This window comes from Maniola hyperantus, chromosome 12, assembly GCF_902806685.2.
Source record: "Maniola hyperantus chromosome 12, iAphHyp1.2, whole genome shotgun sequence".
NCBI lineage: Eukaryota > Metazoa > Arthropoda > Insecta > Lepidoptera > Nymphalidae > Maniola > Maniola hyperantus.
Genome location: NC_048547.1, coordinates 4,478,643 through 4,622,821, shown reverse-complemented (window position 1 = coordinate 4,622,821; position 144,179 = coordinate 4,478,643). Strand labels below are relative to the sequence as shown.

At 37.3% G+C, this 144,179-nt stretch overlaps 1 protein-coding gene and 1 long non-coding RNA gene across 4 annotated transcripts; one reads left to right on the top strand and one right to left on the bottom strand.

Moving 5' to 3' along the window:
- Positions 1-18,613: 18,613 nt before the first annotated feature.
- Positions 18,614-22,730, bottom strand: LOC138403075 (uncharacterized). The gene is made up of 3 exons (XR_011237362.1): positions 21,852-22,730; positions 19,944-21,249; positions 18,614-19,116 (listed from the first exon to the last, which is right to left on the bottom strand). It is a non-coding gene; the product is annotated as an uncharacterized lncRNA (long non-coding RNA).
- Positions 22,731-74,361: 51,631 nt separating this feature from the next.
- On the top strand, positions 74,362-142,416 carry mamo (maternal gene required for meiosis). 3 transcript variants are annotated; one of them, XM_034974024.2, is made up of 8 exons: positions 74,372-74,704; positions 109,547-109,707; positions 113,870-114,061; positions 115,280-115,925; positions 117,871-118,061; positions 118,765-118,851; positions 121,895-122,324; positions 122,392-130,641. In XM_034974024.2, exons 2-8 carry the CDS (start codon positions 109,567-109,569, stop codon positions 122,541-122,543), a joined length of 1,839 nt encoding a protein of 612 aa, XP_034829915.1. In that variant the 5' UTR covers positions 74,372-74,704; positions 109,547-109,566; the 3' UTR covers positions 122,544-130,641. The 3 variants fall into 3 exon arrangements, with proteins under 3 accessions (XP_034829913.1, XP_034829915.1, XP_034829914.1); XM_034974022.2 differs by lacking the exons at positions 121,895-122,324; positions 122,392-130,641 and adding an exon at positions 130,758-142,416 and having other exon boundaries at positions 74,362-74,704; XM_034974023.2 differs by lacking the exons at positions 121,895-122,324; positions 122,392-130,641 and adding an exon at positions 130,758-142,416 and having other exon boundaries at positions 74,687-74,827.
- The last annotated feature ends 1,763 nt before the right edge of the window (positions 142,417-144,179 follow it).

Below are 144,179 nucleotides of genomic sequence, written 5' to 3'. Positions count from 1 at the left end.
CTCTCACGGCTTGGTCGATGAATTAGCTGCTAGAATTTAAATAAAAAAGCCAGCCAACTGCGAGTCAGACGCGCACTCGAATGGTTCCTTATCAATCCAAGAAATAACACTTTTTTTATGTAACCACTAATTCATGATTTTCGGATTTTCACCTTTACTTGTGCTATATAAGACAATGGTAGTACTTGCCGAATTTCATGATTATATAGGTCAAAAGGAAGTACTGTATAGGTTTTTTTCCCCTTGACGGGTCTTTACAGACACAACAGACAGACAGACAAAGAAGTGATCCTATAAGGGTTCCTTTTTTCTCTGGAGGTACGGAACCCTAAAAAGACAATAGACGTCCCTATTTGCATTTGGAAGACAGTTTCGGCGAAAGTGCGTCGCTACCCTCGTCATACCACAGAATATAATATAATTTATATTCGGTTGTGTGATCTTTGGTGTGTGTTGGTGGTGGTGGTTGTGATCGTTATAATACCTATGAAGAAAAGCTTTCGGAAGGGGGAGGGAGGGGGGACACTTGACCAGCCTACTGATTAACTAAGTGTCTAATTCTAAGTGATAGCCACCAAGCTCATTTGACATTTATTTTTAATCCATTGAAGGTTTTCTTCAAAAAATATTTAGTATCACTCAATGAAGCAGCAATGTAGAAAAAACCAATGTCAAATGAGCTCGGTGGCTATCATTCAGTGTAAGACACTGAGTTAGCGAATCACCCCGCAGGTCATGACTGATGAGGATGACAATCATTCAAAAACTACCCTAAAAATCGATTTTTAAACTTTTCCCTGTTTGTCGGAACCCTGAACGGATTTTGATAGTTCTTTCAAGAGCTCTACAGCTTGCATCCCGGGGACGGACATAGGCTACTTTTTATCTCTGAAACTCAAAGAGTTCCCACGGGATTTTCACTAATAAATTCATCATAGAGTTACGTTCACAATACACTTCATATTTTTTATTTTAATGTCACAAAGTAGTCATTGCGTACAACACCTTAAGCCATACTTGCGTGAGTTAAAAAAAATCATCAGACGAACAATGGAACAAGGCAATTATTACCATTGCTAGTAAGCCTAATAATAGAGTTAACAAAAGGCTAATAATAATCAAGTGGCAGATGATTCAAATTAACATCGATTATAAGTGAGACTGTTTAGCGACGTGAAGGTTCCGTATCGTAAGACAACAATATTTTTGTATTGAATATGAAAAATATGTTATTGTAGGAGGTCATAAAAATATGATAAAATTTAATTACGTAGACCGTACGTACATGGACGTAATTTGTTATTGAAAAAGTTGGAAACTAAAACCCGACTGCGAACGTCATATTAAACGCTGACATATTATAGTAAAATTGGGTATATTTTAATCGTAAACTATATTTATATTTATGAACTCAGAAGTTTTTCCTCTTTCATTTGACATCCCACTCGATACAATAGCAAAATTTTTTTTCAAAACCTCCACTTTTTTGGTTGTAAGGTAACATCTGATTTTGCTCTTATAAAATGTAGTCTATGTCACCCGGACTATAACAACGAATCAATTGACACCTCAGTCATCAAAATCAGCCCAGTAGTTTAGCCGCTACAGTGGAACAAACATAGATATAAACTTACATACATAATTACATACATACATAGACTGCCAAAATCATAACCCTTCCTTTTGGCTTTGCCGTAGTCATCTTTTTGGAATATCGTATACTAAAACTCTCCAAACCACATATTAAGAGCGCTTAATATGTGGTTTGGAGAGTTTTAGTATATAATCTATGTCCATATTAATAATCTAAGTAAGTAATCTAAGTGTTTGTCTGTCTGTTAATCTGAGTGTACCTCTGCTAGCGTTGCACGGCCCATCTGTTTAACTGATTTTAACGAAATTTGGCATAGAGACAGCTTGCTTCCCGGGAACGCACATAATATGCTACTATTTATTCCGGAAAATCAAAGAGTTCCCCAGGGATTTTTAAAGGCCCTTCAAAAAATGAAACATAAAAATAAATTTCTTTTTGATACTACCCAAATCTTGTGAGATTTTTTAAATTACGAGTAGCTACCTACTTCTAATGAATTGATTGCAGTTCATAATCATCATGATCAACCCATCGCCGGCTCACTACAGAGCACGGGTCTCCCATCAGAGTGAGAAGGGTTTTGGCCATAGTCTACCACGCTGGCCATGTGCGGATTGGCAGACTTCACACACCTTTGAGAACATTATGGAGAACTCTCAGGCATCCAGGTTTCCTCACGATGTTTTCCTTCACCGTTAAAGCAAGTGATATTTTAATTACTTAAAAACGCACATAACTCCGAAAAGTTAGAGGTGCGTATATAGTGTGTTATCTATGGGTGCGTGCCCGGGATCGAACCCCCGACCTCCGATTGGAAGTCGGACGTCCTAACCACTAGGCTACCACAGCAGCGATTGCTGATTGCAGTTATTGAACGTCAAATTGATGCTGAAGGGATAATTTTCACAAAATCCGTGCGGGCGGAAGATCTATCGATTATTATTATGAATATGATATTTAACGATTTCTGTAAGTATCTATCTACTACGCAATAATACTTAAAATAATTGATGTTTATTTACGTTTTTATAGTTTAGTACTCTCCATTAAGAAACCCTAAAACTAAAAATAAAAGAATAAGTAGCGTGCGTGCGATGCGTGCGCGTGCGCTGCGCTTGCATTCAATTACGTAAAGGTCAAGCCACACTAGACGCAAGATAATCGCGTTTCAGCTGTCGTTGCGCGCGCACTGGATTAATAAAGGCCCTTATTACTACCGTAATGTTTTTCTCATTAGAAAAGAGGCGATTAGGCTGTGTACGAATTACTGGTGACATTTATAAAATAAACGGCTTGAAAAAAGAGACCACCCGTCTCTAAAAATAATATTTTTTTGTTTCATTAATCCATACTAATCAGTACCCATATTATAAATGCGAAAGTGTGTTTGTTTGTTGATTTATATGTTTCTCCTTCAATCAAGTCACAACGGAGCAACGGATCAACGTGACTTTTTTTCATGGGCATAGTTACAGACCTGGAGAGTGACATAGGCTACTTTTAATGCCGGAAAATCAAAGAGTTGCCATGGGATTTTTAAAACCTAAATTCGCGGGTGAAATCGCAGGCATCAGCTAGTCAGCTAGTGATTATCATACCTATAGACAGGTTGAGATGGCAATCAGGGTATGAGGCGGAGGGACGCCCCGCACGCCCGCACGTCACTCGCGCTCGCCTGCACCGGGTCCCTCCCCGATTGTCAACGTGTCCGTGAACTTAGCAGAGCATGTGCCAGCAGATCTATAATAAATAGGAGGAGGGAAATTCGCATACATCCATAGTTCTAGCGATTTAACAAAAAAAATCGCAGTTAAAATTCATCTCGACCTGTCGTGTAGGTTCTATACAGTTTGTCAATTTATTATCTAAACATCCACATACAATGTTGCAGGATGCACTAGAGAGCAATATGAAAGTGAGAGCTACACACTAGTGAATATTTGAAAGGCAAAGCTTCAGAAGAATGCACCGGTGCATGTCGACTAGTTTTTGTCGTGGATCGCGTCATTGGGTCAGTGCACTGTCACTGATTGTGTAAAAATTTTCACTGGCTTTTCTTTTGGTAAACAAATGTCATGCCGCGATAATAGATTGTGTCGCGTGGCCTCAGGCATAATGGGCTAGTCGAGAGGGGGGGGGGGGGGGGGGTGCGGGATTCGAATTCGAGTACCTCGCATCTCTAACTTTTCGGAGTTGTGTGCGTTTTAAGTAATTAAGTATGTCACTTGCTTTAACAGTGAAGGAAAACTGCATGCCTGAGATGTGCAAATCCTGCCAATCTGCGCTTGGACAGTGTGGTTGTTGTATTCATTGTATCTCTTAGAATTATTTTATATTTCGTGCATGTGAATAAATTAATGAATTAATAAATTAATAAATTAATTCGATTGAAACTAATACAAACGGTGCTAATTTGATAGTACAAGTATCCAACATACAACTATCCAGACGAACGCTATAGCAGAGACGTGATAATTTAGGTACTTCGTTTGCCAAAATTAACTGCACTGCTGGCGAATCAATAAACAGCCAGCCTGACCCAGTGCAGCGCAACTGGAACGGTTCTCTAAATAAATCTGCCCAGTTTATAACTGTCAGTTTGCATTTTTACTTGATGATAGAACCTTTTACGTTTAATTGCTTTATATCTATTGCTTGGGCTTAATTCATTTGGGCAATTTGATGTCTATAGTTGAGTCTACATCTCTACCCATATTCAGCCTTCTAGCTGGACTTTGATGAGTAAATCAGGATTCAGGACTTCTCGTTTCATATATAAGATGCCCGCGACTCTGTCCACGTGGATTTAGACTTTCAGAAATCTCGTGGGAACTCGTGATAAAAACAAGCCTAGTCACTCTCCACGTCTTTATAAACAAATGTGGTCAATCCGTTGTGCCATTGCGGCGTGATTAAAGGACAAACCAACTAATAAATACACTTTCGCATATATGATATAGGTATAAGTAGGTAGTGTTATAGAAGATTAAAGTACGGGTTAGTAGCATAATATAGATGGATGAAATATAGATTCTTCAGAAAGTCGCATGGTGGCGTCGATTCTGATATCTTTCTTTAAACTATTTAGAGTATTTGCATCTTTTTCTATTTAATATTGCTAAAAAAGGACGGAAAATGAGTTTTAAATTTACAGATTTTAATGCACTCTACGAAGTCACGAGGTTTAACAGTTCTAAATTAAATTAGGTTTGTCTGTCCTTTTCTTATTACGTTGGTTAGAAAAAGATGCGAAGCGAATACTGTAAAATTTAGTAGCGCTCAGAATCAGTATAAGTCCCGCAAATTGCTATGGCGCTGGAACCATGTCTCATTAACATCGAAATGACGTAATTTGACGTATATTTTAGTAAAAATATACCATCAGCTCGAAACTGACGTCATTAAAATGGTGGCCACGCTTATTAGCAATTTGCGGGACTTATACCATAGTCGATTTTTTCTAATAGAGTTTTTTTTTTTTTAATAGATATAGCGAGCAAGCGAGCTGGTGGGTCACCTGATGTTAAGTGATTACCGCCGCCTATGAACATTTGCAGCACCAGAGGAGCCGCCGCCGATGCGTTGCCGGCCTTTTAGGAATTGCAATTAGGAAAACGATCGAAGTGCACCAGACACCCAGATGGTGAGGGTGAAATTCCTTACGGTGGCGCGCGGTGCGGTTGTAGAAAAAAGAGGGTGGAATGAGGTCAAAAAGTTCTTCAGAGCACTCCCCATTATACAGGCGATAGAACACGCATAGAGAGCTAACGTCTCTGCGGTGCTCCAGGCTTTCCAACGAGCCGGTTAGTTTGGAGTTTTCTTTTTAATATTGATAAAAAAGGACGGAAAATGAATTTCAAATTTACAGATTTTAATGCACTCTGCGAAGTCAAGAGGTTTGACAGTTCTAAATTAAATTAGGTTTGTCTGTCCTTTTCTTATTACATTGGTAAGAAAAAGATGCGAATACTCTAAACTTTTGTTGCGCTCAGAATCAGTGCCATAGTCGATTTTCTCTAATAGAGTTTCCATTTCCAGTAACAATTCGTGGCCGCAACTCGCAGATGTGTTCAGCTAAACAACATGGTCAGCTATTAATCTGCTTTATCCACGTGAGAGTATCAAACGGTCCGGCTCATGCATTATTAAACACATCAAAGGAGAAAAATCGAAATGTGCAGCGGCCAGTGAAGCGGTTTTCCACTCGATTAGCGGCGCGGATGTATCAATTATCATCATGTAACGTATAACTTGTACTCCTGCTTTAAGTACTTTTCACCCAATCAGAGTTTAGCAGTCATTGTTAGTAAAAACTCTTTATTACACACAAATATACAAAACCATCACATCATCAATCAGTAGATAGGGACTAGTCATTAGGTAAGTACTTACATAATATGTACATTCATTAGTTCTCTCTTGACTGTTAAGCCTGTAACAAACCCTTTTTAGGGTTCCGTACCTCAAAAGGAAAAACTGAACCCTTATAGGATCACTTTGTTGTCTGTCTGCCTGTCTGTCTGTCTGTCTGTCTGTCTGTCTGTCTGTCAAGAAACCTACAGGGTACTTCCCGTTGACCTAGAATCATGAAATTTGGCAGGTAGGTAGATCTTATAGCTGACATTTGGGGAAAAATCTGAAAACCGTGAATTTAGGGTTAGATCACACAAAAAAAATTAAATTGTGGTCATGAACTAATAATTAGTATTTACATCTTTCGAAGTGAGTGACTATATCAAGTGGGGTATCATATGAAAGGTCTTCACCTGTACATTCTAAAACAGATTTTTATTTATTCTTATGCATCATAGTATTTGAATTATCGTGAAAAATGTCGAAAAAATACGACTGCAGTACGGAACCCTCATTGCGCGAGCCTGACTCGCACTTGACCGGTTTTTATAAATAACGCGCACGTACCACACCTGTACTTCTGGATTACTTGTGTTTCATACATTTGTTTCATTTCGCGATGATCCGCTAAACCTGATAAATCTTTATGGTACAACGTACAGTATGCCCTCTGCGCCGCCCGCCCACCCGTTACTGTGTTTAGCAGGCAAAGCAAGCAAGAATGCCCATGCAACGCAATATCACACATATCCTTCACTCTACTCATGTTTTACTCCGAGAAACTCCAATGGGTCTAGAGCTAGTCTGGAGTGTGAATGTTCGTTGGGCATTAAACAGTCCACGATTTTAGACGTTGAGAAAGTTTTCGCCTTATTAAATTAAATTAAAAGAAAAAGTAGATATCGTGCTGCATTCAACATGCGGTTAGCCTACAAGTGCGTTGAAAAATTATACAAAAAGCTCTACGTATGACCCTAATAGGCTTAACCTTTGCATTACTCAGAAACATAATTAAAATTACGTACGCACAACACGCTTGAATATAAACTGTTAGCAATTTATGATGGTACCTACGCTATTGTATGATAATTTTATAGCTGAAAAATGCTCGACATATTATATATTTTAATGTGTACCTACCAGTTAATTAGTACAAAGTTATTATAATAGCTTGTAGATCCATGATCTTATTGCCTATGTCCACTATTCAATGTTTATACGTAGGAACACGGGCTACTACGATAGCCTCTTAAGCCGAATATTTGATCGATATACCGTACGCGGCAGAAAGTAATGTACATCGACATATAGAAGGGAGATAACTGATTTGTAGAGCGTTGTCCCTGTCATTGAGACCGACAAAACGTCATATAGGTATGAGTGACAGAGACAACACTGTCCAAAGCCGAAATGTCATTCTAAAGGCAGATCGATGGGATTCCAACATCAATGGATGTACATTACTTTCTGCCGCGTAAGTACTGTAAATGAGCCAGTTATAGTTTTGGGCAAACCCAAATCGAATTTGAATGACGTAGGAAAGCGCTATAAAAGGATTTCGGAAAAAAACCGTGCTTACTTTTTCAGTGTACCTATCCATCCAACCCATCTATGTCCTAGGAATGCTTTGTTTCTTATGACTAGGTGAGATTGTCAAGGGCAGTCAAGGGAAACTACTCATCGAAAAAATTTGCTTTGCTGCGATCTCACCTGGTGGTAAGAGTCAATACCCTGTGGAAGTGTGCCAGACCTTCGTTATTTTATAAGAGCTGGAAAGTTTGCCTGCGTATTGTCCCCAACACTCGCAACCCCCTGCCAGACACCCTTAAAGTTTAAAAATTTAAGGATGTCTGGCAGGAGGTTGCCACGACACTCAGTGTCTGGCAATGCATGACGTGATTCGTAATAAGTTCTCTGAAGAAAGTATAAAAAAATAGATTTTATACTTTGACGTAACATTTTTTACACGTTTTTACCTGTAAGCTTCTAAAGCCACTATGATCCAAACAAACCTTCCTCCCAGTGTTGGGGACAATACGCAGAGAAACCTTCAGCTTTTATAAATTAGCAAAGGTCTGGCAGGCGCTGGCTCTTAGTCCATGAGGGATTATACGAGAAATACTTCAATAAACTACCTCTTGTACAGATGTACATAATATGAAGATTTTTTGTAGTCCAAGCTCATCAAAAATTCTATTGCATTCACACTACTCCTAGATCCCTTTATGTAAGGAGAAACAAAGCAACGATGTATGGCCGTCACGTTCACATATGTAGAAACTAACAATGATACGAGGAGATACAGGTGAACTCCTTTACTGCGTAATATTTATGGGTGAATTAATTTTCCAAGTGTTTCTTTATATTATATTCATATGGGTTATTGCGTACACGTAGGGATACGTAATTATATATCTACCTAAGCGTAGCGTCAATTTGTCAGTCAGTTCGCTTTACCTTTTATATATTTAAAAAGTAACAGAGTACAAATATTTAGGAGTGATAATTGATCAACATCTAAACTGGTATAAACAAATAGACAGTCTGATAAAGAGAACCAGAAATCTTATATGGATCTTTAAAAAACTACGCCATGTTGTACCACCTGAACTATTAAAAACTATATATATCGCACTGGGACAATCAAATTTAATGTACTGTATTCCTGCCTGGGGTAGTGCATGTAAGACCCAACTCATTCACCTAGAGAGAGCACAAAGATCCCTATTAAAAGTAATGTATTTCAGACCATTCCGGTACCCAACACATAGTCTCTATACAACAGCCAAATTATTAACCATTAGACAACTATACATCTTACAAACTATAGCTCGGGTTCACCGCACTACTGAATATAATAGATCACTCCAAGGTAGAAGACGTAACCACGCAGTCATCAACACTGTTTCAAGTAATAGGACCCACTTTGCTGGCAGACAATATAAAAATCTTTCAACCTACTTATATAACAAATTAAATAGAACCTTAAACATATACGACATGCAACTCTTTAAATGCAAACAAACTAACTAGTTTTCTAAATAATCTAAACTATATTGATACGGAAAATCTACTAAAATTTCAAATTTAAATTTAAATAAATAATTAAAGCTATATCAAATCAACAACATAGGAAACACACAGAACACACACTCACACACACTCAAACACACACACACACACACACACACACACACACACACACACACACATACACATACACGCACGACACACTGCATGCTAATTGTTTAGACTTAAATATTTATAGTTTTTGTTAACACAACTATTATGTTTGAGACTGAGGAGGAGGAGCGGGGACCCTGAGACACAGGTTTATCAAACTTACTTCAGGGTTCCCGACACTAAACTGTAAACCGACATTGTTGTGATAAATAAATTTTCATTTCATTTCATTTCATTTCATTCATTTAGACTCACTTATTCCCGCGACTTTGTCCGCTTGGTCTACACAAATTTCAAACCCCTATTTTAGTGGTTGAATTTTCAAAAATCCTTTTATTAGTTTAAGCTGTGCGTTGATAGCTCAGTCAGTCAGTCTGTTAGCTTTTCATTTTATATATTTAGACTAGCTTATTCCCGCGACTTCGTCCGCGTGGTCTACATAAATTTCAAATCCTTATTTTAGCCACTTAAGGGTTGAAATTTCAAATATTCTTTTACACGTCTACGTCATAATAGCTATTTGCATGCCATATATCAGTCCGATCCGTCCAGTGCTTTGAGTTGTACGTTGATAGATCAGTCAGTCAGGCAGTGAACTAGTCAGCCTTTCGTTTTATATATTTAGATAGGATAGGCTAACTCTTGCTGTTCAAAAAAAATCTGTTGGCATTGTTCGTTAAACGTGTTCTCATACATGAGTCATTCGCATCTCGTTCACACACGGGTGATTCGCGAAATGACATCGCTGACTGGTGCATTCCGACGCGAAGAGAATCGGGTGTCATAACACCTGCGGCTGATTCACATATACAGGCTGTAACCAGAACGCTGGCAAAACCGAAGACAGGTGATAGGGATGATATGATCCTACAAAAGAAACGCGATAAAACCCAAAAAAACCTACATTACTCGTGTGCCTACATTGTGTAAAATTTCACGATATATTGCAAATAAAACATCTAACTGACGCTAGAGGTCAACGAACGTTCCGTAAATAGGTCACTCGGAGTCACAGACGTTTATTCGGTGCTCGGAGTCAATGCCGCGTCGTAGGCGGGGCATTGACCCGAGTTTTGCACGCTACATTGCGGCTTTAAAAAGTACTAAATTACTAAAACTACAAAATGAGGTATATGGTTATTGGTATTGGAATGTGTTTAGGTATAGTATAACAATAACGCTAAGTTTTTGCTAGCGTTCTGGTTACACCCTGTATGTTGCATATTAAGATCAATGCTTTGCCGACATATAGCTTATGTTATAGAACCTACTGCGGCACGAATTAAGACAGTTTGCGTTTCATCATGATCAACCCATCGCCGGCTCACTACAAAGCACTCTCTCGTCTCCTCTCAGAGTGAGAAGGGTTTTGGCCATAGTCTACCACGCTGGCCATGTGCAGATTGGTAGACTTCACACACCTTTAAGAACATTATGGAGAACTCTCAGGCATGCAGGTTTCCTCACGATGTTTTCCTTCACCGTTAAAGCAAGTGATATTTAATTAATTAAAAGGCACATAACTCCGAAAAGTTAGAGGTGCGTGCCCGGGATCGAACCGCCGACCTCCGATTAGAAGGCGAACGTCCTAACCACTAGGCTATCACAGCTTAAAGGGCTATCACAGTTTGCGTTTTATCAGCTGATATCATTTGTTCAGAAATCCCCGCCCACCCGCGACTTTATTATAGTTTGTACTGTCAATTGCGAGTTACTTTGTAACTTAGTTTACAACTAAGCTTAATTTATTAGGGTTCCGTACCTCAAATATAAAAACGGAACCCTTATAGGACCACATTGTTGTCTGTCTGTCTGTATGTCTGTCTGTCTGTCTGCCCGTCTGTCCGTCTGTCCGTCTGTCCGTCTGTCCGTCTGTCCGTCTGTCCGTCTGTCCGTCTGTCCGTCTGTCCGTCTGTCTGTCGTGTCTGTCAAGAAAACCCATAGGGTTGGCAGGTAGGTAGGTCTTATAGCACAAGTGAAGGAGTAAATCCGAAAAGCGTAGATTTGTGGTTATATCACCCAAAAAAATTAAAATGTGTTCATGAACAAATAATTGTATTTTCAATTTTCAAAGTAAGATAACTATACCAAGTGGTGTATCATAATGAAAGGGTTTTAGGTGTTTATTCTAAAACAGATTTAAATTTATTTTTATGCATAATAGTTTTTGATTTATCGTTAAAAATGTCAAAAAAAATATCCGAGTGCGGAACCCTCGGTGCGCGAGTCTGACTTGCTCTTGACCGGTTTTTTAATTTATATTGTCAGCAAATGTGCGTCTAATAAAAAACTTATCACAATCAATATCTACACAATTTCATTCGACTACTACATAATAATGTTGTATCGACATGTGTAAAACAGTATTCTATTTACATCAGCAAAACACAATATTATTAGAATAAGAAGAAGGCTTTTTCCAGCGTTCGCATTGTATGCAGATAATCCTTTTCTATAGGTGTAAACTTTTGTAATCCCACTGAGCGTAAGTCTGAATCTATGAAATAGATACCTCCATTATGAACTAGACAATAGACATCCGCTAAGAAAGGATTTTTGAAAATTGAACCCCAAAGGGGTAAAAAAAAGGTAAGAAATTGGCGTAGTCCACGCGGACGATGTCGCTGGAACATGCTAGTCCTTCATAAGATTTAAGGCGAGTCACCGAGGCTTAGCGGAAAAAACTGGTTTGCTAGATCAAATGTTTTAGGTATTTACTATTAAATTATGGCCTTGCTAAAAATCAATACTTATAATAAATATACAATATACCTAAAGACATTGTCTAAAGAATGTGCTACTTTGATACACAATAGGAAGTACTTCACTCAATCAAATAAAATCTTGAAATAAGCCGAAATAAAAGTCTAAAACGAAATAATTAATACTAAAATTTCTGACTTGGCAAATAATTTTTATATGGAAATATTTGTCTTTAAGTACTACAGAGAACCTGCTAAATTTTGGGTTTCAACAGGACTTCTATAATTGATTAAATTCAAATTTAACGTTTGAAACACAGAATTTGAACGTTGCCAAGCGGTTTACTTCAAAGCCGCGCTGCCCGCCTCGGTGACTCGCCTTAAGGTGACGCAGGACGCTCGACCGAAATTGGCAGCGCACGTGGGTAACATGTTTGCTTTTCACTTGACATTGTATGAGAAAGTTGAGAGGCACGATGATTTTCACTGAAATCAAGCGCGTGAAAAGGGTTTAGGAAAAGTATTTTTGGGAACAAACTGCTGAGTTTATGTTTGCAAAGTAAAGTTATTTCAACTATTGAATAAATAAACTACGTCTAATGATAAATTGTTTTAGAATTTTCATATCCCTAATCTTATTTATTTACGCTCAAAGTTGTCATTAATTTAGTGTTAAAATAGGAATCTTTTGAGCCTCGTAACTTTTAATTCAATATTTTTTTCATATTTTTATCAATAAACCTAGATAATGACGAGATAAATCGATATAATTCTTAGTGTTGTGCGTATAATATCGAATATTGTTGTAATTTCCCTCCTACGTTTGTATGAAGAAAGCACTGAACTGAGTCCCCTTAAGGCTAAATAAAGAAATAAGTCATAATAATATATTATGAGTCATGCAGTTTGCGTGCCGACTGCGTGCTAAACTTATAGGTAGGTGGTCGAGGTCATTACTGCAGTGGACAATCGATTCACCGTACCAACATGAAATACCGGGAGACGTAGCAAATTAGCAGCTTTATATAACTTTTGATTTTACTTTTTCGACATACGTTGCCACTTCACAGTGACGACTCTATTAAGCTGTAAGATTTAAGCAACGATGGATATCACACAATTGAAAATTATAAGAATTAAGTTTGGCGAAGATATCGAATGGTTGACCGATATTGTAATCGATACCTCGGATAAAGCATGTGACGATTTGAACTGTTGATGTTAGATAGAACTTGATACTTCCTAAATAGCTTTAGAGTGTTCGAATGGACCTTAGATATTAATTATTGTGATTCAAAATGCTCAAACTTTTAGGCATATACTTAGGTACCTACTTGCATTTGCTTTGTGCAAGCCCAATTTGGTCTAACAAATATACCTAAATCTATTTCTATACAAAACAGCACTCATAGCTACTTATTTATCTATGATCTACATTTATTTCCCAATATATCAGGTTACCTACTCGCGAAGATAATTAGGATAGGTAAGTAAGTATAATTTATGACTCCCATTTTAAAATCGATTAATTAATGTTTAAAATTCCTTTGAATAAAAATTAAAACACTTTTTATTAACATTATCATTAATTTTACGCAACAAAATTATCACGAGCGACTCGATCGGTTGGCTGGCGACTGTAAAAACGTAATTTATTTATCGACATAATCTTTTGTTTATGTATAAACCGTTAATAGATCTAATTCACATAATTGTTCGAATTAAAAGGGAGCCATGTACATAATTGCGTTTTATGAAAAAAAAAAAAAGGAAAAAATGCGACCTTTAACGAATAGATACGTACCACAGAATACCACAGAAATATTGGCTGCTGTATTTAATACCGCATCAATGTGTTGCCATTTTGATCTACTCTCTTAACAAAACTAATTCGAAAGGGTATGTGTGCACTTACTCATATTCGATTCGTATTCGTCATACTCGTATGTATATACCAAATCAGCTGTTTGCGACAACAACGTGTTATTTCGGAAAAGATTTTTGACTAACACTGGTACTGGACGGTTAACCCCACAGAACAGACTATCCTTCTAAGCTCGATAGAAACAAATTTACCGCCATTGCAAATCCTTTTTTCTCAAAAATCAAATTTTTGAAATAACACGTTGTAGTCGTAAACAGGCGAAATGTGCAGTACCCTTCTGCACTCTCATTTTCATGGTCATTTGATTCGTATTCACACGAATCCGTCAAAATACGAGTTAAATAAGTGCATCTACATTTTGTATGACAACCACCTAATCGAATCGAATTTTTACGAAAACGAATACGGATGAATGCACGAACTCTGGCATCCAATTTCCAGGCAACGTATTTTTGAACGCTATATACAAAATAATGAGCACTAAAGTTTTGCTGCACATCTACGCGGTAGCAAAGTAACTCGTTAGCTTTACGCTTTTATCAATTCTGTATCTATTCTTAATTCTGTGGTAGGTACCTACTTCCTACGATGTACATCTTGCACATAGAAAAGATATCGGCGGTCCAATAAAAATAAGTAATGATAAAATTCTTGCTTTAACACGATATGTTCTCATTTAACCTACCTTCATATTTATTTACTTATAGCATAAAATGTGTAGAGATATAAATTAATATTACTTAGTAGTTTGCCAAGAATTAAGACCTCGCATCTTATGACTTTGGGTCACCTGTTTCGGATCTTGTTAACGGTCCAAGACATCACAACACAAAATATTAATTTCATATTCGGTATTAGCGGCTATCGCGACAGTATAAATAGCAAAAATTATAAAATAAGATGTTACGAACTGAATTTACATAATAAATTATTCTGGAAATATTAACCGAAAAATACAGCAATCTTACTCGAATACTCTTACGGTTTACAATTTTTTTCGCTCATAAATTATTTAATTACAAAAGCTTTTCAATGTAGGTACTTAAACGGAATAAAACTTACTTATGAAAATAAAATATACCTAAAGTCCAAACACGACTGTCAGTCAACAGACGGTCAGCGGATGCTAATAGAGTCTCGTTGGCACACTTCAGGTAGGGAGCCCTAAAAAATAATAATCTCGCAACTCAATACATCAAAATAATTGTACTACACCGGGTTCACACATGTCTCCGTTTTACTGTTCCGTATTATCGTGTACGTTTTTTTTCGTCGATGGCGTATTTAGTTGTATAAGCGACTTCACACATGGCACAGTATTCTGTATACAGTAAAAAATATCGTTCCGTAAAAAAATTACATTCCGTTTTGTCATCGAATACTGGACGGACGTAACGGAAATATATGGATAAGTAGAATTTTAACGGATATAATATACTGTGTGTTTTACTGCGTGTTTTACTGTGTGGTATACTGAGAGTTTTCTGTTCACACATCGCATCCAGTAATGACGGATCCGTTGAACTTTATACGGTGCCTATGTGTGAACAGAGCATAAATTTATGACGTATCCGTAAACGTACCAGTAAAACGGACTCCCATGTGTGAACGGGCCGTAAGTATTATAAAGTTGTACGAATGATGTCTGGAAATAAAAACCAGTGGCTAGACGATTATTATGCAAATAAGTATATACCTATTTGGCGGTAAAAAATTACAATTATCTGAGTCTTTGAAGTAAAACTCACAGTGGAGTGAAGCTGAGAATTTTATTTTATTTAAAACTCAAACGAAGCTCTATTTACTTTGGCTTTGGCACAAGATTGCGATACATATAGTACGCTTAGTATAAGATTTTAAGTCTCACCAACGTTGCTAGAGTTCGAGATTCGAAACACAATAACGTCAAAGTAAAATGGACCCAAAGAGCCTTGAATTGAAGTAAAAAATTCAATGCCACTGATTTTAATTTCGCAACGTTTCCGCTTGGAGCGCTGGCTGTAGATGTGGAGACAAACTTGAGCTTTAAAACAAGGCATTTAAGATCCAGTTTACTATAACGCGGAAGTGTTTCGACACTCGAACTACTACTACTACTACTATCAACGTTGGTGTGACATAAAATCTCGTACTAAGCTTACTGGTGTGCCGCGGTTTCCTTGAAATCCTTAAATCTGCATGGATTATTTTTCAAGGAACACTTTTCTCATTTCTAGAGTTTCTAAACAAGACCAAGATCATGCAAAATGAGGTTTGTATAGGTAAAGTTTAACCTTTTTGTCAGCGTATTGTTTGGATATCGAACAAGTGGAATAATTAGCCTGCGTAGACCCACGGAGGGTTGGTCGTGCTCGTGACGTCGCGACCTCTTACTTATCTGGCGCGCTCTCACGACCACGCAGCGCGCACGTCACGACGACTCTTGTTAAGGCCCTTGTATAAGATGCTGGATGAAAATATTTAACTAGGTACTAGCCGGCCATGCGCTATTCGCATTTTTAGGTATAAAGCTACAAAGCTTAAGTTTTTCACACATTTCACTTCATTCATGCATTTGTTATTAGGTAGAGCTATGTACTTACAAGGTTTAGGTAATTTTATCAAGTATACGTTGAAAGTTACTTATTTAAATTGTATCTCAGTAGGTGTTATTGTTTTGGTGGGTAGGTACTGTACACCGCACTACACCACGCCGCAGCGCACTGCACCGCACTACACTGCAGCTCACCGCACCGCATCGCACCACACCGTACCGCACCGCACCGCAGCGCACCGCTTCGCACTGCACTGCACCGCAGCGCACCACAGCGGACCGCACTGCAGCGGACCAAAAAAATTGTTTTATATTTTTTTAAAAATCTTACAGACCCAGTAATAAAATTAAACATCGAAACGAGTTACGAATAGTGGCTACCTACATTACAAAAATACAATTTTGACATTATGTACTGTGCTAGTCGTGTATTATTAAAATACATGTTGAATATGCATATTATAGTGTATATAAAATAGATTAGCATATAAAACCTTTTCCGATGGTGTAGCCGACCCCTTAAGATTCAAGGTCATTCTGGTAAAGCGCACTTTGTATACCGCGAGCTTGCGAAATTTTTCATACTAATACGTGCTTTATTGTTAAAGCTTTAAGGGCCTAAGTAATAGACGTTCCGATGACTTCCCATAGGCATTCGTAGGACGTTAACATGGTATAGAGAGAGCCAGCCCGTGTCAGACCTTCGTTATTTTACAAAAGCTGAAAGTTTCTCTGCGTACTGTCCCCAACACAGGGGCAAACGATCAGTGACTATGAAGTTTGGATCACCGTGACTTTTAAACTTTTAAACTTTAAGGGTGTCTGGCAAGGGGTTGACAATACACATAAGTGTCTGACAATGCATGACGTGATTTCAGGATAGTATTAGTACTATCCCGAAGAAAATATAAAAAAAATTAGACTTTATACTTTCACGTAAAAAATTATTACCTGTTATCTCCCAGAGCCACCATGATCCAAACTTCATAGTCGCTGATCGTTCCTCCCTGTGTTGGTGACAATAAGCAGATAAACTTTCAGCTTTTATAAAATAACGAAGGTCTGGAACGCGCTGGCTCTTAGTCCATGGTAACACTGTAAAATCGTGTCTTGCGCTGGGTTTAGATTAGGTTCCTGCTTCGTTTTATCAGGTTATGGTTTTTTAAGACATTGTTTACTAGTTAGGACTTTTTCTCTAGAGAAAAGACGCAGTGGGCGCCGGTAGTTCCCAGGTTTCATATGCGAAACTTGTAAATCTTATTTAGGCTCTTTGTAGCCCTCGCCCTTAGAATAACAACTCGACCCTCGCCGAAACCATTACATACTTCTGTAATATATTTACTATCTTACCCATGTATCTTACTAATACTATAATCACTACCCATATTATCATTACCCATATCACTACCCATATTATACATGCGAAAGTGTGTTCGTTTGCTGGTTTATTGGTTTGTCCTTCAATCACGTCCCAACGGAGCAACGGATTAACGTGATTTTTTGCATGGGTATAGTTGAAGACCTGGAGAGTGCCATGGGTACTTCTATCCTGAAAAATTGAAGAGTTCGACGACCGGCGTCATATAGGTATGAGTGACAGAGACGACGCTCTACAAGGCCGAAATGTACATTACTTTCTGCCGCGTAGTGTATTATGTTACCGGCCAAACCCGATTTCAGGACAAACTAGTTTTGCCTAGGCTAAACTAGTTCTTTCTATACGCGATAGGATGAACCAGTCTAGGCTAGGCAAAACTAGTTTGTCCTAAGCCCGATAGGATAAACCAGTTTACAAACAAAAATTACATGAAAAGTTATCAAAAAATAAACTATAATATAGGAAAAACAGGCATAGAGAACTTAGGCTACAAGAGCGAGCGAAGCGAGCTTGGGACTCGGTGCACCCCGACTCGGATGGGTAAGGTTAGAAGGGAATCATTAGAAGGCCATCCCCTTCGTGGTTATTTCTTTTTAAACCACCCAGAAAAAGGAGCCCCGCGAGGGGGGGCTCCGTCGACCTGGCCTCTGTCATGGTAGTGTTTATCACTTTTGCAAAGTAAAACATTTGTTAATAGAATGTTTGTTTAATTTACATCAGGATCAACTGGTTTGGCCTAGCCTAAACTGGTTCATCCTATCGCGTATAGGAAGAACTAGTTTAGCCTAGGCAAAACTAGTTTCTCCTGAAAATCGGGTTTGACCGGTAACATATACATCGATTTAGCAATTATCATAAGCCTGTCATTTGTTGAAATAAAAAAAATGGAGTCCGTAATAATATGTACCTACCTATGTACCTACTTAATATTATAAATTATGAAGAATAAAGTTTAAAATAATTTTTAAACTCGATAACAAATGGGGCCGATTCTCTAGGCGGTTTTCTAATTTTAAAATGTCTAATATTAGACTTAGAAAGGTGTGTTATTCTGAAAACCCACTTAAATGACAGGTCTAACCTAAAATTGAATTTGACAGCACTAAACTATTCAATTTAGATTTTAAAGAGCAAAAGTTATTCTGTTGCACGAACTAAATGCCTAAATTAAGAAACGTCAACCTAAAATTTTCTAAAATTAGAGTGGACCTCGCGAGGTGCCCACTAAATTTAAAGAGTCTGCTTAAATGGCAAAATGGACGTGTTTTGAAAGAAATATTTTTATTTGAGTTTAGAATTGTTATATTTAAGATAAAAAAAGTATCTTTTAAGTGTTTTAATTTAATTTAAACTTTATAAAATGGAAATATACGTGGTTTCTCTGGCTCGTCGTTAATTCACAAAAAATAATTAGGTTGGTTATCTACTTTGTTGTCTAAGAGTATCAGACACCTCCACAGACATCCTGGCGGCTTCAGCAAGGCAAACCTAAGATCCTTAAGTCTCCTTATTTCTTAACTAGCAAGTGGCAGCTGTTCGAAAATCCTGTGGGACTAGGATACTTTTCTGTAGGTACTTAGCTTACCTACCTACCTAATAAAAGTAGCCTATAAGTATATCCTTCACTAGTATGTGTCCTTGTGAAAAATCTCTGTGCCCAACTAGGTTAGATGCATAAAGGAACATACCCAGAGACAAAAACTTGCATAGGTAGCTACCTAAATATTAGTGTGAACATAAATCTTTGCCAATTAGGTGTGCCAAGGTAAAACTTGATGCCTTGTTATCATTATCAATGAGATTAATTCCTACTACCTACTACTTATTGCTAAACATATCAAAAATAAAGCAGAATAAGTGTGGTGGTAGAGTAGGTACTTATAATAAAGTTTAAGTTCTAAAATCTTAATGAGTTCACCTAAAGGTTTATTTATAGGCTAAATTAACAGATTTTACATTTAGTTATGTCTTATACTTACATACCCCTAGTATTGAACTAAGTACTTGAGTAGTACCCAGTTACTTCTTTATTTTCAACTCAGTAGATACCTGCTTGAAAGACTACCTATTACATGCATAAGTAGGTACTTATACTAGCTACAGTACAGTATAGATAACTACAACTAACTGACATAGCCTGGGTTCACTTTAATCATCTGATAAGTTTTAGTTGAGAAGTACCTAGTAGATACATCTTGTAATTCCTAAACATATCATGATAGGATCTTGTTGAGTTTACCTATATAGGTATACCCATACCCATATGGGTATACCTATATAGGTATACCCATATGGGTATCACATTTCAGGTTAACTAGCTGACCTGCCTGAGTTGTACCTGCTCCAGCTTTGTTCGGGTGGAATAAGTACCTATGTAAGTATCTGAAAATTATGTCGTAGTGGTCTATATAGGTACTTAAAGTAAACGTTCCTTACATGCAAATTCTCAAGTTTTTAAACTCAGCAGCTTAATAAATTACTAGACTCAGGAGTCAGCAGCTTATATGCTGATGTCAGTCAGTCAGTTTATATTTTTACATTTACATAATATGTACAGAAGAGAGAGAGAAAAGCTAGGACTTCTCCATAACATCCTCAAAAATGTGTGAAGTCTGCCAATCCGCACTTGGTCAGTGTGGTAGATTATGGCCAAAACACCTTATTCGGAGAGGTGACCCGTGCTCAGTAGTAGTGACCCGGCGATGGATTGATAATGATGATGATGATGATGATGTACTGACCTAGCTACCTGCCTTTAGGTCACAAGAAGTATATAGGGTACTTCTAGTACCTAAAGTGATCCTATAATGGTTCCTTTTGAGGTATGGAACCCATAGTTAGAAGAGAAATAACGTCAAAAAATAATTTGATTTCTTTTATCTTTTCTAGATCTATTTTATTGAAAACGGACTAAAGTTTTCTACACATTCCTATAATTTTACAAATTAATACAGAAATCTATAGACTCAACCTTTATTTAGTTTGAAATCTATAGATCTCTGACTTTGCATAGACTTAAGATACTGATAAAAGAGACAGAGTTATATCATTGGCATAAATCTGTCTCGTTTTAACTGAAACTTACGTCAGAGCAAAGTCAAAGTATGCTCTCTATACATATCTGTGCTTAAAGTATTATGTTTTAACTATGTCTAGTCTGAGCTAATTCAAAGTATAAGTACTCTATAGATTTTAGCCAAAGAATATGCAAACCTCAAAAAATGATTTTATAATTGTTATGGTGAAGACTGCATTGAAATTGATATAAATAGGGACTGAAAACTAATTTTGAACTATTTATACCTATAGATTATAAATTTCATTTTTCAGGTAGTACTAGTACAACTAAGTCATACTACAGCTGCTCAGTATGATGAAGGCAAGAATTTCCTAACAAAAGCAAGAAAACTTCAATCAGATACTTAATTAACAATTACTTTTATTAAATAAAATAATAAAATATATACATATGTTTCATTCTGTACTGTACATAATTAATATTTATTTCAATAACATTTAAATAAAAATTAAGTTTAGGAAACAACTGTTCATTTTTGGTAGATGAGTGACGGAACATCTTTTTAACTCGCAGACTCCATATACTTGGTTTCATGAAATGGGCTGAAATAAAAATTATCAACGTTGAAAGTTTGTTATGATGATGTGTTGAAAGGTGTAATGTATCCTACACTTCAATTTTTTGCTATGCATACTAGCTGTTTACTATGCAATTAAGCATCACTTTCTTTAACGGTGAACCAAACCATTGTGAGGAAACCTAAATGCCTGAGAGTTCTCCATAGTGTTCTCAAAGGTGTGTGAAATCTGTCAATGTGCACTCGGCCAGAGTGGTGGACAATGGCCAAACTCTTCCCGTTTTGAGAGGAGTCCCCTGCTCAGTAGTCAGCCGGCAATGAGTTGATCGTGTGATGATACTAACTGTTGCCTGTAATTATTATTTTTATATAGGTATGCTACACTTCCATTTTTTGCTATATTATAATATGTACTAGCTGTTTAATAAGCAATTAAGTATCACTTTCTTTAACCGTGAAGGAAAACATTGTGAGGAAACCTACATGCCTGAGAGTTCTCCATAGTGTTCTCAAAGGTGTGTGAAGTCTGTCAATCTGCACTTGGACAGAGTGGTGGACTATGGCCAAACTACATTTTGAGAGGTGAGCTGGCAATGAGTTGATCATTATGATGATACCAGCTGTTACCTGTTATACACGTAGGTATATACATTCAATCTTGATCTTGTAGGTACTTTCATGCCTTAAATCACATTACCGCCTTAGTTTGTTGAATTCATAGCAGAATTCATGGATACCTCGTTCCACGTCCTTGCACGCCAGATTTGTAAGTATACCGCCAAGTTTCAGAACTTCCTCGCTGTATATTCCTTTACCTGTATATTCAATGTACTCTGTGGCAGTCAGTTATTTAGGATGATTGCTTTTCATCTGTTTGCATTGATTTCCTAGCAAGAGTTTGACAATTAGGTACCTCGGTGATTTCAAGGTAAGGTAGGTAGGTAAGATTCCAAGCAAAATTCTTTGCTTTTATCTATTTTATGCACATAACCACTATTTTCACAAAGTTTTGTAACAAAAACTAAGATTCTTTAACCACAAAACACAAAGAAATTAGGTTAGAAATTATATTTGCAACAAAAATAATAGATCTGTTTTTTTAACTAGTTTTACGGCTCTGGGTTCTAGCACTTTTGATCAAAGACTTAAGCCTACTTCACACGATAAAATGAACAAAACTTCAATTTTCGACACTTTTATTGTGATTCGACCTAAATAAATCAAGTAAAGTTATTATTTTTGTATTTCAAGTAACATCGTTCGATATTTTTCGCAAAAAATAGTTTTAAGATTAAAGGGGAAAATCAAACACAAATTTAGTGCAGTTCTTGTTATCTTAAATAGCAACACTTACTATTCAATTCAAACGTCATTTTAGACGGCCATTTAGGATGTTTAAATTTAGTTGAAGCAAAAAAGCGAATGCAGTTTAGAAATAGAAATCCTAAAATTAAAGAATCTAAAATTTAGTTTAGGTTTAGGTTAGAGTACAACAGAATTAGCGCCAATATTGCTACTTAGAAGGCTAAATTTTAAATCTAGAAATAAAATTGATACCTACTAGACACCTAAAAAAATAGTCTATGCAGGCGGATTAAAAATTCGTTGGTAATAAAATAAACCGGTCGGTTGGTATGCAGACAGAGCTAACGGCATTGCCTAATGCGTTTTCTTATTTTAATTAGATTCTATACCTATCCATTATTTTGCTCGGAAGGTCTTGATTTTTTGTTTTTGTAGTCTTTCTTGTGACTGTGTTGTCATTTGCATAAAATACATTTTACATTGAGTTAGTCTGTTTGAGATTAGTTAAATAATAATATGACAAAATTTTAGATTTCAGTTTTTTGCACACACAATAAAAAATTTATGTGCACTTCAAACGCATCTTACGCAACTAATATGCGCTACGAACGCAATACAGTCCAGTCTGCTCTCTTACTTATCCTCTGCCGTCATGTTGGTGCCATTGCAGTTCACACAATAATAAATCCTGAGTTTTAAGGAATTAAAGCAAACAATGGTGCCAACATGACGGCAAGGGACAAGTTATTTTTGCATATACTCGCAAATTGCAATGCAGTTTACAGCTGTTGACGTATGTTCGAGTTGATTGCGCGTGAAAATGTCTCCATGAAACTTAAAATTGGGTATTTGACTACATCAAAATAAATTATTTCTCAGTGATTATTAAATAAAGAGTCTTCCAAAATACGTAAAATCCACATCTTTTGTTTGTTTTAAGTGTAATAACTATTTTAATTTATCGATTAAACTAAAAAATACGTCATTATGATATGACGTCACATTCCAGTATTTCATAGAATATCCCATACCAATTAGTGCGCGTTTTGACGTTTGATAAAAAGTTACTGATTTGACTAGTTGTCAAATACCGTATTTTTCACACGCGTACTTAAAGAATTTCGAAAAGGTTGTGAATGTTATGATGATAAATTTAAGATTAGCTAGCTAAAGTTACTTTAACATGGCTGTAAAAAAAATGCAAAAATGTAGCCACAATCGAATTCTAGTAAAATATTGATGCAAAATATGAAAAAGAGGCCAGGTATTTTCTAAATAAACCTTATGGAAGGCATACGTTGTTTCGAACTTCAAGTATAGTCACAGCGAAGTGGCCTACTTCGGGAAAGTACCTATCTAGGTATTTTTATTTATGTCATCATATCTTTTCACCATACCGATCTGATTGATTTATCGTTGGTTTCTTTTTAAAAACATTATAAAACATTTTCCAAATTAAAGTAAATATAAAGTAAATAGATACATTCATAACGTGGGACTCTAAAAACCAAATCGTTTTTGTAAGTCTACATCCGGGTCTTTTACCCGATGAATTTTTAATTCGATGTATGTTGCTTCAGTTGAAGCACCACTTCGGTTAAACGATTACGTTATTTAAGCAGCATTATCCTGTATATGGTCGCTAACTATAGGCCTCATAGATCCGTAGGAGAACTAGAGTAACCGACATAGCTCAACGGGTTGCGAAGCTGAAGTGGCAATGGGCAGAGCATATAGTTTGTAAAACCGATAGACGTTGGGGTCCCAAGGTGCTGGAATGGCGACCTCGCACCGGAAGACGCAGTGTTCTAAGACCCCCCACTAGGTGGACGGACGACATCAGACGAGTCTTAGGGAGCCGCTGGATTAACCCCTCGCCAACCCACTTCTGAGGCATGAGTCTCTTTTTAGAATGAGAAAGATAAAAGTTTTTACGTATCTCTCCTACCAGAGCACAAAATATGCGACTTGTCTCCTCTTGACTGTTTATAAAAGCTCGCTCGGTGTCTGCTTAATGCTTCCGGCTAGGCTTCCTACCTTCAAGGCAAGAATAAATAGGCATATTTTAAGCAAACGCGCTCCACCCTAGACCTCATCATTGCTTTTTATTATTACGCATGATTGTCGTCAAGCCTCGTCAAGCGTACAATTGCAATAACAAACCTTTTTGATAGATATGTCGCAGAATTTCCATATTCGCGACTTTGTAGAGTACGCGGCCGAAAGTTATGTACATCGACCTTTTTTTTTTTTAAATAAAAAAAAGAATATTAGCCATGTTAAATGACTAATATTCTCCTCTCCTCTCCAACTAAGCGTCAGGCTTGTGCTAGGAGTAGGTACGACAATAGTGCAACGGGCGGAGTTTGAACCGTCGACCTTTCGGTTTTCAGTCCACTCCTTTACCGGTTGAGCTATTGAGGCTTTAGAAGGAGATAACAGATTTGTAGAGCGTTGTCTCTGTCGTTGAGACCGACAAGACGTCATATATGGTATGAGTGACAGAGACAACGCTCTACAAAGCCGAAATGTCATTCTAAAGGCCATGCACATTACTTTCTGCCGCGTACTGTAAGTCCAATTAATAGCTAACATAGTGCTACTATAAAGTCCAAGCAAATCTAAACAGTAGTTATACGGCGGTAGGTAATATATTAAATCCCGCCATTACACAATATATCCCTTCATTTATCTTCCTTAAAACATTTTACATTTAGATATATATAAGACTCATTAGGACCATGTTTACCAGTAAAATTAGCCGTTCGATGTAAAGGTCGCGAGTTGTATTCCAACTAATGGACTAAGAGCCAATGAGGGTCAGACTTTCGTTATTTTATTAAACCCGAAAGCTTCTCTGCGTATTGTCCCCAACACAGGGAGAAACGATTAGCGACTATAAATTTTGGATCATTTATGGTGGCTTTGGCAGATAACAGGTATCTTGATCCAAACTTCATAGTCGCTGATCGTTCCTCCCTGTGTTGGGTACAATACGTACAGAAACTTTCAGCTTTTATAAAATAACGAAGGTCTGGCCCTCACAGGCTCTCTCTCTCTATAATGTTAACGACATCAGAATAATCAGATGTAGGTACACGCCTGAGCCTGTGCATGTTTGGATTTTCTCGCGAACTTTACGTTATTAACTAATTCATTCGCCCCGGCTTTGCACGCGTGGGCCTATGGGACTATATTATGTAAGTATACTTATTCTGACACTTTATGTGAATGCGTAATACATGAGATGTTCTGAATGTTAGTGAATTCCACGTAAGAAATCCACTTAGGTGTTTTATTGTTATAATAATACTAGCGACCCGCCCTAGCTTCGCATGGGTGCAATGTAGATAGGCGCACGCCTCGGAAATGCTCAAATGAGAGGATTTTTTCCGACCTGATTCACATTATTTCAATTTCCCTAGGGATCTCTAACTTTTGAGAATTAAACTATACCTATAAACCTTCCTCTTGAATCACTCTATCTATTGGTGAAAACCGCATTAAAATCCGTTGCGTAGTTTAAAAGATCTACGCGTTCATACATACATACATACATACATACAGACAGCGGGATACGACTTAATTTTATACTATGTAGAGATATTATAGGTACACGATAAAGGCGGATTCAAACTATCATACTATTTAGGGACAAGATTTATTCTTTATAATGTTTCTGAATAATATTATGAATTTTCTTTGATCTGCACGTTCTCTGCTCACGTTCCATAATCACTGCTAAGCACGTGTATGCATAAAAATAAATAAAAATCTGTTTTAGAATTTACAAGTAAAGCCGTTCCATATGATACCCCACTTGGTATACCTAGTTATATTATTTTGAAAATTGAAATTTGTTCATGAACACGTCATTTTTTTTTTTTGTAGTGTAACCACAAATTCACGGTTTTCGCATTTATTCCTTTACTTGTGCTATAAGACCTACCCAATTTCATGATTCTAGACGTTAGTAGGTACATAATAATTCAATGGATTGTAGGTCAACGGGAGGTACGTACCTACCTTATAGGTTTTCTTGACTTCTACTGATCTTTTCATTTCTGACATAATGGCGTAGATATAGTATACTGCCCGTTGTGTGACTCTGAATTTTCTTATCAGGCCCATAAAGCCATAGCTATATTTTAATAAAATCTAGATTCTATAAGAAAAAAGAGATAGTCTAAATGACTCTAATTTACTATGATTTTACGTAAAATACCTTGAACAAATGAATAATTAACGCGCTGAATGAATTTATAATTTAAATTTTATAGCCGTCTGGGCTTTAAAATACAACTAGGTATATTTTGTCTAGACAGCGGCAGCGATTTGGAACCTAATGTTTTTAGTTGCGTTTTACCTACTTACGTTTTTACTTCCAACAGCAAAACAAAGCGCCTGTGTGTAGGTAGGCAAATATTCAAGTTAATCTATCGAGTATCGGGCTACTCGTAACATTAGTGATTTCTTAACCCTCCCCCCATTAAATTAGCAATTAGGTATAGTTCAGTACAAGCCAGACCCCTTCCAGGTTAGCCCGCTTCCATCTTAGGCTGCATCATCACTTACCACCAGGTGAGATTGCAGTCAAGGGTACGGAACCCTAAGAACTGTCAAGTGCGAGTGCGGACTCGCACTTGTAATTATCTCAAATGACGTCATTTTATTCCGCACGTGAAAATATCCGTTGACCGTATCCATACTTAATATTATAAATGCGAAAATGTGTCCGTTTGTCTGTATAGAGCTAGCTTACATTCCAGGGACGGACATAGGCTACTTTTTATCCCAGAAAATAAAGAGGATCCTTCAAGGCCCATCCGTTAAACTGATTTGCATGAAATTTGGTACAAGGGTAGCTTGCATCCCGAAAACTGATGTAGGCAACTTTTTATCCCGGAAAGAGTTTCCACGGGATTTTTTAGAGCCTAAATCCACGCGGATGAAGTCGCGGGCATCCTCTAGTCTTAAATAACGTTATTTATTCGAGCAAACACAGGACCTATATCGCTAGCTTGCGTCGCAGTGCGTCGTGCGCTCTCCGTAATGACAGGCCGCACGCGTGCTGCCTAATTGATAATGAGCGCGAACGTGCGCGCGAGACATGTGCCTGGGAACCGCGCACGAGCAAGCGAACAACGAGACGACGACGTGTATACAGTAAGATACGCAATGCGAGCATTCTTTTCATATCCATACTAATATTATAAATGCGAAAGTGTGTCTATCTGTCTGTCTGCTAGCCTTTCACGGTCCAACCGTTCAACCGATTTTAGTGAAATTCTGTATAGAGATAGCTTGCATCCCAGGGAAGGACATAGGCTACTTTTTATCCCGGAAAATCAAAGAGTTCCCACGGGACTTTCAAAAACCTAAATCCGCGCGAACGAAGTCGCGGGCATCATCTAGTTACAAATAATTGATAAAAAGTCAAGGCAAAAGTCGGCTGGACGCGAACGTTCACTATGTGGGAGTTCTAGTTCGAGGTTGTAATTTCTGCGTCAACCGTGAGCTCTAACCTATAACATGCGTTGAAGTGTGGGCAATCGTTCAGGACTTATTCAACTGTTTGCTTGCAATAATAACGGACTAAACCAATAATAAAAACAAAATTAGTATGTAGATAAGTACTTTACAATTATGCTAAGACGTTCAGTACATAAAATTGATTGATATTAGATACGCGGTACGCACTCAGTGGCAGTGGTGGCAGGCCACAAGCGCGCTGCTTATCGAAATAATCGGACGCACCTTTTTGCTCACTTCTCAAGCACATGCTTAAGAAGTGCGCACGAACAAGCGGACTTTGACACGATGATGGCACAGTGTATAGTCTACTATAAGTCAGTGGCACGGCTTTGCTGGTAGGGCGGTAACTAGTCACGGCCCTAGTCTCAACCACACCAGACCGCACAACCAGACAATTTAGAAATTATAAATTCCCAAATTATCCCTACCGAGAATGGAACCTTAAAGACTACAGTCCTCAGCATTACGCTAGGGAGGTTAAGAAAGTCGTTCGTGCTCGGTAACGTAGTCTGTACGCGCAGCAAGGATGCGATGCGACGCAATTACTTGCATCATTACCTCAGCCTCTTGATGAGAACGTCTCGTTTTAATTCCGTGTTTTCGGAACTCATCTGATAGCAGGATTTGCATAACGCAAAATTGTTTCTTTCTCACGGTTATTGATAACGGGAAATCTTGTTCTTGCGCAACACATTAATTTATTGGATTGCTTTTTATATGTCAAAGATTTTTTGAAGGTTCTCTTGTTTTTTTTTTTTACTTTTATTGTTCAGGATGCTGTGCAGTGCACGAATAAATTATACAAACAAAAATGATAATTTTTTCAATGCCGACATGCGTTTTAGTATTCAAAATCGATTTAATTTTTTTTTATGTAGTTGGCAAACTGGGCGTTTTAAATTTTGAATTATTTAGTGGTGATCACACACAAATTTACACGAGCATAAGTGCCAAAAAAACCGGGCAAGTGCGAATCGGACTTCTTAAATATTTATTTTATTCTGTTTTTAGTATTTGTTGTTATAGCGGCAACAGAAATACATCATCTGTGAAAGTTTCAACTGTCTAACTATCACGGTTCGTGAAATACACAGCCTGGTGACAGACGGGCAGACAGACGGACGGACAGCGGTGTCTTAGTAATAGGGTCCCGTTTTACTCTTTGGGTTCGTAACCCTAAAAACGCCTACACACTAATGTAGTGTGCTTGGCAAGCTTGCTTATTGTTTCTGTAAACTAAGATGAGCAGGCCGTAGATGTAAAGCTAAGGCAATGGTACCTATTAATATGTAGTAGCACTAAAATTTATTAAGAGTCTTTAATTTAAAATTCATCTTCCGTGCTTTTTAGCAATACCACAAAGGAAAAGATGCAGACGCTCTAAATTTAGTTTCCACCTAATCCATCATCATCATCATCATCTTCAACCAATAGACGTCCACTGCTGGAAATAGGTATCTTGTAGGAACTTCCACACGCCACGGTCTTGCGCCGCCTGGATCCAGCGGCTCCCTGCGACTCGTCTGATGTCGTCCGTCCACCTAGGTCTTCCAACGCTGCGTCTTCCGGGGCGAGGTCGCCATTCCAGCACCTTGGGACCCCAACGTCTATCGGTTGCACGAACTATGTGCCCTGCCCATCTTATCATTGTAGGTACCTATCCATATATATATACCAAAAATAATTTTGACAAGTGCAAGCCTATCTTGAATGAGTACTTACTAAATAAACGTATTATTTAAGAAGGATTTTATTAGTTTATAAACTTCAAAGTACAAGTTATTAGGTAAAATTAAAATCAAAGATGTTGAACTTCTAGAGTTTTTTTTTTTTTTGTAATATGGGATGGATCCACGCCCTAATCCGATCGTTCGTTAGCATCTTATGACATAGATTGTGTCACCCACGCAACGTCCACTCAAATTAAAATATTTATTATCCAGCATTCTAGTATTCATACAAAAACGCATCTAACCGGACCAAGTGATGACTTGAAGCAGCACTAAAAAATATTTGAATTTAAAATTGAATATTATTAAGATTCATTTTATAATATCTTACTAATTTTTAAGTGATCTCGTCTCGTGAGTGAGAGAGTCTTATTCGTAAAGGTCATACACCTTACGACACATTTTAGTGGTAAAATATTTCATTTTTGAAAAATGAATTAGGTACTACACGACAGGTCATGATGGCAATCGGGGTGGGAACGCCCTGCACTCCCGCACAGCCTTCGCGCCAACCCGGTGCGGTCGATTGTGCTGCGTGGATGACGTGCGGGTGTGCGGGGCGTCCCCACGCCTAATACCCCGATTGCCATATCGACCTGTCGCGGACTATTTTCTTTCCGAAAGTTAGTAACGATTGTACCTATTCATGCAAGAATACAAACCTCGATATGTCAATTGTCAAAGTTCCTGAAATCTCGCAAAATATACCTACACATACTCGAACTAGGCTCAACACAAGATTTTCAGAGCGTTACTAATTCTATGAATATTAATATCATTCCGCTGAGAAAAATACATAGACGTTATAAATGCAACAGACGGGTATCGTGACAACGGTCAATTATACCCAATTATACCTAATAATTAATTGTTTATGCCATCTAAGTCTATTTGCTTCACGCATGTACGGGTCCTAACGCCGCCTTCATCTGAAATTTAAAAAAAAAGTTCATCACGCGATGCGCAGGCGACAGGATAATTAACCGGTTTTTATTAGGAGCTGATAAATTTTATCGCGTTTATTTACTTATTACCTACTTAGACTTTTATTACTATTTTCTATATAATTCTGCATTTTCATAATAACTAGCGCGTGCAAGACCTTCGTTATTTTATAAAAGCTAAAAGTTTTTTTTGCATATTGTCCCCAACACTGGGAGTAACGTTTGTTTGGATCATGGTGGCTTTGGGAGATAACAGGTAATAAAAGTGTAAAGAATCTTACGTCCACCTACTAATCTTACGTACGGTATATGTACCTATTATTATTATTAATATCACAATATATTATCTATATTTGAATTAAACGTATTTATTTTATATTATTAAAAGCTTGCGTTCATAGTGACAAAATATGAAAGTACCTACATAGTCCCTTCCTACTAAAATGTTTGTGCCCCAACGGGGTTTCAATATTTATAAAAATAATTGTTTAATAATTTATATAATCAATATTGGAATGCATGAATAATAAATGAATTGAAATGAAATAAAGTCTAGTCTACTAAACTTACTACTAACATTATAAATGTGGACTTGGGTCTGACGGGATGTCTGTCTTTGTCATAATATCACTGTCTGTTATCTACTTTTTCACAGCTTATACTTAACCTATTTTCATAAAATTTGATATTGTATATCTATATACATTGTACCTATATCTTACATACACACGTACATAGGCTATAGGTACAGGTAGCTGTACCTAGTAATGAGTTTTAAACAAACAATTACATACAATGTCCATCTCTGACCCAATTGCAAGTTGCAACTAAACTAAAGAGCTATCACGCGAGTGTCGCTGCGTGCCAGCTTGCCTCTCGTTGTCATGCGACGACACTACGATAGATTTTATACAAATGTGGAAAAAACACTTCGGAAAATGTACGTGTAATTTACTATGACGTCACCTATCTACTTCTATATTATATATACTAGCTGATGCCCGCGACTTCCTCCGCATAGAATTAGGTTTTTTAAAAATCCCGTGGGAACTCTTTGATTTTCTGGGATAAAAAGTAGCCTTATCTCTCTCCAGGTCTTTATCTATACCCATGCAAAAACCACGTCAATACGTTGCACCGTTGCGACGTGATTGAAGGACAAATCAATAAACCAAGAAACGAACACACTTTCGCATTTATAATAAGGGTACTGATATTATATGTTTGTTTGTAGGACATGAATGCAAATAAATAAAGAATAAGAATAAATAAGAACGAAAGTCCGTTATTTTAAAAGTTACATTGATGAAAAATGGTATTTAGGCTTTCCGTCAAGAATAAAAAATACTTATTTCACGATTTTGGAAAATTCTACTCCTAAGGGGGTTAAATAGGGGATGGAAGTTTGTAAGAAAGTCCGTCATTTTTCAAGCTGTTTTTAAGTCTTCGGTTACAAATGAAGAAATACGTGTTTCAAGAGTTTTGGAATTTCTACCCCCACGCTGATTTTCTAAGTTCCACCTAATAAAAATATCCTCAACTTACAGGAACTGACTTTATTCCATTTAGACAATACTTAATAAACTTCAATCTTAGTTCTAAACTATTAACTTCTTCAAGACATAATTATAAATTCTAATTTTCCCTGCTTCAAATCAATAGCTCCCGCTCTTATTGCCGCCATTTTTTACCTCTCCTCATAATTCTTTTTTTAAATTCAACTGTAGGCAAAGCAATGTCGCTAACACACCCGAACGAAGCCGGGGCGGGTTAGCTAGTATATATAAGGAAAAGGTGACTGACTGATCTAATCAGCGCACAACTCAAACCACTGGACGAATCGGGCTGAAATTTGGTATGAAAAGAGCCGACGTAGGTATGACGTAGGCATCTGCTAAGAAAGGATTTTTGAAAATTCAACCCCTAAGGGGGTAAAATAGGGGTTTGAAATTTGTGTAGTCCACGCAGATGAAGTCGTGGGCATAAGCTACTCGTTCTATATAATATATAGAAGAAGAAGAATCACCATATCTATCTACGGATAACAAAACGAAATGAATTTCCTGTCTTTGCAGTTGATTTTTCAACCCACGACACATTATCCGCATACGTGTATTCTAGATATCTAGTAATTCTAACTAGGCTAGGCTTCGCTTACATAGTAAGCTGTATTATATTTTATCGCAATATTTCTTTTGTCAGCCACTCGGCTCAGCTTAGGTATGGTAAAAAACCAAAGGTTAAACGCCAATGCATAATTCAGTAAGAGAGATTAATGAATTAGTATTTAAATAGTAAATTGAGTGATTATAAAAAGAAATACACCTTTATGGTATAATTACTACTTAGAAAAGCATTTGAATAAAAATTTAGAGACAAGCGGCGAACCTTTGTCTATATTTCAATAACCATGTAATACAATCACAATATAGTATTAATTTATCTCTGGGTAAGGTATTAGCAATTATATATTCTGTGGTATTAGGTAGATATACTAATTACTAAGACTAAAGTTGCCGCTGTATGTTCTGCTTGAAAGCGTTAAATCTCAAAAAGTATAAACGAAAAGAACATTTATTTTTACCTATAGAGATTGTCAATAGGAAACAGTCATGGTATACATCTCGACATGGTCGCTAACTATGGGTCTCATAAAAAAGCTCGGAATCTCTTAGTGGATGATAGAGAGAGCCATACTAATATAAAAGAATAACTAGAGCTCAATGAGTCAAGAAGCTGAAGTAGCGTTACAATATAAGGATATAGTTCGAAGAACCGATCGTTGGGGTCCCAAGGAGCTTAAAGAGCTTGAAGAACGCATAGAAGGCGCACTGGGAAGCGAAAATGACAGACGACATCAAACGGATCTTGTGTTCAACAGTGGGCGGTTGACGACGACATAGTTTCACTTAAGTATTTTGCGTTCAGTCAATTGCCTCAGTTAAATCTATCAAAATCAAGAATACATCATAAAATATTTAGTTGCACGTTATGCCATTCTATATAAACCCAATAAACGCGAAAATCAGTAGGAACCTACTTAGAACCCAGAACTCTAGGTTTCTCTCAATGGGATTGAAGTTTCATATTTAACTTACCTTTTTGATTCGACTAGAAATGCTAGGGCGCGGTATAAGTCTATCTATTTAAGTACAACGTTAGAATCCTCTCATCATCATCCTGTCATTATACGGGTCCACTATTGAGCACAGGTCTTTCCTTTGAGGTATGGCCTACCACGCTGGCCAAGTGCAGATGGGCAGACTGCACATACCTTTTTGAGAACATTATAAAGTACTCTCAGGCATGCAGGCTCCTCACAATGTTTTCTCCGCCGTTATTGTTTGAAACGCACATAGGTCCGAAAAGTTAGAGATGCGACCCCAGGACCGAACCTCGGACCGCCAAAATAGGAGGCCGATATTTTAATCACTAGGCTATCACCGTCCAATCTTCTACCGATAGACATCACTAATCAAGTAATTCAATTCGTTTGAAACTTGTTTGATAAAAAAGTATCTTGTTGGTTATCCGATTGTTCGTTCATTGGCATTTTTCCGTTAAAATGATTAAAGAAAATAGTTACCTAATAAAACAATTACACCGACCGAGGCCCATCTGTGGCCAGTCACGCGTTAAAATAGGGGCCCGAGCTTGTTGCATAACACTTAATTTACTGGTTGATCGCCCTTGCTCATAGTACCTGGCTATGAAGAGTTGAACTGGCACACCATTGCGGACCAAATTGTTTTTGTAAAGGCCTCAAATAAATACTATCGTTTGAAATAAGAAGACCATCGGCAACACATACTTCGTTACTCGCATACCAATCAAACTTCCGGCGTTTCCGGCTTCCGTTTTTCCCTACACTTTTAATTAAACAATATTTCCAAGACTTGTGTTCATTCACATATACCTTAACAATAACAATAAATGTAATATAGATGCATAACTTATGAAAATAACTAATAATACAAAAGATTTGCTCTGGGGGCGCGCTAATACATGTAATATTATTATGGTCTGATTTTATAAGTATTTATTATGGTCTTGTATTTAAATTAGTTCCACGGGCTTTCCGCACTATCGCGAGGTATTTTATTTTTCTGGTCAGGTTTTACCTATTCTAAGTAGTGTTTAAAAAATGTTAACGTAACAAACTGTCACGCGGCTATCATTATGCAGCGCTAAGAAGCGCATTTTTCACACGCAATTGTTTCATTATAAGCACGTAGATAGTAATAAATCAACAAGCACCTTAGTTGGCGCAACGCCGCGCGCCGCACTGGCATACGCATTTTTCCTATTTTCATAACGAGCAGCTGCTCTTAAAGGCCACAGTAAGTATGACTATTAACGGTTTTGTGCGCGAATTATTACAAATGTTTCAATTATTACTGAACAGTTGCGTTTCGCGTACCTATCGCTGTATTTGGTTAGACGGGGACGTGGTATGCTTTGTGATTGTCAAGCTACATCTTGGTTGGGTACAGCTGTCTCTTACCGTACAAGTTAATAGCGTATAAAGATACAAATACTTATTCTCGCTACTTCGTCCGCGTGGACTACACAAACTTCAAACCCCTGTTTTACCCCCTTATGGGTTGAATTTTCAAAAATCCTTACTTAGCGGATGCCTTCGTCATATTAATAACTATCTGTATGCCAAACAGTCCGATCCGTCCAGTGAATTGAGCTGTGTGTTGATAGATCAGTCACTCAGTCAGTCAGTCAGCTTTTCCTTTTACCTATATATTTGGATGATTTTTATGACACTTAATTAGGTTTTTTTACCTACACTTTAAGGAAATTTCTCAGGTAAGAAAACTCGAGGATTTTAGAGTGTTTGCACCAAGTGTGTACACTTTTTACCCGTAAAATAAATAAGTTATTATTTTGTCGTCAAACCACGAAATAAGTCCTAAAATAATTAGAAGAATGATATAATATGTACATGATTCCGGCTATACTAATACTCACGTGTTTAGTCGACATGTAAGCCCAACTAGTTTCGATTCGAACCCATCCGAGGACCGGGGTCGTTTTTCACAGGGACTCAGCTCGCAACGCGTCACGGTTGAGACTAGTATAAAGAAAATCACTCACGATAGTTTAAATACTAAAATAGGAGAATAATAATTATACCTATGTGTACACTAATAGTACGATTATTACTGTCCATTTCAAACGATGGCACTATTAATAATTGCGTTAACACTTACAGCTTTGACGTGAACACCATTTTTGGACTAAATGCGCCCAAGAATAGAATTTATGCACACAGGTGTCGTATATCATCACAATAGGCAATTCATTTATTTCACCCGTTTTATTTTATTACTTACAGATATATGCGCATGTTTAACTAGTGTTTCTTATTTATTATGCGATTTACGTTACAGGTTCTAATTCGTAAAGGCACGGTCGTTTTATCCAGGTATTGAAGTGTGGAGAAATGAGAGGTCCCGATCTAAATTCTCAGTAAGTAGAAACTGAGAATATCGTCACTTTAGATAGGTAGGTAGGTACGTACGTAACACACCTACTTCTTTTTTGCATAATAATGAATTATTATCATTGGTAGACCGTAGCTTAAGAGTTGTAGAAGTTTTGAGACAGTTGTCCAAAAACTGAGATATGAACCAATGAACTTTCAAATTTCAGTTCGCCGCTACCTTTACCGTTGAGTCACTGAGACTGCATCATAACTTACTGGCATACCTGTCAGTGATAAAATAGAAAAGAAAGAAAAAGATCGATCGTCTGGACGCAAATATGCATAAACAGTTTCGCGTCTAAATTCAAGGTAGATATTTCTTCGCCAATTATTAATTTAATATTGTGAACGATAGATGCAGTTTGGGAGTCGATAAACTGGTTTATTTACCTACCCAGTCTGGTTGCAAGGTTTTTCTGGTGATTTCTTTAACGGTATTTGGGAACGCTAGGGTGAGTATCAGTCCTGATTTATATAGAGTATAGAATAATTTATAAAAGGATAAACTGACGAGTGACATATCAACGTACAGCAAAAACAAAAGTCAGTATTTTCATTATTCAAAGTAAAATTAATATATCAAGTGGGGTACCATGTCAAAGTTTGCACATTCTAAAACAGATTTTTATCTATTTTTCTGCATAACAGTTTTTCATTTATCGTGCAAAATATCATAAATACAACTGTAGTAGGTACGGAACCCTCAGTGCGCGAGTCTGACTCGCCGGTTTTTCCGCTTCAGTTGACAGTCATCCTTATCTTAAGTTTGCTATAGACATATCTGTCCTAAATTAGCTTTAACTCATGGCCACCCTATCTAAAGCTAACTGAAAGTTAAGACATTTTACAAATGGCATTTTATTCTCACTCGTGCGTTCATGAGATGACAGACGGTGTAAATAATGCCTTTTTTAATCTTTTTACATCACCGACAATGTTGCGACAACGCGACGTGTTAATTTAGTTGGGTATTTTTGATGTTAGGCCGCAATTACACCTGTAAGTTTTACTCGCGTACAGTAGCTTACATGATTAACTTACGACAAATTTACTAATATAAACACTGTTATAAGTGTCGTTGTTAATTAATTACGATAACCCCGTCACAAAAATGGCTTAAAACTGTACATTGATGGCCCCCTCATTTCTTTGTTTAGTAAGGTAAAAAAGAATCTAAATATATAAAAGGAAAAGGTCACTGACTGACTGACTGACTGACTGACTGATCTATCAACGCACTGCTTAAACTACTGGACGGATGGGGTTGAAATTTGGCATGCAGATAGCTATTATGACGTAGGCATCCGCTAAGAAAGGATTTTTGAAAATTCAATCCCTAAGGGGGTGAAATATGGGTTTGAAATTTGTGTAGTCCACGCGGACGAAGTCGCAGGCATCAGCTAGTAAAAAGTATATTCGAAATTACTAGGCGAACAAAAAGCAAAAATAAAGTTTTGAAAACACTGACCCAGACACAAGTGGCATAGATTAACCGCAAAGACAGGCGCATTAGTCGGGCGTTAGGTAGGTATACCTACATGCATTTGGTCAGGAATTAAAAAACACATTAGAAAGTCTGGCATGTTGTAAGTCTGGCCGACAGCCGACTACCGGGCCGGATTTGCATCCAAATCTGTATAATTAAAAATGTCTATCAATTTTGAATTTTATTAGATGTACCTAAAACAATTCCACGATTTAATTGGACTTTACATGAAAATAATTGGAATCGTAAATGTAGGATAATAAATCTAAAATATAAAAGGAAAAGGTGACTGACTGACTGTCTGACTGACTGACTGACTGACTGATCTATCAACGCACAGCTCAAACTACTGGACGGATCGGGCTGAAATTTGGCATGCAGATAGCTATTATGACGTAGGCATCCGCTAAGAAAGGATTTTTGAAAATTCAACCCCTAAGGGGGTGAAATAGGGGTTTGAAATTCGTGTAGTCCACGCGGACGAAGTCGCGAGCATAAGCTAGTACTAATAATTACTATTCACGTTCAAAATTTGTAAAGTAACTTTTAGTTATGGCAATAAATAGGTCACCCATGTCTGCCCATCTCTTGACCTGACCAGTTTTAAAACAATTAGGGCAACAGTTAAAGGTCTGTAGAACCATAGTATAAAATCTATGCATCCGATTACTCAAATAAAGACTACGTATCGAAAAAAATGGGCAGTCAACCATTCCTCTAGACATACAATATCGTCAAGCTTAAAGGTATCTAGGAAACATTTGGATGAGGCTATAAGTAAGCTAGCTACACGGTACACCGTGGGTTTATAATGTCCAAATAAAGACGAACAACCTAAAATGAAAACCGTAGAGATGTATTTCTTCAAATATAATAGGTATCTTTACTAATTATGGTTAAATTTCATGGCATGGCTAAATTTTAGTACTAATGTCTCATTCATTAAAAGTGCGTGCCATTTTGTATCTTTTATATGGTACCTAAACTAGACTCTTCAATTTTCTGGGATAAAAAGTAGCCTATGTCCTTTCCCGGGATATAAGCTAACTCTGTACCAAATTTTATCCAAATCGGTTGAACGGTTGGGCCGTGACAAGCTAGCAGACAGACAGACAGACACACTTTCGCATTTATAATATTAAGTATGGATATGGATGGAAGTATAGACTCTTGCAATGGATCGTTTGTTCTAATTGCGTTGTTGTGTGGTGTTGTCCAAGTATTCATTGTTGGTACAGAATTGCTTCAGCATTTGATCTTTTATAATGTTAATAGGCTCTTAATGTAATGTAGAACTTATTCAATTTGGTTAAAACAAATTAAAAATCCACCTATTTAGATAAATCATGACTTCATTTGACCTTTAAAACGTGCATGTTCCGAAATAGAAGTGTGCAGCCATCTTAGTTTTTATTATCATACAAATCGTCTCAGCAGACTGATTAATGATTTTTTTGCAGTTTCTAGAAAAACTGCAGATCTTCATTGTTAAGCTGTCGAATGCAATGCAATTTGTAGTTTGTACTCGTAGCTTAGTATGAGATTACAGATCTCTATGTACGTAGAGTCGTTAATCGTTACTTAAGGTGACGCAGTATACTTACGCTCGACCGAAATTGGCAGCGCACGTGGCTAAAGTGTTTGCTTTTCACTTGATATTGTATGAGAAAGGTGATAGGCACGATGATTTTTACCGATATCAAGCGCGCGAAAAGGGTTTAGGAAAAGTGTTTTTGAGAAAAAACTACTGAATTTATGTTTCCAAAGTATAGTTATTTCAACTAATTAATAAGTAAACTATGTCCAATGTTAAATTCCATGTATTAAAATATGCCATGCATGGTTAAAATCCTACTGTTTACTAAGCTATTACACTGATCACAAGCTATTTACTCTTATCCGTTCAGGAGTTCCCATCTCTGAAGACATTCATCAGATCTTCACCAATTTTAAATGGAACCAAACTGAAACTCTCTTTCTTTCTTTCTTTGAAATAAAAAAAGAATTATTGAAATCGGTGCAAATTAGATGGAGATATAGAGCACATTGCCAAAAATGAAAATACGCGTCGAATTGAAAACTTCGTCCTTTTCTGAAGTTGGTTGAAAATAAATACTACATAATATTATGCTATAACTGTTACCTTATTTATTTCACTTATGCATATGCAAAATTATGCACGTTTGCATGGTAAATTTACTCATACAAATAAGTGTCCGAAAACTGGTGCACAGGTGGACGGTATCTGGGTTTAGTGTCCGAAAACCGGTAAAATCAGCATTTTCAGCATGAAGAAATATAAAATACTATACTTTTATTTAAATCTCTCATTTTATGAAAATAGACTATATTAGAAGTATATTTTAACAATTTATCGTTTTAAGTTTTTATAAGAACATATATTGTCACCCTGTTAAACTTTGCAACTCCACTAATTGTCCGAAAACCAGCTTCGTCACCCTACGCAACAAAATGATAGTAAAATTATTATTACCACCTTTTTTAAAAATAATATTTAATTCATCATAATCAAAATGAAATGAACGTCGAACACTATAACTATGACACAAGGGTGTGTGCCGCCCCCCCCCCGCAGACTCACCTCATGGTTCATTCATACCCCGATTGCCATCTCGACCTATCGCGAACAATAGTAATTCAAACTAATCACGCAAAAATGATGACCATTTCGATTCGATGAAGTTTCGGAACTTAGGAACTTAAGAAGAAAACTCGAGGAAATATTCCCACTTGAGGGGATTTAAAATAAAGTTTCAGCGGATTTTTCAGTTTTCAGGAGGTAGCCACTCCGAAAAAATCTACAATGCGTTCAAAGGAAGAATAGAAGCATCAATGATTTACCACTCAGCTGTACAACTTAATTTATTTAGTAGGTAATTTCTTTGGAACAAAATTTGGCTGTGACTTATACGCTTCAGAGAAGACCGACAGAGCCGACTAGATAGGAGTTCCTTAATGACTAGGGATTAGGGAAATCTATAAAAACTTAGCAAGTAGAATAGTAAAAATCATTTTTCAAATTCCGCTGTGGTTCCACTTCCATGGCATCCGCAGTAGCTACATTCTTATATCTGGCTATGTTATTATCGTCTTCGCGAGATACTGAGATCGTGACGCGGCGAATGCGACGTTGTTTATCGCAGCATCGGTTCGTGCCCACCGTATATAATCCAAGACTTTTCCCGCCACGCCCTTACTGCAAAAACCTTAACAAACTTATTTGTACTTAAATTGAACTAAACTGTGTGTGTAACGTGTGTAAACTTTTTTTTAACAAAGATTTTACACACATGGTTGTAAGTCGTCCGTTTATCTACGAGGAAGACGTATGGACCTAAATGTAAAACAACAAGTTGTCGCAATAATCAAAATTTAAGTATCAACGTTATACAGCCGTACTCAGAGTCACTTAATCGTTACTTAAGTACGTTCAAACTGCTTTGCATTTTTTTTGAAGAATCTAACGCGTAGGTAACTAGTTTTATGACTCTTTCTATTGCTGAAATGTTCAAGTTGCGATATAGATGCATATTTTTGGAAATAGTGTTGTAATAATTCTATTATTAAGCATTTTGTAACACTGGTAGGTTAGGTGTCCGGTAACAGGGGGTCGTCCGGCAATAGGTTTCTCGACCCTACCTACTATGAGAAGAAATTTGCCATACAAACAACACCAATTAATCCAACTGATTTTAAATAAAAATAATAACGAATACCTACCTAGTCAAGTTTTTTCATTTAATTTACTTATAGGGCGGCTTATTGGGCCGGACGCCAAATTTTAAAATATTCAACTGGATAAAACTATTATAATGTAAGATGGCTTTGCATTTGTGTATGTATAAATTACCTATTTTAAATTACCTAAGACTAATAATAAGTATGGAACTAGAACATGTTCATATATCTTAGCAAATATAATGAATAACTTACCTGTAACTCTGCAAAATACCTACAGTAAAAGAGCGATTTTTATAAGAAATTGTAAGAGGCACTTCCTGGATCTAGGTGCCTCTTTGGATGCCTAGTCTAGGCCTAGGAAGTGTTTCATGTAACGATATTTTATATGTACAAATATGCACTAATTAACAGCTTTTATTTTTATAACAGTTTTTTACCTAGATTTTATTAAATTTGTATAACGCGAACTCGCCATCCTCACATAAACTTTAACAGTTTCTAGAGGATGGCGAACTGTTTATTTTAAAATGTATTATTGAAATTTACGTGATCAATAAAAAAAAAAAAAAAAAAAAAAAATTTGGTATAAACCAGCTGATCGCTGACGTTACATGAACAATGAAAATCATTAGTGAGTAATTTTTTAATTATAATGTCATTTGTGCTTGGCAAATTACAGAAACTAAACTCGTCTCATATTTAAGTTTATTACTAAGATAATAACTAGAGCCTGTTGATCGATTAATTTTTACAAACCCGCTTCAGTCGTCCTCGCCATAACTCAGTCACTTATCTACTATGCTTCAAATTGTTGGCCGTTATATTTTTTGTTGCAATTTATACTTGGAGGTTGTTTCATAGAATTACTAGCCTTTTAAATATAGTGCATTCAAAATAAACTGGCGTGTTTCCACTTGAGACCGTCATTAGCAATAACAATAGGATTACATTCGACATGCCACGTAAACAATAGGGGTAATAAACCAAACACCATTCATCAGCCAATCATTTTTAAAGGAGCCGGTTCAGCCTCATAGTGTTGATACTTTTGAATTCACCCGTCACAACTTAATTCTATTGTTATTGTTAATGATGACGGTCTCAAGTGGAAACACGCCAGTTTATATTGAATGCACTATACTTAATAGAGACGATTTGAATTTACTCAGTCTTGCGAGGACTCACGGGTAAAAATTCTCTGGCTAATCTGTCTGTCTGACTCTAGCTGACGAAATTCGCCAAAGAGATAGTTTGTATCTTGAAGATGGACATGGATACAAAACATATATAACGTTATATTATAATGTTAAACTTAAGTTATTTAATACTTAGAGGCTAACAACAGCTAACAGGGTACGGGAACCTATTACTAAGCCTCCGCTGACCGTTTATCTGTCCGTTCGACCGTCCGTCTTTCCGTCTGTCAGTCAGTGGGCTGTATTCCATAAACCGTCCTAATAGGTAGAGAGTTGAAATTTTCTATAGGTACCTACTATAATCTATTTTATCGACATTTAGCACGATAAATCAAAAACTATTACCTATGCCTTCAAATAAATAAAAATCTGTTTAAGAATGTACAGGTAAAGCCCTTTCATATGATACTTATACTCCTTTCAAAATATCCGCAATATTAAAAAAGTACATAGTGTTATAATGGTACGGAACCCTTCATGTGCGAGTCCAACTCGCACTTGACCGGATTTTTTTATAATCCTTTATCTCAAAATCATCCCAATTGTATTTAAAAACATTATAACAGTCTAGACAGTCGTAAAAATTATTATGCAAGCACCTTTATGATTGAACGGATGCAGATTTTCGTATGCAAATTTAAACTCGTTTTCGTTAGACGAGGTTGCGATAAGCTGTTTTTATTCCTTTGGAAAAAATAGTGGATGTCTGCCGTCTGGGTGTGAGATGTGACGATTAGCTAGATGCACTGTCTCCGATATACGGATGACAAATGAGTCTGGCCATCAATAATGATCTAGGAGTGTGTTATTGTAGGGTTCCGTACACAAAGGTTGCAACGGGACTCTATTACTAAGCCTCCGCTGTCCATCCGTCCGTCCGTCCGCCCGTCTGTCTGTATATCTGTCAGTGGGATACCTATATCTCATGAAACGGAGAGACAGACAGACTGACAGACAACAAAGTGATTATATAAGGGTTCCTTTTCATTTTTAGGTAAGTAAGTACGGAACCTTAAAAATGAGAATTTTTTAAATGATCTCAGCAAGGCCATAAGTTTAACTAGCTATCTATTAGGTAGGTAGTTTATATCTAGTTCTAAGAAACATATTCCGGTCACTTTCTTATAATTGCAACTCTTAGCTTTTTCACTTGAATGATTTTATTATGCACTTAATACACCCACAGAAGTAATTTGACAATTATAAAATACCGCAGTGTATATTTTCATTACAAATTCAATAGAGTTTTTACATAGAGTTGCGAGTTAACTTAATAATGCGCACAAGACCCTTTAATAACAGGGCATTTTTTATCGGAACCCCATAACTTGGCGGTATGCGCTATGGAATTCGCAAGAGGTTACATTTTTTATTACCACAGATGATAAATGGTTTAGCTATCATTTTTTTTTATCTAAGATAGGCTTGCTCTTGACGACAATCCTACCTGATGGAAAGCAAAGATGAGTTGCGGATTGGTGCGCATGTGGGAGCTCTCGAAGAATAGGTAGGTACATTGCATTGTCAAAATTTGATTGTCACATTTTAGGACTGCTGGAAGTAATGAGTCCAGTCAGTCAGTATAGAGCAAGATCCCAGGACAGCAAGATGTACAGAGAATTCAACCTCAAGAGTTACGCATATACAAGGTATTGAATGAAAACAAAATCGTAAAATGTTGGCGGGGGACAGGAGAGAATGCTTTGCTGTGATTGATGGACTCAAAAGTAACGTTATCAAGACAATTGAGAGTACCAAACGACTTTTATATTCTGCCTATAAGTAGGTAAGCTTGGTGATCGGTAAGTAGGTAGGTATATAATTTCATTATTTTATTTAAATATATTATTATTAAATTAAATTAATTTCGATATTGATATCTGCATATGGATCTGCGTAGGTAATCCGAAAAACAAAATTCCTGCTAGGAGTAGGTAATTACCTATTCAAGACATAGGTACCGCTACCTACCCACATACAAAAACCAATATTAAAAAGATAAAAATAATAATCGAGGTCAGAAAATAGAGATCCTAACTCCATCTATTGTGTTTGTATAAGAAGATTTAGCTTGACGCCAGTAGCGACACGCGGTAGGATATTTAGTTAACTCGCCAGTCTTCGTCGTAAACTCGTCTACGTCTCGTACAACGAAAGTTATCAACACAAAATTCTCATGAACTTTTTCATAAAACGTGTTACATTAGTGGAGTGCTAGTAGATATTGCATCATACGGCTAACTGACCTATACATCAAGGACGAACGACTGACACACTGAGCTTTATCTTAGGCACCCTGCGTCCGCCTGCACTGGCCTCAAATTCGTGTAAGCATTACGCAAGAGACATCGGCGTGGATTGATCAACTCTAAATTAGTAGATGCGGGGGCAACGGGTGCGGGACGAGCAAACTAGGTTGGCCGCGGAAGCACACTAACCCCTAGAAAACTAGGGGTGCGAAACTCCTCCCACTTTTCTGGTCACAAGAGCTCGATTGGTCCGTTCGTTCCAACCGCTCGCCCCGCGCCCAGATTACAATCGGTGGGGTGCGTTCATAGAAATAGTACTATGTACTGGTCTTAAACTTATGTACTTGTAAACTTATGTATCCTATGTATATAATGTATCTATAGGGGACCCCAAGTTGTGACATTGAGAACGCACTTTGTTGGCAGTTAGTGGTTGTGGGACCAAACTTTAAAATTGTGGGTCAGAACTCCGATATTATTGTTACAAGATAGGTAGGTAGGTAGGTACCTTTCAATTGTTTGCCGCACTTAAAAGTATTTACAGTCAAACGTGGTCAAACTGCTGACTACAGAAATTTAAAACTATTTACAGTTTCTAAGGGTAGAAACTAGAAATAAAAGTTATTTTTTACTTTGTACCTACCTTACCTAGTGGTTTTGGAAGTCGGTTTTTTAATATTTTTTTATTTTAAGCTTTTTAGTGTAAGTAGTCATTGCTTGATACTTAAAATATCAATTCACCATCAGAAATTCCCGAATCCCCACGGCTTAGGAGTTGAGTACCTTGCAGCATCAGCATTGAGAAGTTGGGATCCCAAGTTCAATGGTGTAGTCTATGCTTGGCACCAAAAATAATATTGTGTCATCCGGAGTTCCTGAAGCACTATAGTTTAGGAGTGATGTACCCTACATCATCAGGGTTGAGGAGTTCGGACTTGGAGTTCAAGCATTAAGTCGTTGCTTGGTACCTAAGTACAATATTAATTCACTATGAACACTTCCTGAAGCTTAGGCGGGCAGTAGCCCTGCAGCATCAGGATTGAGGAGTTGGATCCAGAAATTTTTATCGGACTACCACCGAAACATCCTCTGTCGATTTAAAAAAATATTTGCAAATCGGTCCAGAAACCTGAAAAAAGTCGATGTACCTACATACATTTTTGAATAAAAGTCGAAAATAAAAACGGGCTGAATTGAGAACCCCCTCCTTTTTGGAAGTCGGTTAAAAATTCATGTTATATCAAATTCAATGCAGCAGACAAACAAAAACCATCCCATCAAAGCCTTTGTGACTTGATGAAAATCAATATTTGGTGGCGGGGCGAGCGTGGTCCGTGCTTAAAAAGTACTTAAATAAAAAGCTGCTACTTATTCAGATACTACCTAGTAGGTACCTACCCACTACAAGAGTCTTCTTCGTCTTCGAGTTTTTACAACTAAGACCTATAGGTAGGTACCTACTTGCAAAATTCAAAAGGTAGCTGCTACGACTATAAGCAACCTACGTAGGTAGGTAGGTACTTATTTCAATTTTTAGTCGACTCCTAAGAAAGGAGATTCTCAATTCAGTGCGTTTTTTTCTATTAATTTTTATTTAATTTAGGTCCATATAATTTTCATTTTTCAGTAATTCAGTATTGTATTGTACCTATACCTATTCATATTATTATCAAGAAAGTTTAAAACTTAGGAAGTACTTACCTAAACCTACCCTATTAAAATGACAATTGGGCGGGTGAATTCAAAAGTATCAAAACTATGAGGTTGAACCGGCTCCTTTAAAAGTGAATGGGCTCTATGAGTGTTTGGTTTATTACCCCTATTGTTTACGTGGCATGTCGAATGTTATTCTTTTGTTATTGCTAATGACGGTCTCAACTGGAAACACGCCAGTTTATTTTGATTAAGTATAATGTGATGCTGATACGGTTGTAAAGTGCGCTGCAACTCGCGGGCCAACTTCGTCTCAATGAAACTCCGCAAGACTTTCGATTTCATACGCCACATGCTCGCTTTGCATTTTGTTTCCTGCTTTTTCGCGTATGACGTCACTCGATTCATGTTCATGTTTAATGCTAAACTTTCAGTGTAACAATATTATATTACACTAACTTTTGATTTAACACTTAACTGTTCCATAAATCTTAAGTGGCTCTTAGAAAATAATCTCACTATAGTTCTTGCATTTCACGAGGGCGAGTGGCTCATGGTTGTGTTTAAGGCGTGTCGGTATAAGTAAGGTACAGTAAATGTGTGCGTTTGCGTCTTGCGAGCGCTTGCGAGCGACTGATTGGTCCGACATGCACGCACACATACCTACCTACGCAATGCGCGTGTACGACGTAACCACAAGTAAAGTTAACTAGCCTTCGTGAATTGCAAGAACTATACCTAACTGTCGTTTTAAATCTTATAAGAATAAGAAAAAGTTTCTTGTTTTCGTCCGTCCGTCCGTCCGCCCGAATGAGAAGTTTTTGGCCATAGTCTACCCTAGCTGCAGATTGGTAGACTTTACACACCTATGAGAACATTATGGAAAACTCTCAGGCTTGAAGGTTTCCAAAATAAAAGTATTTTTTAGTGTTATATACCTACCTATCATCCAAAAGGTAGGCTAAAGTGTGTTTGTTTGTTGGCTAGTTGGTTTACCTACATCAAGAGCCTCGATAACTCAACGGTTAAGGAGCGGACTGAAAGACCGAAAGGTCGCCGGTTCAAATCCGACCCGTTGCACTATTGTCGTACCCTAGCACAAGCTTTACGCTTAATTGGAGAGGAAAGGGGAATATTAGTCACCAATTAACCTGGCTAATACTCTTTAAAAAAAAAAATCTTACCATTGTCTCTTGAACTAGTAGCAGACAAGGTGTCTGTATCTCTTCTACTTGTGACGCAACTTAACCGGAGTATTTTCTTGAAGCACTTTTTAAGTGCATCTTGGCATTTAGAGTATCTAATTGATTTAGACTGGCATTGTGGCTAATTCCGTTGTACACAAACTCTAAACTAAACTAAAATGGCACGTCTAAATCTATTGCTATCCCTTACATAATGTTCCTTGTGGAAAAGGAAAGCACTAGGTTTAGACCTGTTAATTTAGTTTAGTTTAGAGATTGTGTACTAGAGAATTGGCCCCAGTGTCAATTCAGCTTCAAGGTGTGACGTGAAGGTCTTGCAACCTCCAGATTTGACTTTTTCTGACGCAACACTGAGTTTACCTAGCTGAAACAATATGCTGAAATGTGAAACTGCGATTCTCACGCTGGACAAAATCAGAAGTGGGGACGGGGAAATCCGTTGCAGAATCAGAATAACTGATATATGATTGATAGAATCAAGGAGTCGCGTAAATGAAATGGCAATGGGCAATCGGGCATGGTATATACCTCTGATGATCGATTGATTTTGGGGTCGAATGGACTGGAGTAGCGACCGCGCTCTAAAAAGCACAGTCCTATACTGGTAGACTTCATTGAATACTATACTGATACTATATTGATACTACATATAGGTCGTTGGTAGACTTCACCATGGTGGACTGACGACTTCACACAAGTCGCAGGAATTCCCTGCTGGAGGTAAGCATCACAAGACCGTAGTGTAGATATCCCTTCAATCCCTTTTTCCTGATGCTGCAGGGATGATGATCCACCTAAACTGGGACTAAGTATCTGCCTATCGTGAGTTGATTCTTAAGTACTGTGGTAGGTACTCATATATAGGTCCATACAAATAGGTAAGTAAAATATGTATCTATGTATTGTTTCCGATGCTATTGGGGTGTGCAAAAACTCTTATATAGATAGGTACTTATAATTATTAGAAGTAGTTTAAAAGTCTTTAGCTTTTTTACTAATTTAAGTACCAACTTGTTTTTATTTAAGCCAGAATTTATTTATACTTTGCTATAATCGCACTCAATTGCGATGCAAACTAGTGATTATATTAATTTTACTTATGGATGCGTAATTTAGGCGGAAAATTGTTATTCACACATAATCTGCATCATAATTAATTAAAGCGGTCAACGATAAAGACAAAATACTTAGAATTTGGAAATAATATTATGCCATATCTCGCTCTTAATCATGCGTTTGTATGAAACATGCATCATCATGATCAACCCATCACCGGTTCACTACAGAGCACAGGTCTCCTCTCAGAGTGAGAAGGGTTTTGACCATAGTCTACCACGCTAGCCAAGTGCGGATTGGCAGACTTCAAACACCTTTGAGAACATTATGGAGAACTCTCAGGCATGCAAGTTTCCTCACGATGTTTTCCTTCACCGTTAAAACAAGTGATATTTAATTACTTAAAACGCACATAACTCCGAAAAGTTAGAGGTGCGTGCCTAGGATCGAACCCCCAACCTTCGATTGGAAGGCGGACGTCCTAACCACTAGGCTACCACCACAGCTTCATGCATAGGTAAAGTGTTACTTGCGATCTTCTTGCTTGCGTATTATTTCTTCTTCAAGGTAAACTACGTACGAATATGCAAACTAAAAATATCAATGGCTCGTGCTATCAAATAGTTGTATACATAAATAAATGTATAATAATTAAGTGTCCTTCCGCATTAATATAATTATTTTAATATTTGATTGTGATGCAATAAATTAAGGCTTAGGTATTTAAATGAAGAATATTTCGCGATTGAACTGTGCCAATTTAAAAAGATTGACAAAATCAGTAATCACTAAGCCAGGGATGACAATCGGGACAACTTTTTTGCGGTTTCGCGGACAGACGGATGCCACGTTAAAATTAAACTTAGGCAGCAATATTATTGACTAGATACTTATCAAAAAAAATTGCCAACGTTGCATTTTTTTTCAAATTTTAATTTTATCATTACTACCCTTTTTATAAATGCTAAAGTGTGCTTGTTTGTTGGTTTGTTGGTTTATTGGTTTGTTGGTTTGTTGGTTTGTTGGTTTGTCCTTCAATCACGTCGCAACGGAGCAACGGATTGACGTGATTTTGCATGGCTATAGTCAAAGACCTGGAGAGTGTCATAGGCTACTTTTTATCCCGGAAAACCAGAGTTCCCATGGGATTGTTAAAAACCTAAACCCACGTGGACGAAGTCGCGGGCGTCAGCTAGTTCACAATAATTACCTAATTAATGGCATGTAGGTATTGTACGACATATTACCTATTATTATTTCACATAATACTTTAGATAAATAATTGTTATACCTAGTACATAGATATACCTAATTAAACAATAATAAACAACAGTAGAAGGACGATTTAATGGCGCTGATTCTGTTGTCTGTCTCTAAACTAAATTTAAAATAATACTTAACTATTTTACCGTTAAAATAATTGTGTTCGGTGTTATGCTTGACGGATATAGTTGAGATAAAAATGCGTAAAAAATCGTTAAAAGAGTCGCCTGTAAAAACTGATCGTAGGTATAGCTATAAAAAAGTTCTATTAGACACGCACCCATTTTGATTAAGTTATGGTTTTTCTGCTTCACCGTTTCAACAATAAAAGTCAATTTAACAAACCCACAATTACTTACATAGGAATGTAAACAACCTTTGTGATAATATCTATCTATGGAAGTTCTCAGAAAAAAGACAAAAAGCCAAGAGATAAAAAGTTTTATGGGTTCCAGATTTTGAAAAAGTTTCAATTTACTTTATACCTACGAGAGAGCTGTCAATACCTACGTCGTAGAGCAATATTTCACAAAATGGTTTCTTTTTTTTCTTTATTTATTTAGGGGCACAAAATGGTTTCAACCGATTCAATTTGACTTTTGTACAAGTAGGTAGGTACCTAGACCTACCAGTCGTACTTTTCATCATTCAGTGCCTAAATTGGGTATGGATATTCAGGGTATGAGAGCATCCCCGCACGTTACCCGCGCTCGCTCGCACAGGGTTAGCACGGGGACTGTGCGGGTGTGCGGGGTGTTCCCTCCTCGGTTGCCATCTCAACCTTTCGCGTCTACTATAGGTACTCTCTGTCAATAATTTTTTATCAGTTAACACAATCACAGTTCACGACAGTCAGGGAAGTCAGGGAAGGGAGACTAAACGTCGAGGCTTTGGAGTCACTGGCAGGCGTCAACTGTTCCTACATTTAACGCTAGGTAGCCTATGAATAGCCTATTTTTCTTTGATGTCACCTAACGTAGTTTCTACACTAATGTTATAAAGAGGTACAGTTTGTAAGTTTAGATGTAGGGGGTAATAATTGGAAATAACGGTCCGATTTATAAAATTCTTTCACTGATAAATGGCTACATAATTAATATTATAGGCAATTCAGTGACATCTACTCACGAAACTACTACTACTACTACTGAAACATCAGTGGCGTAAGTAAGTAGTAGGCATAATGAAAAAAAACCGGCCAAGTGCGAGTCAGGCTTGCGCAACGAGGGTTCCGTACTACAGTCTTATTTTTTCGACATTTCGCACGACAATTCAAAAACTATGATGCATAAAAATAAATAAAAATCTGTTTTAGACTGCACAGGTGAAGCCCTTTCATATGATACCCCACTTGATATAGTTTTCTTACTTCGAAAATTGAAAATACTAATTATTAGTTCATGACCACAATTAAACTTTTTTTGTGTCATGTAGGTAACCACAAATTTACGGTTTTCAGATTTTTCCCCGCATGTCTGCTATAAGACCTATCTACCTGCCAAATTTCATGATTCTAGGTCAACGGGAAGTACCCTGTAGATTTCTTGACAGACCGATAGACAGACATAATTACATACAAAAAAACGGAACCCCAAAAAAGCAATAAGCTATTTCAGCTAGGGTAAGCAGGGCTTTTGTACCTAGGATCTGCAATCTGCACACCACTGCATTATAATATTCCTACCTACCTACCTACGTATGTTCACTATAAAAAATAAAGCATAGGATAAAAACTGGTCAGATTTTGAATAAAAAAAGTTCTAGTTTTTTGAGACTGTCGCCAGCATTGGGGTTCAAGGCTAAGGCCAAATGGAAGTTTTGCAGAATATCTGGATCTATATCTAGTATAATATTATTAAGTATTCAGTATACTAATTTATTATAATTATTGCTTCTTATTAAATTCTTGGAAACGATTTAAATAACTTGTTTGTTATTTAAAGGAGACGTGAATCATGGATGCAGAAATCAATTACTGCAGATTGTGTAACAATTTGGTGATGATGATGTTATTCGAGCTATTTGACCAGCGTTATAAACGTGGATATAAAAGCATCTCATGAATTTTTCCTGCTAAGGTTTTTTATTCAGATACAAGTTAGCCCTTAACTGAAATTTCACCTGAACCATGGCGGTAAGTGATGATACAGTCTAAGAAGGAAGCGGGCTAATCTGAAAGGGGTATGGCTTTGGTTTCTACACGGCATTGTACCTACCGGAACGACGCTAAATCGCTTGGAGACACGGTTTTGCCGATAGGGTGGTAACTAGTCACGGCCGAAGCCTCTCACCAGACCAGACCAGAAATTTCAAAATTATAAAATTTCAAACAGATTCCAAATTCCCGGCGGGGGCCAGGAATCGAACGCGGGACCTCCCACTAGTAAGACAACAGCGCTTACCACTACGCCAGGGAGGTCGTCAAAAACAGGTAAAAGGGTAAAAGGTATTGTTTAACTACTAAAAGTTGCAAGCACGTACATAGGCGGTTTTTAATAATTAATGACTCGGTGATACTTTAATATACTTATTGTGTTAAATTATAAATACATAATTAATAGGTAGGTACATATTAGATGGTAAATAATCATAAAACTCATTGACATGATTAATTCCGAAAATGTAATTTTTTTTAAGTTCTCCAGAAACCCAGGGATTTCAATTAAAATTTAAATACTTGAAATTATTTCATACTAGATGATGTCCGCGATTTCGTCTGCTTAAAAACCTCGTGGAAACTATTTCATTAGTTCTGTACCAATTTTGCATCAAAATCGCTTTAAGCGGATAAAAATAAAACAAACAGACAGGCAGGCAAACTTTTACATTTATAACATTACAATTAACATTAGGATTAGTGGGGATTTATAAGGCGCGACTTATTTATGAAAAACAACAAAAATGCACGCACTTGTTGCACTGTAAAATATAGTTCCTTAATCTAAATAAAGCAAATTCAAATGCCAATTGTTTTTAACTCGTCCAATATAAAAGGTTCCCATTTAATTTATTTTGTTAACAATATTTAAAGACGCGATTTATTAGACGCTTTTTGTCCGCGCAGAATTTTCACCAAAAAATTTACACTCTTTCTTACATTCATTTTTCGGAACCAGGCATTGATTTGAAATCATAATGTCGCTTTTTGCCGTACAGAAGTTAAAATACGAGGCCGATGACCTTGCTCGATGTCTGGCCTCATGTCTTCAGAACCTATCTATAAACATAAAAATAATAGACATTTGGAAGGAATAAGAGTCAGTTGGAAGGGAACGCAGTCATTTGGTCTCCGCATGAGACTAAATATAGACTCATGTTGGAGCGGGTGCAAAACAAATTTGCTAGGTTCCTCTACCTGAAGCTGTATGGGGTATACCCGTTCTACCCCTTAATGTATCCTACGTTATTTGTTTTAGGTATGGTCGGGTACAATGAGCTGAGAGTTAGGCGGGAACTAGCACTTGTTACATATATTTTTAAAGTAATAAGAGGGGCGCTGCATAGCCCGGATGTTTTAGGGCAAGTCAGGTTTCTAGTCCCGGATGGATACGTGGGTCGGAGACGCAGGCCGCCGCTGCTGTGGGTACCGGTGGGGCGCACCAGCCTGCTCAGCAAGGCGCCGCTGACGCGCGCGCTTCGCACCCTTAACGTCATAGCGGGGAAAACTGACCTGTTTTGTTGTGCTCTGAGTGAATTCACAAGAGTTGCATTGGGGACTATCTGCTACGATAGTGGGGGTTTAATATAAGTTTTTTTTTAATTTTTAGTTTAATATATTAATTAGATTTAGATAATATTTAAGGCTTAATCTAGTGCATTAGGACCATTTCCTGTAATGCTAGATTTAAAGAGTTGAATAAATAAATAAATAAAATAAATAAATAAATAAATAATAAAAAATAATTATTTTAGAAAATATTTTAAATATTTTTTGCCTCACGAATTTTTTCTAACACTACGTAAATACCCCTGAAGTAACGCGGATTCGTCACGTACATTTTACGGGTTTTTTTATCGGTCTATTTGAGAAAGTTTTCCTCAATATGTCATTGACTTCTAGTTTTTGAACAATCTATTCCAGATAATCAGGCTGAATAGGCAGGTTTTTTTTTCAATTAACCCTTTCTTCTTCTTATTTGTGCGCTTGGGTTTATAAAAATGAGCTGAAGATACCGTAGTTTGATTGATTTGTAAGTGATTGTGTTTGTCAATTATTTTATTTACTTATTTAAAGATTTTGAGTGAAAGTAAGAAATTGGGATAGTTGCGTGGCGGTTGTGCATAGATAGCTCTTGAAAAGTCAGATGGTTTTAATTTGGTTTAAACTTCGGTAAATAAGTTTTATTACTTTCATAATATCTCCGTAGCACATCTACGTGCTGATTATGTTACAACAAACAAAAGCTTATTCATGATCTCTCAAGTTAATCGCAGCTTTTGACATGTTCTTTTTTTCAAGTAATTCGATGCGTTATAAAATTATACTTCTACTATATTACTTCGGTACAAAAAAAAGGTAGATATGGTTCTTGATATGATGTTTAAAATAATATTACCTATGGTCTTTCACAATCCTGTCTGCCTCTTTTGCTAAGCCAATACGAGACATTTAAATGTTTCAATAAGTGAACACCAACTTTGAAATATACCTACCTTACCTAAATAAGTTTTTAAACATGTTACATTCAAATCTATTGTAATATTCGTGAGGCCTATATTACATTGGCTGCTTTGAGTATAAGACTTAATATTTTTTTGTAACTTGCTGTAAAGTAAATAAGTAAGAGAATAGAAACTTTGGCAACCCTATCTGTTCTAACACTTTAACTTATGATAATAACCCGTTAAATCTAGTTCCTAACTTTTAGTAGACTAACTAAATACCGAATAAAATGCTAGCTTGAACAAATATTTTTTGCTTAATTTGTTTTTACATGATGCCAACGTTTTATTGAATTGCATTCTCAGAGTCGATTATTGCCTTTACAAAAACATGACTGAGATATCTATCAGTCTAGACTTTATAGAGGAAATTTAAAAAAAGTCTAAATGCTATAAATATAAAAGTATTTGTATTGGCGCGTAGCGATAGCAAGAGACCTGATGGTATGACGCTCGTACCTTGCAAGATGGGCAGGTCGCTTGTTTGGGATGCAACACTTTAGCTGCATCCCACATTCAGGCGACCTCCGGAGGAGGTGGAGGACCGTGTTTGGCTCCTGCATGATGCAGCCGGGGATTGACGAAGTAATGACAGTTAGGTACAATGTCACGATCGTAATCACCTCAAATTGGTTGACGCTCGCTCATTATTAGCTACAATGTATTGTTGCAACAAGAATAGCACAAATTTAGCCAATTCACAACAATTGAGATTGTAATAATGATTGATGCAGGTTTTACGAAATCGACCTGGCTTACAATAATTATATTTATTTGACAGAAGATAAATACCTAACTTATTAAAACCTTGTTGCGGTAGTCCACCTTCGTAGCGAATATTAAACATTTTAAAGCACCTACATTCAAACTAAACAAAAAGTCGTATAAATGCACAAGGCATAACCATTTTTAATGTCAGCCGAGGTCACGACGCGACTGGCACTTAGAAAAAACAGTGCCTAACACGCTAAGAAGTAGACAGACCACAAAAAATGATTCCGTAACATTGGCGCGGTGCAGCTTTTGAACTGTCTATGTGTTGGGTCTGTGGTCTGGCCTGTCCTATCGCACACATGCATCGTTTTTGCGCATCTTTTTTAGTGGTTCGTACTTCAAATTATAAAACGGAACACTTGGAATTACCTCGGTATAGGACTTTCCGTCCGTGTGTCACAGCTATTATTGTTGATTTTTTTTTAGTCAGATACAAGTTAGCCCTTGACTGCAATCTCACCTGGTGGTATGTGACGATGCAGTCGAAGATGGAAGCGGGCTAAACTGGAAGGGATGTGGCAGTTTTTAATAAACCCATGCCCCTTTGGTTTCTACACGGCATCGTACCGGAACGCTAAATCACTTGGCGGCACGGCTTTGCCGGTAGGGCGGTAACGAGCCACGGCCGAAGCCTCCCACCAGACCAGACCGGAAATTTAGAAATTATAAAATTCCAAATCCCTGCCAGGATTCGAACCCGGGACCTCCCACTTATAAGACCACAGCGCTTACCACTGCGCCAGGGAGGTCGTCAACTTTATAGGATAAGCTTGTATTTAATGACAGTCGGCATAACAAAGATGAAGTCTCAATTGGATAGCCTATTCATTCTTGCCTTTAACTTTGAAGGTACTCAAATTATAGGTGGCAGGAAACACGGACTTCGGAAGGGTGTTCCAAACCTTAGGGATTTGAGAATCAGAAATGTCGAGCAAAAACGTTTCGTGCGAGTAGATTGGATGTGGACCACATAAGGATACCAACGCTCACGATTTCTCGTTGTTCTGTGGTAGAACGGTATAAAGAAAGAACAAGATTGTGGAGTTCCTGAGCATACTCTTCAAAATATTTGAGACTAGCTTATGCTCGCGACTTCATCCGCGTGGACTACATAAATTTCAAACCCCTATTTCATCCCCTTAGCGGATGCTTACGTCGATAATAGCTATCTGCATGCCAAATTTTAGTCCGATCCGTCCAGTAGTTTGAGCTGTGCGTTGATAGATCAGTCAGTCAGTCGGTCACCTTTCCCTTTTATATATTTAGATAGAAGATAGATAGAAGACTGATAGGCTGATGACATTGCGACGGTGTTGTAGACTGAATAATTTCGCCCAAGTCGCAGTGATTCTATCAAATATCACCAATCCATCACCAATAATCTCCACCAAAGCTAACTAGTATAACGGAGCGGGTTAGATGTGCTATGAAGATACGCATTGCGCGCGGTAGCTGTGCAAGGTGTGCAAGGAAGCTGCACAAAAGTATGCGTCATTACAACTACAACACAATTTGACGGGAATAACTTCGACAAGGACGCTAACAGAAGTATCTTCTAAGCTACGTCAGGTCTTCGAATCATCGATACCACAATGCTAAAGACTAAAGTTTATTTAATAGAAATAGCGAGCAAACGAGCAGACGGGTCACCTGATGTTAAGTGATTACCGCCGCTCATGAACATTTTCAAATTGCAGCACCAGAGGAACTGCCGATGCGTTGCTGGTCTTTCAGGAATTTGTTGGTCTGCCCCTTGAATAACCCTATGTTGTAATCTAGTGGGAACACCGCCGATGGGAGTTGATTCCACAGTCTTCAATGAGTGTATCCTACCTGTAATGACGTATGGAGCGAGAACGTGCGGAGACTGGCAGCTGGCCTCGTCCATAAATTAAAATTCGCTCAGCGCGCTATGTTGGGTATCTCTCTCAGGAATAAAGTTCGGATCTAGGAACTTCGCAGTAGCGACTACCATAGCTCAAAGGATTTGTAGCAGTGCAGTAGCAGTGGCCAGGCCATGCATGTCGTAGAACCGACAGCCGATGGGGCAGACGTGTTCTAGAGTGAAGACCACGTACCGGTTAGTGCAGTGTAGGATAACCCCAAGCCCACTGGACCTATGACGTGAAGAGGGGGATGGAAAGCGGGTGGATGAGAAAGGTGGAGGACCGTGTTTGGTGGCGTGCTCTTAACAAGGCCTATGTCCTGCAGTGGACGCGTACAGGCTGATGGATTGGATTTGATTATTTTGGCTATCCTTAACACAGATCTAAAATCTAGCTAGGATAGCCAGTTCTTGATCTTGTAACATTCTTAATATTGTAGGTATATGCTTATGCCAAAAAGCACGCAAATTGTTCAAGATCAAATCCATGTATGTGTGTAACTAGATGATTGAATAATAAACGTTTTATTTATTTATTATTTTCCATAGCTACATCATTTGCGCATCTCTAGTGTAGTAGTAAGTATCCCTCGCTTCAACTAGGATGTAGAAAACTTATACATTAGAAGAGCTATGTTTAACAGCTAAGCTATGAAAATCAAGCTATCCTGTTGGTGGGCTTAACACACATTCGTAGATTAACTACGTAGTACCTACATCTCTGGTTGAAAGGCATCCTAATTCTCCTCCGTGTTTTGTTTTCATTATACCAAATATTACTTACATGAACCTTAAATAATGTATATTTATTTGGGTCCAGTTTCACATCTTAATACATTTATGTCTAAAGAAATAAATAATGCAATAATTAAGGCGAGAAAGCTACACTATAAAACCAATAAATTCATGATCATGTAATAAAATTCGTATAGGCATTAGGCAGGTTATAAATTCAGCAGATATGCGTAGTTCATTGATCCCTAATTTGTATGACTGATATAAAGTCTAGACTTCGCTGGACCAGTTCTTGAATTTCGCTTATCTACCTACTAGCAAATAGGTTCAAAAACTTTTATGCGCTGCTAATTTTTACATGATTTATTAGCTTTGTCTGTCTGTCTGTCATTTTGATTTAACTTGACAATATGTGAGTAGATAGCCAAGCCCGCTCTATTTTAGGCTGCATCATCACTTGCCAGCAGGTCCGATTGCAGCCAAGCGCTAGTCTATAAATCTAAATATATAAAACGAAAAGGTGACTGACTGACTGACAGACTGATCTATCAACGCACAGCTCAAACTATTGGACGGATCGGGCTGAAATTCGGCATGCAGATAAAATCTTTTCTTAGCGGATGTCTACTTCATAATAGTTTTTTTTTTAATTCATTATAGGTATACGCTTGACCACAATCACACCTGATGGGAAGTGATGATGTGGCCTAAGATGGGACGCGTTTACCTAGAAGATGCCTATTCACTCTTGTTTTAAAGATACCCGGGTTGTAATTGGTAGGAAACACATATCGCGGAAGAGTATTCCAAACCTTAGCCATACGTTTGAGGAATGATGACGCAAAACGTTTCATGCGTGTATGTACGTAGACATCCGCTAAGAAAGGATTTTTGAAAATAGGGGTTCGAAGTTTGTGTAGTCCATGCGGACGAACTCGCGGGCTTAGTTGAAAATAGAAAAGATCAAGACCACGCAACATCCCTGGTCCTGCATAGTGCTGTGAAAGTAGTCCGTAAAAGTTGCATAGTGATTAACTATTTCCACTAGACTATGAAGTCGAGTGAAAGTAAATTATGCAATTAAAAGCATTCGGATATAACGTGTCGAATTTAGGGTAAATTGCATTATGTCTTCGCTCTCAATCGCAATCGACTTGTTTGATGATTATATGTTGAAGCATCGATCTATTATTAAGTATTAATACTGTTAAAGAGTCGAATGATATTAAGTATTATTCAGGTGATTGCAATTTGTTATTGTTTAATTTTTAAAACCTGTACAATGAAGGTGCATTACTTAAAATTTCTACAAAGATTCGAATCTAATTAAATAAAATCTTGGTAAAATATCTACATGTTTCAAAGCGCACCATTTTTATAAAAATCTAAAAAATGTTTGCATATTTACAATACATTGTTTCGACACTCAAGAAATTCAAAATCATTCTATTTTGCTATCAAATTTATATATTTTAATGATGTTTTAATGCGTTCGTCGACTTTGTGCTGTAGGCGCCTCAGTGTTTCCCGCTGCGAATAAAAGACATGACCACATACCTAACATAATACAAGATTAGGTATACTTTGGCCATATTTAAACACATACTTACTCAGTGGAGTAAGTATGTAACCATTTATCTTATTGAAGGAAGCATTACTTTAGTAGATGAAGGAGTCAAAAAGTCATTTTTCCTTATTATTGTCTATCTGTCTCACGCTGAAACAACTAAACGGATTTGAACGCAACTTAGCATACGTTCTTACCTAACCCACAACTAATACCTACTCTCCGGATCAACATAGAATAGTTTTTATCCATGTACAGCCTACAGCAAAAATTTACTCTTTTGAACTAAAATATCACGTTTCAAATTCACGTTTTTCATGTTTCCAATACTGGTAGCAATAATATTGTTTGTGCCCGCGACTTTGTCCGCGTGGATTTAGGTTTATGAAAATCCCGTGGAGCTTCCGTGGAGACTCTTTGATTTTCCGGGATAAAAAGCAGCCTCTGTCAGTCTCCAGGTCTTTACTATATCTATCTAAGTATATAAAAGGAGAAGCTGACTGACTGAATGACTGATGTATCAACGCACAGCTTAAACTACTGGGCGGATCGGGCTGAAATTTAGCATGCAGAAAGCTATTATGACCTAGACATCCGCTAAGATTTTTTTTTTTGTAAATTCAACCTCTAACGGAGTAAAATAGAAAATTCTAAAAAAAATTGTGTAGTTCACGCGGACGAAGTCGCGAGCATAAGCTAGTTTATTATAAAGATGTAAAGTTTATGTAAGCTGTGATAGCCTAGTGGTCAGGACGTCCGCCTTCTAATCGGAGGTCGGGGGTTCGATGCCAGGCACGCACCTCTAACTTTTCGGAGTTATGTGCGTTTTAAGTAATTAAATATCACTTGTTTTAACGGTGAAGGAAAACATCGTGAGGAAACTTACATGCCTGAGAGTTCTCCATAATGTTCTCAAAGGTGTCAATGACCACAACCGCACATGGCCTGCGTGGTAGACTATGGCCATACCCTCCTCACTCTGAGACGAGACCCGTGCTTTGTAGTGAGCCGGCAATGTGTTGATAATGATGATAATGAAAGTTTGTGAGTTCCAATGTAATCTCCGGAACTAATGATCCGATTCTGCTTTCACTGATAGATGTGATAGCTACATTATCCCCGAGTGTTAAAAGCTATAAATTACGTCACGCGGAAGAAGTTGTGGTAAAAGCTAGTTTGTATAAAATAAATCTTTCACGTCTCAAGACTGCTAATTTTTTGGCTCTAGACTAATAAATAATTTCGGTCGTGCAAGGGAACTCGCAACCTGATTTCACGTGGAAAGATAGTCTAATAAGCGAGTGATTTACATATTAACGAGTATCGCTGAGCTGTAAGGACATTAGCATAATGCTTGTAGCAAGTGAAGTGAACACGGTTCAGAAAATGAAGTAAGTATTTAAAATTGCTTAGAACGATAGCTTCAATGGTCAAGTGCGTATCATAATTTATAACAGATATAAAGAAGGACTCGTTCGTGCCTTAATCTTTCTAATTTTTATGTATGGAGTAGAGACATGGACTATCAAAGCAAGAGAAAGGCAAAGAATAGATGCGTTCGAAATGTGGTGCTGGAGGCGGATGCTACGGATTCCGTGGACTGCCAATCGCACAAACGTGTCTATCCTTTCGCAACTCGGAATCACTGCTCGACTCTCCTCTGTATGTTACCAACGATTGCTCTCATATTTCGGCCACATCATACGGCGGGGGGATGCCAGCTTAGAAAAGCTCATAGTGACGGGCACCACTGAGGGCAAAAGACCGAGAGGCCGCTCACCAACTAGGTGGTCCGACCAGCTAAAGGAGTCCAGCAGGTGTGGACTTTGTTACATTGCGAAAATGGCCACCGACTGAAGCCGATGGAAACAGATAATCCATTCGAGGGCAGGTTGCCAGGACCACGATCTTCAGCAATGAAGGAACGACCGGAGAGAGAGAGATAGAGAAGAATAAGTGACTGACACAGCTCAACGAATTAGCCAGCTGAAGTGGCAGTGGGCAGGAAACGTCTTCGTTTCGATTAAATGTGGAATTCGGTTAAATAGATGGGTCGTGAAAAGCTCGCGTACGTCTGGATAACAATTCCAAAAATCTAGATACTTAAAAGGCACAAATGACGATATCTTTACTTTTTTGGACCAGTGTTTTAAACCTACATTAGTTCAGATAAAAATGAACATAGGCTTATAGTCGCAATTCCAACGAATTTTATAATCTCATACTAATTTGGTTTCTACGAAGTATCGTGTGCATACCTATTGCATATTGCAGACCGCGGAGGCTATCGATACATTCCATGGAAATTCCATCGCCTTCATCATCATGATCGACCCATCGCCGTCTGACTACTGAGCACGGGCCTCCTCTCAGAATAAGAAGGGGTTGGCTGTAGTCTACCACGCAGGCCAAGTGCGGATTGGCAGACTTCATACACCTTGTTACCATTAACCACATCTAGAAAATTATGGAAAATTCTCCGGCATCCAGGTTTCCTCACGATGTTATCCTTCACCGTTAAAGCAAGAGTTTATAATTATTTTTATATGATTGTTTTTTGTACTAACACACAATTATGCCTGCAATAAAAGTTTATTATCTAAATATATAAAAGGAAAAGGTGACTGACTGACTGATCTATCAACGCACAGCTCAAACTATTGGACGAATCGGGCTGAAAGGCATGCAGATAGCTATTATGATGTAGGTATCCGCTAAGAAAGGATTTTTGAAAATTGCACCCCTAAGGGGGTAAAATATGGGTTTGAATTTTGTGTAGTCCACGCGAACGAAGTCGCGGGCATAAGCTAGTTATAATATAAAGTCAGTAGCAACTGAAAAGAACTCAGTAAAAGTTAGTTGCAGTATAATAGATATGTAGGTATAAAGGTTTTTGAGAAATCAACTTTCCTAGAAAGAAACCTAGATTCTATTGATAGTTACGAGACGTGGACAACCTATTTTTTTTTTCGATGAACAATCAGAAACGTGTATTAATTATTTGCATTCAATATTCCTAGAATTTAGACGATTTTGTATAAATTGCCATACTTACGAACGTGTAGGTTTGAAACTAGTTCATTGAAACTAGTCCAAAATGCATTTCTTTCAAAAGAGTAATTGCCACGTTAATGAGGGGTGGGGTTTGAACCGCTGTCCTTTCAGAATTCAGTCCGCTCCTGTAAACGTTAACCTTGTATTCATCCAAGTTAACCTTAAACTGGATAGAATGATACTAGTAGAAGTTAGAACTGGAGTTAAGTCAAATTAAAGTTTATGGTCATCTACAATCTATACCTACCTACGGTGGGCTTGTCAATGGTAGTGTTTCTCAAACAAAATTGACACTTAATGACTGTGACGTAAAATATAATATCTGATAGGTATGTCGTCACAGTCATGGCACAGTTCTATTTTTGAATCAGTAAAAATTTTCATCATCATGATCAACCCATAGCCGGCTCACTGAGCACGGGTCTCCTCTCAGTATGAGAAGAGTTTGGCCACACCACGCTGGCCAAGTGCGGAATGCGGATTGGCAGACTTCACACACCTTTGAGAACATTATGGAGAACTCTCAGGCGTGCAGGTTTCCTCAAGATGTTTACCTTCACTGTTTACGAGAGATGTAGAAACATTTAATTTCTTAAAACGTGCATAATTATGTTACTCCGAAAAGTTAGAGGTGCATGCCCGGGATCGAACCTCCGACCTCCCGAATAGGAGGCGGACGTTGTAACCACTAGACTATCACGGTTATATTTTTATCAAATCTTAATTTCCAGTATCAGTGCCCTTATTATAAATGCGAAAGTGTGTTTCTTTTGTTGGTTTGTTGGTTTATTGGTTTGTCCTTCAATCACGTCGCAACGGTGCAACAGATTGCCGTGATTTTTTCATGGGTGTAGATAAAGACCTGGAGATTGACATAGGCTACTTTTTATCCCGGAAAATCAAATAGTTTTGTGAAGACCGTAAAGTAGTGTGTGTGTGTGTGAAACCATAAATGTGTCTTACCTTGGGTTTGTGGTAGGTATTCGTCATCCCAAGTCGTTTTCAAAATACTTGTTACACAACAACTTATTATCGGAATTTTCACAAGGATTCATACTTAGACTAAGCATCCAGTAAAAGTATAGCTTAGTTGTTCTTACAAATATTTATTTTCCTTTTCCATTTGTCTATAAGCATAAAATAACTTTTAATAGGTTTTGATTCTCTTGACGGGTCTGGACAGACAGGCACACAAACGAAGTGATCCTATAAGGGTTCTTTTTATTCTCAGGAGATACGGAACTCTAAAAAATATTATTTAATAGATGTTACCCGCGACTTCGTCCGCGTGGATATAGGTTTTTTAAATCCCAAGGGTTACCGCAGAAAGAGTTACAAAGATGTAGTCCACGACAGGTTGAGATGACAATCGGGGTATAAGGCGGGGGGACGCCCCGCACGCGCCCAGCGCTCGCCCGCACTGTGTTAGCGCGGGGGCTGTGCGGGTGTGCGGGCGTTCTCTCTCCGATTGCCATTTCAACCTGTTGCGTACTATACAGGATGTAACCGGAACGCTAGCAAAAACGAAGACAGGTGATAGTACTCATGATTACTAATATGATAATATCAATGATATATTGCAAATAAAACATCTCACTGACGCTAGAGGTCAACGACGTAAACGTAACGACGTAAGGAGGCCATTCGGAGTCAATGCCACGTCGTAGGCGGAGCGTTGACCGGAGTTTTGCACACTATAGTGAGCAATGTATAGCGATACATTGCGGGGTTGAAAAATACTAAATCACTAAAACTACAAGATACTGGCAAATGGTTATTGGTTTTGGATTGTGTTTAGGTAGTATAACAATAACGCGAAGTTTTTGCTAGCGTGCTGGTTACACCCTGTATGTACACACACATACAAACTTTCGCCTTTATAATAATATTAAGTGTGATGACGCTAAGTTATGGGTGGATGCTAAGCCTTAACTTTGCAAGCGGGTCTCACTGTGCTCACGTCTTGTTCCTTCTAAGAACTCGTGGCGCTGACTTAGCGCTAGGTCGGACCAGATATCTTGCCACCCAGGTGGATTGGTTTTAAAATCATAATATTATCGTTTTATCGTGAGTGATTTCCATTATACATATCTCACACCCGGCTTTACACACGCGTTTATTCGACGTTAACCCGTAGTTTCGAATCCATCCGGGGTCCTTTTTCAAAGGAAGCCAGTTCTACTCGGAACTAGTCGGGCTAACGTCGACTAATCACGTGAGTAAATAAATAAATCTAAATATATAAAAGGAAAAGGTGACTGACTGACTGACTGACTGACTGACTGACTGATCTATCAACGCACAGTTCTAACTACTGAACGGATCGGGATGAAATTTTACATGCAGATAGCTATTATGACATAGGCATCCGCTAAAAAGGATTTTTGAAAATTCAACACTAAGGGGGTTTGAAATTTTTGTAGTCCACGCGGACGAAGTCGCGAGCATATTAAGCTTGTCTAAATATATTATAAAAGGAAAAGGTGACTGACTAACTGACTGACTGATCTATCAACGTACAGCTCAATCTACTGGATGGATCGGGCTGGGCATGACGTAAGCATCCGCTAAGAAAGGATTTTTGAAAATTCAATTCAGGTGAAATAGGGTTTAAAATTTTTGTAGTCCACGCGGACGAAGTCGCGAGCATAAGCTAATAAATAAATAAACTTTTATTTCAAGCGTATCAACCCATACGTGTGTTAGTACAAAAACAATTAAATTACTTAACTTATGTTAGTACTTATTACTAGCTTAACTAAACAACTAATCCTATTTAATTAAAAACTAAATATAAATTCTACGCGAACGAAGTCGTGGGCATCAGCTATTATTAAATAAAATATACAGGACATATTATTAGTTAGACATACTACAAATACAAATACATTATCTCGAGAGTTCAACTGTGGTTCAACCGTTAATAATATAAGCGTTCGTCGTAGGCTGAAAGTTTAAACGTATTTTGAACTTTCAGAGGGCAAAGTACGTAGGGGCAAGGGCTGTGACCGTAATCGCCTACTGGCTGTATTTGACGAGTGCAATACTCTTCAGTTCACGCACAGGTTCAACATGTCTGCGTAAATCGATGTCATTTAGAACAAAATTAAATAAGTACCTACTTACTTCCCAGGGATCTGCCTGAAAATCAGTAGTCAAATACTGCAGGCAGTAGCCCCTTCAGCTCAAGCAAGACATCATTTTTGTTCTTAGTACTTCTAGCTCGTAGTTTTAAGTTTACCTAGTTTTAATTTTGAAATTATATATTTTTTTCTCTTGTACTGTTTTGTGAGCTGAATAAACTTTTATTTATTTTATTTTTATCATTTACTTAGTTTTTTATTCACATAAACTGCTCAGTACAAAGTCTTTTAAATGGTCAAAGGCATCTGAGGCTGCATCATCACTTACCAGCAGGTTTGAGTGCAACTTGCAGTCAAGCGCAAGTGTATAAATAAATAAAAGTTATTCTATTACTACTTTGGAGTGCACTTCCTACTGAGAAAAGTTAACAAGGAACTTGAAGCGGATGTTCTCAAATTTATTCGTAAGCGTATGATGTACTTTATCATTGTTCACTCATAACTTTTTAATGGGTGGATCCATTTGAATGATTCTTTTTTTTTAAATTTTATAGGTTAAATACTCAACGTGGTTACATATAATATTTTGATAAAAATCTGCTAAAGGTATTCGGAGATAAAGGCCAGAACACTCAATGGATAATTGTTACAAATTAAAAAACTTAATATTAAGGAACTAGTAGTTAGATAAATACCTAAAATAGGTACTTTAGAAACAGTACTAATTTTCATACACTGTATAATAGGTAATGGGAGGCTAATTACGAATCATAGTAATAATAAAATTCTTAAGTAAACTTACAATTTCTACAGTAATATTTTTTGTAGGCTGGTAGCTCTAAATGTAGATAACGAACTTTCAGAGAGCAGAGACCTCGTGAAAAAGGGCTTTGACCGCTACAGATTTGAAGGTGCAACGATGTCTGGGCCGACGCCACGTAGGTTAGATCGTCCAAGGCCACGTCACATAATATTAGATGCCCTACCTAGCAATACTTAGTATTTACGTTTCCTAAACCTACAGTATGCTTACCTAAAATAAAGTAAGTAATAACCTAAGTACAATGGACTAGATTAAAAAAACTAAAAAACCGGCTAAGTGCGAGACAGGCTCGCGCACACCAGGGTTCCGTACTACAGTCGTATTTTTATAACACTTTGCACGATAATCCAAAAACTGTGATGCATAAAAATATATAAAAATCTGTTTTAGAATGCACAGGTGAAGCCCTTTCATAATATGATATTCCACTTGATATAGCTATCTTACTTCGAAAATTGAAAATACTAATTATTAGTTCATGACCATTGACCACAATTTAATTTTTTTTTGTGGGAAGTAACCACAAATACACGGTGTTCAGATTTTTCCCCTGATGTCTACCTGCCAAAATGACCTACCTACCTGCCAAATTTCATGATTCTAGGTCAACGGCAAGTACCCTGTAGGTTTCTTGACAGATCGACAGACAGACAGACAAAGTGATCCTATAAGGGTTACGTTTTTCCTTTTGAGGTATACGAAACCCTAAAAAATCAAATTATTGTGTAGAACTATAAGTTACGTTACAGAAATTGATATCAGCATTACAATTCGTGGTACACGATTCATCGGAATGTGCAAAGAATTTTAAACAAAGATATTTAAACATTAGTGAGATAATAATATGAGATATAAAAAGTGCCCATTGGCAACTAGTCTATCTAAATATTATATAAAAGGAAAAGGTGACTGACTGACTGACTGATCTACGCACAGCTCAAACTACTGCCCCCCGATTGTATAAGAAAAACGTATTCATCGTTATCGTAATCGTCAAAAAATTCTGCACTTTGATTGCTTGGTTCGCTGTTTACATTTTTCCCAGCCAATCAAAGGGCAGAATTTTACCATAAATATCAGTCTAATAGCCCCGAAATATAGCCCAACACGGGTGAAGTGAAGCCGAGGCCAAATGCTTTTTTAGGGTTCCGTAGATCAAAAGGAAAAAGGAACTCTTATAGGATCACTTTGTTGTCTGTCTGTCTACCTGTTGTGTCTGTCAAGAAAACCTGTAGGGTGCTTCTAGGGGGATTCCAACATCAATGGTGCTTCTCGTTGACCTAGTATCATGAAATTTAGCTAGTAGGTAGGTCTTATAGAACAAGTAAAGGAAAAAATCCAAAAACCGTGGGTTTGTGGTTACATAACAAAGTGGGCTATCATATGAAACCTGTACATTCTAAAACAGATTTTTATTTATTTTTATGCATACTAGTTTTCGATTTATTGTGTCAAATGTCGATAAAATACGACTGTAGTACGGAACCCTCGGTGCGCGAGTCTGACTCGCACTTGGCTGGCTTTTTTAACCCTAAAACCGTTTTACCGTTTAGATAATTGTTTCTTTTCTTAAAAAAAATATAGTCCTATAATTACAAAGGTATAGATTACTTACTATATATGCCATTGTAGGTAGGTATATATTTTTATTTTTTACCTATCTTAGACCGATGCAGTCGTTCAATAGAACGGGAACGGCCGGGCCCAAATGTAATGCTTTAATTTTTCAAATGGTTAATATTATTGGTTATTATTATTGGATATGCGAAAGTCTATTGGAGATAGGTATGCATGACTGTATATAGTAAAATATCTTGTATCTTGATTTATAAATATTGTACAAGAGCAAGGAAACACATTTTTAATCGACTTAAAAAAGAGGTTCTCAATTCGATGCGTTTTTTTCTAAGTATGTAGACCGGTTTCTCCGAGATTTCTGGACGGATTTGCATTTATTTTTACTAAATAAATATAGGTCAGGGGATGACCCCATATTTTTTTCATAAACTAGATTAACGCGTGACACTCGCCTGACTTCAACATACTTGTACGTGTATTTTTAACAACAATTTTTTTTTACTTTTTAGTTGCTTTGGAAGTCGGTTTTAGAAAACTAAGTAATTTTTATATTCTTTTCTGTCACTGTGCATGTGAGCCGGGCGGGAGACCTTAATTACAGAAAATTGTCACAGTCACAAGCACACAATGGTACGTACCTACAGTGCCGTAACTTTTCAGGTGACAGCGAGAATTTGGTATCGAGACTTTCACCAAAAAAACCGGCCAAGTGCGGGTCCGGCTCGCGCAACGAGGGTTCCGTACTACAGTCGTATTGCACTATAATTCTTCTACATTTTGCACTATAATTCAAAAACTATGACACATAAAAATAATTAAAAATGTATTTTAGAATGCACAGATGAAGACCTTTTATATGATACCCCCACTTAATATACTAATTATCTTACTTCGAAAATTGAAAATACTAATTATTAGTTCATGACAGACAGATAACAAAGTGATCCTATAAGGGTTCCGTTTTTCCTTTTGAGGTATGAACCCTTAAAAGGAATTAAAATTCTTTCAACATGGCAAAGATTCAATATAGCTTAATATCCTACCTATTGTGATCATCATCATCATCATCATCATCATCATCAACCAATAGACGTCCACTACTGGACATAGGTCTCTTGTAGGGACTTCCACACGCCACGGTCTTGCGCCGCCTGGATTCAGCGGCTCCCTGCGACTCGTCTGATGTCGTCCGTCCACCTAGTGGGGGGTCTTCCAACGCTGCGTCTTCCGGTGCGAGGTCGCCATTCTAGCACCTTGGGACCCCAACGTCTATCGGTTGTACGAAATGTGTGCCCTGCCCATTGCCACTTCAGCTTCGCAACCCGTTGAGCTACGTCGGTTACTCTATAGTTCTCCGACGGATCTCCTCATTTCTGATTTGATCACGTAAAGAAACTCCAAGCATAGCCTCCATCCCCATCCATCGCCCGCTGAGTGACTCTGAGCTTTCTTATGAGGCCCATAGTTAGCGACCATGTCTCGGATCCATATATTGTCATCACTGGCAACACGCACTGTTCGAAGACTTTGGTCTTCAAGCACTGAGGATTTTTGGACAAGAAGACATCTCCTATTGTGATACTAGCATAATATGCCCGCGACTTCCTTCCAAAGGATTTTGAAATGGACACCTAAACGAATAGGTAAGTTGGTGGCAGGTTGAGTCGCTATATTTTCACTTAAAGCATGTAATAGAAAGACAACACCGAACAACTGGTAGGCATCGATGAATTCAGGGAAATCGTTTTGCTTGCACCAATTAATGAGAATTCGTTTTAGCGAATATGATATTTTTAGGCCGATTTAGGTTGAACATAACAACTTTGGTAGTAAAATATGACCATGACGTATGTAATACAAAAAACCAATAGTGTAACGTAAGACTAGCAGACATACCTATAGTAGGCGACAGGTCGACATGGAAATCGGGGTATGAGACACCCCGTACACCGCACGTCACCCGCAATACCCCGCACCGGGTTAGTGCAGGATAGTGCGGGGACTGTGCGGGTGTGCGGGGCGTCCCCACGCCGATTGCCATCTCGATCTGTCGCGTGCTATACTTAAGTTTACACTACACTTAAGGGCTAATACCTATAGACGGAGTGGTAGGTATACACTATTCTGAAAGAAAAGAAGAAAGGCGAAGAGAAGAACAAGTTAAATAGGAATTATATTATAGACAATAATGTTACTGTGTTTAGGCTGAAAGGCGGGCACACGGCAAACAGGGCGACAGAAGGGGTTTTTAGTCGGTAAGAGTCCGGCTCTACCTTCGGGTGTCCATGAGAATTTTCCCCTTCTGTATAAAAAAAAAAAAAAAAGGTATACACTATTCTGAAAAGAAAACAAGAAAGTGATAAAGGATGCGCGGCACGCTTAGTCTTATTTTGAGTTCTTTATCTAGAAAGACGTCGCGTCTGAGGCCCTGTCAGCTGTCTGGCACTCTGTCAGTGTGCGTTGCACTTAGTGATCTCTGCCAGGCAACCTGTAACATTATTTCTCCATTTAAATAAGAATGAATAGAGGAGCATGCATGGATGGAAGTTAAATTAAAATACTTGTAATATTATTTCTCCACTAGCTGATGCCCGCGACTTCGTTCCGCGTGGAATCAGGGTTTTAAAAATCCCATGGGAACTCTTTGATTTTCCGGGATAAAAAGTAGCATATGTCTTCGACTCCACGTCTTCAACTATACGCTTGCAAAAAATCACGCTAGTCCGTTGCTCCGTTGATTGAAGGACAAACCAACAAACAGCTACACTTTCGCATTTATAATAATATGGGTATAGTGATATTTACACTAAATATATAGGTATGATGTTTACATAGTACAAATACAATATGTGTTATGTGGCCTTTCTTTTAGTTCTAGAGTGGAGATCGAGTACCTACCAGTGACTAGTGTAAGTAAGTATAAGTCCCGCAAATTGCTAATGCGCGTGTCCGCCATTTTAGTGACGTCTTTTTACTTAAATTTATACTTTAAATGACGTCAAAATGTTAATGAGACATGGTTCCAGCGCAATAGCAATGTGCGGGACTTATAGTTTATGTCACCTTATTCTATTACCTATTTTTCATTTGCTGGGCACGAGAAAAGTCCCACGCGTGGCACTTTCAGATTTCAGTCCCACTTTCTAAGTCGTTGAGTCATTGTGAATTCCGCCTGTCCTCCGCGTCGGTGCCTGCAGCTTGCAGTATAGGTCGATTTTATTTACGTAACAACAAATGCATTCTTTGTCTGGGTGCAATCGATTAACTTTCACTTAACCACTCTCATAGACGAAAAAAACTTATTGTACAAGGAGCTGTATAGACAGCTCAAATCTCTTAGTGGCAAGGTAGGTACTTAGTGTGCATTATGCAACTTGTCTTAAGAGGAGTGTCCTTCGAGCGCGCTCCATAAAAACAAAGTCGGATTCTTATTTGTTTGAGTAATTAAAAAATTAACTTCAATGAAATCTAAATATAAAAAAGGTGACTGACTGACTGACTGATCTATCAACGCACAGCTCAAACTACTGGACGGATTGGGCTGAAATTTGGCATGCAGATAGCTATTACGACGTAGGCATCTGCTAAGAATTTCGGATTTTTGAAAATTCAATCCCTAAGGGGGTGAAACAGGGGTTTGAAATTTGTGTAGTCCACGCGGACTATGGCGCGCTAGTTTTATATATGCGTTGTGCACCTTGTCTTAAGATGAGTGTTGTTCGAGCGCGCTCCATACAAACTAAGTTCAAAAATAACTTCAATGTATTTTGTGTTATAATAATCAGTGTCTGTGGTTTGTAAGGTTGCCGTAAAAATAAGTAATTAAGAGTAACCGAGATAGTTCAACGGGTTCGTACGGGTTCAGTTTACAAAGCCGATAGACGTTGGGGTACCAAGGTGCTAGGATGGCGACCTCGCATCGGAAGGCGCAGCGTTGAAGACCTCCCACTAGGTGAACGCACAGCTCAAACAACTGGACGGATCGGGCTGAAAAGCATGCAGTTAGCTATTATGACGATATCTGCTTATGAAGGATTTTTGAAAATTCTACCCCATAAGTAAGTAAAATAGGAGTTTGATATTAGTGTAGTCCACGCGAACGCAGTCGCGGGCATAAGCTAGTCCAAAAAATAAATATATTATATACAATATTAACACTAACTGCCATATAACTAGTCTGGTATTTTATTTATAACCCAGACATTCTTTCAAATTACTGTATTATACAAACTGACGGTAACATGAAATACCTATGTATCTAATGAGGGCATCAGTTTCTAAAATCGATTAATTTCCCAGAATCTAAGTTACACAATCGCATTTCTAACAGTGGGCATTTTGTTTGTTATTAATTAAAACTTAAACAATTACCAATTACTTAACTTTTGTTTTATAACTCGCGGTAAAAGTCTAAAGATTAACTGTTAATAGCTTTTGCCCGCGACTTCGTTTGCTTGGTATATCACATGAAGAAGAAAAAACCGACCAAGTGCGAGTCGGACTCACGCACGAGGGGTTCCTTACCATTATTTATAAAAACGGCAGATGTTAACGTTTGTTGTATTGTCCCTTATACATATTTATTTTATTCTGTTTTTCTTCAAAAAAAAACGCTTGTGCTAACCTATGTTGCCGCTATAACAAAAAATACTAATATTTTTTGTTATAGCGGCAACATAAATAAGTACATCATTTGCGAAAATTTCAACTCCCTAACCCCCTGCCACAGGGCTATCTCATGAACCGTGATATGGTTCATGAGATAGCCTGGTGGCAGACGGTCAGACAGATGGACAGACAGACGGACGGGCAGCGGAGTCTTAGTAGTAGTTTTACCCTTTGGGTACGGAAACCTAAAAAGTTTTAACTTTTTCATAAATTTTATCGGATTAGTCGGAGGTATAAGGGCTGATTGCAATCAAAAAGGGTGGAAGCATGGGTGAAAGTTTAATCTTTTTCAGTTGCTATGAAAAGATTACGTAGTGAGTGGGTGGGGTGAAATATAGAAAACTATGACAAGCAGCAGAAAGCAATGTAGCTGATATGTAAGCAAAAACGTAAGACTCTGACGGTGTTTTCTGAATTTAGCTTTTCCCGGGATGTTAAAATTGGGGTTGTATCCCTAGTAAAGTACGTATATTCGATAAATTATCGATAATCAGTACCCTTATTATAAATGCGAAAGTGTGTTTGTTTGTTGGTTTGTCCTTCAATCACGTCGCAACGGTGCAACGGATTGACGTGATTTTTTTGCATGGGTAGGTATATAGTCAAATTAAATGGGTTTACAATCAAAGAGTTCGACGGGATTTTTAAAAATCCACGCGTACGAAGTCGCGGCATCAGCTAGTAATTAACTAATAAATTAGCTAATAAGAAGACGAAAGTATAGATACTTATCAGTAATTCGAGTCGATAATAATTTGGAGAACCTATCTTTCATAACACGATACTTAGGCTATACGAGTGTATATGGAGGTCTTTGAAAGTCGAAACTTTGAAAAAGTTCCTGGTTTAAGCGAAAGAAGTAGGTTAGGTAAATTAACACAAACATCAATTGAAAGTTCATAATAAAGATAGGTATACTTACTTAACAATTTTATTATGTAATTATAGATACCTACCCAGAAAAATTTAAATATAATAATGATTAGCTTAATATTACTTATTGCCGTACATTACAGGAAGATTATGTTTTAAAGAAAAAGTTATACTTACCTACTTAATTAAATCATTCTAATATTATAGCTTTGGAATTGGATTATAGCATATATGGTATACCTAATGCAATTAAATAATAATTTGTAGGTATTACACAATAATACTTAGTAAATATTATTGTATTAGAATGAAATTAATTTGGAATGGTAAGACGATAGATCATTGGAGTGCAGCAAGAAGGAAGCAAGTGGAGGTGGCGGCGGCCGGTGCGCTTGACCCGCGCGGGCGGCGGCCGGTGAGCGGCGAGCGGCGGCGGCCACGGCGACGACGACGACGCAAGGGCGCCGTGCGTCTTGCCGAAATTATTCGGGGCTCGCTGCACAATCGATTTTTCCCACCCGATGCGGAAAATTCTTCGGGGCGGAGCGGGTGATGCTCGGTGGTGGCGCGGGTGTGGGGCGCGGGGGCACGCGGTGGCGGCAGGGGGGCAGGCGGAGTGCAGCGGGGCGGTGCAACGCGCGCCGCCGACCCGGCCGACGGGCAGACAGTAGGACGGCGACGCCACTGTGAGTCGGTGACCACGGCGCGAAGAGCGCGCTCGCCGCACCGTGACATGTAGCGCGGCCGACGCGCCGCAGCCTCGCGACCACACGCCGGTGGCGGCGCGCCGATGCGCCTGCCGTCCGGCCCGACGCCCGCGCCGCTGAACCCCCTATCGCTATACCGAGCCTCGCGACCGGTGCCGCTTGCGCTAGCACACCACGAGCGAGCCCTTCTGCCCGTCTGTATCGACGACCGTCGTCGGATGGAACCCGGAGTGCGCCCATTCGCATCAAGGTTAGACGAATATTTGAATGTGAGTGTTTGTGCACCGCCCGCCGCCGACCGCGCGATCCTGAGCGCCTTAGCGCGACCTCGCACTTCAGCCGTACGCGCACTCCGCACACCGTTATTTTATAGGTATGTCCCAATTCACGCAGGGAAAACTCTAGTGACTCACCCCGCTCCCGATAAGCTGAGCTTACCTCACTTTTTTGCTACAATTCTGGATTAGTTTACTAAAAATAACTTAAAATAGTAGAGTAGTTTCACTAGAGTTAATCCCTCTACATTAGAAACTGGAAATTGAATGCATTGCTAACGAGTGAAAAATTCTTCACGAAAAGTTTTTCACGAAACAATTTTTCACGAACATTTAAAACAATACGACACACGCTTATTACCTATTACATACAATTGTATTTACATAATCTATTAAAGAATTACTAGGTAGGTACTTATTGAATAAATAATTATATGTTATACCTAGGTACACGTACGGTATAATTATTATGCACTAGGTAGCAGTGGCGTGCACAGGGTTTGAAGCCAGGGTAGGCATTAGTTAAGGGAACATGTTTACTGGCAGGTCATAATGTAAAATTTGCATTGAGCTATTACAACTGAGGTAAGCAGTGCATTTATGCCTCTATGACCTGCACGCCACTGCTAGGTAGCTAGGTAGTCATTTTCCTTCAATTCAAATCTACCTTAGTAGGTACATAGTACATACTACGTTTCGTATGTCGCATATATATCTAATACTTCTATGTACCTACTAATATTTTAAGAGGTAAAGTTTGTAAGTTTGTTTGTAGGAAGTGATCTTTGGAACTGAACCGATTTTGAAAATTCTTTCGCCAGTAGAAACCTAGTTACATTATTCCTGAGTGAGATAAATCATAATTTATTTTCAACAAATTAGAGATCCATACGAAAATTGTAATAAGCTACCCGTGCGAAGCAGGGGCGGATCACTAGTTTTTTATAAATTTATTGCAATGTTATTAGGTACCTACTTTTATTATGTACTTATTTAAAAAACCAAGCTAGTGGGCTTATGATACTAGGTAGTATGACCAATGTTTTGAGGCGAACGCGGATACAACGGAGTTACATAGTGCACTTTACATCGCCCGTAGGACACTGTGACTGCTACGCGGCTCCTGACAGAGTACAAACTTATAATACAAACTTAGTAGAGATATATGTATATTTTGCAGGAACGCGGTAGCTAATCTATTTACATTATACAAGTTTACTAGCGACCCGCCCCGGCGTAGCACGGGTGCAATGTAGCTATACTAATGTGGTGTCAGTGTATCTATTGTGGGCTCTTCTCAGACCTGGGCGCGTTTGGAATCCTCGTAGCTTTAGTTTTAAGTTTGCGTTATAATTATCACCACTATATCTGACAAAACTAAACACCATACCAGACCATCAATAAGAGTAATTTATTACCGATTTTGAATAAATCATTTGACTATGACTTTGACTTTGACTTTGACTCTATACTATTATATAAAGAGGTAATGTCGTTAAGTTTGTTTGTAGGGGGTAATCTCTGGAACCATTAAACTGATTTTGAAAATTCTTCCACCAGTAGAAAGCTACATTATTCCTGAGTGACATAGGCTATATTTATTTTTATTTCAAAAAATTAGAGATCCCTACGAACATTGTAATAAGCTCATCGTGCGAAACCGGAGCGGGTCGCTAGTTTTGTTATATTTTAAAAGAATGAGACAGCAATAATTATCGTCATATTTCAACAAACTAACACAAAACAATATTAAACTACTTATAGGTACAAATAAACCTTCCTCTTGAATCACTCAATCTATTGATGAAAACCGCAAGCAAATCCGTTGCGTAGGTAGTTTAAAAGATCTAAGCGTACAGAGGGACAGACGGCGGGAAGCGACTTTGTTGTATATAGGTAGGTACTATGTAGAGATGTAATATAAAAGGAGAAACTAAGTGACTCTCATGATATCAACATATAGATTTTTGAATGCAGATTTTCTTTCAAACGTAGTCTACGCCATAAAGAAAAGCTTTCGTAGACCCTTATTAAAATGATTTTCAGAAACTCCAACAGGGTGAACTCGGGGCGGGTAATAAATAGGTACATTGTTTCAATAATAATATGTTGGTAGGTATGTTAGGTATCACTAGCTTTAGCCCGCAATTTTGCGTGTAAATTTCTCAGTGCAAGTCAGTACGGGTTTAAAGCATTATGATTCAGAACATTTCATGAAACAGGTTTATCTGTATAGTAATATCATTATTATCATGTAATTGTAATATAATAGATAATTATAATGCCTATATATTATGTAACATATTCATATCTGTCTATAGAATAGGTACCTTCTTATTCTACAGAGCCCACCCGTGCGAAACCGGGACGGCTCTACGTCCCTTGATTATTTATTTGCTGCCAGTTATGGGATAAAACCAGAGACTATTTCTCCTCGGTGGATAAAACCTAACAGTAAGGTGGTAAAATAGGGGTTTGAAAATTGAGTAGTCCACGCGGACGAAGTCGCAGGCATAAGAGACTTTATTATGACCTTTAGTACAAAGTTATCTTCTTGCGTTTCTGGACTCTGAGTCAGTGTATGTTTGGTTATCGGTTTCTCTATAAAAATAGCGTGGAGGCGATATTCATAAATCATTTTAATTACGCGGATTAGCGTTTAATCTATTCATATTTTACATTGTCACAGTCTGTGTTGAAAAAAGTAGGTACCTACCTCGGTACTCGGTACATAATTATATCTTTCTGGTCAAAGAATATTTTCAATAGGCATAAGCCACTTAGGCAGGCACAAGGACACTTGTGTAATTTGGATGTTAGAAATTAGAAACTAGATGTTAGAAAGACAGCTTTTTTCGTAATAGTTATAGTATACTTAGCTGTAAGAATAGGTCACAGGTATATATTTCTTATTTACCCAATTGTTTTTGGCCTGTATGTATCTATATATATGTCCGTTCTTATGTCCGCTCGTAACTACTCAACGGCTCAACAGATTTTGATATAATTATGATACGTCACTGGTAGCTACAAAAAATTCTTGAAAAATCAAAATGGCGAATTTCATAGGCTTTAATGTGCGGGCTGAAAGAGATGCAGCGCAAACCGCAAAGCAAACGGGCTTTTTTTAATCATCAGTTAGGAATGTTAATCATAACTTATCCCTTTCCCCTCCAACTAAAAGTAAACTTGTGGTAGGAGCAGGTACGACAATAATGCAACGGATGGGGTTCCAACCTTTCGGATTTCCGTCCGCACCTTCCGTTGAGCTATTGAGGGTATAGTTTCAGCGCGATGTGCGCAGAGGCAGACAAACAAGAATTAACACATTTAAATACTGTGTGAAAACACATAGTAGGTATCTACTAGCTTATGCCCGCGACTTCGTCCGCGTGGACTACACAAATTTCGAACCCCTAATTTACCCCTTTTATTTTTTTAAACTTACAGACTTTCATACAAATTTCAAACCTCTTATTTTTCTACTTAGGGCCTAAATTTTTCAAAAACCATGATACACGTTTTCTATGTTTATAACAACACAATTTCACGATTCTAACTTCAAAACTGACAGACTATCATACAATTTTCAAACCCCTATTTTACCCCTTTAGGGGTTGAATTTTGAAAAATCCTTTCGTAGCGGATGCCTACGTCATAATATAGCTATCTGCATGACAAATTTCAGTCCATTCCGTCCAATAGTTTGAGCTGTGCTTTGATAGATCAGTCAGTCAGTCCTTTTATATATAGGTACGTCTTGGCGTCTGATATAGATTACCTAAGTCGAGGTAGGTACCAACTGGCTGAGCTTTCAATTGCCCAGATGGTGTAGTTGTATTGTTACATATTGTAACTTTTATGATTTGAAAAGAGCAACTGCTGAGTTTCTTACCGGCTCTTCTCAGTAGAATCTACATTTGGAACCGGTGGAAGAGTCACAGACGTAGAATAAGATACACTAATTAAAACAAATTTCGATTTGATTTGATAACACCTACCTTACTGTTTTGAGTTATCAAAAATTCGTGCGATAAAAATTTTCAAAATACATACCTATACAATGTAAGTACAGAAATCGTCTACTTACAGTTTTATTGTAAGACTAGCTTATGCTCGCGACTTCGTCCGCGTGGACTACACAAATTTCAAACCCCTTTTTCATCCCCTTAGGAGTTGAATTTTCAAAAATCCTTTCTTAGCGGATGCCTACGTCATAATAGCTATCTGCATGCCAAATTTCAGCCCGATCCGTCCAGTAGTTTGAGCTGTGCGTTGATAGATCAGTCAGTCAGTCAGTCAGTCAGTCACCTTTTCCTTTTATATATTTAGATATTGTATAAATTTAGTTCAGTGGGCCATATTGCATGTTTGCTCTACCTAGTTGTACTTTATAAATTGTAAGTAGTAACCTACCTACCTATTTGCGCAAAAAAATACTGTTGCAACCATGAGACATATTTACACAAATGGCAAATATTCTGTTGCAATTAATTACTTATATATAATTTTAATAAAATACATGGTTGGTTCAAAGCCAGACATATTTTTGCATAAACCTTGGTTGGATTTGTAATCTTGGATTATCCTTGCGATTTTTTTTGTATTAATAGTCTGTCGCTCGGCTTAGCCGACCAGGCGGAAATATTCTTTCAAAGTAATAAAGCGAATTTAAAAAAAAAGGTGCGAGTCAGGCTCGCGCAATGAGGGTTTCGTACTACAGTCGTATTTTTCGACATTTGGCACGATAATTCAGAAACTATGATACGATACGATACTATGAACGTAAAAATACATAAAAATATGTTTTAGAATGCACAGGTGAAGACCTTTCATAATAATATGATACCCTACTTGATATATCTACCTAGTTAATTCATGACCACAATTTTTTTTGTGTGATGTAACCACAAATTCACGGTTTTCAGATTTTTCCCCGAATTTCTGCTATAAGACCTACCTACCTGCCAAATAACATGATTTTAGGTCAACGAGAAGTACCCTGTAGGTTTCTTGACAGACAGACAGACAACAAAGTGATCCATAAGGGTTCCGTTTCCCTTTTGAGGTACGGAACCCTAAAAAGGCAGAAGAGTAGAAGCAACCCTAGGGCTAATTTTCTAAATGACACAAATCATGACTGGCGAACTTGTACACCACTCCCGGGTCCATCTTAATTCTTACAGTAATTTGCTACTCTAGTACGATATTATTATGACAACTCTATGAAGTTGGTACATAGTATAGTACTTACGTGCGGACTGCAGACTTCATAAAAACCCAGACAGTGAACTAAGTATGCCTAGAAGACTATGAGTTGCGTTGAAAATAGCCGTTGCATGTCTCAAAAACCTCATAATGATATGATTTTAAAATAACACGTGCCAATAATACGCTCGTGTTGAACCACAATAGTTTTTTTCTAAAAACATGTCTAAGACCTCATAATGATTTTAAGATAATATCTAAGTATCACTCGAGGGGGGTAAAGCATATATATATTTTCGACTTGCACTTCATATTCACCTCGCTCGTGTTAAATTTATAAAAATCCGTACCCCCGACCCCAGTACATTTTAGATAAAACCTACTCGTGAAATCTAAAATTCTCAGAAACTTGGTTTGAGCTGAGTAGGATTTAGAGAAAACCTACATGTGAAATCTCAAACCCTCAGAAACTTTGTTTGAGCTGAGTAGGATTTAGAGAAAACCTACATTTGAAATCTCAAATTCTCAGAAACTTGGTTTGAGCTGACTTGGATTTAGAGAAAAACTGCATGTGAAATCTCAAATTCTTAGAAACTAGATTTGAGCTGAGTAGCATTTAGCAAAACCTACATGTGAAATCCCAAATTCTTAGAAACTTGGTTTGAGCTGAATAGGTTTTAGAGGAAACTTACATGTGAAATCTCAAACCCTCAGAAACTTTGTTTGAGCTGAGTAGGATTTAGAGAAAACCTACATTTGAAATCTCAAATTCTCAGAAACTTGGTTTGAGCTGACTAGGATTTAGAGAAAAACTGCATGTGAAATCTCAAATTCTTAGAAACTAGATTTGAGCTGAGTAGCATTTAGCAAAACCTACATGTGAAATCCCAAATTCTTAGAAACTTGGTTTGAGCTGAATAGGTTTTAGAGGAAACTTACATGTGAAATCTCAAATTCTTACAAACTCGGTTTGAGTTGGGTAGGTTTTAGAGTAAACCTAGGTACAAGTGAAATGAAATCTAAAATTCTTAGAAACTTGGTTTGAACTGAGTAGGTTCTTACATGTGAAATCTCAAATTCTTAGAAACTTGGTTTGAGCTTCACATTGATAATTTAATAAATCAGTGTGTTTTTCTTCATATATAAGTATATATATTTATATGTTTTATTTCTTTTAATTTGTTTTAATGGAAATTCGAAACTGGGTCAGCAAAAGGCAGTTTCATAAAGATAACTTCTCAAATTGAACTCGCGTAGTGCATCGTGCCCCAATGACACATTAAAACTGTCCGAAGTAGGTCGAGACCTGTTCAGCGACAATACTATGTCATTAATATTTATTTTATTCGTTTATTATTATTTTTTACTAGATGACGCCCCTGACATCGTCCGCGTGGATTTAGGTTTTTTATAATCCCATGGGAACTCTTTTATTTTCCGGGATAAAAAGTAGTCTATGTCTTCAACAGGTCTTCAACTATACCTTTGAAAAAATCACGTCAGTCCGTTGCTCCGTCAGTCCGTTGCTCCGACGAGGCTCTACAAAGCTGAAATATCGATCTAAAGGCCGATGTACGTTACTTTCGTCCGCGTACTGTATTTCACGATTTTTGAAAATTCTACTACTAAGGGCGTTAAATAGGGGATGAAAGTTCGTATGAAAGTCCGTCATTTTTCAAGTTATTTGCATGAAAATTTGTATTTGAGTTTTCGGTCTCAAATGAAGAAATACGTATTTTAGGATTTTTGGAAATTCAACCCCCATCTCGATTTTCTAAATTCGCCCGAGCGAAGCCGGGGCGGGTCAGCAAATTTATTGTAAATTCAATCGTTATTATAATAATATCCTTTAATTTAAATATATAGAAAACTTGTTACGACAAACTTTTGCTCTGAAAGTCTAACATTTCATCGGTGCAGTGTAAGTAACACATAACACAGTCAAATTAAAATACGAGATACAATACGTAGATATTAGATCGAATTATTTTCTTAAACTATTTGTTTTCAAAACCTCATTATTCTGAAATGTAACTAACTAATCTGCGGACTAAACAAACTATAATATACCTTTTTTTCTGGAAAACAATTTTTTTCTTGTTGGACATTTCTATTGCGTCATATTTAAAAGCTTTTCCGAAATAGGTCGAGTTTGTACGCGGCGAAAATAATGCATTTGCATAGGACAAGTAAAATAAAATCTATGTTGTAAAGTTTGAGGATCACATTCTTACTTTTTAGCTACAGCTTAAATATGATTGTAACCACTTGTCATCAAAAGTAATGTTTTTTTTTTACTTAATTTAAATTTAGTAGTTTCTCCCAAATACCTACTTTTGGCTTTTCACACATCAAAATTTGCATGCACATTAACGATACAAAATTCTTGCAATTAACAACTTCTAGGAGCCACCTAGGACACGTCACGGTTGCGCTAGCTGTCGCGTCGCTTTGTGTGTGTTACAGACTTTATGGTCTGTAGGTATGTTGTAGGTAGAAGATAAGGGCATTATTTTAATTGCGCTGATTATAAGTATTTCGTGTTGACCTACCACACTAACAATCGAATGTTGATTAATACTCGCGATAATTATCATGGAATTGCATCCCAATGAATAAGAAACGAGAAAGTATTTTTCTTTTGTTTCTATAAATAATAAATAGTTATAATTACCTGATGATGTGGTACAGTACACGGCAGGAAATATTGTACATCGACCTTTGGAAAGAGATAGCGGTTTCGTAGAGCGTTGTCTCTGTCGTTAAATAGGTATAAATGACAGAGACAACGCTCTACCGAAGCCGAAAGCCAAAATCCCTTTATAACAAATCCGAAACAAAGCCGAAATCGCTTATAATAATATGACGCGCATTGCTGCTATCAGCGCCAATATGGTGCTAATCAAATTGCTTCAAAAACATTGCACTTTAGTCGAGTATTTTGGATAATTTTTCTGTAGCATCACAACGCAAGAGAATGCAAATTTTAAGTAGTTAACGTTACTGATAGCAGTTTTCAAGGTTATCAGTTGTAATAAATAGCCTATCAGATAGCGTTTGTGCGAAAGAGAGATAATGCAATTTTGGTTAGCGATCTACCTCTACAAAGGTCACAAGGTTTACATTTTTTGTTTAAGTAACGTCATCATTTTTGTATTGTAGGTATAAGCTATGCCTTCCGCTTCCGCCGCCTGTTTGTTTGTAAGTATATACTGCCATACCCCTTTCAGGTTAGTACGCTTCCATCTTAGACTGCATCATCACTTACCACCGGATGAAATTGCGGTAACTTGTATCTGAAAAAAAAGTAGGTTACGTAAATACTAATTTCAAAAAGCGCTAAATGAACTTTATCAAAGCTTTGACCACAATACCGGAATGGGTCATCGATAAAACAGAAATAGGTATACCTAGGTACTATACGTATGTACCTACATATAAAAATTAAAAATACCTATTTGTCCTGACTAACTGACTGACTGATTGATTTATCAACGCACAGCCTAGAAACTTGTGACTGTAGTTTCCTTTTATTACGTAGGCATACACTAAAAAGGACAATTATTGTAAATTTAACTTTATGTCATAGTTCAAGTTATAGGTATTCCTGAAAATTAGTATTGGGGCTTTTGGTTAAAATAAAGAAATACGTGATTCACAATTTTTGGAAAACTCCCACGGTATATTAATTAAAATCAAACTTTGTATAAAAGTCTATAATTTTTCAATAAAACCTATCATATAAAAGGGCTTTCTTTACCTGTACCTACATTCTAAAACAAATTTTTATCTATTTTTATGTTTGATACTTTTATTTATCATGCAAAATGTCGAAAAAATACGACTGTAGTACGGAACCCTCGTTGCGCGAATCTGACTCGCACTTTTTGAAAATTATATCACTTCACCGATTTTCTAAATTTTCCACTCGAGCGAATCGGGGCGGGTCAGCTATAGTCCTAACTCATAGCATACAGCCTAAAAATACAAACACGACCCATAACCGGAACCTTGTCCAAAACGTACAGTCAAGCATTCCGCGGGGTGATTACGTAAAACGTTGCAGTAGCGACAGCAACGCGACAGCAGTAGCAATGCGACAGTTCATTTGCTGTCTCTATTCTTCTTATTTTGCTTTGTGGCTATTGCTATCTCTCTCTAGCCGGACATTTTACAGCAATAATCGCGAGATTTACTGTCGCAAGCCTGTCGCGAGATACGTAATCACCCCGCGCCGCGCCGCGCCGCCGGTGCGGTCTCCCTCGATCTCCCTATACGTCATGAGTCATGACCAAAAGTAGCTGCCTTAGCAAAATCCCTCATCTATGCAAAATCTTAATTGATACAAAATTGCCTTTGTAGAATGTAGACACATAATTTAGTACCTGCCTACCTTACTTAAAATATAATTTTATTTATTCAAATGTAATAATTAGGTTGGCATCGGTCTAGGTTTATAAAAACCGGTTTTAGCGAGGCCTTTTTATTTATAACTAGTAACATTACCGACCTATTATAGCATCTGTTTTGAACTTCAACGTTTCTAATTGGAAATTTTTTGCTGATTGAAAAAAATATACTTAGTAGTTAGTGCCCATTTTGATTATCCGTATTCACTGATCGTAAACAGATGCAGGCGTTATGAAGAATGCCGCCTTATTACAGTAGGTTGCATTTTTAATAAGCAAAATTTTCCACATTTTTATAATTAAGTGTGGGAGATTTTTCAATGAGGAAGTTTCAGGGCAACTTTCGATAACATTTTCATAGATGGCGCTAAATAACGCCACCACTAAATATGAAAAATAATACCTATATCTATAATATGATCTATGCTTTAATGTTTAGGTCGTGTCAATCAATGACATAGATGAAGAGTAAGAGCTAGCGTGCACTGCAATTTTCCTTACAATTGTTCCCCACAAAATGTGTGAACTATAATAGAAGTAGGTAATTAATTAATTTCGCATCCGATTTAATTTAAAAAAATTAAAACATACGCCTCCGCTTCGCTCCAATGGACAGATACCCTTATGCTTGTAATAGTAATATTGACTTTTTTGTCGGTTTAACGTGCCTCGCTACATCAATAGCTTTATGCTATTGCGTTCGCATAGTGTATTCATAACCGACGTTTGTTTACTTAGCGCCTATCCTGTCCCACGACATTGATTAAATAATTTAGTATTAGTAGGCTTACTATAGGTGATGTCCGGGACTTCTTTCTTTCTTCCTGGGTTTCTTTTCCGCAGTTAGACAATGAGCTGTCCGTTGTACGTGTGCCAGTGACTTAGGGTGAGATCCTATAGAGCGCAATCTGACTTAGCTTAGACTTAAGACAGAGTTAAAACGAGACAAAGCTATATCTCTAACATAAATCTGTCTCGTTTTAGGCAAAGTCAAAATGCGCTCTATAGGTAGGTACATAGATCTCAACAACCTCAGTCCGGGTGGATTTAAGTTTTTACAAAACAACGAAAATTGCTGAATTTGGCGAATTTCCCACAAGATATTAAATCAGTAAATGGATTTTTTGGTAGGACTAGCTTATCCTCGCGACTTCGTCCGCGTGGATTACTCAAATTTCAAACCCCTATTTCACCCCTTTAGGATTTGAATTTTCAAAAATCCTTTCTTAGCGGATGCCTCCGTCATAATAGCTATCTGCATGCCAAATTTCAGCCCGATCCGTCCATTATTTTGAGCTGTGCGTTGATAGATCAGTCAGTCAGTCACCTTTTCGTTTTATACATATATTTAGATTTGGTAAGTATTAATGGGATAGTAGGATACATAGATAGGGAAGTAAGGAAGAAGAAGAAGTACAAATTACATAGTCCAGAGATGAGTCAGCGGACCTCACGAATATAATATAATATCCTCGCAGAACCCCAGTGGTCCGTAGACCACAGGCTAGGAAACGCTGAGCTAGATCCTCAGGTCGCCAATCCAGGTTAAAACGTATATTATTTAAATCTAGATATTTTGGACGCCAAATTCAACGTAGGTACCTACCTATGCAATTCAAATTTCTCACGTTCAAGCTGCGATCTATTCGTAAACGCGTGCGTAGCATTGGCGCGAAATCCATCCGCGTATATTTCGGGCATAGCAACTGCAATCGAAAAATCAACCGCCGTCGGCGACGGCCACGCACTCATGCGCACTCCCCAACACATGCGCAATACACAATAGTTACCTAGGTTATATAACGCACACACGTGCATGCTAGTCGCGAACATTTATGTCCGGACGCATACTTTGCCCTTGAGCGCTGCATTATACCTGCTAGGTATCAATATAGATAACAATTAGCGCATTGATAAAAAATTTGATAAACAGTCTAGATACCTACCTCTTCGCAGATTTGACCGCTAAATAGAATATTAAGAGGACGTCTCACGTCACCAATTTTCCAATCATCTTCCGAGGCTCTAGTATTAATTTTTAAGTTGAGCCAAGCGCGAGATGTCAAATCACGAGGTGTGATCATCTATAGGCATACGACGACCTCCCTGGCTCGAATTTTTTAATTTCTAAATTTTCTCTTTTCGGGTCTGGTGGGAGGCTTCGACCGTGGTTAGTTGCCACCCTACCAGCAAAAGACGTGCCGCCAAGCGATTTAGTGTACCGGTAGGTACGATGCTGTATAGAAACCAAAGCGGGTAGGTTATGGGTTTAATAAAAACTGCCATACCTACCCCTTCTAGGTTGGCCTGCTTCCATCTTAGACTGCATCATCGGCAGTTAGCCCTTGACTGCAATCTCATCTGGTGGTAACCAGATGAGATTGCAGTCAAGGGCTAACGTGTTTATATAAATAAAAAATAAGTAGGTAGGTAAGATACAAAATTATAATGAATGACAGAATTACGCTAAAAATATGAGTTTGTTGCTAGGTTACTTGAAAAGTTACTAGGTTCTCAGCATTGGCGTTGAATCCTTTGAGGAAATACCTATCTATTATACCTACTAGATTAGACGCCAAGACTTGGATGTTTGCAACAATAGTAACTATATATATAAACTCATAACTGTTATGAGTTATGGTTTACTGTTCCTAAACTCACTTACCAAACCGAGCGCTTGAGGTCTTAGTCAAAACCTAATACATAAATAATATAAACCTATAGTAAAGTTTATTTGTGTCGTCCATGTGGACGAAATCGCAGGCATAATCTAGTCTAAATATATGAAAGGAAAAGTTGACTGACTGACTGATCTATCAACGCACAGCTCAAACTACTAGGCGGATCGGGCTGAAATTTGGCATGCAGGTAGCTATTATGACATAGACATCCGCTAAGAAAGGATTTTTGAAAATTCAACCCCAAAGGGGGGGAAATAGGGGTTTGAAATTTGTGTAGTCCATCATCATCATCATCATGATCAACCCATCGCCGGCTCACTACAGAGCACGGGTCTCCTCTCAGAGTGAGAAGGGTTTTGGCCATAGTCTACCACGCTGGCCAAGTGCGGATTGGCAGACTTCACACACCTTTGAGAACATTATGAAGAACTCTCAGGCATGGGGGTTTCCTCACGATGTTTTCCTTCAACGTTAGAGCAAGTGAAAATGAAAAATGAAAATGAAAATGAAAATGAAAATCTTTTTTATTCGTATAAACTTTTACAAGTGCTTACGAATAGTCGGATGCATCTACCATTTTAATATGATATTTTAATTACTTAAAAACGCACATTACTTACTCCGAAAAGTTAGAGGTGCGTGCCCGGGATAGAACCCCCGACCTCCGATTGGAAGGCGGACGTCCTAACCTAGGCTACCACAGCTTCAACCACTAGGCTACCACAGCTTCTTGTGTAGTCCACTTTGACGATATCGCGAGCATAATCTAGTACTTAATAATCTGCCATTTTGTAATGAATCATCGTGACTCGCGACTTGGCAAATCCGTACTTTGATAGATTAACATAACTCAGGTATATCACAGGTTTAAGGTTATGACTGTGCCGACTGCCGACCCATCCACCGCGAAATTTTTTTAACCGATTTCAACTAAAGGAGGTTATGCATTCGATCCGCATCTATGTATGTTCGCGATTACTTTCCTTTTCTATCTCAAAACTTATTTTGATTTGTATGATAACAATCTGAAAATATTATAATCTCATAATTACTTAGACTTTAGTTTTTTTTTTACGGAAATCCAAGTTAATATTATGAATGCGACAAATGTATGTCTATCTGTCTGTGTTACTGTCTGACCTTTTTGCGGTCCATCCGTGAAACTGATTTTGACGAAATTTGGTAGAGATGACTTGCATTCCGGAGACGGATAATACGTTTTATCCCGGAAAATTTCCACGGGATTTTTAAAAAACCCAAATCCAAGCGGACGAAGCCTCGGCATCCTCTAGTAATATATGAAAAAAGCTGACTGACTGATTGACTGACTGATCTATCAACGCACGTATCAACGTTGAAATTTGTGTAGTCCACGCGGACCAAGTCGCGGGTATAAGCTAGTAAAATACATAACGGTAAAAAATATTAGTTTGGAAATTACGAGCCTCAAGAGACCCATATTTTAACGCTAAATTTATCGTATGGGCGCAGGTAAATAAATGTCACTGGAAATATGAAAAAACAAAAATAATTTAACAATAGGCATAGTTTATATTTTATACCTAAGGTTGAAATAACTTATTTTGCATACTTAGTAGTTTTTAAAGTAACCAAAGCGCTCTCCCAGCGCAAAAACAAACTCGCTAACTACTCGCTCTAACAGTGTCACAATAGGGCTCGTGGCTATTTCTAAAGGTATTTACTCTGAGGCCAATAGGCTTCTTAAAATTTAAAAGTAGAATCAGTACCCTTATCATAAATGCAAAAGTGTGTTTGTTTGTTGGTTTATTGGTTTGTTGGTTTGTCCTTAAATCACATCGCAACGGTGCTACGGATTGACGTGATTTTTCGCATGGGTAGACTATAGGTATACATAAAGACGGAGAGTGACACAGCCTACTTTTTATCCCGGAAAATCAAAGAGTTCCCCCGGGATTTTAAAAAAAATCTTATTCCACGTGGATGAAGTCGGGGGCATCAGCTAGTATGTGTATATAAGCGCGGATTGCAACTTTTTCTATTATTAAAAAAGATTCGCCCTTTTCGTTATGATGTGAACACCTTTCTACTAAAATATTTTCTAGACATTTTCGCAATTTTATTTCAAAACCGTCGGTCGAATGTTCTTCCTTTATGTAGTTTTTATGTAGTTATTCAAATTAGTTTATAGCCGTCTGTGTAACCGTCTGGTTTGGACTTTTGGAGGTCGAGTCATTTTAATTGCGTGCGTAGAAATACAAATTTTTGCAGTAAATACCTACATATTATTATGATAATATAGGTACCTATAATAATGAAACTTTTCCATAGCAGCTTTACTTATCCATATCCATACATACTAATATTATAAATGCGAAAGCGTGTCTGTCCGTTTGACTGCTAGATTTTCACGGCCCAACAGAAAAACCGATTTTGATGAAATTTGGTACAGAGTTAGCTTATACCCCGGGGTACATAGGCTACTTTTTATCCCGGAAAATCAAAGAATTTCCCACGGGATTTTCAAAAAATCCTAAATCCACGTGGATGAAGTCGCGGGCATCTTCTAGTAGGTATTATAAAACGTTGATGTTATTAATCATCTGACTGTTACCTTTTCACGGCTCTACCGTTGAGCCCATCTTGACAAAAAAAGACAATGAGTCAATATACAGTAGTAGCAATAGAAATACATATTTTGTGTATATGAAATACAAATATCAACTCTGACAATTACAATTTAAACAGACAGGCGTACGGACAGACGGATGGACAGCGGACGCTCTGTAATAGGGTCCCGTTGGCACCCTTAGGGTACGGAACACTAAAAATTGTATACCATGTTGTAGTTTAACTTGGAAAAAACATCTATTATTTTTACTAATAATAACAATAATTAGGTAGTAGTAATTCTAGAAATGTCCATTTTAATACAGAAAAATAAATAAGCGTAATAATCATATTATCTAAGTAAGTTTTCTTTCGACAGATCGCAAGGCTGCGAGAAAAGTATGTAGAAACTTTTTTTTTTTTAAGAATTGATATTTTAATTGTTTTTTTTGTCGTAAAGAACTTACTGACACCAGTACTTTACTACCATTACAATCTAGCCTATGAGAGAGGCTTATAAGCAATATTATATTAACCTAAACTTATAAACGTACTTATACCTAAGAATCGGTCCATTGACTTAGCTTAGTTTAAGTTAATAGCTTAGTTTATAGTACCTTATTTGAAGACACTTTGTTCTTGTGTTCTTTAATTTTTTTGTGAGAAGTAACGATTGTATCTAAGGGTGTAAGCTCGTTGATGTCTATTGAAGGGCCTTTCTCTCTAAGACTAAGAAATGCTTCGAATGCAGACTTAAAGGAATGAAGGCTGTATAATATAATATTGATATACTTTATTTTTTTATTTTTTATTTAAAACTAACATACATACTGTACCCGAAGTAGTGCTGAAGTAGTGTAGAAGAAGCGCTGGCTGTAGAAGTGTAGACAAACTTGAGCTTTAAAACAAGGCTTTTAAGATCCAGTTTACTGTAACGCAGAAGTATTTCGACTCTCGAATTTGGTTTGGTTTGGTGAGACGTAAAATCTTATACTACGGGTACAGACTAGAGGTGTCAAATACAGGTTCATGTGTGTATCACAATATTATCACGTGTTACAGACAAATATTTAATAATTATTAACGTTACATTATTTTGTTACAAAAAAAAATTGCTTGAACCGTGAGGCGCAAGCAGAAAAATGGGTGCAAGCGATTTTCAACCTTATTGACATAGTCAGAAAACAGCATTTTAGCAATCTATGAATTATACTGAGCAAGAATATGACAAAAAACAACTTTCTCATAACCGTCAATAAGGTCGAGATTTGCTTGCACCGATTTCACCATGAGGCGCAAGCAGATAAATGGGTGCAAGCGATTTCCGACCTTATTGACATAGGGAACAACATTTTAACAATCTATGAATGATACCTACTGAACAAGAATATGACAAAAAAACAACTTTCTCATAACCGTCAATAAGGTAGAGAACTAGGGTATAGCTTGTATTTAACTCGATTGATTTAAATTTTAAATTTTACTCTTAATAGGTACCCAATCCATACCTTCGCGACAGGTCGAAATGGCAATCGGGGAGGGAACGCCCCGCACACCCGCACGGCTCCTGTGCTAACCCAGTGCGGGCGAGCGAGGGTGACGTGCGGGTGTGCGGGGTGTCACCCCCGCCTCATACCCCGATTGCCATCTCAACCTGTCGCGGACTACAGTACCTAGTACCTACCTATGTATGTAAAAATAAAAACAAGTAGAACGATAAAGCAATGTCAAGTAGATACCTACAATACAATAGGTAGGTAAGTTTACCTAGTTACCTATAAAAAAATCTTTTTAGTAGGCAACTACTATATTTATTATCATACATTTCTACATATTTATTATCATACGAATTATAAAATGATGATGATGATTTCTAAAAAGAACAATACCACTTCACGTACCTAACCTATTACCTATAATACTTAAATGTATGATAATACCTACACTTTGAAAAACATTTTCTCATACGATTTATAAAATGACGCAAGTATTTCCAAAAAGAACAAATCTACTATAATAGGTATTATTAACGCGCGACACAAATCTATCACAACACAAAAATGTACCTAATCTACATTATTTTGCCTAATCTACATTACAATTATTCGCATTAAATATTTATCGACACTCAAGTTCACAAATAAATAAAACTGCATTCAAAATTTATTACGAAACAAACAAAATGATAAAAATACTAGCCGCATACTCGTATCATCACAGTCAACATGTAACAGGCCAATACGAAAATTCGATGTAATAATTATTCACCGTCGAGTCGCGACGATATTTGTATTTTGTAACAGCTGTACCTAATATTTACTCTAATATCGTCGCTCGGTCGCGCCGCGCGCGGCGTATCAAAGATCGAACGCTTGAGTTATTTTTTAGGAAACATTTTCTCAAATTTTCACTACTTATTATATATTGTATTCAATTTTGTTTTAATCTAAAAACGAATATCTTGAATACATTTATATATTTAATAAATTTATTAGGTACATTATTTTTTGACACCTCTAGTACAGACTACAGATAGTGATAAGGTTGCCCTTTGTTTTTAAGCAACTCGCGTATTTTTTTATTCTTTGTAAAGACGTTTTAGACGTGTGGAAATTAATTAGTGGTACCGAATTTCTTACTTTGAGTCCATTTTTGACCTTTAAAGGTTCATCTATACCGGCTTCCCAGGGTGCGTGACACTGCAGACAAGCCCGAACCGACGCACCGTCCGTGTCTAAACTGAATGGTAGCCACCGATTACCGAGCTCATTTGACGTTGATTGGTTCTACATTGTTGCTTCAGTGAGTGATAATAAAATAATTTTTGTAGAAAACCTTCAATGAATTAAAAATAAATGTCAAATGAGCTCGGTGGCTATCATTGACACTGAGTTAGCAAATCACCCCGCTTGGTCTGGGCTGTCCGTGGTCGACGGCAGACTAAATGGGTTTAAAGTTCGTTTTTAGCTGCTGCGTCTAAAGTTTTTGTAGTAAGCCAGAATAACTTTACACTTGGGTTTTACTTCAGTGTTCATATTAATTCGTGCCTACTCTTCATTCTACATACGTCAGTACGTTTTTAGCATTAGGTCATTATGGTTATTTTTTAGCTTAATGTATCGAAATACACAAGTACCACCTACTCTACCAAATGGCTGCTAAGCGACTACGAGTGTATAACTACGCGACATGTCGAGATGGCTATCGGGGAGGGAACGCCCCGCACACCCAGACAGCCCCCGCGCAGAGCCGGTGTGGGCGAGCGCGGGTGACGTGCGGGTATGCGGGGCGTCCGCCCGCCTCATACCCCGATTGCCATTTCAACCTGTCGCGGACTATTTGTAGTGGAAGGTACATCGACCTCATGTTTGGAACTATCATTTTTTGCTGCGACGAACTTTTGGAAATCCCCGTGGTGGTTGTTTTACAATTTCTGCTTATTGTAGACTGTATAGAGTAAGAAAAATGAAAGCACCCAGAACAACCAGACGTCTCATACAAAAATTTCGTTTTGTTTTGACCCAGATGTAGTTTTCGGAAATATGGCCACAATGAAGTTGTTTGAAGAAACCTATTGCCTGTGCATTTTATATTATTGGTAATGGTAGTTTTTGTTTGAGTCAATCGTGCGCGACTGTTAATGTGAATAGAATCGAAATAGGTACGTTGGTGAGATGGGAAATTAAACGGGCATTTATTTATGCTTTTTTACTAATGGCACCTAAATGAAATTAATAACGCTTCGTCGTGTGCCAATTTGCGTTTAAGGTTTTTATAATTTTATGGAAATGAGCGCAAAAAGTACTTCATGCCTTGTGCTTTTGATTTCAGCTTGTAAAATGGGTACCAACTACCAGCCCAGGGGTCACCAATTTTAACTTTAATTTCAATACTTAGTAGGTATACAAATAGTCGTTTTGACTACCTCTCTTACGTAATGGTTGGCACCACTACTCCGTGGTTGGCACTATGAGGCCCCAGGTTCAATTCCCGGCAGGAATCCATACTTAATATTATAAATGCGAAAGTGTGTCTGTCTGTCTATCTGCTAGCTTTTCACGGCCCAACCGTTCAACCGATTTTGATGAAATTTGGTACAGAGCTAGCTTATATCCCGCTACTTAGGCTACTTTTTATCCCGGAGAGTTGAAGAGTTCCCACGGGATTTCAAAAAACCTAAATCCACGCGGACGAAGTCGCGCGCATCATCTAGCGGAGCTCAAGCGGAGTCTGGTGAGAGGCTTCGGCCGATGGCTACCCTAACACCCTACGCAAAACCGTGTCGTCAAGCGATTTAGCATTCAGCTACGTTGCTACTTAGAATCCAATTAGGGGTATTGGTTTCATAAAAACTGCCATACGAGCTACATACATATTCAGAAGGAGTAAATAGAACAAGAATAATATAGAACATTTTTAGGGTTTCGTACCTCAAAAGGAAAAACGGAACCCTTATAGGATCACATTGTTGTCTGTCTGTGAAGAAACCTACAGGGTACTTCCCGTTGACTTAGAATCATGAAATTTGGTCGGTAGGTAGGTCTTATAGCAGACATATTAGGAATAATTTGAAAACCGTGAATTTGAGGTTCCATCACACAACACAAAAAAAAACTAGGTATAAAACAGGTTTTTGATTATTTTTATGCATCCTAGTTTTTGATTTATCGTGCAAAATGTTGAAAAAATACGACTGTAGTAGGTACGGAACCCTCGTTGGGCGAGCCTGACTCGTACTTGGCCGTTTTTTTCACATTTTTGGCAACATTCCTCTGACCTATCTAGAGTATGCATTTGCCTGGTTTGGCAGACTACCAATCTTTGAAAGCAGCTGGCTTTTAACCTCTGCAGCCTAGTCAGCTTATTAACCTAAATTCGCAACATTTTCATTTTCCCGATTTCCATGGTGCTGCAATGCCGTCGTATGTAATGCTCGCTTTACACTCGCACCGCGGAAACCCGCGAATGTGTAGAGACAATAGTCGAAGATGCCGAAACAATAGTGTAGAGTCACAGTTCACGACAGTTCTAACAAAACACGTCACTTCGACGTCAGTGGCAGGCGCCAAAATAATGTTTGTATATTTGACGCTAAGTAGCCCTATTTTACTTTGATTTCCACGTTTTTAGGGTTCCGTACCTCAAAAGGAAAAACGGAACCCTTATAGGATCACTTTGTTGTCCGTCCGTCTGTCTGTCTGTCTGTCGATATGATAGGGCTTCACTTGTGGATTCTAAAAAAGATTTTTATTTATTTTTATGAAATAGTTTTTGATTTATCGTGCAAAGTGTCGAAAAAATACGACTCGCACTTGGCTGGTTTTTCGTCCTAACGTATCCTGCTACTATTTCTATGCAGCAACCGATTACCATTGTCCTTATTTTTATTTATTTATTAATAAAATTTATGCTAGAAGCCACGTTAGACACTTTCCAGACGTGTGTTTTTAGACTGAAAAAAATTTCAGCTTAGAGAAATGAAAGTACGATATAATACGATATGGTGAACTTTTAGGGTTTGGTACATTTTGTCAAGAACAGTATCTTCTTGGTTTGTATTTAATTTACTAAACACATAATTATAATTATATTCAGATAAAATAAATTCTAGGCACAAAAATAGGTGCGCCACTTGAAGGAAATAATCTTTGCTATCTCGAGATGGTGCTCTTCGTCGTTTTAAGTGTCTACGAGTGCTATGGCGCACCCACTTCGTAGCTATGAGAATCACATCACTACTTAGTACATCACCAACCATATTATAAATGCGAAAGTGTTTGTCTGTTGTTTTGTCCTTCAACCAAGCAACGGATCAACGGAGCAATGGATCGACTGGTTTTTTGCATTGGTATAGTTAAAGACATGGATGGAGAGTGACGTATGCTACTTTTTATCCCGGAAAATCAAAGAGTTCCCACGGGGTTTCATAAGAACCTAAATCCACGCGGTCGAAGTCGCGGGCATCAGCCATCAGTTAGTATTGAATATTATATTATACATCTTCTTAAGTTATGTTACTAATCACAGCCAGATAGACACAGGCCATTATTATATCAAAGGCAATTGGAGGTCACTATGCTCTTAACTTCTCCTTTTTGTGCCTACAAGATATTTTTAGGGTTCCGTACCCAAAGGGTAAAACGGTAGGTCACTACAAATTGAGAACCTCTCCCTTTTGCACTAGGTTAAAAGATAAAAAAACCGACCAAGTGCGAGTCAGACTCGCGCTTTGGGGTTTCCGTACTACAGAAGAAGTAAAATGGTAAGAATTCCAAATTTAATGTCGTTAGTTTTAATAGTTAATAAAATAATCGTCTGTGACAGACAGACAGATGGACGGAGAAAGTCGCACCATAAGAGTTCCATTTTTAACAATTTGGTACGGAACTCTAAAAATTGCTTAAGACGTATCAAAACTGTTTTTTCAATATACCTAGCTAGTAACACTTTAAAGCGTACAGTAAAACTGTTTAGACGAATAGGTATAACGTTATGGCATAAGAGTTAACCACTTTAAAAGATCGTTAGAAAATATTAGCAGCTATAAAAAAATAATTATTGTAACTGGATTTGATGATATTCGTGGTTTAGTATGATTTAATATGATTTCAAATCTGTCTGAATGATAGATAGGAGACCTATATCAAAAAATCCTATACAGCTTTTTATATTATTGTAGTTATATTATAAGGCCGCACATTATATACCACAAGCTGTGGTAGTCTAGTGGTTAGGACGTCCGCATTCTAATGGGAGATCGGGGGGTCGAGCTCAGAAATAGTTATCTCTAGAAATCTGAATAATGTATTTTGATTTTTGTTATTCGTGTGCCGAAAAGATTTCGTATTTATGTAATTACTAGCCGACTAGCTGGTGCCCGCGACTTCGTCCGCATGGAATTAAGTTTTTTTAAAGTCCCGTGGAAACTCTTTGATTTTCCGATATAAAAAGTAGCCTATGTCACTCTCCAGGTCTTTATGTATATTGTATACCCATGCACAAAATCACGTCAATCTGTTGCACCGTTGCGACGTGATTGAAGGACAAACCAACAAACGAACACACTGTTGCATTTATAATAAGGGTACTCATATACAATAGGTATGTTTATATACTTTGTGTTTAGTAGAAAATTTTAATCATTTACGCACGCAGAAATGTCAGTTTTACACATATTTTAAAGTCATTAACGTAAAAATAGTTCGTGTGTAATTGCTTATGCTAACGTTTGTATTTAACATATTCATTAACAGGTAACAACTTCAGACTCTGAATCTTTTGGTTGAATGTTGTGAAGAATAAGCGACACAAATTCATTAGGTACACACACACACACACACACATGATGCTAATCACCGTAGGCAGAGTCATGCCGTCAAGCAATTTAGTGCTACGATGCGACGCGACCGCGGCGCGGCGCGGCCTGGAAAACAAAGAAGTTTTAACTTGGATGAATTAAACACGGGATCCGAAATATCGTCAACGTTCGCCTGTACCCTTCTTGCCATCTACCAGGAAATTATTTTTTTCATCTCACTCGCTCGGAAAGAATCCGCTTGGCCCTTTTAAATCTGAGTGGAAAGTGGTAACTTTGCGCCCTAGGGCGCAGAGTACGAGTCAAAATTCGAACGTGTCGAACTGTGTGTGGTCTATGGTTGCGTACCTACTTACTTTTTTCTTTTTATTAAAATACCACGTTATAATGAAACGTTCAGAAACGCGGTTTGTCCTTACAGTCTTTACTATTATTTATTTAGGTATTATTGACCCGTTGGAACTTTTTTATTTTAAATACCGTTGAATTAAACCGAATACCTACCTACTCCGTTTCAGCTTTATTGAATACACAATTATAGTCGAAGTTCAAATATAAAACCCTTGCATAACAAATAACTATTGTGGGGCTTTTCTCAGAACTGGGCGCGTTTAGAGCTAGTTTTAAGTACGTATTAATTATCACCACTATATTATCATCTCACAAATTAAAATTTTGACCATCAGTAAGCGTAAAATTTTACCTGTTCTGAATAAATAATTTGAGATTGAGTTTATTCATTGTAAAACATATTGCGTTGTCAGTGTGACGCGAGTGCTAGAAAAGGAACTTAGCCGGTAAGGATGGTTAAATGCGACTTTAAAAGTTTATAAAAAATAAAAAATAAATCAAAATCTATTTTATAATGTACAGGCAAAGCCCTTTCATATTATGATAACCCACTTGATATAGTTATCTTACTTCGAAAATTGGAAAATGTGTTCATGAACTAAAAATTAGTATTAATTTTTAGTTCATGAACACATTTTAATATTTTTTTTGTGATGCAACCACAAATTCACGGATTTATTCCTTTAGGTACTTGTGCTATAAGACCTACCTACCAAATTTCATGATTCTAGGTCAACGGGAAGTACCCTGTAGGTTTCTTGACAGACCGGCAGACAGATAACAAAGTTATCCTATAAGGGTTCCGTTTTTCCTTTTGAGGTATGAAACCCTAAAAATTAACTAGATGTAAGACTGAAAACCTTACTTAAAGAAATCTGTTGTTTGGATGATGATCGCCAAACTTCGTTTCGAGGAAGGCACGCGATGGTGTTGATGAACATCTTTCTCCATTACGGGTTTTCTATGTAGTTTAGTATGTAATAGTAGTAATTTGGAATGTAGGTAGGTCCTAAAGCACGAATAAAGGAATAAGGTCTTATAGCACGAATAAAGGAATAAATTGGAAAACCGTGAATTAGTGGTTGTTACATCACAAAAAAAATGTGTTCATGAACAAAAATTAGTATTTTCAACTATCAAAGTAAGATTAATATACCAAGTGGGGTATCGTATGAAAAATTCTAAAACAGATTTTTATCTCATGCATAATAGTTTTTGATATATCGTGCAAAACCTCGAAAAAATACGACTGTAGGACGGAACCCTCCTCGGTGCGCGAGTCTGGCTTGCCCTTGGCCGGTTTTTCCTTTGATGTACGGAATCCTAAAAACGAAAAGAAAAAGATACCTACATGTACCTAAATTTAAATTGCACGAGTAATCGATTTTATAGTCGGCATAAATCGAACCATTTCGAGTTGTCACGCCCATACCGTGACACGGTTTTCCGTACAATAATACTGGATTTATTGCGACGATGTCGGTCGATGATAGAATGTGTATCGTGCAAAAATGTATGCGTAGGTGCTGTGTATCCTCCCGCGCACTGAGTGCGTTGGAATCGTAGAGAATTCTGTAAGGTTCGAATATAAGATTTATTTAAGGTTCTGTACCTCAAAAGGAAAAAAAAGAACCCTTATAAGATCACTTTGTTGTCTGTCTGTCGTGTAAATAATCGTCAATGGAATCAAACCCTATAAGGTACTTCCCGTTGACAATCATGAAATTTGGCAGGTAGCAATGTATTATCTTATAGTACCACGGGATTTTAAAAACCCAAATCCACGTGGATGTAGTTGCGGGCATCACCTAGTTTCGAAATAAAAGTCGGTACATCTAAGTGCACCCATTTATGTATTTTAATAATTTCTGACTTACTTCGATCGTATCTCACTATTATAGAACGCTAAGGGCCTATTTACACATTCTTACTGAACTTACGATTTGTTTGTGTACCGAGGTACCTATACACTGTACATGACATTATGCAATATATTATAGTCATTCCTATCGCGAAAACCAACTCCTTGTGTGGCAGCGTGGTGTAGGAATATAATTTTCTGTTTGTTTCTGTAAATTTTGTTCTTTGTAGCTATGATAGTTGGTTCTATATGATTAAAACCAACTGTCATCGTCGTCTTGTCGTCTCGTCCAGACGAGGTCTATAGACTCCTTTAGGTGGAATAGGTGGAAACGTAACTGGAACTTGATGCTCGACATTGGTGATGCTGATCAAATTTTCTTAATAGCTCAGCCAGTCAGCCAAAATGTCATTGTCGATATGATAGAAGATGTCGCATGCCTCTACACTTACCCCTAAAACTCGGTAAACTAAAAAAAAAGTATGTAGGTATGTTGAACTCTTTTGAGTAGGCAGTAGGCACTACCTACATTACCAAACTCCTTCAACCGTTGAGTCTCATTAGCTCAACGGGTAAAGGAGTGGACTGAATACCAAAAGGTTGACGGTTCAAACCCCGCCCCGTTGCACTACTTATTGTCGTACCTACTCCTAGCACAAGCTTGACGCTGAGTTGGAGAGGAAAGTGGAATATTAGTCATTTAACATGGCTAACATTTAAATTATTATTATTCCATAACCCCCCCCCCCCCTCCGTATTTCACATAAAAAATGCAATTTATATGTAGCAGACGCGACGTAACCTTGCGGCTATACAGTCCAGTTTCGGCAATGCATTATCATATTCGAGACCTAGGCGCGACCGGATGTCCAGCCGACGAGTTAGGTACGTAGCACCGCAGATCGGTAGGCTAGTTTAGATTAGAGCGATGAGCTGGCGACCCTAAGTTTAAGGCAATCAATACATATGAATTGATCCCTCCTTTAGCTTTAATTTTAAGTTAACAAGTAATTAATTACATTCGACAACTGACAATATAAGAGTGTACAATGGTACCTATGTTCTTCTTTTACATGTTTCTTTTTGTGTCTTTTCTTTTTGGTGTACAATAAAGAATATTAAACTAAACTAAACTAAACCTATCTTTTATCATATAAAACACAAAGCTGACTGACTGACTGATCTATCAACGCACAGTTCAAACTACTGGACGAATCGAGCTGAAATTTGCCATGCAGAATGCAGATAGCTATTATGACGTAGACATCCGCTAAGAAAGAATTTTTGTAAATTCACCCCGAAGTTGATAACTACACAAATTTTAAATCCCTGTTGGATTTAAATTTGTGTAGTCTACGCGGACGAAGTTGCGGGAATAAGCTAGTTTCACGCCCAGAGCCAGACCAAACCATTGGACCTAAAAAGCTGGAATTGCGCCCAGAGATTTCCTTTATAGTGCAGATAAGGAAAGAGGTCGGGGATTTCAAAATTCCCACGGCATAGGGAATAAAGAGGAATATATTTAACTGAAAGGATAAGTTTCGACACCTACCTTTTGTACAACTGAGTAGATATGCTTTATTAGTTTACATTTCCCCATCCGTTTTTTTTTCAGTTTTGAAATTGAAAAAAAAAACTATTTTAAAACCCATCTATTTTACTCAACGAAGTTTGAAAATGACATTTTTTTATAACACCAATTTTATTTAGTTTAGGATTTGTTCTCCTTAGCTCTTAGTCTAAACTACTAGTACTGTCGAGTTCTGTGCGTTATTTCCAACGACCTTGATCCCCACGCAGTGTGCGCAACATTGCGCGTGTATACTAAGGCTAATTTCATACAGTTGCCTGTGTAATTAACTTCGGAATCATTGTGTACCATCGTCAGATGTCAATTGTATAGTGCACTATACTTACCTATTTATGTACATGTAAGTACCTACCCAGTGTGTTACATACATTTTCAGATACGTTTGTATCTTACGCTAAGCCGCAACGTCGCAACTGATGGATGTCTACCGCTGAACATAGATCTCCTGTGTGTGTTTGTGTGTGTGGGTGTGATATGTCGAATCGGGGTTTCAGCTGAAAATCAGCACTGTATGCTTTTGCGTTTGTGCAGGGTGTATCTATATCATGCTGAGTTGGGACCTTTTTATCGGGTTGTGCCACACATGACATAGTTATAGGTACATAAGTATAACCCTTTAGGTAGGTTCTGGTGATGTGTGGCACAACTTTCAAAGACTTCTTTCTTTCTTCTGTCTGTAGGAATTCTTCTACGATCTTGCGTTTGCACCCTGTGACTCTTATTTTTATTCCGTTACAAGCCCTAGACTGCTATCTCATCTGGTGGTAAGTGCTGATACAGTCAAAGATGGAAGCGGGCTATTGGAAAGTATAACTTGAGAGTTTTTTTATATCCTTTTTGCTGGAAGGGTGGTACCACAGCCACAGCCGAAGCCTCTCACCAGACCAGACCAGAGACAATTTAAAAATTATACATTCCCAAATTGCCACTGCCGGGAATCGAACCCGGACCTTCCACTTATAATACCACAGCGCCAACCACTGCGTCAGGGAGGTCGTCAAACTCATTGTGACTGTGGCGATCGCCATTTCAGTAACATAATAATATAAACCCCAACGTCTATCGGTCCTCCGATAAATCATGTTCCTAGCCCATTCCCACTTCAGTTTCGCAACCCGTTGTGCTGTGTCAGTTACTCTGGTTCTATTGACTACCCGATATAGAATTTTTATAGATAACCCGTAATGGAGAAAGATGTTCATCAACACCATCACGTGCCTTCCTCGAAACGAAGTTTGGCGATCATCATCCAAACAACAGATTTCTTTAAGTAAGTTTTTCAGTCTTCCATCTAGTTAATTTTTAGGGTTCCATACCTCAAAAGGAAAACCGGAACCCTTATAGGATCACTTTGTTATCTGTCTGCTGGTCTGTCAAGAAACCTACAGGTACTTCCCGTTGACCTAGAATCATGAAATTTGGCAGGTAGGTAGTTCTTATAGCAGACATTAGAGGAAAAATCTGAAAACTGTGAATTTGTGGTTACATCACACAACAAAAAAAAATTGTGGTTATGAACTAATAATTAGTATTTTCAATTATCAAAGTAAGATAATTATATCAAGTGGGGTATCACCCGTGGATTCTAAAACAGATTTTTATTTATTGTTATGAATCATAGTTTTTAATTTATCGTGCAAAATGTCGAAATAATACGACTGCACTACGGAACCCGAGTCTGACTCGCACTTGGCCGGTTTTTTAAAACTGCTGTGACTGATAGACGGATAGATTTAGTGATTTACTGGACGAACTATAAGGGTTTCAACTTTTACTACTGAATCCTAAACAAATGAATGTAAATAGGTATTGCTTGCGACTCGTCACTCAAATGTGCGAACTGCGATAAGCTTACCTATTGAGAATTCAAGGTTAAACATAAATGACATAAGCGTATGTCTGTAGCAATGTAGCACTGTACATATGCATTTTGTGTCCATACGTCCTCATCCTTAACACGCTAACGTTATGCACGCTAGCGAGATCTATTGTACACTTGAAGGTCGCACGGTTACACGTCTAGCTAGGGTTACCAGCCTACTGATTCGCTGAACTCAGTGTCTAACACAACAAGCTCATTTGAAATTTATTTTTAACTAGCTGATGCCCGCGACTTCGTCCGCGTGGAATTATCATTCAAAAATCCCGTGGGAACTCTTTGATTTTCCAGGATAAAAAGTAGCCTATGTCACTCTCCAGGTCTTTATTTATACCCATGCGAAAAATCACGTCAATTCGTTGCACCGTTGCGACGTGATTGAAGGACAAACAAACAAACAAACACACTTTCGCATTTATAATAAGGGTACTGATCCACTGAAGGTTTTCTACGACAAATTATTATAGTTATTCTGACCGAAAAATCGAATAATTAAAAAATGTATGAGTAGGTAAGTACACTTATTATGTCATCAATTATATTACCTACCCGATTTCTCCGAGATTTATGAACCGATTTGATTTTTTAAAAATAATATGATCTTAATTATGTGAACATCTGCCAACCCTATCACGTCCAATAACTAGGCATATTCACATAGGTAACTACATCTTTATTTATCGATGACAGGTTTTGCTCTTGACCATGATCATATCTGAGCCCTGGCGTCAAATGGAGACTCTTCTTCTTGCGATGTCAGTTAAAAAATAGCTCCTTCTCCCTTTACCACTCTCTTCAACCCTAGACTCTCGAGTCGCCTCACTCTACCTCGCTGCTCCCGCCTCAATACAAACTCCAAATTCGACTGTCCATAATAATATAATGCCATTAAGGTTCGAACTTCGAATGTCATTAGAGACATTCAATGGTAGGTAGTACCTACCATTGAATGTCTCTGACACCTGCTAGGTACCTACCATAAATCATAATCATCTAAAGTCATACAAATCACACCGTGTGACCGTGTTTCTGTAAGTCTCAATCTGACAATTGGAATTTGGAAGTAGGCGAAAAATCTGTTACTAATTTCTACGGAAACCTCAACAAGAGGCAGTCCAGTTAGTAAAATAAAAATTTACAGACTAGCTGATGCCCCTGACTTCGTCTGCGTGGATTTAGGATTTTAAAATCTCGTTTTGAATTTCTCCTTCATTTTCCGGGATAAAAAGTAGTCTATGTCACTCTACAGCTCAAACTACTGGACCGATCGGGCTGAAATTTGGCTAGGCATCGGCTACGAAAGGATTTTTAAAAATTCAATCCCCAAGGGGGTGAAATAGGGGTTTGAAATTTGTGTAGTCCACGCGGACGAAGTCGCGAGCATAAGCTAGTTTATTATAATAATACTAGCATATTCCCGCGACTTCGTCCACGTGGACTACACAAATTTCAAATCAGTATTTTACCCCCGGGGTTGAATTTTTAAAAATCCTTTCTAAGCGAATAGCTATCTATCTACATGCCAAATTTCAGCCTGATCCGTCCAGTAGTTTGAGCTGTGCGTTGATGGATCAGTCAGTTAGTCGGTCAGCTTTTTCTTTTGTATATATAGATGTCCAAGAAAAACTTACTTACCTAGCTACTTTTAAAAATAACGTCGTTATCATTCTAAAAATATAAATCTAGATATCTGTTTGATTTGATTGAGTAGGTATCTAGTTCTACGCATAATAGAGATAAAAACACAAAGGTAAATTCCCACCACAAGGTCATTTCAGATACCTAACAGGAAACGCGGTGGTCATTCTATCAACTATTGGTATAGTAATCTTACTTTAAAAGTTGAAAATAGCAATATTTGTTCATGAACACATTTTAATTTTTTTCTTGTGATGTAACCACAAATTCACGGTTTTTAGATTTTTCCCCTCATGCCTGCTAATAAGACCTACCTTCCTGCCAAATTTCATGATTTTAGGTTAACGGGAAGTACCCCGTAGATTTCTTGACAGACAGACAGACAGCAAAGTGATCCTATAAGGGTTCCGTTTGTCCTTTTGAGGTACGGAACCCTAAAAATCACGTCAATCCGTTGCGACGTGATTGGACGACAAACCAACAAACAAACACACTTTCGCATTTATAATAAGGGTACCGATGGTAGTCTTTAGTCTAGGTAGTTGGTACATTTAAAAATAGATCGCTCTGCGTCCCGCGGCCTTTCTGAAACGAGCGTGATGAGAGGTGTATGAGGCGACTGCGCGGGGGGTGAACACTGAGCAGACGCGATGACATCACACGTTGCAGCGCGGTGCGACGGCCAACTCTTGCGCAATCGCGCGCCCTTGATCTTGACTGCGTCGTGCCCGCACGCGTACGCGCACACATTTATATTCTCGACTATATTTATCTTCCCGCATGGAGGTGCGAAACGGTATTCGAGGACATGCAAAAGGAAGTTCGCGCATACGTTTGTCTGCATATTAACTGTTTGTTATGTATGTGATCTGGAGCGTTTTTTTAATACATCATCATTCATTTTAGCGTTTAAACTATCGTGAGAGATTTTCCATTATCCAAACTAATATTATAAATGCGAAAGTGTGTCTGTCTGTCTGTCTGTCTGCTAGCTTTTCACGGCCCAACAGTGTAACACTTTGATGAAAATTTGTACAGTGTTAGCGTACATCCTGGGGAAGGGCATACGCTACTTTTACTTACTTTTATCCCGGAAAATTAAAGAGTCCCACGGGAATTTTAAAAAACCTAAATCCACGCGGATGAAGTCGCGGGCATCATCTAGTATATAATATCTCTCACCCGGCTATACTCACGTGTTTAGTCGACGTTAGCCCGACTAGTTTCGAACCCGTCCGGGGTCCTTTTTCAAGCGATCTGCAGCTGTCTCCCCCACCTCAGCGCGCGGCGCGCAGTCTTAACCGCGACGCGTGCGCGAACTGATGCCACATATATCTGCATGCCACAGCCCAATCCATTCAGTAGTTTAAGCTCTGCGTTGATTGATCAATCAGTCAGTCAGTCAGCTTTTTTTTCCTTTTATATATATTTAGATAATATGTTATAATTGACAACCATAGGTGTCGACGAGCTTTCTTTAAAAATGCCGCGTTGACATCTCAGCGCTGCGCGTGATAAAGTCGCCATGTGTAAAAGCCCTTATAAGTCTCCTCGCGTAAGCGATGGACGGTGTGTAAAGGCTTTTCGTCGGTTGAAACTGTTCGCAATTCGCATGCAAACCTAATACCAGTCCGTTATTAATCAGTAACTCGTGCAGGAAATAGGCCTGCGCTGATAAGGGGTACACGCGCTATGTAGCGATAGGTACCTACTGCTCTATTGGCGAAGTGCTCTGTAATTTATAGTATGATCGAGTTATGTTCCTATTGCGGATAATGCTAATTTTTATTCGATTACCCACACGATCCTAACTAGACACATAGATATGTACCTACCTACCTAAGTACCTATAAACTAAAAAGGGATACAATGAGTGCTATAAGGCTCTTTACGCCTGCATCCGATCCGAATCCGAGATTTACTACAAAACTCGGATCGAATTTGGATGTCGATTTAACATTGCGTCAGTTTCGATGGATGTTGCTTGCGTATTCTTGAGACTGTCATAAGTCATGAGATGACGCATGGCGGCTCAGATCAGTCGGACGCAGTGCGCAATACAATAATACGACTAGGTATTGCGGCCGTGAACAATGATCCAAATTGGAGATATTCTCAGCTTCGAAAAACAAAATTCGCATCTATACGCAACCCTTCATACAAATATTAGGTAGGCAGGTACTACGGCTGATTCGGATCGAAAATTCACGGCTTCGGATCGGATGCAGTGCACAAAGAGCATTAATGCTCGACGACGTATATTATTATTTTCTTGTGTTCAGTCACTGCAGGCGTAGAGCAGACTTGCCTAACCTTTTTTCAAATAATATCCTAAATTTGCTCTGCTGCTTGTCTCTAGGCTTTACCAAACGCTCGACCTTCGGCTTAGGCTTACGAGATAAAAAAACAAATTAATAAATACTTACTTATAGCTTAGTCTCGTTCAACACCTAAGCCTCAAGTTGAATAGGTAGACCGTACTGTGTCGGAAAATCGGCAAAAAATACAACCTAGGTATATTTAAGTGTTTCCTAATAAATAGCAGTGATCAAGTACATTATTTCTTAACTATAGCTGACCCCGGCCCCGGCTTCGCTGGGGTATAATTTAGAAAATCGACATGGAGGGTTGAATTTCCAAGAATCCTGAAACACGTATTTCTTCATTTGTGACCGAAAACCCAAATATCAATTTTCATGGAAATACTTTAAAAATGACGGTCTTTTATACAAATTTCATACAAAGGATTTTTTGAAATTCCACCCCTAAGTGGGTTAAATAGGTTAACCCACTTAGGGGTGGAATTTCAAAAAATCCTTTATTAATGGATACCTGCTCTTTACAAAGAACACACCCTCCAAATTTCATGTCTCTAGGACCAGTGGTTTAGGCTGTACGTTGAAATATAAGCCAGTCAGTCAGTCAGGACTTTGAATTTTATATATAAAGAAGATAGCTAAAACTAGTACCTATAGTTACGTAGTACGCAAAAATAATATGACGTAAGCGATGCTTACAAAAGAATAATTTCACAGATTTATCTGAATAAAGGTTGAGTCAAGGTTTCGTGAGCTCGATGAACGAGATTCGCAATTCTGTCACTAGATGTACTAAAATCAAGTGCTCAGTAGCACGTGCTGAGGAAATAGTGGGGTAAGTGAGTAGAATTTTAGGGGTAGACCTACAGTAGAATTTTAACTATAAATTATAATGCATACATACAGACTTGGAGCCTGTGAGAGCTAGACCTTCGTTATTTTATAAAAGCTGAAACTGCTGAAAGCCACCGCGATCCAAACTTCATAGTCGCCGATATTCCTCCCTGTGTTGGGGACAATGCGCAACGCGCATAGGAACCTTCAGCTTTTATAAAACTAACGAAGGTCTGACCTCCATGAGCTCTTAGTCCAATAACATAATTGAAGTGTACATGGAAAAGAAAAGGCTCAACTAGATTTATTATCCTAACTAGCTGATGCCCGTGACTTTGTCCGCGTGGATTAAGGTGTTTGAAAATCCCGTGGCATATCTTTGATTTTCCGGGATAAATAGCCTACCTATATCTCTCTCCGTCTTTAACTCTACCCCATGCAAAAAATCACGTCAATCCGTTGCTCCGTTGCGACGTGATTGTAGGACAAACTTAGTAGTGATAACCTTTGTGAAACTTGCATGTTTGGACTTTGGATGTTTGTTACTCCTTCACGCTCATTTCACGCTACAATGACGATAAGTAGATATACTTATAGGTATAAAAAGGTTACGTACCTACCCTAAATTAATACAAGCTACTTTTTATCCCGGAAAGTCAGCGATTTAAAAAACCTATAACCACGCGGACGAAGTCGCGGGCATCATCTTAATCAGTAAGTACATAAAACCAGTAGGTAAATGGTAAATAAGCAAAGTAATAAAAAGTAAAAGATGTTTGTGCAACGAATTTGTTTATTAACAAAAAGGACTGTTTCGTGCTTCTATAAAAACACTACAAAAACCGGGTAACCTTTGGGTAATATTAGGCTACTACATTCAAACCATGGCCAAGGCCAGGGTCTTTAGGAATTTACACAATGATTAACAAAACGAGATATCACCGTGGGTAATTAGATACCTACTTATTATAAACCAGCTTATGCCCGCGACTTCGCGTAGAATTCACGAATTTTAAACTCCCCTATTTTACCCCCTTTAAGGTTGAGTTTTCAAAAATCCTTTCTTAGCGGATGTCTGCGACATAATAGCTATCTGCAATCTGCATGCCTAGCCCGATCCATCCAGTAGTTTGAGCTGTGCGACATAATATTTAGACTTAAACTAGCGCCATCTATTGAACGGACTTTTTAACATGCAAAACGAGCTTTTGCGAGATATTTACTTGCAGCTAGGCATAACAAAAAGCTTTTATCTTTAGGTCATTAAAAAAATAGTGAATTTCTGATTTTTTAAAGTACCATAATAGGTGCATACCAAACGTGTTAATAGTGTAAATAGTAGCTAAATAGTGTTTAGAGCAACTTTAAGGTATACCTCTCTACAAAATCACAAGTATGATTTAATTAATTTAGCTGTTAGGGAGAGCTTTAATTATTTAGTTAGGTATGTAGATACCTACTACTTTATTTCTAATAGTTTTTGATACCTACTGAGGGACTTTTTATAAGGCAAAATACATAGTTTAGAGCTGATACCGCGTAGACTAAATACAGGCTAGAGCTTAGCGTAGACGGCTACTACGGTACAGTTTGGTTCTACCTAAGTATGTAGAACCACAATGATATTGCCGACATAATATAATACTTTTATGTAGATAGGTACTAGCTGATGCCCGCGACTACGTCCGCGTGAGTTTCGGTTTTCAAAAAAAACTCTTTGATTTTCCGGGATAAAAAGTAGCCTATGTCACTCTCCAGGTCTTAAACTATACCCATGCAAAAAATCACGTCGATACGTTGCTCCGTTGCGACGTGATTCAAGGTCAAACCAACAAACCAATAAACCAACAAACAAACACACTTTCGCATTTATAATAAGGGTACTGATAAGTATGAAACTAGATGACGCCCGCGACTTCGTACGCGTGAAATTAGATTTTTTAAGAATCCCGCGGGAACTCTTGATTTACCGGAATAAAAAGTAGCCTATGTCACTCTCCAGGTCTTTATCTATACCCATGCAAAAAATCACGTCAATCTATTGCTCCGTTGCGACGTGATTGAAGGACAAACCAACAAACCAATCAACAAACACGCTTTCGCATTTATAATAAGGGTACTGATGAAGTGTTTTGTTCCACAGCGGCGGGAGCTAGCTCAGACATGGGAAGTGAGCACTATTGCCTGAGGTGGAACAATCATCAGAGCAACCTGCTCGGCGTTTTCAGCCAACTGCTACACGACGAGAGCTTGGTGGACGTCACGCTCGCCTGTTCCGAAGGTGCCTCCATCCGGGCTCACAAGGTAATCAACATCTATAACGCAAGTTGTGATAGCCTAGTCGGTAGGACGTCCGCCTTCTGATCGGAGGTCGGGGGTTCGATCCCGGGCACGCACCTCTAACTTTTCGGAGTTATGTGCGTTTTAGGTATGTACTTAATTAAATATCACTTGCTTAACGGTGAAGGAAAACATCGTGAGGAAACCTGCATGCCTGAGAGTTCTCCATAATGTTCTCAAAGGTGTGTGAAGTCTACCAATCCGCACATGGCCAGCGTGGTAGACTATGGCCAAAACCCTTCTCACTATGAGAGGAGACCCGTGCTCTGTAGTGAGCTGGCGATGGGTTGATCATGATGATGGTGATGATGAACGCAAGGCACAGTTCACATCAGCTAGGGAACTTCTAACTAAACGTCGAGGCTTCGACGTCACTGGCAGGCGTCAAATGTTAGTACAATTGACTCAGGTAGCCCTGAATTAGCCCCGTTTTTCTTTGATTTTACGTCACCACCATCATCAACATCATCATCATCAACCGATAGACGTCCACTGGTGGACTTAGGTCTCTTGTAGGGACTTCCACACAACATGGTCTTGGGCCGCCTGAATCCAGCGTCTGAGATGTCGTCCGTCCTCCTAGTGGGGGTCTTCCAACGTTGCGTCTTGCTTTACGTCATAGCCTAAAATTTGACATATCGTCGATTCAGGATCAAACCGAGGGTTCCCTCACTATGGTTCACTCTGGCCAAGGTCTGCAGTCTGCACCCGTACGTGGTCGAAATCCCATTGACGCGTACGAAGCGATTTGCCTCCTCGTTTCTAATTCGAACCGCTAGGATATGGGATGTCCTTCTGGCATCAGTTTTCCCCTCGAGTTTTACGGGTACCTCAAGGGTAGCTACCTACCTACCTAGGAGTACCTAGTGTCAAGAGTGAATGGGCATTTTCTAGCAATCTTTAGGCTGCATCATCACTTGCCAGCAGGTCTGATTGCAGCCAAGTGCTAGTTCAATTATAAAAATATATATCATTAATACAGAAAACCAACATGGATTACCTTACTAACGCCACCACTATTCGGCCTCAGGATTCCTCATCCAGCCGCCCTAATCCCTTTATCCATTAAAATCAATGATATTAGAAGAAAAAGAGGTAGATAGGTTACTTATATCAAATTCGATGTTTATTAATGGCACGCTGCGTCAGCGCCGAAAGACTCAACACACATAAACGCATAGATAGTATTTTAACCTCACACAACAGAGAGTAAAGGACGGTGAACTAATAACATCAGCTTCAGTTGCGCACGAAAAAGAGACGGTTATATTTTGCACTACCTCGTCCTGCACAGAAGAGTGGAAGAAGGACGGATATATGCCTAATAATGCGAGCGTAAAAGAGACGGGACGAGACGGTAAACTAGAAACTCCAAAGAAAAAAAAAACAGTAAAGTCTTTTCGGCTAATGCCGATTTATGCCTACACTGTAGTTGTATAGTAAAATAAAAACCTTATACTGTGGTATTTAATATATTACGAACTAGCTTTTTCCCGCGGTTCCGCTCGTTTTTAGGGTTCCGTGCCCAAGGGGTGCCAACGGGACCCTATTACTAAGCCTCCGCTGTCTGTACGTCCATCTGTCAGCGGGCTGTATCTCGTAAGCCGTAATAGGTAGACAGTTGAAATTTTCACAGAATGTATTTCTATTGCCGCTATAATAAAAATAATAAAAATTAAATTAAATTAAATAAAGGGGGCTCCCATACATGGAAAAGAAGTCGAAATAAAATTACTAAATTTTACGCGGACGAAGCCGCGGGAAGGTAGGTAAAGGAATAAAATGTGAAATGAAAATATTTTTTATTTTTGAAAATATTTACTATTACACAATCTACATACCCATAGCCAAAATTCCCTCATTGTATGAAGAGACCCAGCAGTGGACCGTAAAAAGATGTTAGACCATAGTTAATTTATCCTTCCCTAAAACAGGAAATATGCACACTATTTGAATTGTCAATACTCAGAAGAGACCTATCTGTTTATTTTATATTCTTTGATCGGAAACTTTAAAATACGTACAACGATAACTTGATACGTACTTATGGCATGTGACATAAGGTACAAATTGCAATGAGTTGCATTTTACACGAACGTGCACGAGTTTGTTATTGTTAAATAAGTGAAAAATACGAATTATATAAAAGAAATAGTTTTACTTACGAATGAAATGTGATTCCTTGACTTTTGGAAACCTTGCTTGTGTAGTTTGTGCAGAATCTCATCACACACGACGGCATTTTCGGTTGTTTTGGGAGACGAAAACAAAATACACATTACTATCAACGACGTCATCGATAGCGCGACGACAGCGGGCGACTGAGCTCAGGTTTGCTAATTAGCTTAGTTTTAACGTGCCACTTGCGGTCCGCGTATAACGTATCTACCTATTTTCTTCTAATATCATTGATTAAAATGGAATGAAGCCGCGAAACCGTCTACACTATGTTATTAGCGGCGATCGCGTAATTACAGTACGCGACCGAAAGTAATGTACTTCGACCTTTTAAGGAGATAGCAGATTTGTAGAGCAATGTCTCTGTCGTTGAGCCCGACGAAACGTCAATTAGGTATCAGTGACAAAGACTACGCTCTACAAAGCCGAAATGTAATTCTAAAGGCCGATGTACATTAGTTTCGGCCGCGTACAGTACTTTATTCTATGATCACGCTGCGAGTGAAGAACGGGCTTTAAAATATTTTTCGAAGACTATGCCTCACCAGTCTATGTCTTGCTACAAGCGTAGACCGCCGTGATTTTAAACAGTCATTACTTCTACGCATCTACGACAAGCAAGCAAGCACTAGTACTTTGGAAAAATAACCTATTCGTAGATCTTGATAAACAGTTATTTTTAGTAGGTAACCATTTTTTACAGTAATGGTAACTATGTAGATAGGTATACATGTCATAAACAACAATAACACCATTGAAAAACATCGCGGATTGATATTATGTACCTACCTAGTTCACACTCTCATTGAGAGTAGGTAAAATGTAGACATATTATGCGATTGAATGTTTGTATTTTTAGATGCATGTTAATGTTATGAGTTAGATATATTTCTGTGGTAACTTACGAGCATCCGCAAGTGTCATATTTTAACATACCTCGAAGTAGTAAATGTTATTTCAGTTTTATAGACTCTAAAATACATTGCAACATTCCATGATGATTGATGATTACAATTAGCATCTTAATTTAGGAATATTCTATTGAGAAATTCCTACGTCTTCCTCCTGATTTCATCGACATTGTTAGCTCGAGGGGGTAGCTATCATAAAATAATCGCCTGCCTCCCACTTTCATTTTCATTGTCAGCTCGATGGGTACGCGGGGTATCATAAGTAATCGCCGTCTTCCCACTTTTACCGTCATCGTCAGCTCGAAGGGTATCATAAGTAATTGCCTTCCTCCCACTTTTACCGTCATCGTCAGCTCGAGGGGTATCATAAGTAATTGCCTTCCTCCCTCTTTCAACGTCATCGTAAGCTCGAGGGGTATCATAAGTAATCGCTTCCTCTCACTTTAATCGTCATCGACAGCTCAAAGGGTATCATAAGCAATCACCTTCCTCCCACTTTCATTATCATCGTCAGCTCCATCACTGCCCATATTATAATTGCGAAAGTGTGTTTGTTTGTTGGTTTATTGGTTTGTCCTTCAATTACATCGCAACGAAGCAACGGATCGACGTGATTTTTTGCATGGTTATACCTAGTTAAAGACCTGGAGAGTGGCACAGGCTACTTTTTATCCCGGAAAATCAAAGAATTCCCACGGGATTTTAAAAACCTAAATCTACGAGAATTACGTTCCGGACATAATTTTTCAGGACATTTCAGGACTTTTAAAAGAAAAATGAAAAGCTTGCTAGTCGAGGAGTCTTTCTAGAGTTATAATGAATTCCTACTTGGGAAGATCCAAGACTAAATTGACTAAAGTTAGCCTGCTTTTATCTTAGACTGCATCATCACTTACCGTTACCTTGCAGTCACGGGCTAACCTGCATCTGAATAGATAAATAAAAAACAATGGTACGCAACCCTTCGTGTGCGAGCTTGACTCGCACTTGGCCGCCGGTTTTTTTTAGTTTCTTAAAACCATTAATTTACTTTTCAGGTAGTTCTATCTGCGTGCTCATCCTACTTCCGTTCGCTATTCGTGGACCATCCCTCGCGACACCCCATCGTCATCCTGAAGGACGTGGGTTTGGAGGAGCTCCGAACTCTCGTCGACTTCATGTACAAGGGCGAGGTCAACGTCCAGTATTGCCAACTGCCTGCTCTCCTTAAAACTGCTGAGAGCCTTCAGGTAAACAACGTAGTTCAACTTCACCTTAGAAAGCATTAAAAGGTTTTAAAAGTAATAATAAATAATTAAATTTTCGAGACTCAAAGGACCCCGAAATGCAAATATCGGCGGGTTTTCTGATTTAAAAAAAAACTCTACCCTAGATGCTATAGACCATTTATTTTTCCAAATATCAGCGGGTTTTCTGACTAAAGAAAAACTTAACCATATACCTAGATGCTTAACTTTTCTTAACTGACTTAAAAGGTAAACAAGTAACTTTTCGCTGAAATGCGTAAGAGGCGCACTATATGCGGCCCATAGAACCTTGCTACGCGGGCCGCGAACTGGCTATGACATCATGATACAAGTGAAAACTCTTGACGACCTCCCTGGCGCAGTGGTAAGCGCTGTGGTCTTATTAGTGGGAGGTCCCGGGTTAGATTCCTGGCAGGGATTTGGAATTTTATAATTTCTGTATTTCTGGTCTGGTGGGAGGCTTCGGCCGTGGCTAGTTACCACCCTACCGGCAAAGCCGTGCCGCCAAGCGATTTAGCGTTCCGGTACGATGCCGTGTAGAAACCAAAGGGCCAGTTTATTAAAAACTGCCATACCCCTTCCAAGTTAACCCGCTTCCATCATAGACTGCATCGTCACTTACCACCAGGTGAGATTGCAGTCAAGGATTATTGACTAACTTGTATCTGAATAAAAGAAAACCTAACACCAGAAGCGCCGGTCAAATTGTGTGCTTACGCGTTACAACGCCAATATTGGCCGGACTATAATTTAAGTATATCCCGTAGTTTGAAATAAGCTTTAGCTAAATAATAACTTATCTGACGAAATTCTGAAATTACTTCACTTAAATTCTCGAATTACCCACGCAGCGCACCAACGCAGATACATGATTACCTGTTTGCTCTGCCGCAATTAAAATATCATATACTAACCGAACGCCGAATATAATTTAGTTTCCAGCATGTTTCCAGATAGTCCTCTATTGGGGATTTGCGTTATAGGTAGGTACACAGACTTAGGTACTTATTTACATGCAGAATCTCAAGTTTCCATACCAAGCAGTTTAAGCTATACCCATAGTTCGCGACAGGTCGACCTCATACCCCGATTGCCATATCGACCTGTCGCGAACTATAGACAGTTTCTCCTTTTATAGTTATTCCTAATAATTTATATAGCTACCTAAGCAAAATTTATATGAAATGATTTATTTTGAAGGTCAAAGGATTAGCTGAAATGACGACACTAAGTGCTGCCGGCATTGATGCAAGAAACGTCCCAGAACCGATGGACGAATGTCAGCAACAAGACGCGAGGGAATGCACAGAAATGCACGAAAGGTTAGACGAGCGGGATATTCGGGAAAAGGAAGAACGAAGAGAAGTAAAGGACAGCAGAGAAATTCGAGAACGAGAGTGTAAGGATCCCAGAGACAGTCATAGAGAAGCTCGCGAAACGAGGGACTTGAGAGAACATAGAGAATGGGATAGAGAACGTGAGAGGGAAGCTCGTGATTTAATTAGAGAAACAAGAGACAGTCGTGACTCGCGTGATCATCGAGAGTCGAGAGACCATAGAGATTCGCGAGAAGTAAAAGATAGAGAACCTCGTGATTTGCGAGAAATAAGGGATCCGCGAGACCATCGCGAGTCACGTGATCCCAGAGATGCGCCTGAAGCCTCCCCTCCCCGAATATCCCCCTTATTAACCGTGCGACGATTTAGGCCTGAAACATCAATTGAAACACCAACGCTGACGCATCCTCCTATACCAAAAGATGAACCGCCTGACGAGCCGATGCGTCCATCATCTCCGGAAGATGATTCAGTATCAATTAGGTCAAATGGTGCTAGTGAGAGCATGGGTATGTAATGTTTTTTCTTTTTACCCGACTGCGGCAAAGCCCAAGGGAGAGTTATGTGTTTGACCTGTGTGTATGCATGTGTGTATGTATGTCCGTTCCTATGTCCGCTTGTCCGATTTTGATAAATGATACGTCATTAAATTATTTTAGCGTTTAAACTACCGTGAGTGATTTCCATTATAAATACTATCTGTCCCGGCTTACTCACGTGTGTAGTCGACGTTAGCCCGACTAGTTTCGAACCCATCCGGGGTCCTTTTTCAAGGGAGTCCGTCCGCGCACGCGCGCGGACGGACTCCCTTGAAAAAGGAGTAAGCCGGGACAGATAGTATTTATAATGTCATTAAATTAGTCTTGACGGCGTGAGTGTCACTACGAAGCTAAAATTATTATCTTAATTAAAAAACTAAAAAACCCGACTGCTAATAAATAGTAACTGGTACCTAACTGAAAAGCAAAAAACAAGCTTTGCATTTAATAACGGTCGGTCAAGAAAATGAATGTAGCTTTTGAGTTCCTAAATACTACATATGAGTTACTAAATAATTTACAGCAGGATAAACCGTTAATTCCATTGAACTATCGACGTGATCGACTCACAGTGATTGACAGGTTTCTAAAGTTACCCGTAGCTACTGTACCAACTGGATTGGTGGTTCATACCTGGTTCATACCAATATGTTGTTGCCCCCAGCATTTATTTTTCATAAAAATCTGCGGCAATAAGTCTCAAATACACGACGCGACGGCTCCGGTTATATATTCTGTAATAAAAAAATATCGAGTATTTTGTGCATGTTCCGTTTAAACAATACAAAAATCTATAATCAATTACATCCGGTTCCGGTTCCATAAACCGGAACCGGTGCAAAACCGGATAAGGCATCGACTTATGTAGTCCAAGCTTTATCAGCAGAGACTATAGAAATATATGTATTATTATATTATGTCAACTTGAAACCTTAATGTCATTGTCAGTGTCAGTGTTGAATCCATCAAATGACAAATCGATCAAATCCTTGTAAAATCAAAATAAACAACAAAACATTTAAGTTTTTTGAATTTCACCTTGTGTATAAGTTAAAATAGTGCAAGAGGAGTTAAACTTTACGCGTTATAGTAAAAATAAGCGTAAAATGGAGTTAAAATGGTGCTATTGCAGACATACATGGCAAAATTTTATATGTGTAAAAACCAAAATTACGATGATTGTTTTTCAGTTGTATGTATTTATTTTAAATCTTTTTAGGTATTACTAAACAGACTGTTTTCTCACAACTACCCAAATATGCAGTCTTATTGCCTTCTCTCCATGCTTTTGCTAAGCAATATTTGTTCCCACTAAACTTTGATATGGTGTTAATATATTATTTATATATAATTAATCAATGTCAGCTCACTAAATTATTAAAAAGCTGGATAACGCATTGGCAGGTCCTTGTTGCAAATGTTTAAAGCCAGGATGTCGGCTGGTTTTTCATACCTACTTTATTAACATTTTGACTTTATATTTTATTAAGAAGTAGATACCTGTGATTTCATCACATTCATTGAGTTGATAGATTCAGTTTATTAAAAATGCCATGGGAACTCTTTGATTTTCTCATATAAAAAGCAGCCTACATTGACTCCAAGCATGTCTTGTCTGTAAAAAATAGATGACATTAGGGATTTCGCTCATGTGGATTTAGGTTTTTAAAAATCCTGTGTCTGTGATACTCTTTGATTTATGATTAACAAAGTTGTTGGAATTATCTAGTTTAATATTAGTATTTTAAATCGAAGTGATCAAAGACTTTCATATTCTGACTTTGAACACATCATTCATATAATGAACAAAACATAATCAAATCTTTTAAAAAGTTCTTCCTATGTGTTGCTAAATAACAAAGTAGATAGGTGGATAAATTAATAAACTAAAAATTCTTCTTGTATCTTTTTTCAGGTATCAATATGACTATAAACAGCCATGGTGTCCTTGGACCAAGATATTCACCTGTGGAACAACGGTTGAGCGTATTGAACACACTTCCCCACCCTGGCCTGCCGCATCCGTCACATAGTTCACTGTCAAGTCCTAGAAATGAACCAATAGCTGGCCCTTCTGGGCTGCCACCTGTCCAACAAGTACCTTTGGTAACTATTTTATACATATTATGTACTAGCTTTTGCCCACATCTTTACCTGTGGTACATGTATTATAATTTATAGGCTACTAGCTGATGACCGCGACTTCGTCCGCATGGATTTACGTTTTTCGAAATCCCGCGGGAACTCTTTGATTTTCCGGGATAAAAAGTAGCCTATGTGTTAATCCAGGGTATAATCTTCCATTCCAAATTTCAGCCAAATCCGTCCAGTAGTTTTTGCGTGATTGAGTAACAAACATCCAAACCTCTACACTTTCACATTTATAATATTAGTAGGATAACATGGGGATAATATCTAGCTATCGTGACAATCGCGCGACATGGTCGTGTGTCACGGTCGCTTACTGCAAAGTCTACCTTAATTTCTTATCTCATGGGAAATCAGAAATTGGACATGGATGAAGTCATGGGCAACTGCTACTTCCAGGTATTTTTTAAAAACATCCAAAATTAATTAGGTAGTCTACAAGTAAAAACTTCTAATACAGCCAGATGTTTTATCTTTAGATGTATGGGTATATTATTTCTTTTAACTACTTAACTATGGAAAAAAAGCAATTTTTACTAAAAACCAATTTCAAAAAATACTGCCTGTGCAATCCATATACTTACTGTTCATTGATCAACTGCTAGAGTTGTGTGTGTTTTAATCATAATTTTATTTAAAAGTTTTTATTCATTTATTTCAGTCCCTAAAGAAAGAAGCAGACTGGGATAGAAGTAATGATGAGAAAGTTGGGGAGCCATCAACAGAATACAGACTCCAACATGAATCGGTATGTAATTTTTACTAACTTTTTCTAAATATTGTAAAGATGTGGTAGATTTGTAAATATTTGTTAACTGATAGAGGCTTAGTCTATAGGTGGAAATGTAAAGTGTGTGTAGGTGGTTATTTTCAATATAGACGTACGTTGTGGTACGCGACCGCGACACGCGACATTAGTGTCGTAAGATTGTAAGCAAAGAAAGTGTCGTGTGTCAAGAGAAATTGTCAATAGTCGTACACCCCAAATATTCAAATATTCTCCATACATATCTATACAAGTAAAGCAGTTAGTATCTCAGTAGTAGTAGCAGTAGTACTAATCTCTTAAATTGAGGCTTAAAAAGTTTTTGGATGTCTCTTAAGTTGAGACTTAAAAGTTTTTGGATATCTCTTAAATTGAGAAAATAATCGCCTAAACACACACATTTTCCACCCTGCATGAATGACATTTAATTTTAAGTGTTGCATGATTAACAAGGCCAAAGTAACATAATTATTATGTTCTGTTTTACTTACAATTTACATTATTAATTATATTATTTTATTATAGTTTGTTGACTTAGAAAACTGACTTCAACTTTTCAATGTCTCCTTACCACAGTTTACTACATATTTATTTATTTTTAAAATTACTCTAGTTGTCTAGTCCTGGGTTTACATATTCTTCTTCTTCGTCCCTCAGACTGTTTCTGCACTAAGTAGATATTGTCTGTCTTACCTATTCTGATCTCTGAAGGCTAAATGTGGATGTGCTTAACATTTGTAAAGCTATTTCTTTTCTTTATAACTTAGACCCCCACGTAGGCTGAGATCTATAGAGCATACTTTGCTTTGCTCAGAATTAAGTTTCAGTTAAAACTAGACAGATTTATGCCAGTGTTATAACGCTATCTCGTTTTACCAGTGTCTTAAGTCTGAGCAAAGTCAAAGCTCAGTAAAGTGCGCTCTATTGATTTCAGCTTAAGAAAGAATTTGCAATAATCCCACCTGATAGCATAGCTTGGACAAGTCAGTTGGTCTATGTTATATGTAAGTTGCTTTATTATTAATGTGAAGTTATTAATTTAAAATATTGATACAATCTGGCTTTATTTAATAAAAATACAATATATCTTAGTGAAAATAGTAGGTATTCCTGGTATAGGTTTATTAATACAAATAAATTCTATATAAAATAAAATAAGTCAGTCAGAGAAACTATGAAACACTATGAAATATAACTTAAATTTAACGTAAAAAATTACTCCTCACGCGCCATTTTAACTTTAAGTGTCAAATTTCATATCAAAAGTGCTATTTTAGTCCTTATTTTAAAGGTGAACCCGTACTTTTGACATGACAGTTGACCCATAGAGTTAAAATGGCGCGTGAGGAGTCATTTTGTACGGACTATAAATGTGTTTTTATTTTTATTTTCAAATTAATAATTTTAGTATCGAAAATCAAAACCATTAGATACCATAGATGCAAAAACGAAACTTAACATAAGTTCAGTTTTTACATCCATCGGCACTACGATCACTATTAACATTAGCATGGCAATGACCTTGAAATTTTTACCCATCCCATAATCGGCCAACGCCCGCGTAGCGCCCGTACACAAATTTTCACACCAATAATAGGACGTTGTATTATCTAACCTGACTATAGAACTTCTAACCGACTACCATAATACTCCATTAAATCTCCTATACAAAAATTAGTTTTAAAGTAATTTGTCTTTAACTAATAACTAATCTAACAGAATATCCATCGTTGCTTTAAAATCATTATTTCTTTAGCATGTTTTTTTTGTTTTACTTAATTAATATTATATTTTATTATTGAAAAAAATGTATATTTTTAAAGTTACGGCGGTTACGCACTCATCCAATCCGAATCCGTGAAAATACGTTCCGAAGTTGTCAAAAAACTATTTCTATGGTAGCTTGTGACATATTATGACAGATATTTTTTATATTCGTATTTTCACGGATTCGGATCGGATGAGTACTTACATGATCGCTCTTATGGGCATAATAAAAATGCATATAAAATAAATAAATAAATTTAAAAAGTGATTGCATTTACAATTGACCGATTACGCTGACAGGAGACTTTTTAATTTGCACACTACATTTTTTCATGAGTTGGTTTTAATGACTGTTTATAGCTTAGGATATAATATAGCTACTGATGGGGCTATATCTCAAGCGCAAGGTTTTCAATTTATGTACTATTTTAATTAGTAATTAAATTAAATATTTGTATACATAGTGCTGCGATTTCAAAATGTAGACAGAAGATTCAGCTCATTGAAGTTGGTACTTAAATCATTACTAACAAATCTTTGATTATTCAAAGTTTACAGTAGCCGGCGAAAAATATTGTACATCAGCCTTTAGAATGAGATTTCAGCTTTGTAGAGCGTTGTCTCTGTCACTCATACCTATGTGACGTTTTGTCGGTGTCAACGACAGAGACAGAGCTCTACGAAACCGCCATCTCTTTCTAAAGGTCGATGTACAATATTTTCTGCCACGTACTGTACTTGAATAAACAATATTCATCTTATGAAAAGAAGGAAAAATTTGTAGTTTCCTTGTCGGTCATTGGTGGTTGTCGTCGAAGTTGATTTATATTTGATTGCATGCTTATTGATGTGCTGCGCTATTTTTAACAACGAGTACTATGCCTTGCTGTCAAGAAGTTGACCTTCATTTTGTTGGCCATCATTTATTTTTATATACATTCATTTTGTTTGATATATTTTGAGCAGTTTTTTATTTAAATTTTGGCCATATACTCTCACACGCTACCTGTACGAGTCAGAGATTCCGCGCGCGCGCGTTGCTATACAACAAGGCATTACGCGTAGCCGGCTCCCGGGTTCACTCCTGCACATTTTTGGGCAAAAATGAGCGTCAACTTCTTATTTAGATAGTGAAATTAAAGATATACGAATTCTGCATCTCAATTTAGAAAGTAGTGTTAGCGATATTGCACACATTTTGGTCCTCGTTGAGAACGAACAAGAGAAAAAGAAGTTGATGTTCTTTTTGTGGTTGCAGGAGTACGAAGGGTCCGGTAGGGGTAGAATTGAGGAGGCAGAGAGGGCGTACCCTTGCATACATTGCGGAGCGACGTTCCCGCACCAGAGCAAACTGACCCGGCACATACTGACCACTCACACGCTCGACACGCTGAAGTATCGCGACGCGTTAATGGGCAGGCCGATGGGACTGCCGCTGATCGGACAGTTCAGCGAGCCGACCTACATGAGCATGCCGGCCGAGGAGTCCCCTCTCGATCTCGACATCGGCCCGGTGGAGCCCGGGAACGTGGTGTTGTGCAAGTTTTGTGGCAAGAGTTTTCCGGACGTGTCGTCGTTGATCGCACATTTGCCGGTCCACACGGGCGACCGACCGTTTAAGTGCGAGTTTTGTGGGAAGGCGTTTAAGTTAAGGCATCATATGAAGGACCATTGCAGAGTTCACACGGGTAAGCATATGTTCATTCTTTGGCCGCTTTGTTCGATCGGCGTGCGCTGACGTGCCGTGTGTTGCAGGCGAGCGGCCGTTCCGTTGCGTGCTGTGCGGCAAGACGTTCTCGCGCTCCACCATCCTGAAGGCGCACGAGAAGACGCACTACCCCAAGTACGCGCGAAAGTTTCTGTCGCCGAGCCCCGTCGACACGGAGGAGGAGAGTCCACATCAATGAGTATGGGAAGGCTATAGTGCAATCGATCAGAATATGATATTAGCCAATACGTTTTATCGGAAGTAGTCAATGGTGCGAGTCGAGTGAACAAATGGAGGACAATATGTTAATAGTTAAGAATGTGATTTAAACGCCGCAACTGTGATCTGAATGATATGAATAAATATTTGATATTTCACTTATAGATAATTGTCTCACAAAATTTGTTGTTATGTTCGATTTCTCTTAAAGCGTTTTCGGTTTTTGTTTTGTTCGCTTTCTGGATATTTTTACGTTTAGGTGCTTTACTTACCTTAGATATAGTAATTTTATTAGCGATGATCCCTTAATTGGCATAGCCAAAGATAATTAGGAAGTAAAACTCTTTCAAAATTAAAATTAAGACATTCTAGATCTCGTTTGCTTTGCTTTTATGAATTTAGGCTTAGTGAAACTGTTTTTCGAAAGTTGAAAAAACTAAGTTTAACATAAACATGTAAAAATATTAATTTAGATTTAGCAAATCTCTAGAGATGTGCAAAACTATAATAGATATTCGTTATGATTGATTTTATTAACCAAATTTAAATATCAATGAGTGCTTTATCATTATTAGAGTCTATGAAATTTGCACTCGAGATAGTTTGTATGTGTAAATTAGAGGTTTTTAGTAATTTTACCTGTCTCTCGAAGTAAACGACGCACGCTCCCCGAGGAAATTCAAAAGCAATATTACGACATATAAATGTAAATACATATATATAGTTTGATACCTAATATCGGATTTTTAGGAAATTTATTAGAGTGTAAATGCTTCAGTAGCTCATTTAAATGGGGAGAGTTGTGGATGTGTGATCATGGGAATCAAAGCTTTAAGCGCCGTTTCAGTTCGACCACATTACTATGCCTCTTTTTCCAATTCTCTATTCCCATTAAAATTTAAAAAAAGCTACGTGGATTTAACCGCGATACTTTATTTAAAAAAAAATTATCTGTCAAAATAATGGCTGCCGTTGACCTGATTGTAGAACAGGCTGCATGAGGAATTTCCTTTGTTAAATATACGGACTGTATACGGCCTACAGTATGACTTATGTATTGCACTCAAGATACAGTTTTGATTTTTCATGTTACCTGCAAGTTGTGATCTAAATCTTTTATGATGTCATCATTTTTTTGTATGGTTTTTTCTATTCCTATCTTGTGGGGAATCAAAAAAGAGCTTCCTGAGCTTATTTTAAAACTATACTATATTATTACATCTTAGATATGTTTTCTTAAAAACGACATAACATTTTCAAACTGTTTTTTCACACTGTTTGGGCTCCTTTAAATTGAAAATGTTTACATTTACAATTTTTTTGTATCATAAAGTTTCTTGAGTTTCAGTATTGGTCAACAACATAAAATTCATAAATTTTTGCGACCTTAAGAATGCAATAAGAAGTTAAACCGTGGTCCCTCATATTTTGCAAACTAAATTCTACTTGAGGTCCAATCTATTGTGGGCCTTGACTGAATCCTCTGCGGATATTCCGCGTTTGCAAACTGACCAATACATTGAAATCTATAGATCGCACTTTGACTTTGCTCAGAAGTCTGAGTATGTACTTAAGTAAGTCACTGTTAAAACGAGACAGCGTTCGCTGGCATAAATCTGTCTCGTTTTACCTTAAACTAAAGTCTGATTAAAGTAAAAGTACGGTCTATAAATCTCAAGACTAAGGCTGAAATCTATAGAGCGCACTTTGACTTTGCTCGGACTTAAGTTTATTATTATTATTATTATTATTCAGATACAAGTTAGCCCTTGACTGCAATCTCACCTGGTGGTAAGTGACGATGCTGTCTAAGATGAAAGCGGGCTAACCTGGAAGGGGTATGGCAGTTTTTAATAAACCCATGCCCCTTTGGTTTCTACACGGCATCGTACCGGAACGCTAAATCGCTTGGCGGCACGGCTTTGCCGGTTTGTGTTATAACGAGACGAATTTGTGTGAAAAATATAGCTCTGTCTCGTTTTAACTCTGTCTTAAGTCTAAGCAAAGTCAGAGTGCGCTCAATAGATCTCACCCTAAGAGTCTAGAACCGACTGTCAAACCGCAATTTATGCTGATAATATATTCTTCATTCAATATGACTTGCACTCATTTCATTGTCTTGGATTTAAGAGGCATGGTATCGACATGTAGAAAACTTTATCTATTTTCATACAGATTAACCGCGTCTCATTATTATTTTTATACGATGTTTCAAATGCTATATCTACTCAATGTTACACTATTATACTATACTATCTTTTATAAAAACGAAACATAATAAGCATTTGAAACTCAACTCACAATTGCTGTGTTCAAGAAATAAAACAGAGTCAAATACAGGGATATTTTATGGATTACTATGTTCATTTCAGATAGATAACATAATTTATTATTTAAAATAGATGCATATGATTAGGACGACGGCGTTCATTATGAATGAAAACTTTGTCTTATATATTATGTATTTTTTTAATCGAGAACTGTTATCGACGTCACATCCAGAAAAATATTACTAAAGCTTTGATTTGTTTTTGATTGAATGGTGGCTCTATTGAGCACGGCAAATCGTCTGGCTTATGGTCGCGATAATAAGCGTTATAGTCGGTTGTAATAGAGTTTATTTTTGCGTAAAAACAATTATTCTAACTTGTAAGTGATCGAATTCATAAAATTTTACGTTGTGCCGTGCCAATAAGCTTAAACTACATTTGGACGACTGATTATTTGTTTATACGTAGTTTAGTTTTGTTATGCTAACGGTACTCGGGCCAATCGAACATTTTACAAAGAATAAGGGAAATTAAAGTCTTAAATACTTCTAGATTAAGCGTAAGTACTTATCATTTCATATAATCTTTAATAGGGTTGTGCATATCATTTTGAAAAATAATTAAAACATTAGTGTTTTAACACTAATTTCAAAAAAGCTATAGAAAAATTAGGGTTTAAAATTTTGCGAATATTAATTTCAATTTAAGGCGTTTTAATATCTATTTAATAGAGAGATAGGTATTTCTTTAAAAAATATATTCGGCATTAAAGTATTATGGTAATTTAGGAAATGGTCTGTGATATATTTAAAAGGTAAGGTACATTTGGGAGTTCGAAAACGATCTCAGAATATAATGACTTTGAATATTGGTTGATAGGAAAATTTTAAAAATAACAAATCATTTGTTGGCCTTTGCAGTATGTATATGGCTATTAACCACCACTAAAAAAATATTTTTATTATTTAAAATTATTTACCTATAAATAAATGATTTGTCCTGACTGATTGACAGACCGACTGATCTATCAATGCACAGCCTATAGGATATCTCTTATAACGTACATAAGTACTCACTGAGGAAGGATTTTTGGAAATTTGGCCTCTCAAGGGATAAAGCTCCGTCATTTCTAAAGTTATATATCCATGAAAATATATTAGTTATATGGTATTTAGGCTGTCGGTAAATAATTAAGGAATATGTGTTTCACGATTTTTGGAAATTCTATTCCTAAGACCGGTTACGCACTCATCCGATCCGAGTCCGTGAAAATACGGATATAAAAAACTCAGATATTGCTTACGCACTAATCCGATCTTTGATCGAAATCATGGCTATCCAGTGGACATCTTTGACATATCTATGTCATATGTCCGATGCACATCCGAGATATTTTCACGGATGTCTCCGATGTCTCCGATGTCTCAGAGCTCGGATGATGAAAGGTGGAGCTAGTGCATAAGCTACCATAAAAATAGTTCTATAACTACCTCGGAGCTATTTTCACGGATTCGGATCGGATGCAGTGCGTAATCGCCCTAAAATTTATGGTAAGTTAACGTCATGAAAGTATGTATGTTTGTCATTTTTCAGTTATGTTCATGAGCATAAATATTCATATCGATATTACGAAAATATTTAATTTTTTCAATAACTATAGATCTCATTGCCTCTAGATTTAGAATTTTGAAAATGTAGAAAGTAAGGGTTTATTGTTTTATCTAGATAATGATGAAACGCGTTTTAGGAATCAATACGTTAATATAGGTATTTATTATACAAATTATCCATTTTAAAGATGTTTTAACGACTTTCAAATAAGTTGTTAGTAGCTAGATATTGAAAGAGGATTTGTTTGTGAACATATCATCTCAGAGAAAAGAGCAAGAGAAGCAATAGTTAAGTAATATTATGGTACCTTCTACATTGCGTCACTAGACTTTAGCTCCAAGTCATTTTCAGTATTATTATAATTCTTTTAATTATTATTCTTTTTGTAAGAATCTCTTTCAATGTAACATTATATAAATTATAATTATTGTGTATCACATTATGTAGACCGTACATGCAGAACGGAATTCAAACATAACGGATTAGGATTTAATTCAAACCAGATTCGGAGCGTATAGGTACACCGTAATATTATTTCAATTATAAATCTCATTTTTTCATATCTTTACCATTCTATATATTTGTCAAATAGTCTTCTATCATTCTTAACTCTGCAGTCTGGACCCGAAAAAAGTTTAAATTAAGAGGAAATTGAATTGGACAAAATTGAGTTAGGTTCCCTGATTTACTTTTGGGACGCATTGCACTCCCTTTTCTAAAAACTAATCACTATCATTATAACACGCTTGATAGGTATATCAAACCAATATTTATTGTTTTTCTGTTTTAAATATTATGTCGACGTTTCGAGTACCTTAGCACAACAAAAATGTTTTCAGTTTTCTTTATCTTGTGGCGTGTTAAAAAACATTTTGTTATTTGTGGTAGTGCCTGTAGGAGGCTTTTTCGGAAGCCAAGTGGTAATGTAAATTAGACATAGTATATGCAGTATTTATTTACGAACTTGCTTTCACGAGTATCGTTTGTTAATATAGTTTAACTGGTCATTCAAAATACTAACAAACTAAAACATTCCATGTAAGAGAATGGATGTTACAATTTACATAAAATTAAAACTCTGAGTATGTAGAGGAAATAATTTTCGGTCTGGAGGCGTTATTAGTAAAAATAAGCACCCATTCAGAAGAGATCCTTATCTAGATAAGGATAGAGGTGATTTGTATATTTATTTCAGCGTGAACTTTTAGAAAGTTCTCCGTTTTTTGCTGTGAAAATTAATGTCAGTCTTAAGTTGAAAAGCACATGTAAAATGCATATTTAGAATAGATTGGTAGATGCGCTACTTTCCGGAGCTAGAATGGTTGAAAATGTATAAAACGAAAAAAAAATTAGAGACACATAATGTTGTTATTTGAAAAGCTGCACTGTTCTTACTTTTCGGAGTCGAACGTTACCAAACTTAGCAATATTGTAACCTTGATTAATGTTCCTCTTCTTGTTTTAAGAAAGATTGAATATTTACAATTTACATAATAAATTAATAGCAATAATTAAATGGTTAGTAAAGATGCAAATTAACAAAGTACGAGTTTTTATCGAAATAGTTTTTATAATAGAAACGAACGCAGTTTTAAATGCTATTTTTGTTTCCTAACTTTCAGAGGTACTATTTATTAATTAAATGATGATATTATTATTATTATACATATTTCTATGTATTGACATGTATATAGGCAGTGGGAGTTGTTGGTGAAGATGATTGTTAGATACAATAGTGTTTATTATATGGCCCCTAAGTGCAGTTATTCAAATCTTAACATTCGCCAGTTGTTGCCACGTCCCTGCGAACATCACACGCCGTTAGCACAAATAAATATATAGTTATCTATACATATTATTATATAATATAATAATGAAAGAATAGAAGGGTCGTGACTGTATATTGACTGGAATAATTAAAAATCTTTATTTACAAGTATTGCAATGTTTTTGTCTTTTGTATGTATAATAATGCATATTAAAGACACTGAACGGATTCCTATTATATTATGTTGGTTGTCACGGACACGACATTGCACAGCTGATAAATATATATGAAAATCTGGAAAAAAACGAGTTAGACGTTTTGTAGAAGCTTCATTATATAATACTTGTGAACAAAAGCGGGACATCTGCTAGTGTGACGGTATTTACGTGAAAATGTAGATATATTTTCTCCGAGTACCTTTCGAAGAGAATTAACACTAGTAAATACGTTTTTGAATAGATACAACTTAGATTCATTTTTTATAACATAAATTGTGACCACAGTTTTATATTTAGAGTGCCTCTTGCCTATATAAGACTTATATAAAGGCTGCAAATCACGGAATATACATAGTTTATGTAGGAAATGAATTATAGAGAAAAAAATACTGTAATTTTATGGTGAAAATTGTAAGTTGCGTTATGATATGCGACTTGCAATGGACAGGTGACTCGTTTTTTTATAGTTTGCGAAAATACAGACCATCTTTGGTCGGTTCACGTATTGTACACACGAGGTTTGACGCAAGAAGACCTCCGTAGTTAGCGCATTCCAATCTTGTGATGTTTATACAGATTAAAATATGTCTACGTCCACTGTATCGGATCGAATCATAGAAAATCAGACCAACATGACAGTGGTCAACGTCAACCAACTCTGTTAGATTTTAAACTTATATTTATTATACTATACCCTATCCCTGGAAAGAAATTAGTCTAGCGCTCTCTCTGTTACGTAATCCCATACAAATGATAGAGCCGAAAATCTCAGGGGGCGTTAACTATTTTAAATATTTTTAAAAAAACATTCGAAATTCAATTTCATATTTTTTCCAAAAACATTCGAAATTCAATTTAAAAATGTTTTCAAAAAACATTCCAAATACATTTTAATGTATATTACGGGTAGGTACATACCACAATTAATTTGTCCCGTCGCGCGTCGTGACCACGACCCGTGCAATTGGGTTGAAGTATCAACAAATAAAAACATCAAATTAATCGTTGTATGTACCCGTTATCTACATTAAAATATGTCGTCAAACCACGAAATAAATTTAAAATCATTCGAAATTCAGTTCGAAAACATTTTCAAAAACATTCGAAATTAGTTTTTTTTTTTAGAAAATTAGAAAAAATAATTTCATTTGTGATTGGTTGGTGTATCAAAATGGTTAGCGTCCATTAAAATGTTTGACTCTATAATTTTATGGGATTACGTAACAGAAAGAGCGCTCTATCAACTTCTTTCCATGGATAGGGTATAGTCCGGAATACCTAATTAAAATAAAGCATCAACGAGTATGTCATCTTATCGATAAATAAAATATTGTTTTCAAAATATTAGTTTGAAGATGTTCCACTCACGGTCCGATAAAGTAGGCAGAGATTAACCAGTGCAAAGTTATTTTAATGACCAATACTAGGACAATAGATTTATTTGTATAGTCTTAGATAATGTTAAGTTTCACCGACGACACGGTGACATCCTGGGCCGCGGCAAGTATTCACTGGTTAATTGTGATTATGTTACGATTTTAAGTGGCATACATAAATATACCACTTATATTGCAATTTTCTAAGTTCCTGTAGGTATATTGATTATTATATATTGGTACAATTTGTTTTGATAAGTACCTATAATTTTTTAATATAATTTATTTAGACTAGGTTTTGTTAGAAGCATGATATACGAGTACTACATTGTACAAATTGTTCGTCATCTTGGTTTACGGGGGTTACTGATTGTCATGTCATGTCATTGGAACCCTGTAATTATTATGTTATGTGACAAATTCTGTATATTATGCTGTAAATTAATTATAACCAGCACAAGTTCAAATAACGTAGGTCCACTTTATTTATATTACATAGCTTAAAGTCATTGTTACTTCATAGAGGCATCAATGATTATTTTTCCCTTAAGCTGTTTTATTTAACTTTCATTGTTGACATTTTAGATTAGTGAAATCTGTTTTGCCTTAACATTATTAATAGGTTATAATGTTGTAACAGAGCAGTACGGTTTTGTTGAAATATAGTTACAGTATATCAGAACGATCAAGGATCGAATCGGTAATTCGTCAATTGAAAATGCAACAGTACACAAATCCATCACTGTTGATCATTCTAACTTCGAAACAAATATAAGCATATCATAGCTGTAAAAATACAATTTTGACAAATAAAAGCTCTACAATCATTACAGAACTATTCTTTTATTTATTGGTACATCAAAGCGAAGACGAATAACAGGTACGTTCTAAATGTTTTAATCGACGGTTATCCTTAGACTGTGTTCTAATATATCCTTATTTCCTTTGCAGATGTGTTTGGACATGGCATGCGGTTCACCGAGTATAGCCAGTCCCATACCGGCCGGCAGCCCGACAGCGCTGCCCTTGTGGTCACCTCTGCTCGCCTTGCAAGCATGTCATCTGCGCAGGTATCTCAGCGACGATTGTATGGCCTACCAGAGCCGACACTTACTCCATTCTGAAAGACGACGCTGCGGCGTCTGTCTCGCTTCCTTCCCCTCCGCTTGGCTCTTGGAGCGCCACGCTGCACTGCAACACGCGTCTCAGTCGTCCACCGATGACAAACCGTTTGTCTGCGAACAGTGCGGACAAAGCTATCGATACAGGTCCGCCTACGTCAAACATAGAGAGCAAAATCACCGAGCAAGATTACCGGCTGACAAACTTTTCACGTGTGACGTATGTGGCATGCAATTCCGATATCTGAAATCGTTTAAAAAGCATCGTCTTAACCATACACTCGAGAGACTTCACACAAAAAACACCGACCAAGAAGTCGATCAAGTCACCAGCACCAACGAAGTTTTAATCGGCCAGTGCGGCGAAATGGACTTATCGATGAAAAAGAGGAATAGGAACGATATCAGATCTCCGCCCATAGAAGTCATCGGCGACATCGAACAAGACAGCACCGTGGACTCCAACGGGCCCACAGATTCTATCGTAACCGTCGACGACTCCACCGACTGTAGGAACTCGAGCGCCGAAAGCGAAACAAAAAGAGACGAGAGCGCAAACGAAAGGAGACGCAATCCTGTATCTTTCGCCAGCATCAGTTCTATCGCAGATAGTTCTGAGAACGAGTCGCGTGGCGACAGCGGTAAGCTCGAGGGTTCCAGTTCACATTCCGGGATATTGGGGTTCTTGCAGAACGACGACAGGCAGAGGGACAGGGAGAGGAGATTTGCGTGTCCGTTCTGCGGCAAGTGCGTGCGCTCGAAGGAGAACCTGAAGCTGCACGTACGCAAGCACACGGGCGAGCGGCCCTTCGTGTGCCTGTTCTGCGGGCGCGCGTTCGGCGGCAAGAGCGACTTGACGCGCCACCTGCGCATCCACACGGGTGAGCGGCCCTACCACTGCGAGGCGTGCGGCAAGTGCTTCGCGCGCGCCGACTATCTGTCCAAGCACCTCACCACGCACGTCCACAACGCCCGCTGATCCACTGCGCCGTCCGACTCGCGACCTTCGCATACCTCTATAGATAATGGCCGAGTCATTTTATAACAGCAAATCGGAATATTTTTTAAAATGTTTTGAATCTTTACACTTTATTGTGGATATAATTAAGCAGGTCTAAATAGAATTTTACCGTGTTATTTTTTTTCGGATTGGTAACTATAGTTTAATAAATAATTTTTTATATTTATTCTATAAACGAATGAAGAATTGCAATGAAATAGAAAGGGCTAACTTTATCATACGTCACACTACAGCTCGCTGGAGTAGGAGGAACGATAATAATTTATTTATGATGAGCGCTTTTTAAATTCTTAATTTTAACAAAAATTTGAACTGAAGAAAAGAGTCTGAGTAGGGTACTATTGGTTAATTTAATGGTTTGTTTTTGGTGTCAGTCAATCGATACAAGACTTTTTTCGATTTATTTTGATCTTCAAAGTACTTTGCGCATATTCCAACTTACAGTAAGATTGAAAACTATTCCGTTGATGGGATATTAGAAAATTGTAGTGTTGACGATAGGTAGGTAAAAGAATGCAAAAAGCTGTGATTAATATGATTAAGACCAGTCAACAAGTTTTAAAACATCGAAAATGTTTTATGTAATTTAGAGTAATTTTAAATGTCTAGATATAAAATTCATTATAGATTTAAGAAATCTCTCTGTGCCAAAATATGTACCTCATAAAATAAACCTTGAAGTAGCTAAAGTAATTGACAAGATTGTTTATACACATTTTTTTAATAATATAATGTCATATATTATGCAGGTTCATATTATAAACACAGTTTGATAAGTTTCTGTTGTTGATCTTGCAAGATAAAAAATACTTGCCCGCATTCACTTGTTACTCTGGAATACTGAACTCTTTTATCTAATAGATCGCCATCATTATATTTCTAAGACAAATACAAACTGCCGATATTGTGATATTTCTTTGTAGTTCTAGACAGCGCACAATTAGGATTTTCTAAGAGTGCCATTAAAAAGCAATAGAACAGTTTTATTAAGTAAGGTATTACAAAATTCTTAGGCAATTTTTTGAATGTTTTAGTTTCTTAAAAATTAAATTGATTAGTTTGTTCTAAAGTAACTGCTCACCCGTGAAAATATGAATCCTCTTTATTCCATATCCTGCGGAAATTTCGAGAAACCGGTCTTACTCCTTGTCTATAATATCATAAAGAGAGCCTCTGCGCAAAAGGGTTTTGATGATTCAGTGAGTGATAACAGAACTTTTCTTTTTAGAGCAGAAATCAGGATTTAATGAATTTCAAGAAGTTAATTCGATCTCAGCTACAATATATTATAATATATACTAAAGTATAAATAAGTATATATGTATAAACTATAATAAAACAGTTTTTAAAAGAAAATATGGAGACATTTTTTTGGATACACTTAGTGGATACATTTCATCGCTCCCCATGTTGTCATGTTCAGATAACCACATCGTAAGTACCATTTCTTTCAACTTAGGATTTTTTGAATAAATTATTAAAATGCGGGTAGTTCACACGGAGAAGACTTGCCGCCATAGTCAGCTCGCCGTCATACTCTCGTCCTATACGCGTTAAATGTTCCAGAATAATGTTCATTATTCTATATCATTTTGAATATACTTAAAACCTATGTTTATAATTAAATGAGCTATTTATTGAGAATATTTTATAAATTATAATGTTTATGCTTTTCACTCTTATATTCCAATTAAATACTTTTATATTAATTTTTGCTAGGTGTAACGTAACGCGTTGTCAATTAAATTATTACAAGTAAGAGAATAATATATTACGTAATGACTATATTACTCAATATTCCAGTTAGCGGGCCAGTATTTTTTTTACACACAACACTACAGTGAAATCCGTCGGGCATTAGTTACATGATGTAACGAGAACTCTAATTTTAGTAATAGAATATTATACAAAAAATATTTCATTTGTAATAATAGTTCTTGTAAGCAAAGGCGCTGATTCTACTGCCAGTGGTACCTGTCTGAGGTTTTACATGTCACCAACCTTGATAGAATTTGAGTATCGAAACACGAGTGGCTCAATTGCGGTAGAATGACAGCTACCTACAATGTCACGGTCGCAATCACCTCTGATTGGTTGACGTTCGCTCACTATTGGCTATAATGCATTGTTATAACAAGAATACCATAAATTCAGTCAATGACAACAATTGCGATTGTATAATAATGATTGATGCAGATTTTTCGAATCGACCTGCAGAAGTAAAATGACCTAAGGTCATTATAAATACTATCTGTCCCGGCTTACTCACGTGTATGTTGCGCTCACCGAAAGACAGGGATCCGCTTAACGTACCCGGTGTGTATATGATTCCCTGTGAATGTGGCCATAACTATATAGGCGAGACCAGTCGGAACATCCAGACGAGAGTGATGGAACACATACGCAGCGTCAAAAATGTAGACACCAATGAGTCAGCAATAGCAGAACATATCCAAAATTCGGGTACGACGCACTACATACGATTCGACAAGGTTTCCGTATTGTCCCGGGAAAAGTTTCTAGTACCGCGGAAGATACGGGAAGCGATCGAAATTAGTCGCCACCCGAATTTCAATCGTGACAATGGATGGATGCTACCCTCAGCGTGGAAACCACTTTTTGACGCTAAGACAAGGGCATCAGTCGTGGGACGGGACACCATTAGCTCCGCGTGCCTGGATTTCGGTGACGGTTCCAGTGATGAAGAACAGCAGGAACTGTCGGGAGACGATCGGCAGCTGTCTCCCCCCCCACCCCAGCCACCCTCACAACGGGCTCTACGGGCAGCGGCACGTGCGTCCCGCAGTCAAACCGCGGCGCGTGCGCGGACGGACTCCCTTGAAAAAGGACCCCGGATGGGTTCGAAACTAGTCGGGCTAACGTCGACTACACACGTGAGTAAGCCGGGACAGATAGTATTTATAATGGAAATCACTCACGGTAGTTTAAACGCTAAAATGACCTAAGGTCCTTGATTTAACATCAAAAATTTAGTATCACCGCTTTTAATTTCGAAAGTTCTCGCTTGGAGGGCTGGCTGTACATGTTTGGACGAACTTTAGCTTTAAAGAAAGGCTGTTAAAGTAAATTTTACTTTGACACTCGAATTCTATCAACGTTGATCTTCTTGAACTAACCCTATTGGAGTTCAGAGTTTTGTATCACACGTTCACTGTATTGTGTGGCCTGGATCTCTAATTCTCTACTGTGAAAAAAAAGTCAAAATAGCTGACCGTGACGATACGACCGATACGATATTTTACATATTTGTTTTTGATTAGTCAGAACCAGGAGTGACTCTGAACTCTACAGTACTCTGGACCGTTGGTTGTGGTACTAACGCCTTAATAGTCAATGCAACGAAAGAGCTGGTACGTAACTGCTGAAACTGAAGTTAATTTTTACGATAGTCTAATTTATTAAGTTAGTACTTTTACTATTCTTAGACGATTCAAGTGAACCCTATTATTGATAGACATGCGAGTTAAACATGGCTGTTTCATATTTTGTAGAATTCCAGTTTAGCAATACAAAATTCAGCTTTAGTATTACATAGAGGCTAATTCCGTTGTACACAATCTCTAAACTAAACTAAAATGGCACGTCTAAATCTATTGCTATCCCTTTCATAATGTTGCTTGCGGAAAAGGATGGCACTAAATTGAGACCTGTTAATTTAGTATAGTTTAGAGATTGTGTACAAGATAATCGGCCCCAATGTATAATTTTAATAGATTTTAATGCAGGAAACAGTGCAGTGTTTTAAACCAATGAATAATCCAGTGTAGTAACTTGATAAAAGTTCAATTCAGCGTGGTTGGAATCATCTAGATTACTAATTAATTGTCTATTTAGATCACAGTTCAATGTTAATGTAAATCAGTGCTATAGAAACGCCTTTTTAATAGATGGAAAAATATGAACTGGCCCTACTGGACCCTAAATGCCCCTTGACCAAACAAAATGTAAAGGTATTGTAAACTTATAATACTTATAGCATTGTCGTCCAATTCAAGTACCAATCATTTTCCACATTTTGATAAAACACATCATCATCATCATCATCATCATCATCATCATCATCAACCAATAGACGTCCACTGCTGGACATAGGTCTCTTGTAGGGACTTCCACACGCCACGGTCTTGCGCCTTGCGCTTGATAAAACACTTAACTAAAGAAAATAAAAAGACGTAAGTAGACTCAGTAGAATTTCCGCATGTCTATCAATAGTAAAGACCGCCCTTATGTCACATGCTGAGTGATTTAAAATGTGAACGACCATAACATTTATGATTTTTTAAATATTTTTTAGGGTTCCGTAACAAGGGGCAAAAATGAAATCCTTATGACTTGTGCGTCCGCCCGTCCGTCAAAGCTGCTTATTTTTAACCGACTTCAAGAAAAGGAGGAGGTTCTCAAGTCGACTGTATGTTTTTTTATTTTTTGTAACTTCAATTGCTATTGACTTTTGAAGGTTTAAAAAATGCTTGCCCTATTTACTTTTTCATTTTTGCCTGAAAGCAAAATTATACTAATTTTCATGGATGTATGAAAACAACTTGAAAAAATGGCGGACTTTCAACATACTTTCATCCCTTATTAACTCCTTAGGGATAGAATTTCCAATATTCCTAACTTAGTGAATCCCTAGTTTATATAGGGAACCTACTGTCAAAATTTGAAGTTTGAAACCCCAGCGGTTCAGGCTGTGCGTTGATAAATCAGTCAGTCCGACAGGACAAGTCTTTTTAACTTATAGATTAGTTCGTCTGTTTTTAATTGTGCGCACATCACGCAAATACCCGCAATCGAGACAGTTTGAATCCATAATATTGTAATATGGGCTAAGACTAGACTAGCGCGTGCCAGACTTTCGTTATTTTGTAAAAGCTGAATGTTTCTTTGCGTATTGTCCCCAACACAGGGAAGAACGATGAGCGACTGTGAAGTTTGGATCATGGTGGCTTTGGGAGATAATCAATACTTATAATAAATAGGTAATAAAGGTGTAAAAAATCTTACATCAAAGTATAAAGTGTAATTTTTTTATATTTTCTTTGGAATAGTATTAGAAATTAGTATTAGAAGGTCTGGCACGCGCTGGCTCTCTCTAGAAAAAAAACTAGATTGATTAGCTTTCTATACCTACCGAATAATTACGTTCACATTTTAGTCGCTACTGATGTGGGAGTTTTAAGAATTTCTTTTGTATTTTTTGTTTGTTCATTGTTATACACGAATAATACAGTTAAATAAAAAATGTATTTATAATAAAAATATAATTGAATTTGCCAGAGGGATATTATTATAAGTAATATTTAGGTAGTAGAAAAAACTTTTAGTATAAAACGAGAAGCAATACTCTGATTTTTTTTTATTTTTTTACTACCGTAATACTCTGATAATAAATTTGGCATTGTGCATGCTAATTTAAAGTCTGACATCTTTTCAGTGAATTTCCAATCTAAATTAACATAGCACTATTTAAGGGTATGTAAATAACATGCCGTCAAAATTATGAAACGCATTAAAAATGTGTGTGTGTGTAGATATTTGCCATTACTTACGTCAAATTTATAAAAATAATAATATTAATCATTCAAAATTGATGTTGACTGTTTTTATAATTATATCAGCCGTAGTTACTTGATGTTGTGGTGTAAATTAGTGTCTTATATAATAAGCTCGATAATCACTCAAAGGGGCTCATGCAATACGTTATGTTTCTTATGCACAGATGTACTCCAATACTATAGTTTTTGAAAATATACTTTTTACATACTAACTAAAAAAAATATGAAAATAAATACAGTCCGTCACACCGGTTTCTTTGAGTGATTACGTTGGATTCTAGTAGTGTTTAATATCGGTGTGGTCTTCTTTATAATAAACATGTTCGCATAACTTATTACTTTATAATGTAATTTAAAATCAGATTCTAAAAATAATATTATATCGAGCACAGCAATTTTTTTGTAAATATGTGCTGAAACCAGGAAAATTGTGATAAATTAGATTTTAAGTGAATTCTTCCGTTTAAATTACTATCAATTGGAGACAAAACCACTTCTTTAGAGCAGTTAGGGCATAGTTACTTCATACAAATAAAAATTGGATACACGTTTATCTAAGTAGCTCTATAGTTTATTGCTACTACGACGCCTTAGCGGTCGTTTGCTTTTGTTGCAAAAAGTGTTTCGTATTTTTTTTCGTAAAATACTTATTAAAAATGATATATTTATTTTTAATTTTTACCGGTGACATAAAATTTTATTTTACCTCTGTCTCTGTTAAGATTTTAATTTAGCGTGTATCCATTTTTGTGTCACTGGCCAATTCTGCAGACAATCTCTAAATCGAATTAAAATGACAGGTCTAAATATTATATTGCTATCTCTTCCATAATGTTCACTGGGAAAAAGGATAGCATGAGATTTAGACCTGTAAAAGTTGAATTTAGAGATTTTGTACAACAGACTTAGCCACAATGTGGACAATGGGGCCGATTCTCTTGTACACAATCTCTAAACTAAACTAAATTAACAGGTCTAAATCTAGTGCTATCCTTTTCCGCAAGCAACATTATGAAAGTGATAGCAATAGATTTAGACGTGCCATTTTAGTTTAGTTTAGATATTGTGTACAAAGGAATTAGCCCCATTGTATGCGGTAGATTGTCTTAAAAAAAGGAAGCTCTGAGTTCGTTCATTTCCAAGCTAAAATATATTTGTATGTGTGAGCTTAATGCCACAGTTTTTATGTAACTTTCGTCGATCTAATTATACCGTGGTTTGTAGCCGTTTTAACTTATATTGAACGTCGATTTTGTTGTGGTCAAAGTTGTGGGAGAGCTTTTCAAGGCATCAGAGATTTACATGAAGTCGATGTAAGAGATACGTGTTTTTATAATTTATATCTGCCCACAATTTTAAGGCGTTTCACATAATGTATATCTCCGTCCAGTTACTGTCTATTCTTTGTCGTATTGGTGTGCAGAAACAATCAAAAGATTTTTACAGTGGCGCTACATCGACGTGCATGCAATCATTTCTCGAAGAAACACACAAATGTTTGAACCTTTAACGCCGAGTCTTTTGGAACAAATTGAAAGTTTGAAATTTGTGTAATCACAAGATTCCTAAGCATCCCTCCGCTTAAATTGAATTTTTAAATTTATTTCAAACAACCAAGACGGCATGGTTGATTTTAATGTCACTTTTATCTCGTCTGATTGGTTCTGCACTTCGGTACAAATTTGTGTTCTCTGGATGAACTTTTTTATTTGACAAGATTTTTTTACTACGATTTGTACAATAGTCTTGCTGCGTCGATTTTTCTGTAGTCGATTAAGTATATTTTAACGTGCGATATAAAATGAAGATTAGGTACATTCATTTCCATAAATACTTACATCGAATAACAACGATCAATAAGACTTTGAAAATGTTTATAATGAATTGATGTAAGATCTTTTCCAATGTTCTGTAAGGTTTCCGAAAAGCAATCACCGAAAAGAAGAGAGAGAGGGACAAAATATATTGAACTATTTTAGTGTAGTCGGTGTATTAAGATAATTTTAATGGGATGTTTAAAGGACAATCTTGTGGTGGTTGCTAAAATTGTGATATTACTATTAGTTGTTACCGCGTATTGTCTAACAGCTTAAGGCTAAGCGTCCAACGGCTAAGCAACGCAACACAACCGAATAATTTAGAGTTTTTGCCGTCAATGTATTTTAATATCCACGTACAGTACGACCATGCTTAAAAAAATGGCGGCTCGTTACTAGGGTTGGCTGTGCCAGAAGTCGTAGGTAATACACAATTCGAAAACCGATAACTTCTCATCGGAGACTTCAGAATCTTTACGTAGACGCTATTGCAAATTTTTGTTGGGTAAGCACCCGCTATAGCTGGGAAGATGTTTTTGGTTTACAAATATTATGTGTCAACAGTTTTTAATGTGTAATTCTTTCAATTCAAATAAAATATGAAGGTTAGCCAGCTTTCATCTTAGACTGAATCGTCACTTACCACCAGGTGAGATTGCAGTCAAGGGCTTACTTGTCTCTTAATAAAAAAAATGCAACATTGAAAAGAGATCATTTTGTGAATTTCAGTTGCTTTTTTGGAATAAAAAAAATAGTTATTGGAAACTGAGATAAAGTAATTAGTTGTGTTGCGTTGCGGGTTTCGGCCTGTGGATAATCAGCCAGTCTCTCCGCAGCCTAGCCAACGAATGAACGTAGACTGATTTTCGGGTAGAAGTAAAGTAGGCCAGAACTTTCGCAGTCAATAATTAATGTTATAATTAATATATAGGTATTGATTTTAAACTTTTTAAAAGCCAAATCGCAGTCTCAATAGTTTTATGATATAAAACAATAAGAGAGTTTATTTAATTTTAAACATAACTTATACAGAATGTTTTATATACCAACCTTAAATTATTTTTCAGATGTATTGATTTTTATACATGTCCATATACAAACAATGAATAGAGGTAAGTGTAGATAACGTAGATGGGTCTATTAACCGCGTGGTGCTACAAAGTGTAATGATATGTGATAGATATTGTTCTTCAGAGACATTTTATTTATTGAAGCTTCCATAGTTAATAAAATATGAACAATACATTTTATTAATATACAAACAACAACAGCAATAATTTGGTTTAAGTACAATACTAGTCGTTCTAATACGGAAAACAATTCGGCACTTACTTGCTCATAAAACTTTACACACTCTGCTTACATGGATTTACGTCAAATCTATGAAAGTTTACGTTTAGAACAACTTGGTAGGTATAGGCTCTGTGTAAGAAGTGTGTTTGTTTTATTAGTACCTAAGGGTTTTCATGTTTAGGCCCTTTCATGCTCGGGCAAGACTTGACACTGTTTCGAATAGTGTTCTTTATTATAACGAGTTACTAAAGTAACATTCTTATTTTTTACAGTATTTATAGACGAAATTTGGATTACGTGTCTCTTGGAAACCAAAGTATCTACGTTGTTTTGAGTTTGAAAAGTTTAGATCGTAATCGATTAATTTTAATATCTGGCGATTAGAAAGTGTTAAAGGAACCTCAGTTATAGAACATACACTTATGCTGAACCGTTTATTTCTTTTGTTAGAGTTTAGTTTGTTTTTTGTTTATACCGTTTTAGTAATTTATTATGTAAGTATTTATATAATGTATTTTGATACAGTTAGATAGTTAATGATTTGGTTTGACTCATTGATGGTCACTCATTATATTATGAATGTGTTAACTTGTTTTATGGCCTTATTGTAATATGAAAATATGTCGAAAATTGTAAAACAATAAGCTTTGTATTGTACAATTTTATAAATGCTTATGACTCTACGGGCAGTTGCTTAGGTCGACTCTTTAGTCTCATTTCTGATAGATAGTTAAAAAAGAGGTTTTTGTTGTAAAATGTTTTTAATTTAATATATCTGTGAATCAAGGAATTCGTCATTTGGACAATATGAAATAGCGTACCTACCTTTAACTTGTATTTTGTAGTTAGTCTATATTATCTTACCAATTTTTGATGCTTACCTAATTAATTCGTTTTTAATCTAGAAGTTCTCCGAAGATATTAAAAGATTGAATTTGTACCGGTTACGATTGCATTAATCAACTTAACAGCGTTGAATGTATTTTTGTCGTAGATTGTTTGATATTTGATTGCAGATTTAAGCTGCAAAGTACTGTATCACATATTCTCGCGGTCGGGACAGTGTGTCCAATGGGCGGATTCCTTAATTTTAAGCCAACGTTAGTGTAATACTTACTGTTATACTTATGATAATAATATATTTTTTTTACTGGTATATTTCAGATAATTATTACTGTTGAACAGATAAACCTGTGTTATAGTTTTAACACGACAAACATTTTAATATGGATTTTAAAGTTTTATTTGACAAACACCATGTCAAAGTTTTTATCTACGGAACAGTCCATTGATTTTAAATCTCTTGTCCATTTTCCAAGTAACTTAGGATATAGTTCGATATTTTGGATATGTATTAAGCCACTTAAAAATTGCTATTGTGTATATTGTTTCAATTCATATTATCGATGTGCAAAATTATAGTAAATAAATGTCTTGGATCTCTAAAAATTAAGAAAAAAAAAAGACAAAAACACTTCACGAAATTTCTAAATGTGCAATAAATGTGTGTGTTGTAGTGTTACCATTAGGCGTATAAAATTATTTACTAAAAATTATGGTTACTAAAGATGGACAGCGGACGCGACTGTTCATTTTTTAAATATGTTTTTCGACATTGTTCTGATCTCAATACGTGTAACCATACTTTTTAGTGTGTTAAATGAAAATTTGTCACTTAAAAGCACATTTTCCTATTATAATTGAAAAATGGTTTGAAAACGTGTTGAAAATGGATTTGTTGGGTAATTAATTTCGTAATGAAATATATTTGTTTCATTAAAAGATCTTTTATTTAATCCGGCTCTTTTTAGGGTTCCGTACCTCAAAAGGAAAAACGGAACCCTTATAGGATCACTTTGTTGTCTGTCTGTCCGTCCAAAAAGCAATCCCACAAATTCAGCCAATCACAGTAATAGAGATTGTAATAATGATTGATGCAGGTTCTAGGCAATCGCCCTTACTGGGTCCTAATCTCATTTGTTGCTATTGTGATTGGTAATTAGCAACATTTTGTACCTAATGTTTATGGAGTTCCAATGTTAGGTTGGTACCTGCCTACCGACTGGTAGCTGACCTGCCCCGACTTCACTTTCTGGTACTTAGGAGTTAATGAAAATCCTTTCAGACCTCAGACCTGGGCGCGTTTGGAACCCTCGTAGCTTTAGTTTTGAGTTTGCGTAATAATTATCACCACTATAGTATAAACAACTTAACCTCCAATCCGGGTTTATTAGTCTTGGGATGACCCTAATATGAATCAAACGCAGTTCCGATGTCCACAGTCTTATATTCAGGTACACTTGTAACATCCACTTAGTTTATATCTAGCTTAATTAATCACCTAGTACTTATATCTCGCTTAATTACTTTTATATCGTCCATCTTTTTTTTCTCGCTCCGTCCGTCCGACGCCGCTACCACTGTCACACCTCCACTCACGGGTGACAGATGGCAGGTTTTCTGTGTTGCCTACAGTCGTCCATCCTGCTCCAGATATGTCCTCATATCTGACCACTCGGCCTTCCAACCGAGGGTAATGCCCTCATACCCATAACTCAATAGGAGCAACATAGAATACCTTAACAGTCCTATATTATAATTAATATGATTAGTATAATAATTCCTCTAACAGATCAAAGCTAACATTGTTAGATTTAACAAGTGCACAAAACAAGTGCCAATGAGACCTACAAAATACTGGTATCAATAATCATTATGTACATTGCAATCAACATCTTTAAGTCTAATTCTTATAAATACACAACAAATCACACTGAGATAAGTAAATAGTAAATACTATAAGTCATTCTGATTTAAGCTTGATATTAAGAAAATTGTATGATCTAGTTATTGTTAGTGATATACGTATACAACCAATTCACAATAGTATAATCAAATATTGAAATCAACACAATTTATGTTAATACTTAATACAAGGAAATTATAGTGAAATCAATAATTTTATTTTTAAATATTATTATGAACTACATATTCTTCAAGTTTGTATTTGTATTTAGTAATACGTGAATAAATATTTGCATGGCAAATGTGGCAATACTAATTATGAGAATTATAAAACATCTTTGGTAATTTGCATTTAAAGCGAATAAAATATAATCAACCTTAAACAAAACAACAACGAGGAAAGAAAAGAAGGATAGTGAATTATCACCAACTTGAATTCTGAGTGCTAAGTACTCTATGATTTTAAACAATGTCACTATCAGTTTTCAATTAAAGTAAGTTTGTTTGCCCTTTCCTTCTTACCACTGTAATGACATGAATTCTAATCCTACATAATGCTCTAATGCAACACAAATTACAATATTTTCACTAGTATATACATTTTAAGAGATATGGTAAGAGTTGTTGGATCCCATTGACCATTACTAACACTTTATACAAAATTAATCACAAAGTTTTACAATATACTAATGAACCTAACTACTTCTGTAGACTTCATAATTTCTTTAAACTTAAAAATAAATTAAAAGAATATCTTATAATCCAATGTTCTCATACAATTGATGAATATTTGATATGAG

Coding starts and splice junctions, on each gene's coding strand:
- mamo (XM_034974022.2), top strand. CDS start 109,567: ATGGGAAGTGAGCACTATTGCCTGAGGTGGAACAATCATCAGAGCAAC. Junction 114,062..115,279: donor AAACTGCTGAGAGCCTTCAG/GTAAACAACGTA, acceptor TTTATTTTGAAG/GTCAAAGGATTAGCTGAAAT. Junction 115,926..117,870: donor TGGTGCTAGTGAGAGCATGG/GTATGTAATGTT, acceptor ATCTTTTTTCAG/GTATCAATATGACTATAAAC.